A 142,307-nucleotide genomic window follows, 5' to 3' on the forward strand; every position below is an offset into this window, starting at 1 on the left:
GCACCTGTGGTCAAGTGGGTAGGGTGCCGGCCCCATATGCTGGAGGTGGCAGGTTCAAACCCAGCCCCGGCCAAGAAAAAAAAAAAAAGAAAGATGAAAAAATTAGAGAAAAATGGAAGAAGTAATAAAATCACCAACTAAATGACATGACTACTCACTAGAAGAACCCAAAAGAATTAACTAAAAATTATTTTAAAATTAAAAAAAGCCCAGATTGACTCAATACCAAAATTGTAAAGCCCAAGAGTATACTAAATTGGAGTTCCTATATTTTGAGATTTCAGACAATGCCAATATGTCAAAAGAAATCTGTGGTGCTATGACCGTACCTTAGTCAGAATTGCTATTATTAAAAAAAAAAAAAAAAAGATAACAGATGTTGGTGAGAATGAGGAGAAAAGGGAATTCGTATACCCGTTTACAAAAAGGAATGTAAACTGCTACAGCCTCTGTGGAAAACAGTACAGAATTTCTCAAAAAACTAAAATGCAAACTACCAGGTGGGATACAATAGCTCCTGCAGTGTTCCCAGCACTCTGGGAGGCTGAGGAAGGAGGATTCCTTGAACTCAGGAGTTTGAGACCAGCCTGAGCAAGAGTGAGACCAATTCTACTAAAAATAGAAAAAAAATTAGCCGGATGTTGTGGCAGGCACCTATAATCCCAGCTACTCGGGAGAGTGTGGCAGAAGGATCACTTGATCCTGCGAGTCTAGGTTGCTATAAGCTAGGCTGAGGTCATGGCACTCTACCTTGGGCAACAGAGTAAGACACTGACTCAAAACAAAACAAAAACATTTCTTTTCTTTTTTTTTTTTTTTTTTATAGAGACAGAGTCTCACTTTATGGCCCTCGGTAGAGTGCCGTGGCCTCACCCAGCTCACAGCAACCTCCAACTCCTGGGCCTAAGCGATTCTCCTGCCTCAGCCTCCCGAGTAGCTGGGACCACAGGCGCCCGCCACAACGCCCGGCTATTTTTTGGTTGCAGTTTGGCCAGGGCTGGGTTTGAACCCGCCACCCTCGGTATATGGGACCGGTGCCTTACTGACTGAGCCACAGGCGCCGCCCACAAAAACATTTCTTAAAAATGTGACGACCATTTTATCCAGCAATCTTATTACTGGGTATCTATCCGAAGGAAAAGAAATCAATATATCAAAAAGATACCTAAATGAAAACTATAGACAATATCCTGATAAACACAGACAACAAAAATACCAGCAAACTGAATCAACAGTATACCAAAAAGATAATACACCATGATCAAGTGAGTTTACACCAGGGATGTGAGGATGATTCAACACATACAGACCAACAAATTTGATTTATCACACAAACAGAATTAAAGACAAAAACCATATGAACATGTTAACAAAAGAAGAGGCATTTGATAAAATTCAGGATCTTTTCATGATAAAAACTTTCAATAAACTAGGCATAGATACCTCAAAATAATAAAGGCCATACATGACAAACTCACAGCCAACGTCAAACTTAACAGGGTAAAGTTGAAAGGATTCTCTTTAAGAACCAGAACAAGACAAGGATGCCCGCTTTTACCATTCCCACTCAACATAGTACTGGAAGTCCAAGACAGAACAATCAGGCAGGAAAAAGACTAAAAAGCATCCAAACTGAGCTGGGAATGGTGGCTCACTCCAGTAATCCCAGCACTCTCAGAGGCCGAGGCAGGTGGATTGCTCAAGCTCAGGAGTATAAGAACAGCCAGAGCAAGAACAAGAGCCTGTCTCTACTGAAAATAGAAAAACTAGCCAGGTGTTGTGGCAGGCACCTGCAGTCCCAGCTACTTGGGAGGCTGAAGCTAAAGGATCACTTGAGCCAAGAGTTTGAGGTTGCTGTGAGCTATGGCGAAATACCTTGGCACTCAACCCCAGTGTGACAAAGTAAGACTCTGTCATAAATAAATAAACAACATCCAAATTGGAAAAAAGGAAGTCAAATTACCTATGTTCACTGAGGATGATATACATCTAGAAAACCTAAATTTTCCACCAAATGATTTCTGGATTTGATAAATGCTCCTTAACTCACTCTGTGAAGTCAATATTGCCGTGATACCAAAACCAGGTAAGGACACAACAAAAAAAGAATAGTGTAAGTCAAACATATACCCATACTTACATGTTTACTGCAACGTTATTCACAATAGCAAAGACAGGGCATTGATCTACGTGTCCTTGTGATATAATATATATCAAATTGAACACTACTCAGACATAAAAGAATAAAATCATGTCTTTTGCAGCAACCTGGACAGAACTGGAGGTCATTATCTTAAGTAAAACAAGCCAGACACAGAAAGTCAAATACCGCATGTTTTCACTCCTATATGTTCCTATATGTATGCTACCCATGGCACCCGTACGGATAGAGACCCATGGCACACACGTATGAATAGAGACCACACACGACAGGCAAGGGGGACTCGAAGGGAGTGGAAGGGGGTGGATGGCGAGAATTACTTAATGGGTCCAGTGTACATTACTCAGGTAATAAACACCCTCCACCACCGACTTGGCCACTAGGCAAACTGTGCATATAACATAACTGTATTTGTACCTCATACATTTTTACAAATCTTGAAAAAAAAAAAGAAATGTTTGGTGCTGAGATAGGGTTGCCACGTGTTTTTATTTTTTGATCTGCTAAGAAAAGTCACTGAAAAGGAACTAACGAAAACAAAATTTTAAAAATAACTTCTAAAATCTTTTGAGGGGAAGAATTCAAATAGTTTTATTTATCTATTTATTTTTTTTTTGTAAGCATTTCTGAACCTCTAAAATCTGAAAACAAAAAAAACTCTAATTATCACTTCTACTCCTAAAAAGAAATGACATCAAAATAGTGAAAGACGGGAAGTTTATATAGCCTCAGAATCAAGAACAGCCCCTTCCCTGAATGAATCGAGCTTGCTGAGGAGCCTGCTACACCACTCTTATTTTTCTCAGCTCACTAGGGACTGGCACTTGGGAACCACCAACTCAGTTCAACTCTCTCCCACGAAGGGATCTCTTCTCCACATCCTCCAGAAATGCTCACTGAGTGTTTGCTTGAGCAGACTGCTGGTTGCCTCATAAACCAACCAATTCTAAAAGTAGTATAAGATGAGAAATATATATAAAAATCAATATCATTCTTATAAATGCATAATAAACAGCCTGAAAATATAATGAAAAAGAGAGTCCAGTCACAATGCAACAAAGTATCAAATACTTGGGAAATATATGGTATAAATTCACATATCAAATTCCACATATAATATGGAGTTTATACAATTTTATACAATTAAAATTATATAAAGAAAATATAAATCCTTAGAGATATAGAGACTCGGATAAATGAAGAGAGAGGCCATACTTCTGCCCTAAGATTAAATACAGAAAAGAAGATAATATTTCCCGATTTAATTTATAGATTGAATACAATTCTAGATCAAATATCACCAAAATCATTATAGAACTTGATAAAAATGGTTCTTAAATTCCTTCAGAAAAATAAATGGGCAAAACTACCAGAGAATCCTGAGATAACTGCAGTAAGAAGTTACTTGCCCTGTCAGATCTTAAAATATAGTATAAAACAGGGCTCCTTAAGGCCGTGGCCCAATCTCAGGAAGACATTGGGGAAGGATGCCACAATTTAACAAACTGAGAGGGAAGGAACCAGCTAGCAATAAACTAGAGAACACCAAGATGCCACCAAACTCTGAAGACAGATGTCTTTCAAAACCTTATCTCAACTGAAGACAGGACGCTTTTCTTTATGTTTTCACCAAACGAGCAACAGCAGAAATGTTCAAAATGACAAGACGACAAGTTCCTGACAGTGTACAACAAACCTTTCTAATTCCTCTGTGTTTCACCTCAAGCTCCACTTACCACCTTCCTCCTAGAGTACGCCCCAGCAGTCTCATCCCAGCATTCTCTCCCTGTGAGCGGGAGTGTGAGAGAGGCCATGCACCTCCCATCTAGGCCCTTTCCCTGGGCCCTGCACTGTCATCTCCCCTGGTGCGCAGGGGGCACCAGAAAGCCCAGTGGTGCCTTCTGGCTGGGCTGTTGACTTCCTAAATACACAGCAAAAGATCTGATTAGAAGTCCTCCCCTGTCTCAAACCAAAAGTCTACTTCTTGGTCCTCCCTTACTGCCTCCTCAGTGAAAGGCTGAGAGAGAAATGACGCTTACCTCATGAGAGAATTTCTAGACCCACAAAGAGAAAGGTTCTCAATTTATGATTTTTAGTCATGGAACAATGGAAGAAGGAGGGAAAGTCCAGAAGTCAGCACCAACTTACAATGCATTTTCATTTCTGATTTTGACAAGCTGGGTCCTTTAATTCTCCTAGGTTCGTGACATTTTCTCAAGTACAACATATGCTAATCATGGCCCTATTAGGAATCCTATCATCCTAGCATTGGAGGTGCAGGTGAAAAGGAGAAAAGGGATAAATAGGGTAGAAAGAAAAGATTAAGGTGGAAACCAAGAATCCACTGGTAGGAAGCAGAGGGCAGGTCATCTGGAATGCACCCTGCTAGGAAAGTGATCTGATCAGAAACAAATACAGATCAATCCCCACCTCCCTGCCTAGTTGACAGTATTCTAAGAGCTAAGAGACACACATACTCACACCTGTAAGGGATAGGACTGATCCTCTCTGGAAATAACAAGCAGAATACCTTAGGATTCTCTTCAGCCCAAGCAACGCGACTGTGAATGAGGCTGATCGCCCCCTCCCCACTCTGTTATCAGGATGGACTGATTACAGAGCCCAGATTCATTTGCCTGAAGATAATTGCCTCAATTCTCCACTTCACTTTGCACATATAGAAATAGCCCCAATCTACCGGAGCCTCAGTGACTAGACATGTAAAATTGGTCTAATCATATTTTGAAGAGCTTGAGCTGAAAGGATTTCTATAAGCAGGGTCTGAACCATGACACTGCTAAGGGTTTCTTCCCTCTGGGCTTGATGCTGGCTGGCTGGCTGGCTCACTTGCTCCTTCCCTCCCCCAAGCCTGAAGGAGTGAGTCAGATCCTCAGCAAATGAGATGAAAACAACTTTGAGGCTCTCTGTCAGTGCTGGCGGCTGGGGGGAAAGTGGGATGTCCAGTAGAGCTGGACAAAAGACAAAGCAGAGAGCAGAGAACATTCCTGACAGTTGAGTGGTCCTTTGCAATCAGCAGTGCTTTCATAAATGGCCTACCAGCTCCAGGCAGAGAGGCTGGTGTGCAAGACAGAGGTGGACATCTCAGGCCAGAATCACCTAGGCTGGACACATCTTGGGAGAGCGAAATCTTAGTCAGCCACAGGAAATAACCACACAAGCTAGGTAGACAGACAGAAGCTAGGACAAAGCAAGGCAAATGGCCAAGTCCAGGGGCGGAGCCAGGAACCACAAGAAAGGTAAGTTCCACGGCCAAAGCAAAGAGAGGGAGCCACCCTATCAAGAAGGACCTGGAAGGACGAGGCTTCCAGATACTTCCTGTTGGATCAGAAGTATAGAAATTGCTCTTCCCAATGGCAGAGATGGGGGGAAGGAGATGGGTGCTATGTTGATGGGAGAACCTCAACAGAGCACAAAGTGAAGGAAGGGCAAGGCAGCTCCTGAGGAGAGAACTCCTAGCTTTCTCTGTACATGGGAATATAGCTCTTTCTGGTCCATCTCCCTTCCAAAACGAATGGCACACATAATTATTGTAATCCTAACAGTGGCCTGGACAGAATCTAGCCATGTCAAAAAAATGAGTATTTCACTCTCTCGTTTGCTTTTAGACACAGATAAACCCAAATCACAAACAAAATCAGGAGCTCAGGGTTTTCACCATTTCTACTGGTAAGAGCCCATTGGTTATCAGTGCAGTCTGAATAACAGCAAAATAACATCCTACAGAAATGAGCCAAATGCTTTTGTGTTGTACCCAGTCCTCTTTGGGGAACAGGCGGGAGGGGCCCTTGACAAATTCTCAGTGGGGCTGAGACTTTCTGGCTGATTGCCACAGAGACAGGTGGGGGGCACTTCAAACTCTCTGAATTCATTTCTGTCGGAAAGTTTGAAAAGCTCTCCATCTCCTGAAATAATTCTTTCCAATGACTGTCCAAAAAATATGTTCAAGAGTGATTATACCCACTATCCAGGCAGAGCAAAACCAATCCATTATCTTGAATCTCATCTTGGAAAATGTGTTGATGTCTTTGGGACCCATGACAATAGCCTCCAAATCTTCTGAGAACTCCTATGACTCATCTGTCTCCCCAGAGTAGCCAGCACGCGGCTTTGCACATGGTGGCACACGCGTAGGAACAGGGGGCTGAAAGCAATTCTCTTAGGTTTTTAAAAAATGAAAAGGAAATCTTAAAGTAGGAGCAGGTCAGAATCTACCTCTTTCAGAAGAACATCAGATGAACTTGACCTCTGCTTCTAATCACAGTTACTCAACTTCCCTCCCCTGTCTACCTACCTGTGAAATTTCTTACTCTGCACCTGTTTGCTATCGTTTTTAATATCTAGGGGCATTTCACATTGATAAACATGCTGCTGGTTGGCAGGAATTACGCATCGTCAGTTACTTCCATCTCCCCACAATGCCCAGAATAGTGTCTTGGTCATAGAAGTGACTCAATTCTTGCCTGCTAAATAGCCAATTTCATTTGTTATTTCTGAGACAGCTCAAGGAGGGGAGGCAAAGAGGACCAATGTAATTAAAGATGGACTTGATTAATTTCTTTGTTTCAACAAGTGAGTTGTGGAACAGAGTCTCAGAGCTCTGCCTCAATTAGGAGAGCTCCACTACAGGCTCCATCTACACAGTTGTTTGTGTCTTAAAACTGCTACCCGAACATTCTTTCTATTAGGAAGATGGTGTCCACCAATAGGCCCCCAAGGCCATCACCCACCGCCCCCAGAGGCCTTTAATGGAATCAGAAGCTGAGTTGAAGATTTAGGTGGGCATCAAGTTCCAGCTCTACCCAGACCATGAGTACCATGGAAAATATCTCTAATATGTGGTCATCTGTCCTTTGATTTCACACTGCTTCTGACAAAGAGCCAACAACCTCCTGACAGTCCATTCCTTTTCAGAGCCCTAATTGTTGGAATATTTTTCCTTGTGCTGAGCTAAAGGCTATCTGTTGTAACTATCACCCATAGGTTCTAATTTTGCCCTCTGGAGCCACATAAAAATTCAATCTTAAAACCTCTCCCACGTGATAATCCTTTACGGGGCTGAAGACAATATTCTTTACAATTCATCCAAATAAGAACCTTACAGTATGATACTGTAATGAGCTTCAGAACTGCGCTTTCCTGTCCAACTGGTTTAGGAGCCTCCCTCCGGCAAAGCCCCCAAGGTGAAATATGTCCACACTTTATTTACCAGCAGTCAGAGAGCCCCTTGTTCCTCAGCCTTGTAACAACCCAGGCTGTTCATCACCCACTTACTCCTTTTTGAAATTCACTCTGCAGCAAGCACTTTTTAAAGGCATGCACGTAATGCATTTTAAAGAGCATCTTCTGCATAGCTCCATTTGCTCGACCTCGGCACTAAGTGCAGGACAGAACAGTATTTCAGTGTGGTTCCCTGTTCCTTCCTTCCAGAGACTGTGCTCAACGTACGTGTTAAAATGTATTTGTAACTATAGGACTGAGGCTCAAAAATGCAGTGTTTTGTTACATGTTCGATTGCTGATTAAAATGCATCTTGTAAAGAAAGCACATCGCTCATGCAGAATCTAGTCCAAAAATATGTATTATGTAATGCACATTTTTTTAATAATGCAGGCAATCTCAGTGTGTCTATATTAGTGAATTGGCTCTGGACTGCCATCTCCATTATAGGCATAAAGTACTCCATCTGAAAAATGATATACTTTCTTACATACACTAAAGAATCATAATCCACCTTGTTGCTGACAGCTGGCATTAGTTTCCATTGAAATGGGCTGGTAAATACCAGCACCCATATATTCCTGATTTTTTTCCCCAGTGTGCCCTGAAATCAGCTCAAGCAATGTCTTTACTCCATACACGGTCAGTGGAGTTATGCTAGTTAAAAAAAATAAAGCAGGTAGACCAATGACAGGCCATTTAGAAATATCCTGTTTGTCAGGACTGAGAAGTGGCGATCAGGATTTGAAATATATAGCTCCAAACACCCCTGTGGTCAGTGTCCCACAATAATATCCACACAATGCTTAAAGCCAAGCAGGCATGTGTGATAATAAAACCCTTTCAGTTTCTCTGGAAAGTGTGAGAGTAGAGCACATCTAGAATACAGACACTTGTGCTTTTACAGGGTTTTCCAAATCAATCCCACTTTATTAGACCAATCAGTATTTTAATACTACAAACTAACTCACAGAACACAAGATACAAGATAGACATAGCCAAGACACAGAAATAAAAACCTCAACACATCAAAAGCAGTTGCTAGACACATACTAAGGTCTGACCTTTCAGCTTTAAAGCAAGCATGGTGTCGAAGGTGTGAGGAGACGCTCTGCCATGGTGAGGAGCAGCTGTGGGCGCCTGACTGTCAGACGCCGGGAAGAAGCACAGGAGGGAACGCAGGGTAGATCACCCAGAGGTAGTGCCTCTTCTTTCAGTCTCCTCGTATTGACCCATGATATGTGTCCCAAGTGAGGCGAAATATGTCCACACTTTATTTACCAGCAGTCAGAGAGAGCCCCTGGTTGCTCAGCCTGGTAACAACCGAGGCTGTTCATCACCCACTTGCTCCTTTTTGAAATTCACTGTTGACACTTCCATGGATTCCAGGAAAATGGCTTTGCTCTAAGCTGTATCGGCTCTGGGCTGCCATCTCCACTATAAGAATAAAGCACTCCATCTGAAAAAGGAATTATTTTCTTATGCACACTAAAGCTCCATGATCCACCTCCTTACTTACATCTGGCATTAGTTTCCATTGAAAGGATATTTACCAGCACCTGCACATTCCTGATTTTTTCCACAATGCGCCCTGAGAAAGGGGCACTCCATATTCAACAAGGAAGGCAAGACTGAAGACACACACACCCTGAAAGAAGCAGGTTACAGATGGAATTCAAGAGCTTTCCACCGCAGGGATCCCCTCCCCTACGCGGTGAAGCTCATTTGATTTTCCATGGCCGAGAAAGAGTATTAATTCACTCCCGCTCTGTAGCCTTTGCGGAGCTCAACAGCGTGATCCAGCGGTGTCTGGCCGCCCCCTAGCCCTGCTGCTCACACTTATTCAGTCGTTTTCTCACGTGGAATTCTAGCTCCATTAAACACTGTTGGTGGGTAAGGAGGGATTCTGACTGATTTAATGTTTTCATTAACAGCAGACTAATGTGAAATATCCTTTCCTTAATACAAGATTTTCTCTTTTACTCACCTTCAGCACCTGGAACAGATCTTAGCATGTGCTGGGCACTTGATGAATATTTGCTGAAAGAATTACCTTTGTTAAAAAGCTAACTAAGAAATAGCTGTAAGGGGCATCCAGCAAGGATTCGGTGGTAACTGAATAGCCCCATGGGAGCAGGGAGTGGGTGTACAGACCGACAGCACAGCAAAGTCTGCCCATTACCAACACCCTCTCCTTAGGGCTGTCCTCCAGCATGAGTTCTCTGCTGGAAAGAGCTGAGGTGGTCCTTGATGGGTTTGCAGACTTGTGAAGTACCTCCTCCAGTGTGGGGGCCTTTCATAAGGAAGATACTTATTTAGCCCATTTGGACTGTGCTGGGCATATATATGTGTGTGTTTGTGTGTATATATATATATATTTTTTTTTTTGAAACTTCTCTAATTACAGTCTAATGGTGGTTCATGATTAATGCCAACCTGAGGTTACCATCCTCAAACTATTAAGCCCTTGGAAAATACCCCTAGCCAGATCATTAATACTCACGTACAGACCCTCATTCCCCTGGATACTTGCACCGTTGCAGACTACTTTTCAGCTGCTCTGGGGCTGTGTCCATTCCATCAGTAACCCTGGAGAAGCTGGGGAGGGGCACGACCTCGTGGGCAACCCACGCCCAGTTGCCTAAGTACTCTAACCTGTGGCGAGGTGTTTGCTTGCTTGTTGGTACCCACCAGCAACAGAAACCCCCGCCACCTTTTCGTCCAAATCCTCTCAAACAAGGTTCCCTCCTGCCACCTGCCGGCCCACTAGGGTCTGCGCCACAGGCTCGGCGCCACCGCGCAGCTTGCGGGGAGGCGGCCCCCACCTCGCTACTGCACATGCCCGGCAGAAGTCCGGGCGCGCAACTTCGCAGCACCTCACTGCCCAGCGGTCTGCGCCTCAGTCTCCTCTTCCCTCTCCCCGGCGAGAGGATCAGCGGAGGCACCTCTCCCGAGTCTCAGACTGCAGAGTCTGAGACTTAGAGAGAGGAGCCCCAGAGGAGACAGACTTTTCTCCCTTCCCCATTCCTTCTTTTTCCTTGGAGGCAAGCAGAGGCGCGGAGCTTTAGAAAGTTCTGAAGTGGTCGGGAAGGTAGGTGCTTCCCTGTTTCTCCTCACCTCGTGAGGTGCACCTTTTTCGGCTCTTGCCGCCAATGCGCATCGGAGCCGCTCTCTGCAGAGCCAGAGGGTGGGTCGGCTTCTCGGTGTGTGCCTAAGAGGATGGATCGCAGGTCCCGGGCTCACCAGTGGCGCCGAGCTCGCCATAATTACCACGACCTGTGCCCGCCTATCGGCCGCCGGACAGCCACCGCACTCCTCTGGCTCTCCTGCTCCATCGCGCTCCTCCGCGCCCTTGCCGCCTCCAACGCCCGCGCCCAGCAGCGCGCGGCTGCCCAGCAGCGCCGGAGCTTCCTCAACGCCCACCACCGCTCCGGCGCCCAGGTATACCCTGATTCCCCCGAATCCAACTCTGAGCCCGAGCTCGAGGAGACAGACTTCGAGCCGTCCCTCCCCGAGTGCCTAGAGTACGAGGACGACTTCGAGTACGAGACCGAGTCCGAGTCCGAACTCGAGTCCGAGACCGACTTCGAGACCGAGCCCGACACCGCTCCCACCACTGAGCCCGAGACCGAGCCGGAAGACGAGCGCGGGCCCGCACTGCCCAAGCAGTCCACCTTCCCGCAGTCTCTGACCCAGCGCCTGCACGCTCTCAAGTTGCGAAGCCCCGACGCCTCCCCAAGTCGCGCACCACCCAGCACTCAGGAGCCCCAGATCCCCACAGAGGGGGAGGAGCCCGAGCCAGCGCCTGAGCCCGAGGGCAAGGATCCGAGGGGCCCCGAAGAGTCCAAGGAGTCCAAGGAGAAGAAGCGGCAGCGCCGCTGCAAGCCAAAGAAGTCCCCCCGCCGCGACCCGTCCCCGGAGTCCCCTAAGAAAAAGGGGCCCATCCCCATCCGGCGTCACTAATGGAGGACGCCGTCCAGATTCTCCTTGTTTTCATGGATTCAGGTTAGTTGACTACCCTTAAACTGGGGTCTGGGGGCGGTGGAAGGAAGGGAAGAAGAAAACGCAGGTTAGGAGAAAGTGGGAAGAGAGCCGGGTCGGAAGTCAGGGTTGGGTGGAGAGGGCTCCCCAGAACGCCATCGCCCGGTGGCCAAAGGCTTGTTGGACGGCGGGGCGCTCCTTGCGTCCCGCTGGAGACAACCTGAGGTCTCTGGCTGGTGCCCCGACGCGCAAGTGAATCCTGAGCGCGTCCCAGGCTCCTACCTGCGCACCGAAACGGCACTGGTAAGTCACTTGTTTTAGCTGTTTCTTTCTCTCCTAGTCTCAAATGAGTTTGCTTTGGCAGGCACCCGAAATGTGTTTCGGAGGTGCGCGAGCCAACTTTTGCGATTCCAGAGCAGCCGCCGTGGAGACACTGTTGCAGAGAGTAATCAGAATGGGACTGGGCGAGAACTCAGGGGAAGTCGCACACGCGCACGGTGTTGAAGGGATCAGAGGCTGGAGCCCAGGTCCCGGCTCTGCCAATTTGGAGCCCGGGATCTTGGCACCAGTGCCTCGGCTGCCGCGCGTCAGTCTCACCCGCCACCGCCAATCTCTGGGCGCTAACCGGGCCAGAGACCGCTGCAGAGAGTGTGCGCACCTGTCCGCGCGCCCCAGAGCCGGACACCCCTAGCTCGCTGGCGGCTTCCCTGGAGTCCCCGGTACCTGGAGGGCAGGCAGGGGGTGTTTGTGGGTCTTAGAGGGTGCTCCTACAGGCTACCAGGGTTGGTGGAGAAGATTTGGTCACGTCGGAGCATTGCCAACCTTTTGGCGCAGCTGTTCTGGCGGCGGGACTGCTCGCGGCTTGGTTGGAGAGGTCCTGGGCTGTTTGCGCAAGGCCCTGGAGGTGGGAGAGAGAGAGGCTAAGAGGCCCTTGCGGTGGTCGTGAGCGTTAAGGGTAAAGCGGAACAAGGAATGGGCTGGAAAGGGGGGTAGCGTTTATTATGAGGACACCGTATAATGTGTCCTCAAAGAACGCAACGTACGCTGAGCTGAGGAAAGTTGTTGGTTCCGGCTTGGGGCGATCGGTGGAGAGGGTGCATGGGCCAGCGGCTTCAGTAGCCGCCGGGCGCGCGGAGGCGGCGTGCCCCGGCCATTTTCAGCTAAGTTTGGAATCTAACCTGGAGGGGAAACTGCTTTGGTGACCCATCACAAAAAACGCAGAAATCCGGTGGCCCTCAGCTCCAACCCTGGGGGGGAAAGGCTGATCAGTGAAGTGTATTTACAAACGCTCATTGACTCGGAAATTGATCTTTTCGTTCCCCGCCCCACCCCCCCTTTTGGTGCGTGCTCCTCTCGTTCTGCGCCGGCTTGAATTACTCTGATGAGAATGATTTGAGGGATAAGTAAAGTATTTTGACGGCTTGAATTGAAAGATGGTCGGATTCTTAAACTTGTAAGAAAAGAATGGTGCTAGAAGGAAAACACTTTAAATGGTCTTCCTTCCAGGACCTACTCCTTAGGAAAGGCTTTGCAGAGCCCGGAACTTGGCTGTATCAAGGGTCTTCAAATAGGGGCAGGGCAGTTTGTTAGCAAAGGGCTCCGTTTGGCTGCATTTCTGAAGTCTGGAGACTGCACAAGGGCTAGATGTGCCCTGATGTGGACTTAGAATCGTGAAATTGCCTTAGTGAAATGGAGCACCCCTAAACTGAAATTCCTGCTTAATGTAAACAATGATGACGTCTTCCTTTTTGTGAAATTAGGCATTCTGTTTTTCCTCTGGTCATGTCATAGAGGTCTCTCGAGACTAGGCAAGAGAAGCCAGGGGTTTTGTTGAAATTTTTGGTATATTTTTCAGTGTGGAAACTACCTTAGAGTGGGCAGTCTTGGGGGACTAGTTTTCCTGCATTAAAATTAGCGTACTGCCTTGCTGCCGGATGAATAAACGAGTTTTTAAAAGTCGGGGGTGCTTAGCACACACCTCACACCGCGTCTTGCTATTTTTTTAAACAGAAGGCTGACAGGAGAGGGTGGCTTCCTTAAGTATAAGCAATGCACCAGGCTTTTATACTGCGGGGGCAGAGGGGGGGTCGCCAACCTAGGAACACAGTTTGTAGCCCTTCACTCTTCCACAACTGCCTCAGAGTCAAAGTAGAGACGCACTTTTTACAGCCTGACGTGAAAACCTGTTACAGCACACCCGCCCCCATTCAGTTCCCCGCCCCCAGCCTCCCTCTTTCCGCCAGGATTCCTAGGTGGAAAAACCATGAGGGGTCTTACAAAGCAAGCAAGGAAAGCGCCCATAACCCACCCCAAGGAGAGGGGATTCTGCCATATATGCTTCCAAATCTTCTTTCTGCCTAAGCCACTGGTGTCCAGCTGCCTCCCTTTTCCAGACTTTTCTAGCAAGTTCTCCAAGCATTCCCAAATCATCAGTCTTCCAAATGGCCCTTTGTTTAACACAGCTAACCTGGGGTTAGCATTTGAATGGACTGACTTGCCCTTTTACATAGGTGGGGTATAAAGATATGCTCTCAAAAAAAGCAAACCTTTAAGAGGTTTTAACCACTTAGGTGAATTACCTGCCAGTTACAAAGTTTCAAATGCTGAGACAGGAAGATGAGAAGGAGGAGAAAAAAGCAGCTAAACAGGATGGTTTGCCCAACAGTTAAGCGTCTTTTACTACATTCATCATTTGCTTAATGGAAATTTGCTTGGAGGGTGAGGGGTGATCTGTGCTCTTGTAAATAAATTTTTTAAAATTATGTAACAATGTTCAAATATTGTGTGGTGTCAACAACCTGATGTACTTAGTTTTATGTCTAAAGTTTGCAAACAAAATGTTTAAGTCTATGTTTATCAAAATTCAGGAATTAGACATTTTAAACTTTGCAATTGTTTTAAGATGTTTCTATAATGCACAAGAAGCTTTTTCACCCTGGAATTGCTTACAGCCCCTTACTCTTTAGCTTTCATTCTTAGCAGCTGTGATAGAAGTTTAATGGAGAAAGCTGAAAGTTCAGTGTTGCTAAGAATGAAGGGTTTTTTTGTTTTGTTTTGTTTTTTTAAATAATCTGCACGGATTTTACTTAATTTGCCAGGATTATCACTGCTCTTCAAGAGAGACACACTACGGAGAGGAAACTGAGCATGGTGTGGGGAAAGTGTCTTTTAAGAAGGTGACCTATTAAAAACCAAATCACTAGGGGCCAGAAATGTCATGCCAGCCTAAGTGCTGCCGTCTTTAAAAAACTGCCCAGCAAAGGGAAGAGATTCTCAAATTACACCTTTAATCCCTATGTTCCAGAATGAGGGATGGAATTTCTTGTCCTGCTGTGGGGTTTTGACATTAATGAGTATTTCTTAAATCTTGATGCCCCAGACTGGGGCAGCAGGATGTCAAACTTGCCCAAGAAGCCCGGGTGCCTCTAGCCCTTGTCCTGCAGAGTGGCCTTAGGGCAGACTTAACACCCCACTGCCTCAGTTTCTTCTAAAATGAAGTAGCTGGGTGGGTATGAGATGAAGTAGCTGCTCCATTTGTGTGCAAAGCAATTAGGTTTAGAAGCCTGGAGTTGCTCAATTTGACTGACTCTCAGTGATTTTAACATTAATGGAATCCAGAAAACTTCAAAAGTTGATCAAATAAAAGCACCAGCTGTGAAGGAATCTGGTTTGTGTTGGTCTATTGTTAATTTTGTCAAATCTGCTTTTCAATTGGTGGCAAAATGGTTTAAAGAGGCAGGTTACAGAATGTAGAATTCCATTGTGTCCTGTTCCTAAACTGAGAAAAAATTGGCCATACTGAAAAGCAAACAGGATTTCGTGTTTTTAAAAGTGGTTTTTCCCAACCCCTTCTCTCCCTGACCTTAGCATCTGAGGACAGGCCTTTCGGGCCAGGAACCAGCAGGGCTTATGCGTCCTGTGCTGGTAGGGCAGCACTGAGACGCAGCCACTTGAGGAGACAGCACCCTGATGGGAACATTGGTTAAGTGACCACAAGTGTTGAATATATTATTTGGTAACAGTTTTAAATGTCCTGATTAAGCTAGGTTTGGAAAAATGGCCTATTGGTTGCAGCTAGTTAGGATAAAACAGTTTTTCAATCTGTTTTTTCATTATCATTCTCCAGCCCCCAGATTATGCCGGTTTTTCTTTTCCTAGTTCCCCCTTCCCGTGACATTTTAATACCATAGACATATATTATATGTATGTACTGTAGGACCTCATGACAGCTGTCTTTTTTGCACACACCCCAAAACCAATGTTGCCTCTTTTGCAAATCTATGGGATAAACAAAGCAATGCTTAAAAACAAACAACAACAAAAACCAGCTACTCAGGAGTCTGAGGCAAGAGGATTGCTCAAGTCCAAGAGTTTGAGGTTGCAGTGAGCTATGACATCACAGGACTCTACCCAGGGTGATAGAGTGAGGCTTTGCCTCAAAGATAAAAGTTCTGTCAAATCAAGTGACTTAACATCCCATTTTTATTTTATATTTAAGCCTTTCCCCCTTACACATTAAAAGGCTAATTATTACTGGTGTTTTGTTTTCTTTTTAAGAAACTTGAGGTGTTTTTTTTTTTTTTTTTTTTTCAAAAACTCCAATAGCTAGCTATGCTGGTCAGAGTACTAGTGCCTAGTTAATTCACAGGGCAGAGGAGCAGTGTGAACAGCCTAGTGACTTAGTTTTCCCAAGGCCAAGAGTCTGCAGTGCAGGACCACTGTCACCTGTAGATAGCACTCAGCCAGTAGAGGCAGGGCACCCAAGGGGAGCTGGCACCATGACCCTCTGCATGCAGACTATTCCCAGGTAGCCCTGGGGAGGCTGCCTTCCCAGTGTCAAGTGGGGTACAGCCTGTGTGTTTATTCTGTGGGCTTATTTTAGGGTGAATGTGATACAAATTAGTAGGGGGCCATGGTCATCAGAAAGGCCAGGGTGAGCTAGGCTTTACAGATAGAGAGAAGGTGGCAGCAGTAATGTGGGGACAGATTTGAAGACGAAAAAAGGTTCTGAGGGCTCATAGAGAATAAAGGAAGATGTTGGGCAGGTGAGGGAACCCCTAAGAATGAGCAGAAGAGAAGATTTAGAAATGGGTGGGGATCACAAAGCCAAGAAATTTTAGGACTTGTAGAATAGTTTGAAGGCATAAAGTAGTAAGCTTCAAATATCTGGTGGCCATAGGGGTGAGGACAAGGGGTGTCACCTCAGCATTAGGAGAAGCATTTTATTTTTTTGCAGTTTTTGGCCGGGGCTGGGTTTGAACCCACCACCTCAGGCATATGGGGCTAGAGCCCTACTCCTTTGAGCCACAGGTGCTGCCCTAGGAGAAGCATTTTTTAACAACAGAAGAACAGGGCGGCACCTGTGGCTCAAAGGAGTAGGGCGCTAGCCCTATACGCCAGAGGTGGTGGGTTCAAACCCAGCCCCAGACAAAAACTGCAAAAAAAAAAAAAAAAAAAAAACCCAAAACTGAAGAACAGCATTGGAAGCTGCTAAGGACCTTGTTATTTATCACCCTTACTACTGCTGCTGTTCCTTGAAAATCTCTTACACACCTGGCCCAGAAATTCCAATTTCATAGGTGCAGTGGAGTTTTCATACAAATGCCTCAACTACTTCACTCAAAAAAAGATTTGACACCAAGGAGACTTGCTGTCTAGTTCAAATGCTAAGTCCTAGATTTCAGTTCAGGTCAAATTTGAGGGCTGTTAAGAGCACAGGCCAAGACTGTCAGCTAGCTGAAGACCACACGTTTCTCCTCCCCCACAGGTGACATCTGGTTTCTGAGTGCCCTGGCTTATGTTGCTGTCTCAATTAGACTTCATTAGGAAAATTTGCTCTGGGTAACTGAGGTTGTGCAAGAAGATGAAATATACCATTCCCCTTAAATTTAAGAAATGTTGCACAGAAGCCCCCATGGTGGCTGGAATATCCACCATCGAGTTACAGAAATTTTAAACAGAGCTTCCACTAAAGCCAAATTTACCTTCCCAGATGCCTCTGCCCCTCCCCCTCCTCTCCTCCCCTCCTGCCCCTCTGGCAGTTGCCTTCCCATGGTGCTGTTCTTCTTTTCTGTAATGGCCACTTTTCCCATGAAATTCTCTGCTGCATCATCAGTGAGTCTGGAGAAGGAATCCACAGCTCAGTTCAGGCGACCACAGAGAAAATGTCTGGACCCACTGTACAAACACGTGTGGTCAGACAACAATGGAAGCCTGGCTGAAGCAGCATTTGTGGCCCTTCCCAGAGGGCTGCTGAGCCATCGCTAGTGAGCTGAGCAAAGGGGTATGAATTCACAGTGGGAACTTCTAAATCTGAGCAAATGAAGCATTTTAGAAAGACTGTTTATATATTATAAAATATAATAGACTGTTTATAATATATAAACAGTCTTGGTTCTGCCTCTAATCCAGTGCTGTGCCTTATCCGTTTGAAGCATTTTTCCTTTAGTTGGCATTTGCCTGAAACAGCCTGGTCATGCAGACCCTTCTGCAGACAGCAGCATGCTGCTGCCTCCACCGGCCGAGGCTGGCAGAGGAGATGCCGGAAGGGAAAAGGATGGCAGCAGCAAGTCTTAATTGAACGGTAATTAATTGAACATCTTCAAAATCTTATTGCTATTCAGTCAGCACTCAGAAAACATTTGTCACTGGGAAGATGAGAAACCTAATAGTTGCCTAAATTCTCTTTTCTGTATTCTATTCTTCTGCTTTTGCCTTTTTTTTATAACTGGTGAAAAGATCCTCCTTTCCCCTTTTAAAAGAAACTTGCTGACAACTAATGGCATAAATGGGCTACAGAGAAAGCTCTTCTGCAAACTGCCCCTTCAGAGCCACAGACCAAAAGGAAATGGACTGCCCCAAAGGACTGCTTGCCCTGGTTTCCGCTCCTTTCCCTCTTACCCACCCCCTTTTCTCTCAAAGGACTCTTCTACTTTATTAACTATAGGGAGAAAGTTGACAGCTACCTAAAATTTGGGTGCTCCTTGTGCTTTTAGCAATGAGTAACAATCCCCAAAAGTAACTACAAACACAATCACAGGTTGTGTGCCACAGAGCTGTTGATATAGCAGGAAGCCAAGGGTACCACATGTGGTCCCCAAGAAAAGGGGCCATGTCACAGCAGGTGACAGTGCTACTGTAATGCTACCACTGTTCAGAGCATCAACAGGAAAGGAATACATTACTCTCCCTTGGGGTCACTTGTTTACAAAAAGCTACTGACTTGCTACCTATGGCACCTGGGCCATTGGGTCTGTTTGGCCTGACTTTCCAGAAATGCAGAGGTTAATGAAGGTGTGAGTAGCCATCTCCCATTCCTTTCTTAATTCATCAAGTATAGAAAAATCTATTATTTCCATGTAGTTAAGAACATACAATTATCAAGAAACCATCATCTGGGGTTTAACAGCCAATCCTATCCTCTCCTACTTACCTCATCATCTTACTATAGCCCTTCCCTCTAGCACATTCTCTCTCAGGAGATGGTCAAGATCTTAGCACATAGCTTTAGTCTTTCGTTCCCTACTCAGCCTTTTTTCAGGCACTAACTTATCCTGACTTCCTTTCCCTTAGCTCCATGAACCTATATTCATGAATAGACTTTCTTTCCTGATTGCTGTTTCATTCCTATCAAATGTTCACTCTTCTCATGATAGAAATCCAACCAGAATTAGAAATCTATATTTAAGGTACTTTGCTATTATACAGTTACAATGCCAGATCCTAAAACACAATGCCCTTGGTGGGGTTAGGCCCCACACTAGTTGCCCACCAACACCCATCCCTGGCCATAGCCTTCCAGGTCAAGACCATGCTTCTGTCTTAAACCAGCAAGACTGCCAGCCCTCAAGGGGTTCACCAGACAGTCTAACCAATCAGGGTGGCCCCTAGTCAACAGATCACCCCTGCTCTTACCACACCAGGTTCTTCAAGTCCCTGTGGCCAGGTCACCAGTTGCCTCATGTTTGGCCACACTTCTGGAGTTCTCTGGAGCCCTACTGCTCATGTGTAGTGGAGTTGCAGGTCATAATCCCACTTATCAAAAGGGGTTAGAGTTGTCAGATTTTGGTAGCTAGTCACTAAAGAGAATTAAACAAGGGTGGGGGAAAAAAAAGAAACATCAGGATTAAATAATGGGATTTATTCTTCCAGGTCCTACTTTCCCTTTAAATTAAAGCAATTTCTATTCAAATGTAAGGTTCCTTTCTCAGTTTATAGCAGTGATTTTTCAACTGGTACTGATTTTGCCCCCCAGAGGATATTTGGCAAAGCCTGGAGTCGCTTTTGGTTGTTAAATCTAAGGGGATGCTACTGGCATCTAGTGGGTACAGGCTAGGGATGCTGCTCAGGATCCTACAATGGGCAGGACAGTCACCACAACAAAGATTTAGCCAGCCCCAAATGCCACCAGGGCAGAGGAAAAGAAACCACCATCTACCTTAGATGTGCTGAATGGTTCTGAAAACCCCTCCTCCATGTACCTCTGGGCCCTTTCTTGGACTGCCTTTCCTCTTCAGTACTCCAAATGTTCAAGATTCTATAACAATATATTTCCCCCCTGGAGAGTTACATCTAACCCAGTAATCTTATGTTCTAATAAGAATGATTACCAATTTGAATTTATAAGCTTTATCTTTTTTCTTCCCCCAAATAATGAGCTGCAAAAATCTCCATCCCAACTACCCAACCCCCCTTCAACTCTGCCATGTCTAAAACAAAAGTGACTCTATCACCATGCCAGTCCTTCTCCTTGACTTCTCCGCCCTGCTGCCAGTGTCCCATCATCTGGGTACCACACTCTGACCCTAACACCTTTTTTTTTTTAAGCACTGAAATTGCTGGAGGATCCTGTGGGACTCTTCCTCAGTTCCTTCTTTTAGCCTGCCTGCTTCCTTCACCACGTCTGGGTCTCTCCCCTCATCACTTCCTTTGTGCTTGACTCCTTTCCTTTGTTCTCTTCATCAGGACCATCTTCCACATTGCTTCTACCTTTTCTAAACCTAGCCTCATTTGCAGAATAAACAAACCAAAAAAAAAAAAAAACCTGTCAATATCCTCCCCATTTCCTACTAAAATCGCTTCAAACGTGCTTGCCCTGAAACTTCACGGCCATCTTCAGAGAAATTCTATCGAATTTCTCTCGCTTTCTCTTCCACTGTCCCATCACAGCCAGCCAAGGTGGCTTATTGTGTTTACCCAGCGATGCCCCATGTTTTCTACCGTGGGATCCTTTGTTCCTGGTATGCAAACTGTCTCCCATCCCCCTGCCCTCCATACACAGCCAAGGCGGCTATCCTTTCTTGAAGGCCCATCTGAAACGCCATTTTCTTTATCAAGATTTTCAAATTTCCCCTAGCGGCCTCTTCTTTCATTTTTATGCTGCTCTACCCCTTAGGACTGGGGATTGGTATTTGCCCAACTTTATCACCTTAATGCATGTGCTCCCTTGGCAAAGAACAATAATACCCTAAAGAATGTTGAACAAAGAGGTCCATGAGAATGTCGAATAGAGGCCCTGTACCCGCTCCTTGATGGTGCTTTGAGGGTGAGCGCGAGGCCTGGCAAGAGCACACCGTCCCTTTAGGGCACCCATCGCGGCCTCCGTGAGGCTCCAATCCCAAGTCTACTGACCTTCCACTTCTGCAGGGCTCAGCATCCCCGGGGCCTCAACCCCTTATCCATCCTGGGCTGCTCCTCGCAGTAAACCCTCTCCTCTGGGTCCTGGCCCTCTACTCCAGGCCCTGAAGATCTTCTCCTTGCCTCGACCCAGCGGCGACCCCCTCTGTTGGTAGATTAGCCCACCGCCATCAGCGATCCCAAGGGTTGACCCCTGGGATCCCTCGACTTCTCCACTCGGCCTTTGCAACCTATGGTATCGGGAAGAGTGACCCCATGGCGCTGGCGGTCCTCATGGCCTTCTGGGCCTAGCCGCCATAGGCCCCCCGCCCCCACCAACGGCTTCCAACCACCCCGGCAGTTTAACCTTTTTGGGCGTTCCAACGCGGCGCCCCCTATTGGACCTCCTACCCATATCCGGTTTCCGGTCTGACGCCCCCTGCTCATTCGCCAGGCAGCCTTGATTGGCATGACCCCGGCCCAATAGCTGACCCGGTGCTGGGGTCGAAGGGGAGTGAGTTGGTTGTTGCGACCCAGGTATCCCATGCTGTAGATGCTTATGGCGGTTTAGCCATTTTGCGGGGAAGTAGTTACCCAAAGTTTGAACCAAAGTTCGGGATTAGCATCTGCAATATGTAGACCCGCAAAGCTGAAGCAGTACGCCTTTGACGGGCTCCAAACGTTACCCAGGGTCCGACTTGTTAGCTTTTCTCTGCGCTGCGCGGCCACGTGGGTGGTGGATACGAGGGGGGCGATGTTGCTCTGTGCCTTGTGGTACCCTGGTTGAAAGAGAAATGTGTTACATTAGGCTTAATAGGATGGGACCGTGCGGTGGTTCGCCCGCCCGCGATTCCGCTTCATATACAGTGGTATGCGCCGAGCGGTATGCGCTGAGCGGTCCGCGCCGAGCGCCTTACTTGCCGCGTCCCACCCTATGTAACCCTCATCGAACCGTCTCCCCCTTAGAGTTCTGCAGGCCAGGCGACCACCTGTCCCCTGTCCAGCTGCTCTGCACCTAAACGTGACTTGCCATTGTCACCCGCTGCTGAGACTGACCTGATGCGCGCCTGCCGGGTTTTACTTAACCCCCTAAGTGGCAATTTTTCCCCTCAAGGAAATCCTTCTGCAGACCCTGACCCAGAGCAGTGCACATGCACACCCCCACCTCACTAGGAAGTGTGGGACATTTACCTGCTGCAGGCTTTGAGCCCACCGCAGCACGGCAAACGGAGCGCGGCCGGGTGGCGACTACTAGATCTGTGGCTGGGATCAGTGCGGCTTCAACAGGCTCTAGCAACGGAAAAGTAAAGTGGTTGCCCTAGAATACTCAAAGCGTGAGGAGAGGGGCTGTAGTAGGGCTAGAGGACTGACTGACCAACCCTGCAGCTAGCACCCAAAGCGGTGAGCCGCTCACCTCGGCTACTGTTCGCCGCACAGTATTTGTGGATTCAATACGCACAGAGTTGTCCAGTTGCCGAGACCACCCCGTACCTGCCGCAACCCTCAACTAAAATCCTCTTTAACTCTTTCCCAAAACAGTAGGACCTGCAGAACTCTTACGTCTGCGTTCCATGGGGTCCCTGTGTGCACCGCGACAACCTCCCCCCACCCTATCGGTGCTGCTGCGGCTACCCTGGGGCCAAATGCTACTGCCTGGCGGGACTTTCCTTGATTCTCCCTCCGTGTCGCACATTTGAGACCCTCCGATTCCCCTGCGTCACCATCCATATAAACAGGGAGAACTCTGCCTGCGCTGCTGTAGGCCACTGCAGAGACCCCTAGAGCCCGATGGGGATGGGGGACATTAACGTGCTTTACCGGAGTCAACCGGAGCGGCAAATAAAAGCTGCAGAAGCGGCAGAAAGTACCCCAAGGCATTCTGAAAACCAAATTGTGTGCTTGCACTCAGCAGCCCACCCCCCACCCCCTGCTTCTCTGGTGGGCTCACGACCACCTGTCGCATCCCGTTGCACGCCTGTACCCCCTTCTCAATCACGTAAAGCCTTGCGCTCGGGACTTGGGCTTGAGACGCAGGGCTGCCTAGGAGCTGGGGGCCACAGCTCAGAGTTTCAGGGGTATCTTGAGGTGACGAAACCTCCCGCAGTCCCCCCTCCCTCCGAGGGGAGGGAGGATTTCAGCTCCTGTACTCCAGCGTCCCAAGGCCCACGTCTTGCGTCACGTGTCCCGCAACGCAGGAGAGCTTTCTCTTTGGCCAGGAGAGAAGCGAGAGAGAGACTCCAAAGCAGTCAGAGAGAGCAAGTGGAAGGAGCCGAAACATCCCTGCGAGGCCTGCGCTCATCAGCCCCCTTACCCAAAGTCCGGGACTGCCGGTGCCAGGGGCCTCCGGGAGCCGGCTCCAGGAGCCTGGGCCGCCTCGGCATTGGGACCTGCGTCCTCTGGTGGCAGAGAAAAAGCGCTACTGGCGATTTTCGGACCGAATCGAGACGCTCCTCGGATCCAAGCAGGCGGAGTTGGCCTGGAGCAGAGAGAGAGAGACAGTGAGAGAGAGAAGGGGACAAGGGCAAACTGGGGTGGGGGGCTGAGGGAAAGCCTGAGAGGAGAAAACGTGGCCAGGAAGGAACCTAGACTCCACCAGCAGCAATTGCGTTGCTTCGGACAAGGTCTAGGGTTCCAGGCCCTGAACCCCCCAACCTCTCAGGGGTTGGAAAGTGAGGCTGGAGGACTTTCCAGCTAGTACTTTGGTTTTTTTAAACTAATTTTTTCACCCTAGTTTGGTTGGGTGCTCCGTCTTACGGAGCCCCAAATTTATTTTAAGAAGCCGCCACCGTGTTATGGGCATGTGCAACCGCCTCGACGGCAATAATATGTCAGGACAACGCGATATCCCCCCTGAAACTGAGGAACAGCCCGAGCAGCCACCCTTGGAGGCCCCAGGGGCAGCTGCCCCCAGTGCTGGGCCTAGCCCAGCCGAAGGGATGGAGACCAAACCGCCTCACAGCGAGCCCATCCCCATCAAGAATGACAGCGCGGCAGGTGGACCCCCAGATGTCTCCAGGTCCAACTTCGAGGGTCTCGACCAGGCCTTCCAGGAAGCAGGAGCCTGGGGAGGCTACAGCCCACCTCCAGAAGAAGCTATGCCCTTCGAGGTCAAGCAGCCCAGCTTGGGAGGCTTCTGGCCTACCCTGCCGCAGCCGGGATCCCTCAGTGAGGCCTATGCAGGCCCTGAGGCCTTCGGCCCAGCGTTCATGGAGCCCAGAGCCTTGGATGGTGCCAAACCAGGCTTGGGAGGCTACAGCCCCCCACCAGAAGAAGCTATGCCCTTTGAACATGACCAGCTTGCCCAGGGGGGCTGCAGCCAACCTCTCCTGCAGGTCCCAGACCTCGCTCCAGGTGGCCCAGGTGCTGGGGTCCCCGGAGGTCCTCCCGAGGAGCCCCAAGATCACAGACCTGCATTTGCTGGCTTCAGAGGTAGCTACAGCCCTCCCCCTGAGGAGGCTATGCCATTCCAGCTTGATGGAGAAGACTTTGGGGACGATAGCCCACCCCCAGGACTCCCCAGAGCCGTCCCGCAAATCGACGGCGGCAATTTGCTCGCGGCCGTCCCGGTCCCGGGTGCGGTTGTCCCGGTCCCCGGTGCGGTCTGCGTCGCTCCCCCCGGGAACGCGCCTCTTCTCTGGGTCCGAGGCGCCATCGGCAGCCCATCCCGCGGAGCTGTCAGACCTCCTCGCAACAGCCCCCCAATGGAGATCTCCGGACCCCCGCTCGAGATTGGCAGCGCCCCCGTCGGGGTCCACGACGCTCCCGTCAACGTGGACAGCCCCCCAATCGCGCTTGATGGCCCGCCCATCGAGGTCTCCGGAGCCCCAGATAAGAGAGAGCAAGCAGAGAGACCCCCAGTTGAGGGAGAAGCAGCCGAGATGGAAGGAAGCTCAGCCGCCGCTGCCGAAGAGGGAGGAAAAGTCCCCTCTCCCGGGGACGGATCCCCTGCCGCTGCCGAGGCAGCTCCTGCCAGCCCAGCCTTTCCTGACACTGGGGCAGCCCCAGCCGATCCCGACACCGGGACAGCCCCTGCCTCCGCCGCCGATCCTGACGCAGGGGCAGCTCCAGCCGATCCTGACGCCGGGGCAGCTCCTGCCTCCTCTGCCGATCCTGACACCGGGGCAGATCCTGGAGCCCCAGCCGACCCTGATGCCGGGGCAGACACAGGAGCCCCAGCCGACCCTGACGCCGGGGCAGATCCAGGAGCCCAAGCAGACCCAGGAGCCCCAGCCGATCCGGACGCGGGGACAGACCCAGGAGCCTCAACCGATCCTGATGCCGGGGCAGACCCAGGAGCCCCAGCAGACCATGACGCCGGGGCAGCCGCTGGAGCCCCAGCCGATCCTGAGTCCGGGGCAGCCGCTGGAGCCCCTACCGATCCTGACTCCGGGGCAGCCGCTGGAGCCCCTGCCGATCTTGACGCTGGGGCAGCCCCTGGAGCCCCAGCCGATCCTGACGCCGGGGCAGCCGCTGGAGCCCGGGCGGATCCTGACGCCGGGGCCAAACCTGGAACCCCGGCCGATCCTGACGCCGGGGCCGCCCCTGGAGCCCCGGCTGATCCTGACGCCGGAGCCGTCCCTGCCGTCCCAGCCGCTCCTGACAACCGGGCCGCCCCAGCCGCTCCTGCGGCCAGGGCAGCTCCTGCCACCGGGGCAGCTCCAGCCGCTCCTGCTGCCCGGGCAGCTCCCGCCGCCCGGGCAGCTCCTGCCTCCCGGGCAGCCCGACCTGCCCCTGCCGCCGGGGCCAGACGCAACCTCCATCTCCTCAGACCCCCCAGCCCCGAGATTCAGGCTGCCGACCCGCCTACTCCGCGGCCTACTCGGGCGACTGGCTGGCGGGGCAAACCTGAGCGCAGCCGCAGCCGCCTCGGGTACTACGACGAAGGGTCAAGCGACGACTCCAGCGAAGACGAGTACGACGATGGGGCCACCGGATGCTGGCGCTGGCTCCTGCAGCGAAATCGCCGCCGCCGAAGCCGAAGCCGAAAGCCCCAACGTAACTTGCTCGGCAACTTCCTCTCTCAAGCTTTCGGGAGCTGCTTCTGCCGATCTGAGAGCCCCCAGTCCAGAGCCGCACAGTCCGGCAAGGTCAAGAAGGTTCCCGTGGCGGAGAAGCACAGACAGATGCGCAAAGAAACCCTGGAGAAGCGCGCTCAGAGGCGCGCACAGAAGAAACGCAGCAAGCTCATCGACAAGCAACTCCAGGACGAAAAGATGGGCTACATGTGTACGCACCGCCTGCTGCTGCTAGGTAATGCGGCGGACTCTGCCTCTGGGCAGCAGGGCCGCCAGGGACCCGGGGAGAGGGTGGCAGGGCTGCCCGGTGGGGCTGAGGCTCGGCGGTGGGAGGAGGGGGTCCGGTCAAAGATCGGAAGACCCTGCTAGAAAGTTCCAGGGAGGGACCCCAACTTTGCCCTGGGAGCGGGAGGGGAGGTTGAGTGGGCTCGGGTGGCGAAGTATGTGCCCTCCAGGGAGAAAAGTGATGCCGAGCGACACTGAGGGTCGTTTCCGGCTGGACAGGCGAGCGCCAGCGACCGTAAGCTGGACAGTCAGGGTCTTCAGGTGAGCCAGGAACTGCCGGGGAGGGGCCCTGGGGCTCCCCTGGCTAGGCTGGTTGGGGCCATGGTGGGCTGGAATCATTGGGAAAGGCGCGCCCCCGCCTCGCCTGGCACGGCTGCTTGGACTCAGACGGCTTTGTCGGTGTCCCTATTCTGTGTTCGCCTGTGCATGTGACGCTCAAGTGTTTCCATCCTGGCACCCCCAAATTACCCGCCGACTGTGTACTTGTACTTGGGATCGGGCTGTCTTGTGGTTTGCGCCATTGCGCGGGCAAGAAACTTTGGGTGTCGGCGCGTTCCGGCGGTACCTGCGCGGGCGCTCTGCGGTGCAGCGCGGCGCCAGGGAGCTGGCGGAGCATCCTGGGTAATGCGCTGGGCCCCGGGCCGCGGGAGGGTGACGGGCCGCTTCCCCACCGGCCTCCATAACCTTTTTCCTGTCTGTCTTTCTCTCTTTTTTCCCTTTGCGCTAAGCGTTTCCTCACTTCTCATTCGTTCGCCAAACCCTCCCGCCTTTACAGTTGAAAAACCAGACACGCAGGTATCTGGGGCATCGGGGCTACATGGATGAGCTCAGTGCTCTGCACCCACTGAGCGTACCTGGTAGCGGGGTGGGGGTGGGGTGGGGGGCCCTTAACCTGTTCTAGGCACCTCTGGATCCCAAACCAGGCGGGGCTGGTTCCAAGGGGGTGGGCGTGGCTGTGTTTAAAAAAATATGAACTATTTGTTTTCTAGCGAACGGCCTGAGGTAAGCCAATCATTTACACTTTTACAAGCTGTACAGTAGGAGGGGCTTGGTTTAAAAAGAATGGGGGTGATGAGTTTGGAGTGGAATGTCGTGTTGTGTTTGAAATGCAATTGAAATAAAACATTTCAAAAAATGCTCTGAGTGTATTTGAAATGTGGGGACAAAGTACGGTAAAATCATGAATATGACTTGTGAAACATGTAAATTTTTGCATGTGAATTTTTTCAAGCAGCTTTAGCTGGGGGCAGAGAGGCTTAAAGGTAAGGTTTTCTGCAAATTTGCTTTGAATACCAAACAAATAATAAAAAATAAAAAACTCAAAGTTTTTTGATTAAAGTTAAAATAATGCTATTCTTACCAGAAGGGTACCTTGGCAGCCTCCTATCTTCCCCCTCCTCCTCTCCCCATATTTCGAGGTCCCCTCCTCCCTCCAGGACTCCCTTCCTCACATCATAGTAAGACCCTCTACCCTAATTCCAGGTCTTTCTCTGGCCCTCCCCAGACCCCCTCCCACCCCACTCCCCCGACCCTCACCGCCCCCACAAAACCTCTTACACCAAACCTGAAGCGGTAACTCTTTTGGCCACACTTAAAGCAGCAATTAGCAATGGTCCAGATATGTGGCTTAAATGGGAACTTCAGAAGAGAATCTCTACAATCTTTATTTTTTTTAAACTTTATTCTTTACAAACTTTCAAGGGATTTTAAGATCACAGTTTCTAAGGCTGTGCTGCATTTGTTTGTTAAATATTTTATAATGTGTGATGGTTTTTATCAATAGCATTATTGACATAGCTGTATGCTATTATGATGTGTTTCTCATGACATCCCACAGCTTTAGATGTGATGGTCATTTTATGTATGACCCCACCCCCTACACAATATTATTTGCCCCAAAACATACAAAAGGGAGGTAATTTTAAATTTCAAATGTCCCAACTACACAGAACCTTCAATGACAATGCACTGCCTTCCCTGCAGACAACTGATTTTGCTGTAACAGACCCATTTCAATATTCTAAGCACAGCTCTGGGAAGCAAATCTGTAAACTGGGGGTAGGAGGACACAGCCTGGTGCAGAAAGGAGACCCACATGACAGTGCACAGCTGACCCCTAATTGTCAAATGGTTAGTGTCCCTTACATGCTTGGGCCTCATTTGCCTCATCTGCCAAATGAAGCTTTCCTGGCAGATTTTCACTAAGATACCCTTTGGCTTCATGACTTGAGTCTTTTATTTTTTCCAGGGATTACCTGGTCCATTTAAATCAGGACTGGAAGCTTATACCACAAGTAATGCAACCAGGAATCCTGCAGCAAAGTGTTCACGTGTGGGGCCAGGACTTAAGAATAATAGAAGTTTACCCTGGATTCCCCTTGTTGTCCTCAGGGGGCAAATTAACCTTGACAAAAGAAAATTTGCTGGGGTCGTCTTGCCATTGTCCTGGCTTTGCTCCCTAGGGATTAGCAGTCCAGCGTGTTTGGATGCAACATAGTTCAGAAAACAGGCCAGTAAACTTTGGGCCTTATCTAGCAGGAGCCTGAACTACTACCATAGCCAGGGTAACCTGCTAGCTGACACTACAGCAGTGCAGGTGGTCAAACCAGGCTGTAATTCGCCACCAGGGTTCATTCTGCTGAGGGGACAAGTGAGACATTGCATCCGGGTCTTAGTTACTGATAGGGGAGGGGGAGAGGAAGAAAGATGAGGACTTACCCACATGTAGGACAAGACTTTTTACTAACTTTCTAGTTCCAACATATAAAACAACATCTCCATACCTTGCTACCATTGAAAGTGCAGATCAAATGGCTGTCCTTTTGTATGGCTCCTAATTTGTGACATGGAGATTCATCTGTTGCTTTAAAATTGTGCGCTGATGAGTGCATCCTTTCTGCTTTTATTGCCCAAACAGCTTAAGCCCATACAGGGAATTGTAGAAAAATAAAGAACATGATGAAAATTCTAGAACAAAGAGTTGAAGCTCTCAGCATTATCCAGTAATAGACTATTTCCATGGTTCTGTTGCCTTTTTAAATAATTGTGGTGTTCTTAAACTTTCTTTTTTTGAAACTTCATTTAAGCATGATTACCTCCTTGTTTAAGAATTAAAGAAGGCCAGTAGATGAGCATTTCTTAGTAAATGCTGCATTTATTAAAATTGTGCAGCAAATACTATATACGATAATGGCCATTCTGCAGCGACACTTTATTTATACCATGAATCACAATTAATTGTATGATTATTTATGCCTCTAAGTGCAACAGTGATGTATTACATCCCATCTTGCAGAAGCACTATTCTTTTTTCTTTTGTTCTTTTTTTAAATTTTAAACCCTACTCACAAGGCTTCCACTAAGCTATTGGTGCTGTGGGGAGGCCCAACTCTGAGACCACAAAAGTACTGTAGAGTTAAAGATTTTTATTATTTTCCTTTCTCTATTTCCCAATATTATTCATACTTCTCAAAGGCCAAAATTCTGCCCTACTTTAAAAATCCAACTCACCGCAGTTTTCTTCTTCACAAAATGTTTCTATATTAGTGGATTAATTTTTTTTTTTTATTTGTCCCTATTCTATACCATGGATAACTGGTTTTAAGCAAAGAAAATTGGGAGTCACTCCCTCTGTGTAGACTTGAAAAGAAACACCCCGCCACACTCAGAATCATTAGTCACCAGTTATATCAATGATAACACATTCTGAGTGTATTATACATTTGTAAAATCCTTTCATTTCGTCATATACATCCTGTGAAGCAGCTCTGGGCAATAAAAATGTGACAGGACCTCATTTCATAGGCAAATAAAGCGAAATTCAGAGATGAAATATCAGGGACTTTTGCTCAAATACTACAAGGTAAGTGAAGGATCTCAAGTTTCAAATTCAGATAAGGTAATGCTTAGGGAAAATTTGATAATAAGCTGCAAAGCATTATGAAAAGCATGATTATTATAAACGTACTGTGTGTTCTTAAAATCCCTTGCCAGTGACAGGTGTCTAGTAGCTGGCTGCTTTCTGAATTGCAGTCAAACCCTGACAGATCCCTGGTTATAAATGTCCATTGAGTGTACATGAAACGTGAGCTCCCCAATTTCTGAGATACCTGTCACTCTTTGGTGGTATTTAATTCCCACATTTGCTCTGACTCTTCTGCCAGCGTAGCAACACTGCAGGCTTAGTTTGTTGTTTGGCCTTTCTTTTCCTTGTTTTTTTTTTTTTTTTTTAATACACATGTTCTTTAAAGTCTTTTTAATAGATCCCCCCTTCGTTCTTTTTAGCAAGGTCTAAAACTTTTTGCTCTTTACTTAGCTTTCCCCCCCCACTTTAAAAAATGTTATTTAAGAGTAAAATGCAGTTGCTTTTATGCATAGTTCTACATTTATAGAATTAGACGGTTTAGACTATCTTAGTCTAGATCGAATGATTTTATTAAAATTGCCCTGCTCAATATTTTTCATAGTGATGTTTTAAAAAAAAAATTCTTTACTTTTAGTCCACAGTTAATTCTCATTTAGCAAGAGTCAGTGATCTTAGAAATCACCTTTGACTTTTATACAGTTAGGTTGGTAATTAAGCAAAAACCAAATTGCTCTTTAGAGAAGGTAACCTAGATTTTTGATTCCCAATGCAAGCCATGATCCTCTTCCTTTTGAGAGTCAATTTTCCTTCCAAATAAAACTTACTCCCACTCCCAGCAAAATTATGGCTCTTCCAATGGCTCTAAATAAAGTAACTTTTAGGAGACACAATAAATAGTTAATCAAAAAATGGTTTCAATGTGTCTGGGTATTCTCTTACCTGGGAGAAAAGTGGAATTATGGCAAACCCACCTTGCCCCTTTCAGACTTCCTCATGAAATGCAAAATTCTTGTGTCATTTGCCTACTTTAAAGTCAAATTTCTCAGGAAGGGTAGCAATTTTTCGGATGGGACAAGGCCTGTTGATGTGACAAGGTCCCCACTGTCAATTAAAAAGCCAGCCCAGTGAACTGGATGCATTCAGCCTGGCCATCTCTGTGTCTGATGATCCCCCAGTAGCAGGACTAGAGACTCTGGCCCTAACACCACCTTGATAGATTTCATTGAGTTGGACTAAATGGAGCCTTTGTTCCCAGTGCATTCCTACTCTGGCCTGCGGTCACTCTGAGCATAAGATTATGCTCTCTTTAGGAAGTAAGAGAAACCTAGGCCCTGTCTGGAGTTCTGTGGAATCTTCCTCAAGTCCTAAGTGGCCTTTTATGCAATTTAAAAAAAAGTATTGGGAAGCCACACCTACAACTTGGCCATGAGGGTGGGCCAGGGAGCCCTTGAACAAAGGGGGGTGGGTATTTCTAGAATGAGACATCATTTTTTCCCCTTAATCCCCCCACAAGAAGGCAAGATACTAAAAGTAAAGTTACATTTGAGAAATCCAGAGAAGCCTTTAAAGGATAGTATCTTCAACCCAGTGCGTGGCACGTGCAAGTATCCCCAAAGCGTTAACTGATTTTTTTCTCTTGGACTTTTTTTTTTTCTTCCTGTTGCAAGTGAAGTTTTTTGTTTAGTTTAGCTTTTTTCCATATTTCCCACGAGACTATTAACTGATCAGTTTTGTAAGCGCTGGGCACCCCATTCTTTCTGTCTGTAGGTTTCAGAGTACACTCTTTGTACACACTTTGTAAATAAAGGTCAACCCAAGGCCTAGATACGCTATGCCTTGCTAAATTTAAGACTGTGTGAAGTCACTCTCTGGCGAGTGATGTGGCAGAGAGAAAATAAGGAAAACTTTTTTTACTTCTCCTGAAAAAGCATCACCTATCACCCCCTGCCTATCCGTCCCTCTCCCCACCTTTCTCTTCTGATAAGCTCCTACCTATAAATCAATACTGTGGCTGAGCCCAAGGACCTGAGCTTAGATTGTTCATTGGTCATTATGCCTGCAAATAAAAAAAAAAAAAATGTCTTTAGTTTCCTTCCCCACAGCCAGGTGGTGGAGCAGGCCAGCCAGCAGGAATGGAAGATGAAGAGACTTCCACAAAAGAGGTAGGGAACAGCACAATATTTGACTTTTAATTATCGATGATCATCACAAGCTCTATTGAGACATCAGGTCCTTTGGTCTCTGGCAAGTAGCACTCACGAGGCACCTACCCTTCAAGTTAGAATTATTGGAGCAGTTTTAGGTATGCGACATCTGGGAGCCATAATAAGGGAAGAATGTTAGGCAACTCATCTCTGGCAGAGCAATGGAAATTCAGGGAATGCGCCTCTGTCACACTTACTTACAAGTAAAATTCCAAATTTCATTGTAGAGTAATTTGTTAAACCTCAGCAGAATTCATGAGTATTTTGACTCGTGGAGTTCTGCCCACAGAACTTGAACACTGGATGTTACTAAATGATTTTTTAATGATTCAATTTGGGGCGAGGAGAGAGGTATAAAGGTGGTATAAATTGTTACCCAATATCAAATTTATTATGAGTCAGTCAGTGTTGCCGACACTGTCACACACATTTTGTGTGTGGGACAGAGTAAGTACTTTTAACTTCCTTTAATGAGTTGATAATGGGAAGGGAAAATCTCTTGTACCTACTTTCTAAGGTATGTCACAGTCAAGCTTTCACCAGCTCAGTGTCACCGCGGTGTGAGTGTCGATTCTTAGCAGGGAATGGGGACTGGGGCAGCAAAAGATGCTCCCTTTCGAATTCTCCAGCTCTTGGCCTGTCCTCTTGAATCAGAAGACCACACTACCTCTCTCCTCTTTCCCATTTGAACAGTGTTGCCTTTCAACAAACTGATTGCTAAAGTGCAAATTACTATGAAGATGTTTTTTACAGGGAGCCTGCCTTCAGGTAAGTTTGTGGGGTTTGGGACGAACAAAGGAAGAATGCTTAGGATGATCCGTAAAACCTAGTGGCAACCATGGTGACACCGTCCAGGACCCGAGAAGGGCTGCTTGGCCAGGCTCTTCCCAAGGAAATAGGCAAAGTGTCCTGCATCTCAGCTAGTATCTATCCAAACTCCCCTGGGCCTTGGGACACACATAACTGTGCCTCCGTGTCTGTACCTGCAAAAGTAGCTGGTTTATCCAGCTGCCCAAAATGAAGGTATGAAACCTGTCAAGAATAGATGGAATTACTTGGGAAGCACCTAAGTACGTACATTCCAGGGACCACTTGAACACATCCTTTTTAATAGACGCTAGTTTTTAATCTATAGTTGTATGTGGTAACACCTAAGTGTCCAAAGGATTAAGCCCACTCCTGGGGGCTTCTCTTTTAAAAAAGACAGACCTGATTTATAATCAGCCTCCCTCTGGGTTTTTTGTTTTGTTTTGTTTTGTTGGCCAGAGTGCACATTTGAAATCTCAGAAAGTGTCCGTCTTAATTCCTTATAGCTGTTTTCTCTAGGGGGTCTACTTGGCCTACAGGGTACTTAATTATCTTATTAGTAAAATCACATGTGTCATGCAGAGGTCCATCTGCCTACCACCCCCCAAAATATGAAATTTTTAATGACAGGCTCTAGAAAAGCCCAGATATGGTGAAGGTGAGTTGTTAGTTCAGGTGACCACTAGATGGTAGGACAGTATTAGGAAAGGGGTCAGATTCATGGTAAAAGTGACAGGGGCTGAGAAGACGCAGGAAGGGTAAAGAAGCATTCTGTTTCGTGTTCTCCACCCCTGACCCCTACCCAGGACAGAGCTCAGATTCAAATGAGCCCCAACAGTTTAGTCAGACCCAGCTTTTTACTTTTAAGTTTACATTGTTAGCTGCATGCCAGGATTTTAGAAACTTTTGGAGGGCTTAGTCTAACTAAGTGGCTCCATTAACATTTTTTCCCAGGGGTGAGGGATGTCCTGTCCCCTTCAGGATGTTCAGCAAACACCCCTGAATACCAGTAACACAAACACACACACAGACAATCAAAACTGTCTCTAGTCATTGCTAACCCTTGACTGAGAACTACTGCCCTAACATTATCAATATTTAATAATGGAGAAGTTAAAGATCACACATATCCTAACTTGCATTAAAAATTATCTTTAGAGAAAAGGCCGTCCACTTGAGGTACTAATCTCCAGTCAGAAATGTTCATGCTTAATTTTGGTCCCCAGCATTCTTGGGTAGAAGTAATTTCTGGAAACTTCAGAGAAGAAATCAACCTAGATGACACTAACTAGACTAGAAAAGAGAATTATTTCAGGGCTGTGAACGATGACTCTGACTAACCGAGTCAGGCTCCTAGGTAGGCTAAACAGGTACTTAAATAGATTTTAACCCTTAAATGAAGACCTCTACCACTTAAGGATTCTTTAGGTTGCCTTTGTCTGTAGCAGGCTAGGGACTGTCGATCTGTCTCCCAAACTCTAAATTCGTTTACTCCAAATTGTAGAGAAGGTATGCCAAGACAGTAAGTACCCACAGTCAGATAGCTGCTGCTGATGCATCATCTGGGGTGGCAGAGGCCTCACCTTACGTGCATTCCACAAAACATTAAGGAGGCCTTTAATTAATAATGCGTGCACACGAATGACAAGTGTATGGTCCCTATTTGCTAGCATTTCTTAGTCTCACGCCCACAGGGAACCAGTCCGCTATGTGGAGGTACCCTATAACCCAGTGGTTCTCAACCTTTCTAATGCCACGACCCTTTAATACAGTTCCTCATGTTGTGGTGACCCCCCAACCATAAAATTATTTTCATTGCTAGCACCACAACATGAGGAAAACAACTGATCTTTCAAGGCAGAACGTCACCTTAGGATAGGGGGCACAGAAGGACTACCTCTGAATGACTACTGAGAAAGATAGTAATATCTTTTTGGAAATAAAACATAGTTTATGCCAATAGAAGTAATAACCCAAGGACATTTCTGGGTCTTGCACTTGGTCTTTGATAAAATAGACAACCCCTTCCCCTCCCAGGAGAGATTCTATAACCAATATCTCTTGGAATAATCATAACAGGACTGTATTGTGATTTTATTTTCAAAACAGTGGCTTAACTCCCCAAGTTGCATCTAACCAGCTTCCCTTCCAAGTGAAAGGACTTTATTGCTTCTTCTTCATTTTTTTTTTTCAGTTTTGGCCGGGGCCAGGCTTGAACCCACCACCCATGGCATATGGGGCCAGCGCCCTACTCCTTGAGCCACAGGCGCCACCCTGTTTCTTTATTATTATTTTGACTCTAGCACATTTATATTTTTGCTCCCATTTGGTCTTTTAGTAAAATTTTCAGACGTTATAGATTCATCAGGGATCTAATTTAAAAAACAAATAATTTTTTTTCTTTTTTTTTCCTAAGAGAGTTTGGAATTTGTGCCAATTTCACTGGAAAGGCCAAGAAAAAAAAAATAAGACAGTAACCGCTATACTCCAGACATACACATGTATTTAAACACTTGTTATTTACTTTTACTATCAGAATCTCCGCAGGGTGAGAGGCAGAAATGGATTGTTAGTGTGATATGCTTCATATATTAGACTTGTAAAATTTTAAATATCATTTGAAATCAAAACTTGTCTGAAGACTAGTGTTATATGCCCCAAGTTCAGCTAAACAACCCCTAACTAGAGACTTCCTTACTTCAGAATCCTAGAAATTACCCAAGGCAAGCTTTTTCGATGTTGATTTTGACATTTTGCCCGAGACCAAGTGCAACATCTTTCCAAGGAAATGCTTAGAAGACTCAGGGCAGAACCCAAAAACAAATGCCAGAAGTCAAGGGGAAAATTTTAAAAATTGGATTGCCAGAAAACTTCCAGCTATTTATAATTAAGCATTTCAGACATGATTTCATTTCTTTCTTTTTAGCTGCTAAGAGGGAAGCGCATTAGATAATTTTGTTTTGCAAAACAAATGGCCAGGGCTGGTTTTAAGATGGACACTTGAAGGAGTCTTTAGATGTCCCTGATGGGACACAGCCATTCCAAGCACTCCTATGAAATAAAGCACTTATCCCAGGGCAGTTGGGCTTCGTGAGCCTGTAGTGATTGCCCTTCCCTATCTTCCCATATAGGTCTGAGCGGATGGGGAGGGATGGGCAGAGGAACCTAAACTCTGGTTCTTAGATAGCGGGAAGAGCCTGGCTAAGAAGGTGGGGGTTCCTCATTCCTGTGACCTCGGTTGATTCTAGCACTTTATTCTAGGATTCCATGAATTTGCCAAGTGACGTCCAGAAAAGGCCAAAGTTTGAGTCTTAAAAATATTGACAAGGTGGGTGGCGCCTGTGGCTCAAGGAGTAGGGCGCCGGTCCCACATGCCGGAGGTGGCGGGTTCAAACCCAGCCTCGGCCAAAAAAAATATTGACAAGGCTCCATGTTGTGGTGATTCTGCTGAGGATGCCTGGGGTCCTGCCATGGTCAGGGGAGTGACTTAAATTTGATGGGCTCTCCAAGAAGCAGCCAGGGGCACCTCTGTGTTCAACTTGAAGTAAAGACTCAAGGTGGAGCAGGGCAGGAAGAGCTTGAGAAAGGGGAGCCAGAATCCTTGCTGCCCTCTCAGCCTCAGACTTGAGCTGATGCATAGCGGACACTTCTCTCTCCTTCTCTTCTTGTTTTTTGTTCTGACCTTGATTTCTCCCTGTTCTGCCAGAGGCCAGAAAGGAGGAAGTCCATCAGGGACGCCCTAGGATGGAGAAGGAGGCGTAATCCCATTTCTCTCAAAAGTTGGCACGGTTCAGAAATAGGGGAGCAGAAATCAGTCTCCTAAGAAATTCTCTCCTTTTTTGCTTTCTCTTTTATTTTTTTACCCTCTCTTTTATTCTCTTCTGTGATTTTATTTTTGAAAACAAGATTCTTATTTGAGGGAGTTTTTTGGTTTGGTTGTTTTTTTTGTTTGTTTGTTTGTTTGTTTTTAGAGAAAGAAGGGAGAATACCCCCACTAACGTTATTCAGGGCTGGCAAGTAGGAAAAATAAAATACAGCAAGACTGCTTCAAACTGGCTGGCAGATGGCGCTCGGCTTTTACAATTGAGAGCCTGGCTTTTCAAAATTCACTCCCGCCTCGCCTGTGGCAGAACTCAGCAGCCCCTCCCTAAGCCCTCCCTCCACATTGCCTGACCCCCAAGGTCTAGGGATGTTTTCAGTTGGGCAGTCGACATCTGAGGAAAAATCCTGTCACTTTTATCTAGGCAGTTTGTAGACCTTAACCCATACAGGACAATTTTCGGTCAGGGTGACCTCCAAGTTAGCCCTGGTGCCCTGGTTCTCTAGGAAACTGGTTTTGAGACCTTGGACAACTCTCTTTATCTCCTGGGTTCCTGTTTTCCTTATTTGAAAAATGAGAGGGATGTCCTTGTCACTTTAAAACTTATGTAATTCTCTTATAAAAGTTTAAATGGAAGAGGCATGTCCCCCTTCTCCCCCCCGCCAAATACACACAACTTTTCAAGTATCTATTCCAAAATGGCAGATTGTATAGGAAATCAAATTTTAGGGCTACCTATTACCCTTTGGTAAATAATTAATAATTTCTGGGTAACCCAGAACGTTTCTGAGAGAATCTTTGCAGGAGCAGAGTTTGGCGGCCAATTCTTTTCCATCCCAGTCAAGGGTTAGAAAAGAGATTCGGAGGTCCCGTTGCCACCAGGGAAACCTAAGGAGGCTTCCCTGAGTAGGAAGCATTCGAGACAATACTGGGAGATACAGAAAGATGAAGGAGTAGAATTTGGGGTGCACACTTTGGGGGTTTGTACAGTGAAGGAACTGGCTAGGGAGGAATCTTTGCTATTTTCCCACTCATAAGGACATCTTTGATCCCCCATCTTTTGGGGGATCTCTGAGATGTCAGAGCTTGTTTAAAGTTTTTCACTCCTCAATCCCTCTCTGCTTCTCACTGCTTACAGTGGACAGTTAAGTGTGTGGCATTCTTATTAGCGATGAGTCTAGGAATGGGACCCCCATTCTCAAGCTTAGGCCCAACACCGGCCTTGGGGCAGGTCACTTCTGGCTGCTTTAGGCCTGGTGTCTAGGTGAGGGAAAGCTGGATCTGATGGTGTCTGGGAACACGTTCTTTGGTTTCCGAGTAGATGCCCTCTGCCCCTCCTTATCTCTTGAGAAGGGCCACACAGGATTCTGTGCAAGGGCCTATAGAGTCCTCTAATGGGGATTATGTCTTTCTGGTCAGACTTACCCCCAAGATCCCAATCTTATACATATTTTCTCTCTCACCTTGTCAAAATTATAAAGTCAAAGGAACTGAATAAAAAAGGTTAACTTGAGGTAAACATGCCCCCCATCCCGCTATTGAAAACTTTTCTTTTCAAGTTAACTACTTTGCTATCACATTCTTCTCTTACACCCATGTTCTTCTGGGGGATTCTTTAAAGCTTTTCTTGCACTTTGCCCTCCCTGGAGCTACTCATCTACCCATGAGTGTTGGCTGAGGGTGGGGCAAGGCACATCCCTCAGGTGGATGTTGCAGTGCAGAGGAGGTCAGGGTGGGCATCTGCCTGTTCCCTGGCGCCTATCTTGGGTTAGTTGAGCTCCTCCCCCACCAGAGGTCAGCAGAGAACTCTGAATGGCTGTGTCTACTGGCAGGAAGTGGGATCTGTTAGAATTCTCTAGATAAAATGTAGAGAACCTGAAGGGAAAGAAGCCCACGGTTCCAGGGGTGTCTTTGGTCGGGGTCTCGTCCTGTCTTGGTCCTAGAGACCTTAACTTTAACACCAATATTGCCATTCTGTGTTTTTGGGGGACAGGGGGGCTTTGGTCTCTTGATTTAGTAGGTTTCTTTGCCACAAACACATAAATCCTTTCCTTATGGGAGACTATACCTTTTTAGAACTCTCCCTCATGGGACCAAACTGTCCACTTTTACTTCCCACACTTGGAGCCCGCACTTCACACTTGACCTGGCCCTTTTTCTTCTAGAAGTTGTATTTATTGTTAAAATGACATTATAATATTGTAGGAAATCCCCCACCCTGCCCTCATCCTGCTATGATGATTTTATTTCTCTTTATCTCCCTCTGTTCTTTACCCAGATGTGTAGATGTTTTAAAAGAGGGTATTAACCATGGCATGCAAACTATTTTCTATTTAGCTCCCCCCGCCCCCCCCACACAATAGGCTGATATCCTTAAAGGTTTCCCCCAGCTTTTCCACCTTTCTTTGCTTTGCTCAGTCTTTTCCCTAGAGTGGGAAAAGGGGGCACAGAATTCGAACTCCTTTGTTCTCTGAATTTTGAAATCCCAGGATTCTTGTGAACAACTCAGAAGTTAAAAGCCATTCCCCATAGCCACTTCTTTATTGTGAAAGGAGAGAGACAAAGAGAGAAAAGGAATATGCAAAAGGAGAGGAAGAGGCAAATGAATACAAAGATGAAATTAAAAAATTATTAGAAGGAAGAGAGAATGGGAAGGAAAAAAGAAAAGAAACAGCACCTTTGCCAACTTTAGCTCTAAGCACCAGATGGGATGCCTGCCCTCTAGTACCTTCTAGTCCAGAACAGATCAGGTTGCAAGTAATTATAGTCATGCCAAGCAAGGGATGGACAGCTGCCAGGGAGGGAGAGGCCAGTGCGGCCGATGGGCAGGCTTAGGGGCAAGAGCGGGAGGGGACAGGCTCCCAAGAAGTCCAGGCTAGAGCATCTTCTCCTCCCTTGCCCACCCCAACCCCCATGAGGTCCCAGGTGCGTCCCAGGAGCCACTGAGAAGAGCAGGACGAAGTCAGCAGCTCAGAGCACCACAGTCCTCTGAGCTCTGACCACTGCCCTCTTGCCCCCAGGGGACCCTTTTTGCTTCCCTGAACTTTTCTCTCCTGATTCTATTGTGATTGTCCAATTTTTGCTTTATTTCAAAATTAGTATTATACCCACTTCTAGCACAACCTGACTTTCCAAGAGTTTCCATGTGCTTTGTCCCACTTTGTAGTTTTGTTTTAAGAAATCGGGCACAGAGTGGACCTTAAAAAAAAAAAAACTGAACTTCATGAGTTCTTTGGTTCAATAATTAATTACCCGGAACTAAACAAAGCAAATACTAATTTTTAAAGCAAACAGCCCATACATTCAGTATACATCTCACATGTGGAGGAAATCCTTAGAATATCACAACCTGATATCCTCAAGAAGTCGGCTCCAGCCAGACTCAGAAGGAGGCATTGTTTCCTTTCTTTTTTTTTTTTCCCCTTCCTTCCTTTCTCTCCCCCCTCCCCCACCTTTGAAAAACAAATTTCTACTGGGGGATGTTCATTAGAGAGGGGAGACAATTCTATTCAGCAAGGACAAAAAACGGGAGTATTAAGCAGGAGGAGAGTGGGGAAAAGACTGATTGCTCTGGGGAGGGGGTGAGGGCAGTGAGAGCGTCACAGCCAGACGCAAATCGCAAGAGCAGACCCTCGTTTGTTGGGAAAATATTCCGCTATCTGCCTTTCCGTGTGTCCTGTGATTTATTCATCAGCTCAGGAGAAACAACTAAGATCAAAATCTCACCCTAATTTGTTGTGGTAGGGCCCCATTCTCTCATGGTTGGAGTTTTTTTTTTTTCCCCCCTAGGCAGAAGTGGCTTTCTGGGCTGACCCTAGTTCATGCTCAATGTTTTAGCCTCTTTCCACTAGGAAAAGTTCATATCCTTCCCAAGCGCCAAGAGTTAGAAATGTGTTGCTAATTGATTTCAGCTAAATTTGTGTTGCTTTGAGACTTAGTGAAATAACTGATTAGGGACCAATGGGGGAAAAACAATTGCTGTTCTAATAGCCAAGAAAAGGAGCTCACCACAAATATTTTTATAAAATGGCCCTTCAGTGACATTTCAGAATTGTTAGGGATTGGGGGTCATGGCTATTTATTCCTCAGGAAGAAAGAAAGAAAGGCCACTGGGAAGTGTCTCATGGAAATTTAACATATAATGACATGCCTAATTTGGGAAAATAGTTAAGTGCAAAAGTTAAGTCCAAAATGAAAACAGTTGTCACAGTTGTCACAAAGTAATTCTTCACATTTTTCACTATTGGCAGATATGAGGTATACTCATATGTGGTGATGTCTCACTTGGCAAAAAGCATGGACTCCTGCCTGGTCCTTGGTATAATATGTACATGCATCCATTTTCCCTTACTGATAAGTTATTGCCTAACTCTTTGGTTAACTTGTGGGTTGAAATAGACTTGTTTCCTTTTTGCCTCTCTAGTATCTAGTAGCATCACTAAGCTTGCACCAGCCAATCACGTGTCTGCCACGGCTCTTAGGAGAATGAATCCTTGCTGGGTCGGTGAGTTTGCCTCAGTGTAGGCATTTTCATTTATTTATTCATTCGTTCAATATATATATTATATATATATATACACACACACACATATATTGAGTGCCAAATATGTGCCCTTCCCATGGGAAGACAAAGGTGTAAGACATTGGTGCTCCCTTGATGGACTCACAATCAAAACAAACCCAGGATATTACCAAGAGCAGGCGATCTCTGCTAAGTAAAAAATAGGGAATAGATAGAGCAGCTAGGGGAAAATGGAAAGATTATCAAATGACAGACTTTGGCAACCTTCTAAGATCTCCAACCCAGTTGAGCAAACCAAATCAGGGCTTGCATAAAAGTATTATGAGTGCTGATAATTAAAATACAGAAAACACAGAAGCATCTGCTTGGGTCGAAACAAACAGCTGTGTCTAGACATCTGACAGGCACAACCATTCAGATTCCCATGCCAGTCTGAGGGTGAAAATTTCTACACGAACAGGAGTGATTGAGCCTTCTCTGGTCACAGGGTAGACCTCAGTGTTGATAACTTGTCAGTCAAGGTCAATCAAGAAGGAGGCCTTTCTTCAGGGAGATGTAACCCCGGGGGCTACTAGCCATGCTAAGGGGACAGGCTTGCTTCCAGAAGGGTGTCCAGAGGCCTAGCCCAGGAGTGTTACTGAGAATTGCCCTGTGCCAGCTCCCTTCTTTCATCTGTGCTCTGTGCAGAGTTAAACTGTACCTTCCAGAATCCTTTAGAACTGAAATTCTCTTGGGGGTGGGCCCAAATTCTTCCACCTAACCTTAGAATCTTCTGTCTGTGTTATAGATTAGAGTTTTGAGAGTTGGATGGGAAAATGTAATTCATCAGAAGTCCCCGTGTATTGTAGTATGCCTTCCCCTTAACTCCCATCCTCCATCTTAGCTCTGCCCCCCCATCTTAGTTCTGGCCCCCAATCTTAGTTCTGGCCCCCCATCTCAGCTCTGGCTCTCCATCTTAGCTCTGATCCTCCATCTTAGCTCTGGTCCCCCATCTTAGTTCAGGCCCCCATCTCAGCTCTGATCCCCAATCTCAGCTCTGATCCTCCATCTTAGATCCTGTGCACTGGCCCTTTCTTCCCATTCCCTGATGTGGATAGAGATATTCCATATTCAATCACTATAATTAATTCCCAGTCATTGTGAAAAGAAAAATGTACTTTTAATTTCCAGAATTTTATTTCCAATGTTTAAAAATACTTTTAAGAATAAGATGTCTTATCTATAGGTCTCTATAATGCTCAGCACATGATCTATAACATTTATATAAAAATGTATGTAACACAGGTATATAGATTGTTTTATATTAAAAATAAGATAAGGGCATTTTTGTGTGTGTTGGTGACCGAACTGAAGGAACTCCCAGATGAGTTTTGTTCCATGGTCAGTGCAATTCAGATTTATAGCATTATTAAGTTTTGGCTTCTCCTTGAAGCTCATCGCCCCTCAAAGAGGACTGAAACAGAAGTGCCTAAATTTTGTATTCTGAAGTTGGGGGATGAGCGGAAGGACAGCAAATCTGAGAAGGGAGATTTGGCTGGTCAGCAGGCCCCCCTCACCTCCCCGCAGGTGGCTGTGTTCTGTTCAGTTAATCCCATTAGCTGGCAAAGGCTTACAGGGCCACTCTTAAGGGACATTTGCATTTTAATAAGAGTTCTATGAGGCTAGAAAGCCCAGAGAGTCACCTTTTTAATTGAGGGGCCCTGAAGAGTAGAATTCTAACAGGAGGCTTTGAAAAGACATTTGGGCAGTGATAGTTCCTCCCCACTTCTTGTCCCTGCCTAGTAGCCCCTAATCAGTGAATTGGCTTTTCTCCCTTGTGGCCCTAGGATGTGGGGACCCCTTTCCCCTACTCTAAAGCATAGTCCTTAGTGGTATCCTGCCTGGCAGTGGGCACCCCCCACCCCATCCAGCAGCAGAGTCAGATCCAGTTCACAGCCTTTGGGATGCATGGCTCTGTCAGCCCAGGCCAACAATGACAAACCCCATGTTTTTCTCCAAGGTCTATGGTTGTGACACACAGAATAGTCAGGAAATATAAGAGGCTTGAGATTTGTAGTGTTGCTCTACTGTCTTTAAAAAGAAATATAATGGGGAGAGGGGTTGTGAAGGAGAGGAGCCAGGAAGCAGGAGGCCAGGCCAGCAACAGGCAAGTGGCAAAGCAGCCTTGTTTTTTATGTTACATAAACAGCCCCCACTGTCCTATGGTTATAGCCCTCAGAAAAGCCATAGCGTAGTGGCAACTGGGTTGATTTCACACCTTAGCTTAGAGTTACTCAGAGGTATATTGGTGACTAGTTATTTGATCAATCAACTAGTTATTCGATCAATCGAGGGAGGCCCAGATTGCCATCTTGACTTGCCGGATATTAGCATACCCTTATAGAAACCTGAAAGCTTGCCAATTATACTCCCCAGTGTCACTTAAAAGGGGCCCTTCTGAAATGCACAATCTTTGGGAAAAGGAAATTAAGCTAATTTTGAAAGCTCCTGACACTCCAGTTTCTTTAAAATGTAAGTAGTTGAAGGCTAGAATGAATATTATGAATTCTTCCCATAATGTGTATTTGAGTATATGTCATAGATTCCAATGGCAGAGCTCAAAATTCCTCAGGGGCATAGGTTTTTCTTTTTTTAATGTTACCCACCCAAAATGTTCTTTTCAGAAAGTTCTAGTTCTATGATGGCTAAGAGGATTAGAATAAAATTGTCAGATAGTGAGATTTTGGAAAAACCCCCTACCTGGGGCAGTATAAACCACCATTGAGAAGTATCCCTCCCACCCCCCAGGTGTGGCTGGGGGAACACCCAGCCAGGAGGAGGGCATTTAATTGTGCACGTGAGTTACAGCTTTATTTCAAATACACAAGCACCAGAGCCGGAGATGATATAAAATACACAGTCATGCCTTCCCTCTGAGCATGAGAGATTTGGATTTTATCTTCCTACATCCAGAAACTCCATGCTTCTTTCTAAATAGCTTCTTCCTGTCCCTTAGTGAAGTCAGTGGGGAGAATCAGCCTCCAAGGTTTGCTAAATCATGTACCTTGACGATGACTTGTCATGAAGAGACCTTGCCTGGATCAGAAGCCCAGAGCTAGCTGCGCCACCGTCCCTGCAGATAAAAATGGCCTTGCCAGCACCTTGCTGCAGACATAGGCTGGCTCAAAAACATCGATTTTCTCCCTAACCCTCCCAAGGTTAGGGTTCTGCTTGGAACTCTGTACTTTAAGCTAAAATTTCCATCACCAAAGGGCCTGATTTCAGGCAGAGAAAGGACCACTTTAGCAAATGAGAGAAGACAGGAGAGAGGGTCATTTCAACAGCAGCAAAACTCAGCCATGCCATTTTCCCTGGCAGCACTTTAATTATGATGAAAGAACAAGATGTTTTTTAGTTTTTACAGAGGAGGCTTGTGATGGGGGAAAGAGAGGGGGCCTCTGAAAAAGATGAGCTGTGGAGCAGCTGTCACTGAGGCATGATGGATGGACTTGGGGGTGGGGGGCACAAAGCCCCTCCCTCACTCTGCTCCAGGAGCCAGTTTCCTGGGTCTGGCTTCGCTGCTTTCAGCCAGGGTAGATTGTGAACAGAAGAGCCCAACAGGCAGAATTTATCAACCTGCTGGATGCCGGTTTCTCCCTTTCCCCTGTGGGGCTAGTTTGTGCTCTGCTCCACACCCTCATGTTGAAAATGATGTTTTCTTTAAAGCCAGATGCTAAGTCAGACCCAAGTTCAAATGGATAAGCTAGAGCCTGGGACAGATGTTCTGATGGCAGAAGCCAGCCATGCTAGATTGGGAAGGAGTTAGAGAATCAGATGTCGACAGGCTATATTCAGCTCATGCCAAGATAAAGGACAGGGCCCTGTGTCCCCCTGCCCACCTCCTGGCCTGGTCTGTAATCCCCATGTGGCCCTGAGGCATTGAGTCTATAGGAGACACCCATGCAGTTGCTGTCACCCCCAAAGGCAGCCTGGGGAATCAGGGCCGGCAGGGTTTAGATAGAAAAGTGAATCCTAGACTTTCATAGCCAGAAAAAGCCTCAGTGCCAGGGAATGGGAAGCAGCAAAATGTGTCCAGGTTAGCTTGTAAGGTCCCCAGGGATGAAGGGGGCTAAGAGAAAAAAAGATAGACACAAAGGTACGAAGGTACGTGGTTTTGTGCTTCCTTTCACATCCCTCCGTGTTTTTATGGCTCTTTCACTGCGTGCACATGAAGTGCAGGCTGTTTCTCCAGCCTGCGGTGCAGAATCACACAGAGCCGAAGGCAGGCTCTGAGCCTGGTCCTCTCGGCTGCTTTTGCGTCTGTGTGAGAAGTGAGACCACCGCCAGAAGACCCCTAGTCTTAAACTAAACACCAGTCGGTGTCATACCCCCACCCCACCCCACCCCAGGAGATATTCCGTGCAATCCCCAAACAATTTATGATTTTCTGGGGGTTCTTTATTCTCTTCTCTTAATTGTCATGCAGCCAGCAACACTTCTAATTTTGATGATTATTAACGGACAGCTTATAATGAAACAGCAGGGACTTAGGGCTTTGTGCTTGGTGAATGATGGACATTACGGGCAAAATCACTTTATTTCTTGCGCTTAGAGCATTAACAAGCAAAACGCAACATCTGCAGTATCTCGTAGGAGGAGGCAGTGGTCTTGACATCGCAAAGCAGTACTACAGGGCTTCAGATATCTCCTTTCCCCAGAACAACTGCAATCTTGCCATCTGAGCCAACTTGAAATATGAAATTATTCCCTATCTCCATGTACCATGATTCTGCTTGCTATGGAGATGGAGGAACAGTGATCTCGCTGATTTTAATAGACCAATTTAGAGAAAAACACTTGAAAAATACGTTAAAACCCATTTTTCTCCTTTTCCTCTTGGAAAGCAATTATTAGGAGCCAGCAGTTCCGTTTGGAAGGAGAAAGATGCAAGGACAGCATCCTGACTTATGACCCTCGAGCTGCTTAGATATTTTATTTTAGAAAGATTTTAGTTTGCAGAAGGGAAAAACAAAACAAAGGCAGACAAATCAGATATAGATGTTTGCTGAGCCTGGAGGTCTGAGGAAGCCCACTTTAGGAGATTGTACATTTTCAATGTCAGAATAAGTGACGTATTTGAGGATTTTATCCCCTCTTAAAAATAAATAGGCACTTTGGAAAAGGAAAATATTCAGGTTTTTGAGAAACATAGTGAAGCAATCAGTTAATGTGAGGTGATCGTGTCTGAAGAATTGGCCTCATTTTTCATGTCAGAATTAATATTGGTTGAGCTTAGATGGCTTCTTAATTTTAAACCATTTACATTTTATAGAGAACAAAAAAGGGGAGCTCTAAGCCACTTTGTGACAGTGACAAAGCCAAATAAAATAGGAAAAATATAACCTTAAAAAGGTCCATTCTTTCACTTGTAGCTTTTCTCTGGTAAATGTCGCATCATTCGGCACCATTTAAAAACTCGGATTTTCATTGCTAGAAACGTGTGACGCTTCCTGCTGTTACTGTAGCTTTTCATTCCTCACAGATTCCCTATTCTGGTGACCTTTTTGGCTTGAGTTTTTGTCTTTTTGACACCAAGGCATCCAGTCAGTTTGGTCAAAACTTCAATTGCGAAAAAGCAAATGGATGTTTTGTCTACAAACGACCAGTTTGCCTGAATATTTGAGCAGATCAGCTCCTCCAACCACCTGCCCCACTATCGGCCCAACACAGCCCAAATGCTGCACATAAACTAAATTTTATCTACAGAACAGAACTAGAAGCCAGCCTGTACACTGAGGGATGAGGAAGGAAACATACACATGCAAACGATGTTAGGAGTCTCGCTCGCTCTCTGCAGTAGCCATCTGAAATCTGCCGCAGAGGGGAGGTGGGAGGGAAGTAGCAGGCTGGTCCTTATAGGTGAGCCTGGAAGAACAGCGTGGGGAGACATCTTGATGGCTAGATTCTCAGCAACATCATTATCAGAGTCAAAATGTGTGACCATCTTAGGGTTTAGAAGAAACTAAAGCCACTTGTCCATATTTTGTCTTAGGTTACAACCAGCTCAATCCAGCCATCCAAAAGTAGGGACAAAAAGTTTTGCTTTTATAAGAACAGAAAAATGTCCATGATTCTCCTTCTTGGAACCAGCTGACCTTGCCCTCCCAAATTCTATTTCAAAGTCACCAAACTAAGACGAGATGATCTGTCTTCCTTTGTTTTTCTCTTTTTCTCTATTTCTCTTTCTCGTGGGCATAGCCAACTGGGACTCTTGGCTGGACTTTTTCCTGGCCTCTCTCAATGCAGCAGAAAGGCAGGCAGGTGAGGAGGAGGGGGATAAGGAGAGGCAGAGGGACGATGCTCCCTGACACATCTCCTTTCCTGCCTCAGCTTGGTGCAGCTCATTTCTCTTTGCAAACAGCTCTGCCCAAAGAGAGTATTGATGTAACCCCCAGATACTCTTCGTAATCAATCTTACTTATTTTCCCTCTGGGGTGACCAGACCTGGAAAGCCCAGCCTTTAGCCTTTACTTTTATGTTGCAGTCACAGACCTTAAGAGTATGTTTCAGCAGTTTACCACAAACTGAGAATTTCAGGGGGTGGGGACAGCAGGTCAAGAATTTATGACTTAGATTTATTAGTAGCCTCATTAAGCAGACCTCAGAATTCTAAGAATGGGTCTTTGCTAGACAAATCAATGTCATGTTTCTGGAAGGAGAAGAGTGATAGCCAGGTGATTTCACAGAATTATCAGGTGTGGGGAAGAAGGTTAAGCAAGGGTTCAATTACTATACATTATAGTGATTTTTGTCTCCCTGAGGTTTTCATGCTGCTAGTAGTTTTTTTTGGGGGGGGGCAGATTTGCTGTTTTGCTTTACACATTTTAGAAATTATTCATCTATTTCTTCTTTCAAAATCTCTTCTACTTTTGGCATCCATTTTAGAAACTAGATGTTTGCTGGAGAGTTCTATCTTGTAGTCATAGTCTCTCTCTGTCTTTTTAAAATATAATTCTCTTCTCTGCCTTCTCTATCCCTCAATAAATTTAGTGGACTTGTAGTTATGCTAACTTGTGGTAAACACATATGTTTAACATATTTAAGAATACGCAAGGTAAATAAAATATAAAGGTGTTTTATACTGAAGATTAAAATATTAAGTCTGCTTGGGGATTGTACTAGTTAGTCAACATTTTGGGTTTTTTATATTCATTCAACTAATTTATGGCATCTTGTTGAAATGATGCCTTTAAGATAATTATTGATTTAGTTAATAGAAGAGTTTTTTAAAAACTTACTTTTCAGCCTGAGAATTGCTTTAAGTCACCCTGTTCTGGGGTACCTCCCAGAGGCATGGTATTAAATAATATCAGGATATAAATTTTGGATCATCTGTCTTTTTCCTAGACTTTGGGATGCCTCTAATGGTTATAAGTAAATGGAATATTACTTTTACTTAGAGATGAGGTATCTTATCTCTGGGTCCCAGCTAAGACTTCTTTTTTTTTTTTTTTTTTTTAAATCATAACTGTATACATTGATATGATCATGGGGCCTAAGACTTCTTTTGTATGGTAGGGGTATTTGGCATCACCCAGAACCTTTACGGTCAGTGGAATGGCTCAGAAAAGTGGCACAGTCTGACCTTCTTCCTTCACTCCCGAGACCAGGACGTGCCATGGAGATAGGGTAGTTTGCTCAGCTGGCTTTGACATTGCAGGAGCAGCCTTCTCATTGACATGCTGAGCTCACACCAGAATCCCCGAGGTTGGGTATAGAGTCCTGCCTGTCTTCCTTCACTGCTACCAAGTTCTCTTGAGAATTAGTGACTGTGTGGGGGCCTGCCAGTCTCTCACATCGAGCTGGACCAAGGAGCCCAAGTGAAAGCTCGGCCTAGCGTTTCCACGCTCCAGCTGTTCAGATCTTCTGGATAGGAAAGGCTAGTTTTCCAGAGTGTTTATTTCTTAGTGTCAGGTCACTACAACCTTGCAATGAAAATAGGTATAATTAGCATGTTACAGATTAGACCCTGCATCTCTAACTTTGTTCTACTTCCTCTAATAACACCAATTTTGTTGACACATTTCCTAGAATCTCAGGCTTGCTTCGATTGCTGAAATCCTCCAAGAGCTGAATGGTAGTATAGGCCTGTTCACCTTAGAACCTGGAAAGCTTCCGTCCCAATTAGATCTTCTCTGTCCCCTACCTTCTCAATATTCTCGTTCTTATGACCAGGAAGCGATGGCTCCATTCTCCCTCAAGGCTGACATTTTCATTGAAGGCTAAGCACACATTTTCACTTCATTTTCATTGAAGGCTGTGCCTGTGGCAAAAGGCTCTTTCCTGGCTGGCTCTAGAATCCTCAACAGTTAATTGGGGAAAAATTTGAGTTAAGCATCCCAATTTCAGCCGGGCTGAGCATACAGTGAGTACACCTGTCACTTGAGCCGGTGTCCAAAATCCTGCCCCATGGATCACAGCTGTAGCATTATTTCAGTATGAGCAATTCAGTATTTAATGTTCCTTAGAAAAAAAATAATAAATCATTCCAAGCTGTTGCTGTTTACTGATTAACCCTTTAAGGATGTTAAGGTGGTGGTGAGAGGGGAGTAATCCGTAATTCACGTGGCTAATGGGAATAATACACTGTTCCCAGTTATGTCTTATAAAATACCACTTTCTTACACAGCGGAGAAAGGGGACTACAAAAACATCCTCTTGTTCTGTGGCAGCCAGAGCCTTCCAGAAGACAAGTTAGACTTTTTTTCTTTTGCTTATTTTTTTCCCATTTCATTTATATTTGCCCTGTATTATATAGTATAAGTACTGCTTCCTAGAGTTGACAGCTTCCACTTCTTTTCAGGGTAGCTTAAATTAGCCTGTCATCATTGGCAAATCTTAATTTACAATTAAGTGCTGGAAAAAAAATCATCATTAATCAGAACTTCTCATTTTATGTATATGACCCCCAAAAGCAACACACATTTTTAATCTGTCCTCCCAATAGCTGAGACCTTCTGTCACCTGGGCCTTAATGAGTGAATCACCCATCTGCGATTAATCTGCATAGGCCAAACTACCTGAAGGCCGAGTCTGTCTGCCTCCTGAAAGAAATTGGCTATATTTAGTTTTTAAAAGCAAGTCTGTTTTGTGCTCTTTGTAAAGTCAGCGACATTCTTTCCATTTTTTTGGTGTAATTAGCACAAAAGGAGCGGTAATCTGAGAAGGTAGTAGAGACTAAAGCAACTGAGAGATGGGAATGTTCCAGAACAGTGGGCAGAAGCAGGTTTCCCAGTACTGGGCAGTGTATGGAGACCCCAGGACGTGGCTGTGGGTAGAGAGGAGATCAGTAGCTCATAAAAACATCTCTTTTTCATCTGATTTCCAGAGTGGTTGCAAATGCTTGAGACTTCAGCTGAATAATTTTTCTCCTCCTCGTAACTTCTAGAGGTCAGCAAAGACCTTAGAGAGAGACAGGGTGCGCCCTGCCAAGCAGTCCATAAAATGTCGAGGGGGAGTGGAAGCGAAGTCCTGGGGCTCCCCAGCAAACACTGAATTTTGACCAAATAGAGGCTACATAGAAATCGTGCAGAGACAGGCTGGGGTGGCCGTGGGAAGGAAAGCAGTTTGTGTAGAGCCACCTGGATAGGAGGAGGCGGCCTTCCTGGTTGGGAGCCGTGCAGCCTATACCCTGATGGTTAGTTCCCCCTCAACACTAAAACCCAGGGAAATAGGTGGAGTTAAACTACAATCACACATTTTTAGTTTCAGTGTGAACGTGTGTGGGGCAAACACACAAAGATGAAAAGGTACCAACATTTCTAGATGAATTAAATGTGTGATGAATTATGTCTCATTAGTTGTTTTGTTCTGAGTTTACCAACAGCAGAGGGAAGTGGGACGACAGAGGGGGTTTCAGCTAGGAAAGCAAATGACACCATAGCCCATTCAGAATCCCAGTTGTCCCAAACTGAGGCTGTTCTCTAATCTTTTTGAAAATGATGACCTATCTATATTTTCATGGTAGGTAAATAAAGTAAAAACCGAAGGCGTGGCACTTCTCCTTAGCAGCAGCTGCTTCATTTATATATGCCCATACAGTACAATTTAACTAAAGAAATGAATTGCCTGATTAATTGTTTTCAATTCTCTAAACTTTAACGGTATGAAGACTTGAAAATGAAAAATAGCCTAAAATCTTTAAAATCGCATCAATTCTTCTTGTACCTAAGGGAATGTTATTAGGACTCCAGACCACTCAATCAGTCACAGCATCAAATCTCCACGTGCGCCAACTGTTTTTTCATTTTTCTCTGTTGTTATTTGTTTAGTAAGATGCTGGGTCAAAATGTCACTTAAAGAAGGTATCTTGTAAATAAGAACAAAAACTAACTGGCCTGTGCCTATTTTTAACTAGTCTCGCTGCCCTATTGCCCATCCTGAATGAGTTTCCATTTTCAAGGCCAAGTTAAAAGTTCGAAGCAACAGGTTTTCCCATTACCTTAGTCCTCATGAAATTTTCCCCCCAAGGGAAGTGAAGGATATTTCAGTTTAGGAAAATTAACTTTCCTGCTATTTTTTTTTACTCAATTAAGTTTTTTTTTTTTTTAACTCAAGTGGCCCATCAGCCTCTTGCTGTTGTTGACATAGTCCTAGGAAAATGGGGCTTGCTCAGTCTTCTTACCAGGTTTTAATTTTAGTTTTGTAATTCATTGTTTAGGCCACTGCCTGTGTTCTGCAGGGGTGCTCCCTTTTGGTTGTACCAGTGGGTTTATTTCTCTGTGTAGATAACACCTACCCATCAGAGTCAAGAAAGACCAGGAAGGGCAGCGCCTGTGGCTCAGGGAGTAGGGCGCTAGTCCCATATGCTGGAGGTGGCGGGTTCAAACCCAGCCCCGGCCAAAAACCAAAATAAAATAAAATAAAATAAAATAAAACTCTTTAAAAAAAAAAAAGAAAGACCAGGAATTACCTTCAGGTTGTGTGCCATGGTTCTACATAGATGGTTGAACAGCATCTCAAAGCCACTGGCTCAAGAAATTGGGTCCAAACACATTGGTCAGTGCACCCTCCCACTGTTTGAATTAGAGTATGTTCTGAATTTAAAACAATTAATTTTAAAATTAGTTGATGGAGATTGAATAGGGAAATTTCATATGGCCAGGTAGTTAATTTTTCAGCAGTTGACTTCAGGTCTTCCAAAATGAAGTTTAGTTTTGAATGCAAGTTTAGGGTTACTTTGTGATTGAAATTACTAACCAGTGAATATGACAAGAAAAAAAAATGCCCTAGATAATCACTACATTATAATTTTAAGAACTTTTAGGGTCCTAAATAATAAAATCTTCTTACAGGGATTCAGTGAGACTAGGAAATGCTTTTGGCAATTCCTAGTTTCATCATCTCCATGACAGAGTCTTCAGCATTCATTTGTAATAACAGTTTCAGTCATTCTGTTTAATTAAAGCACAGAATGTACTTTAAAGACAAAAAGCACTGTGGAAATGCTAAATGCTATTATTAAAACTTTAGAGCCAAAGTTTCTGTTTCAGTGGAAACCTATTTATTGTTTCCTAGACTATTAAAATAATATTACAATTATATTTCCTCTGGGCTCTTGGAAAATAACTTAAAATGACCCCAGCTAATGAAGGGCCAAGGAGAACACTCTTGTCACAAAACTGAATTACATCATTAACTACAACAATGTTTTTAAAATTTAAGCTGTAGCAAATTTATTGCTTCCAAAAGCAGACAAGGCATTCTTACTGAGAAAGGAAGAGGCAGAAAAGTCAAGGGAACACAGGCTCCATCCATAAACATGAAGTTTACAAAACCACAAAATTCAACCACCAACATGTGAATTCATCCATTGTTGTGAAATATGGAATACTGGAGAGCAATGTTGCTAGGATATCTCTCTGTGTGGCATGTGACACCATCTGTTTAACCAAGCTGTATCGTTAGGTGACCTAGTAGTGTTTTAGGTTAAGGATGTGTTATTATCCCAACTGGCTGGCTTTGGCATGAGGCACATCACCTGAGCCAGGGACCTGTGCCTTCCCTGGACATTTTATACTCAGGACATTCTAGCCTTTTGTCCCTCTCTAGATCCTGAAGTTTCCATAACTTCCATCTTTTCTAAGCCAAATGAGAGGCCAAACTCTAGTCTGGAGTGTGCTAAGCATTATGCTAATGAATTACTCCACTCTCAAAGCATAAACTAGGTGCTTACAACAGTAGTGACCTATTAAAATAAATTATTAATTCATCTGAAAAGGTCACACATGGTAGCCTCCAAATCTGAAAGACTTTTTTAAAAAAATTAACATTTAGGAGCTGGGGAAGTCAAATGCTAGGCCAAAAACAATAGACGGTGTCAGCTCACCAAACCAATTAAGTAAAATCTCTTCTTTCACTTTGTGATGAATAAAAACAGAAAACCCAACAGACCACAAACCAGCTTGTGTTTCAGAGCTTCTGGTGTCATTTGCTTACCTGTAAACTTTTGGTTCCACCTGCTGCCATTTATTTACAAAGTAAATGCTTTATTTGTCCATCAGTGGTTATAATAAAATATAGGTGAAACCTATACTTTAAAAAAGTTTTTTTTATTTTTATTTTTGGAATAGCCTGATAGATTAAGAGTTGAAAGGAGTAAGCCTGACCTTGTGTTACACATTTCTAGGACAATAGTCCCAACTGTGCCCTGCCTTGAATACATGTTAGTATGGAGCAGTTTCACTCCTTTTAAAGTTCAGGGGTGATACTGTCTAAAAGTGGAAGGTGGTAACCCAGCTCGGAGATTTCCAAATAAGGAGACAGTTCGTTATATTCATTTGTAACTGTGTCGTTATTGGCTTAAGTATCAAGGTTGTATTGGTCACTATTTACTTTGTGCTTCTTAAATACAATGTATTCGTGCTTTGCCACATTAGAAGCAGGAAGGAAGATGCTTTTTGAACAAGTGAAGCATAACAAAAATTTCTTGCCTGTTCTCTTAGAAATGTTTACCGATTTTTAAAAAATGACAACTGATGAATCAAATTCAACCAATAAGTTTTTAATATATAAAGATATAAAACCTGGGCCCTGTCTTTAAGTACTTCCAATCCAGTTATTAAATGATAGTGAACCATATCTTCAAACAGCCTTGCAATCATTGATGGTAAGGACTTATTGCTGAATTTCATAAGAACACATTCAAGTGTATCAGTTAAATATTTTTTATCCACTTTTGATTAGGTAGAAAGCATTGATCATCATGCTTTTTTTTTTTTTTTTTGAAAAGAAAGTGTATTTTTGTGTGGAAGAGAGATCGTGATCCAGAGTGTGGCAATGACCTGGCTTATGTTGGGCAGAGAGATCAACTATTAAGCAGAGTTGAGAAACTCAGGGGTCTTTGGGCGATGAGGGTCTGGTGTCAAGGTTTTGCTTCCTATAATTCCAAGCGTTCTTTGGTGATGCTGAATAACCGGTTCTCTGTTGTTCTTTCATAGTCATAAAATAGAGGCCTTGTAGAATGGAACTGTTGATATTCATAGGTAAACTCCCCACCCCCACCAACGTCCCAAGTTAAAAGTCAAAGAGAGTTAAAGTTGGTAAAAAGTTCTAATGACTTTTAAGATCTAGGTTTCGTGGCTTGTAAGTCTGTGTGCCATTCAAGGCAAGCGCCATGTCTTCTCCTAAGGACCTGTCGGCCCCTGCTCACTTGCGCACATGGTGGACCGTGAGAACCCGCCTCTACCGAACATGTATTGAATGAATGAATGAATTACACCCAAGCAGACACAGTTCTGACAGCAAGTATCCATTCAAGCTCCCTGGAAAAGTGGGCAGGAGTCAAGTAGTTGAGAATTTAGCGCCCCTGCCCTTCCTTTTGTGCTCTATTACATCGTAGTTTGGGGATGGGACACTTTAGAACTTTGGAAACTCTCTCAAACAAGTTGACGTTTCATAAACTACTTCTCCTTTCTTCCAGAGCCCCCGCGCTGCCCAGGCCGGGCCACCACCTCTTCCACCTGGGAGGACGTTCCGCGCACGGACTCCACAACGCCGGCCCCCTGCTCCTTGCTCTTCTGTCACCGGCGCGTTGTCTGCCGCCCGTTTCTTCTAGAAATGCTAGTTTTGCGCGCCCAGCGTACTTTTCTCATCAGAAGACCTGAAAGTCTGTACAGGCGTCGCAATTAATTAGAATTAAGTTTGCCGACACCTACCTCCACGGGCACGCGCCGCTGGGAGGGAGGGGTGGGTGTCGGTCCCGCGTGCGCTAACCGGGAAGCTGGAGGTAAGGAGACGCACTGCAGGGGTAAGCGCCGCCCTGGGCTACACCACTCACCGAAAATTGGGAGGCAGGTCTGGGAGGCGGGGTCGAGAGCCCACCGTCTTGGGCGCGCCCGTGCCCCCCAGTACCAAGCCCCCTGTGCCCCCTGCCCACACTTTCACTGTTCCCGCACCGGCCCACACCCTTAGGGTGCGCGGCGGCCCATTTGGGTGCGTCCTCGGTGGACCGATTTTTTGCGCTTCCCCTTCGGTTTATAGGGGCCGCTGCTATGGGTCGGTCCTCTGAAGAGGCTGGGGCGTCATCGGGCCGGTTAGAAGCTCTGTTCCCCGGCAGGGGCACTTAGTCTCGTCGGCACCGCGGAGCGGGCTGCGTCAGGTGGCTGGCCAGGCGGGCGCTCCCTCGCTCGCTCGCTCGCTCACTCTCTGGCTTCGGGGCTGCGGCACCGCGGCTGGAGCGAACCCTTGTCCCGGCGTGGGGTAGCGGCGGGCGGCCGGCAGGCACTGCCTTGCGTGTGAGTGCACCTCACTCACATGTAAGTCGGGGAGCGCGAGGGCCCGCCGCGGAAGTGCGAGTCGCCAGGCAGTGCGAGTCGCCCGGCGCGGGCAAGAGCCGCCGGGACAGGGCAGCGGTGCCCTGCGCCGCTGCCCTGCCCCGTGCCTTTCGGGCACCCCCCAATTCTCTCTTTTCTCTTTTCTCTTCTCCATTGGCGTGCCCAAGAGCCAAACCCAGGAGCGCCTGAGGGTAACAGCAAACTCGTGCCATCGCGCCTTTGCACTTTTCTTTTTTGAGTTGTTTGACATTTCTTGGTGCTTTTTTAGTGTCTCGCTGTTGTTGGGTGCATTTTGGTTTGTTCTTGTCCCTTTTTCGTTTGCTCATCCTTTTTGGCGCTAACTCTTAGGCAGCCAGCCCAGCACAGCAGACCCAAGTCCAGCAGCCGCTTTCCGCGGCCCCGGGGCAGCTGGGCAGGGACCGCAGCGGAGCCCCCCGACACGGGGCGCACAGGGGCTGGACAGCCCGAGGCCGGGGGCAAGCACAGCACCCAGGCCAGGCGTGAACCGGGCTCTCCGAGGTGGCCAAGTCACCATGCTGAAGATGGCCATGAAGCTCAAAGCCCGAATGGCGGAGAGCGAGAGGAAGACAGCCGCAGCGGCTGCCGAGGTGGTTGCCGAAGCTGCCGCGGCGGCTGCGGCATGGGCAGACCCGACAGAGCCGCTCGCACCGCCCCAGAGGAGCGGGGACACCCCGAAGCCCCCGAAGAACCAGGCGCAGGAAGCGGCTCCCGAGAAGTTTTTGACCGACAAAGAGCGCAAGAAGATGCAGAAGAAGTTGCTGGAGCAAAGAAAAAAAGAAGAGAAGAAGAGGGAGAAGGAGAGGAAGAAATTGGAGAAGATGCTGAAGAAGAAGAAGAAGGTGCCGGAAGCCTCGGAGGTGGCCCGAGGCCCCGAGGCCGCCGCCGCCGCCGCTGCCGCCGCCGACGACGACGAGGGCGCCGCGGCGGGCGCCGCCGGGGTCGGCGAGGGCGCCGCCGGCGTGGCCACGAGTAGGTTCTGGGCCGACTGGGAAGTGGACTCGGACGACGACGACGACTACTACGCGTTACCGCGTATTGGGGGCATCGTGTGGCGGCCCGGGCCACTCAAGGCCGGCCCGCTGAGCACCAATCTACCCCTCGTGGTGTTCCTGGTCTTCTCCGTGCGCAGCCCCTCGTGGGTGCTCAACTTCCTGCTGCAGAGGCGCACAGAGCAGGGCCGCGGCTGCGGCTTCGTGTTTGGGGCGACCTGCTGCTTCAGAATGTTCCTGGGCTGCGCCTTCTTCTCCTTCTTGAGTGGCCGTGCCAAGCGCAGGGGCCGCGGGCGCTCTGGGGCCAGCAGCTCGGGCCATGGCACCCGGCGCCGGGGGCGCGACGAGAGGCTCATCTAGTTAGGCCCCCCTACCCCTCCACCACCACCTCCACCTCCACCACCACCACCACCACCTCCACCAGACACCACCATCTCTGTGTAGTGTGGATTTTTATTAGTATTTGTGTGTGTGTGTGTGTGTGTGTGGACACATTTTCCTTTTCGGTTGCTCAGTACTTTGGTTCTTGCTCGCCTCGCTTTTTCCACACTCTCTGCTCTCTGGCTCTCTCAGTGTCTCTCTCTTCTTTTCAAAAATTTTCCTAAGTCCGGGCGCGCACTCCCTCCCCTTCCGCCCACCCCGGCCCCTCGGCGGCGCCCGCGGGAGGAGGGGAGCGGAGGCCTCGGGGGTGCCCGGCTACGCGGCCCGGGGGGTGGAGCGTTGGCGTCGTGCGAGGGGTCGTCACTGGCTCGGAGACGCCCCCTTTCCCCCCTCGGCCGGGCCCGGCCCGACTGGGGCCCGGGGGCTGGGGGGCGTCTCCCCGCCCGTCCCGTCCCGTCCCAGGCCGGGGGCAGGCGGAGGGACCCCCCTTCCCGGGTACCCGGGGGGACACCTCCCTCCGCCGGCTCCCGCCCTCCCCGCCGCCGCCGCCGCTTCGGCGGCTGCTCCTCATCCCTCCTCCTCCTCCTCCTCCTTCCACCCCCCTCGCCGCCGCCACCTCCTCCTCCCCCCGCTTCCCCCCGCCCGCCGCGGCGCTTTTTGGGTCGGGGAGGCGACGGGGGCCCGGGCCGAGGCAATAAGAGCGGCGGCGGCGGCAGCGGCGGCAGCAGCTCCCGCAGCTCCTGCTCTGGTCCGCCTCGGCCCGGCGGCGGCCATCAGCCCCCTCGGCCTCGGCTCGAGGGGCGGGGAGCTGCACTCTCCCCTCGGTCCGACCGACACCACCCTCCCCTTCGCGGCCCGCGGCCCGCAGTCCGCCCCACGCACTCCTCGCTGAGGAGCCGAGTCCGCGCCCGGCCCGCCCGCCCGGCGCTGCCCCGGCCCTCTCGGCCCGCGTGAGGCCGCCCGCGCCCGCCGCCGCCGCAGCCCGGCCGCGCCCCGCCGCCGCCATGGGCTGCCTCGGAAACAGTAAGACCGAAGACCAGCGCAACGAGGAGAAGGCGCAGCGTGAGGCCAACAAAAAGATCGAGAAACAGCTGCAGAAGGACAAGCAGGTTTACCGGGCCACGCACCGCCTGCTGCTGCTGGGTAAGGGCGGGGCGGGGGGCGCCGGCCCCGGCCCGGCCCGGCCCGGGGGGCCCCGAGGGGCGCCCCGCAGGCCGCGCGCGCCGAGCCCGCCTCCCGCCCTGGGCGCGCGCTCCTGGGCCCGCAGCCTCCTCGCGGGCGCTGTCTGTGGGGGGCGAGGCCGGAAGGGGGACCCCAGGGCTCAAATTTGGCCGTGTGGGGGCTCAAAATGGGGCAGGGGCTGTGGCGACGCGGGCGCGGGTCCCCCTCCCCGGCCCAACCATTCTTGTGTGTCTTTTTCTCTTTCTCTCGCTTTCTCCCTCGCTCTTTTCTCTCTCTTTTTCCTCGAGGCCTACACGACGCCAGGGGTTTGTGTGCGTGTTGGGAGGGGGAGGGGAGGCCCACGGGGCTCCGGAGACTGCGACAAAAAAGAGGGTTTCGGGGACAGGAAATGGGGTGGCGAACAGAGGGAGGGGGGACCCGCCTCCTTGGGGTGTGTGATTTGTTGGAAGAGGGAAACCGGGAAGAAAGAGGGGCAAGAAGAGGAGGGGGTGACGCTGGGGGGCGCCGTAGTGGCCGAGGGGCCTCGCCAAAGGGAGGCTTTGGCGAGGAAGTGGCCGAGGAGAGTGGGGGGGGGCGGGTGACATCAGCCCCTCGGAAAGGATCCGAGCGGTAAAGGTGGTGCAGTGGGGGGAGGGGGCGCGAGCGAGTCGTGGCGCCAGAGTGGGGGGGGGAGGGCGGCTGCTGCTGGGCGCGACTTGGTGCGTTTCGGACAGGACAGACTGTGCGCGGAGCAGACGTGTCCCGGGCCAGGCCGGGCAGTGGAAGAAGGAGAATCAAATAAAATAAAGACCCCCCTCTCCCCGCGCCAAAATGCATTAGAGTTAGTGCGAAAAGTGCCCAGTGAAGCCAAATGACACGTCATTTTACAGTATGACCTTTGAAAAGCAGAGAAAAGAATTAATTGTAGCAGCTGACCCCTCTAGCAGCAGCCCCCACCTCATTTTAATAAACCATTTAAAAAATACATTTTCCTCCTGGTTGGCCACATTGAGAGTGTTTTGTGAAAAACAAAAAAACAAACACATTCACAAATCAGATAAAACTGGAAAATGACATTTGTCTGTAAATGGCTTCTTGGTCTGGAAATGGCGTGTTTTTTGTTTTTTGTTTTTTTTTTTTTTGGTCCTTTTCAAGGTGGGAGGGGGAGTGAGAGCCCTCTAAGGAGAGGACTTTTCTTCCAGGTGGGAGGAGATGAAAAGACATTAATTAGTTGTTTGTCAAGTGACATTTGGTGGTTTGGTTTTTCTTCTCTTTCTTGATTGCAATTTTTCCTCTTTGACCAAAAAATAAAAGAAAAAAGAATGTTAACTAAGAGGAGATAGGCTTTCCTCCTTTTTTTTTTTAAGGCGCTGCTTTGGGAAAAAAAAGCAGCATAAATTGTTGAAATGAGCAAAAAGAGCTACACACACACAGGCATTAATTAGAATGGAAGTTTTCCACTTCCTTGGTAATTTGGCTATCTGAATAAATTTGTGAGTTACCTAAGTTAAGACCTGGTTCGTGGTCACATTTCAATAAAACAGCTTGATTTTAAGGAATAAAATGCAAAAAGCTGTTTTTTTCTTTGGTAGTGTTTGGTTTGCTCTTTTTGGATGGGTCATGTCTTTGTTCTCATGGGTCTAGACTTATAAAAGCAGAAAATAAGTGAAAATAAGTCTCTTGGTGTTTATGCATTTGCAATTTCAGTTATTAAATGGTAGGTATATTGATGTCTAAAACTTTTAAAGGCATAATTATGCTGTGTGAATATTAATATGTGTGAAACTTGATTTCAAAGTACAAATCTGGAAAAGTCTAGAATCTTTCCTATGAATTCTATCTTACTATCTGCATACTAATTTAAGTCAAGTGTGATGCTAATGGTATCTTAAATTTCTAACACCTTTTGCACAGTAATTATAAAGTCTACACTTAGGGACTGTTAACTCTGAACACACATTGCATCACAGTGGGCTAATCTTTCTAGGTGTTCTGGTCTATACGGTTACATTTTTATAATGATTTATTGATAGCCTCTGGCTTAGGAATCAGCAGCCTAAGCCAGTGACTTAACATTTTTCATTTTAGAATGGTAATTCTCACCAAATAATGCCTCCCCCCTCCAAAGAGAATCATAATAAATAATGTCCTAAGTCCTCTTTTTACTCCATCTTAATATAATGGCATAAAAATTAAGTGAATTAGCCACATTTTACAAATGTGGAAACTGAGGCACAGATCTGTTTGTGCCTGTAAAAGATAAGTGTTGCACATTTTAACACTTCTGAAATTAGAATATTGGGGATCCTGATTAATATTATGTATTCTCTTCATGGAATCTCTTAATAGCACCTTTTATATTTTAATTTAGGCTCATTAATATAGAACGTTTGCTTTGAAATCACTGTTTCTGTGGGAACTAATTTTAACTTTTGCGGATATTGATTACAACCTTGAGAAAAGGCAAGTGAGGGAGGAATGCTTGCTATCTGGTCATTAAAACAAAACAATTAATATAGTTAAAAGTAAAAAGAAAAAGTGGGGTAAAAACCAGATTTGTGTGGGCGGAAGGCAAAAAAATATTCACACAGTATTTGTTGAGAGAGTGAGTTGTGCAAAAGGGTGGGGGGAATAGCAGCAACCCTCCCTCTAGCTTGATGGGAATGTTTTTTTCCCCCACAAATATATACATATAATTTTTAATATATAAAAAGTGATTTAAAATGGAGGCATGTGTTTCTTCCTATTCTTCTATTTGGGAAGGGCTTGGAATCTCTCAAATTCAGTGGGTCCCAGGAATATTTTGTCCTGATTGTTGTTGCAAGTTCCTAATATTAATGCAAATATGGTCTCAAGCACTATATTTGACATTAAAATGTGGTTTTTTGAGGAGATGACAGCTGATGGTCTTCCATTTTCCTCTGCAACAGTGGTTGTATCCAGAGGGAATTTAACTTTAGAAAGATACAGTTTGCAAGAAAAGGGGGGGCGTGGGGAATAAGTGGATAAAATGTTAATACTGTGGTTTCAGGGGTGGATTTTTAAGTAGCCCAAGGCCTGGGAAACCTGCACAGAAAGAATCTGCATTGTGAAAATGTTCAGGAGGGGAGAGCTGCATCCCTGCGTGCTGAGGAGGAGACTGCAGTGTTGGGGCATTGTTTCTGAACCCCGAGTATTTTAACCCTGAAACATCTGCCTAAGAATGAATTATGTGGCCACATACATGTATGTGTACATGTTGCCAGTGAATGATCACATATTAAGAATTCAGTTTTACAGTTTTAAGTTCAGTTCTCTTGTTTCCCCCTCAGATGACAAAATTGCGTCATTTCTCTACCCCTTACTTTTGCCACCCCACAGTTTTTTAAACAACAACAACAACAAAACTAAAACCAAACTAAAATCAGCAAAACCTTTAACCCTTGCTTGTTAATATGATGATCAAATGCTGTAGGTAGACTCTGAGTTGGACGTTTCATTTTCTCTGCGTCGAAATGTCAATTTTGCAAGTCTTGTTATGTTGTGTTTGTTTTTTGTGTGTTGCTTCTATGGAAAAAACAAAAAGCAGCAGTCCTTTCCCTTGCCAAAGTGTATGACATGCCTCCTTCTTAACCTGAGACTTACTTTCATTTTCTAGGTGCTGGAGAATCTGGTAAAAGCACCATTGTGAAGCAAATGAGGATCCTGCATGTTAATGGGTTTAATGGAGAGTAAGTGTCAAATCTGTGAAGGGCACCAAGTGACAGCCACACATTCTATACTAACCTTTAGGGAGTGGCGTATAGGCGATAGGTATAGGTAGGTTTGACGGATGGGCAGCCAATTTTCACTTAAATTTTTCCTAATTTACATATTAGAGGGTCCTGAGACGAAGGCATTACGGCTTTCCCCCTCCCTCCTTTCGATCTTTGGTGCAAGAAATAATATTAATTAAAGCACCAGTATTTGAGTAAAACATCTCCCTATCCCAGGAGAACAGAGGACACTTAACAGCACTTGGCCCCGTGACAGCCTCTCTGAGGCTAGGTCCTCTGCCGCAGCCTCGCACATTTTGGTGCAGTGAGTCTCCAAAATGGCTGTCAGTGCTGTGGCCACCCCCTTGCCTAGCCCATGTTGACCACTGCAGAGGTTCCCCCCCATAGCAGATTTCACTGTAATGAGCCAATTAACATCATTTCAATAATATTCTCATATTAATCAAAGTTGGAAGTGGCAGCCCTTGTTTACAATTCCTTTTTTTTTTTTTTACTCCCTTTTATATCACTCCACGGGCAAATTATTGTTTTCCTTTTTTTAAAAAAATCAATATTTCTGCCTAAGGAAATGAAAAGGAAATAATTTAAATGAAGGAAAGACTGGGAGTTAGATACTTCTAGCTGCATCGAGGGGCATTTTTGCCTTTGAAATGTCCTTCGGGGCACTGGGGTACAGACAACGTGGCGATACTGCGGTGAGAATAAAGATTGAAGAAACCGAGACAGTTTGGATCAGAAGTATGAGATGTGGGTCCTCCTTGCCGTGAAGAATGCAAACAGAACATTCAGTAAATCAGGGAATTCACTTTTCTCCCCAGACCCCAGATAGGGCCTGTCTGATATTCTCATGTAACGAAACGGAAAAAAACACACAGAGAAAAAATTAAGTTTACTAGCCTGTTTTCACTGGTGTGGAAGTGGTTAACCTCGCTAGATTACAAGCACCTGGAGGCACTAGTTTGTACTTCCTAGCTGGTTAGCAGTCTCATTCCCTTTCTTAAACCTGGATCCAGCTGAAAATTTATCCCTTAGTTGTATCCCCTTCAGTTTCTGAAGGGGAAATGGAGCCAGGGCACATGGTTTAATTCAATTATAAACCCCAAATAAACAAAAATGCTTGCTGTTGCTTACTGTGCACTAACCGCTGGGGGAAACAAGGGTCAATTTTATTACCTTTCGGGGCATGGAAGGTAGCTCTTTATGGAAAATTCTAGAATTTGTTAGACCAATCGAGGGTTAGAAATAGATGACATCACCCATAGAAATGGTCATTTTAATTTCGGATGCTTTTTATAATTTAACTGTGAATCCAGAAAGAGTGGTTAATATGCAGAAAGATGGGACAGTTTACGGTGACTCTCAGTGAGTAAACCAGGGTGCCTGTAGATGCTATTAAGTCAATCACCTGCACCTGTCGCAGACTGGGGCTGAAATTAATTCCTGACATACCCTTCAATAAAGCCCTGCCAATGGAGATTGTCATCTTGACAATAAATTTAAAAAACTGAATCAGACTTCGAGATACAGCATTTGTAATTTGCAGAAAAATCTTGCATAAGTTTTCCCCTTACAATTTGTGGGAAAGAGTGCTTCTTCATGAGTCTAGTTAAGCAATAATAATTGAACCAAAATTAATTTGAATATATACCCCCCCAGGTAAATATTTTGATTAAAACTGGACATGGCTAGCATTTTTAAAAGGATGCAGCAGCCACTGTTCACGATAGCTTGATTTGGATGGAAGATAAATCATCCTTAAAATAATTTAAATTATATTACTCTACAGATTGCCCTAAAATTTTTAAATCTTTACAGAAAGGATTCTCCTTATGTGAGCCAATCTATATAGAGTGCAGATGAGGCATTTAAACCAGACTTCTCTATATTTTCTTTTTGGAAAGTGGACGTGACATTCCCAAGTGTGTCACCTTTGTAGAGGTGGCCGTAGTTATAGGTATGTTAAATTTAGCCTATGGAAAGAACATATTAGGGGTATTCCTCATGGGTGCCTAGGGACCTTATTTTTATCTCATCTAACTGTGGCTCCTTTTTTCTTTTTCCTCACTGCTGTATTGCAACGAAAGCCACTTCCTTCCTAGCTAGGAATTCCCTATGAGATGGTGACAACTGTTCCTAAAGGGTGGTCTACATTAGGGGGAGGTGTCCTCCTGATCCTGACATTTGTTAGGGATGGGGTGAGCTATACGCTGTCCGAGGCTTCCGTGCTGATCACATTTTAAGAGTAAGGTAACATTGATTTGACCTTCAGAAATTTAAAAGTTGAATATGGTTTTCCTAACTTGAAGCTCTTCTTACATATAGTGCCAAAGTAAAAAACAAAAACGTCATTCACATTGGTTGAGCTAAGCTAATCAATTATGAAATTAAAGGTTTAGCTATTCTGCTCTTCCACCTTCAAGGAGGAGTTCCTGCTATTTATGAATATTGGGTTTGGGGGGTTTTGTTTGTTGGGGGGTTTGGGTGGTAATGGGATTTTTTTCCTTTGTTTTTTTTTTTTTTTTTTTTTGCTCCCATCACAGTCCAGACAATAGTTTTAATTCATGACAGTTTGTGCTGGACATTTATAAATTAAAACATTTTCTAATTAGTTTCCCCTACTGCAAGAAGGGAGGTCCTTAATTTTGCACCAAGAAATCATGGGCAAAGTCACCTATGCCTATGTGTGCTGAGACACAACATTGTGAAGATTCTGACCTGGGAGAATTAGGAGCCTTATGTGCTGCCATAGTCTCAAAAGAATTGTGAGATAAATCACTGCTTTGGCTCCCTAATGCATGTACATTCAGTGAAAGCACAAGAAAATAATTATCTGTCCCTCCTGTACGGACCAGAGTCTCCAGAGGGCTGTGTTAGCGCTGCAGCAAAGGTGTGGAATTCTTCCCCCTACGGCCTGCAGTCTCCGTAGACATTCCAATTTAGCCAGGGAAGGCTACCTAACAATTAACAATGGGAGCGCGAATTGTTGCATTTGCTCTTGGCTGATTGTCTAGGAATGTAGAGGCTGTGTGGGGTGTGTGAAATTGCGGTGCCTTGCAGATTAGGTGAGCTTTCAATCTCTCTTTAAAAGGGGCGGCGAAGAGGACCCGCAGGCTGCAAGGAGCAACAGCGATGGGTAGGCACATTCAAAAACAGAAAAATTTTTTAACAAAACAAACATGAAGATCATACTGGGAAACTGAGGCCAGAGACGGGGAAGAAAATGAAAATCATTTCAGGGCCATCAGCCATATTGTCATACATTTGCAAATAACATGTAAACAATTTAACATTTTAGAGCAAGTGAAGTGCAGAATGGTTTTTTGGGCCATGCTTAAAGTATAATTAGATCCAGCTGGGGGAAAGTTATAGATTTTAGTTTTAGACATTTTAGGATTTTGAGCATTGGTGTTTTTCCAAATGGTTCCGGTTTTCCCCCAGCTCTCTATTTGAACCAGCTACTTATTATTAAAACTATCTACTAAATTCTGCCTACCCAGTGGTTGGTCTGATTTTAAAATTTCAGACCTCTATGGAAAAAATAAAAAAATTTTCCTCTTAAAATACGCAGTGTCGCACCATTCTTAATTTTGAAAAATGCCTTGGTACCTTGCGACAGGTCGTTAGGAATCATCTCAGCAAGCCTCTGGCCTTTTAAAAATGATCAAATTTATTTGACTCCAAGGCACTTTGCATTAGCCAGTGGGTAAGGAAATTCATGGCATCCATGTTTTTTTCCATTCATTATCAAATCTTTTTTTTTTTTTTTGCTTCCTGCATCCCCACACCCATCACACACAAACATGCGTGCATGCCAGGTCAACACGCCAGCTCTGCTTGCATATGCTGCATGCAGTGGTGAAGCAGCTGTTTCCATGAGAACATGTAGAGCCATCAACTTAGCCTAGGGCCTCGCAAATAGCTTCTGTGGCCGGGGAGGACGGGGCAGAGGGGTCGGGGACAAAGTAACTGACACATGTTTGTTCATCTGTTTCTTTTAGAATATTTTATCCCTAGATGATGGCTACATCTTCTCGCCTCTTTCCTATCACAATTTGCATGCTGGAATTCCCTGATCTTAGGAACTTCTAATAAGAATACTATTCTGTTGTCTGGGGGGGAGGAGGGAGGGGGAGACGGGGCCCCTACTACCTGATCTTTAAAGATGATTGAAAAAAACAAAAATGGAATGACATTAGATTGGCAAAAATGTAGTAGAACAGTTTTTAAAAGATGGCTAATTAACAAGCTACTGTACCAAAAGTTGGCGTTTGAGAGAGATGACAAATCCTTATTAAGCATCCTACTGTGTACTAGATGTTGTGCTAAACCCTTGAACCCTACTAATACCTTTCCTGCACGTCTTGTGACTGTGTTCTACAAGTAAATATAACAATTAACATTCGTGATAAATAAAACTTCTCTGCATGTTTCAGCAATCCCTGTATCTTGAGTCTGTCTTCTGTCTTCCTTCTTTAGTCTGTCTGTTCCCACAAAAGCACAAGGATGAATAAGCTTTAGCCCTAAATGGAACTTAGTATAACATAGCCTTCCCCTACCACTTAGCTAAAAGGGGGGAGGGGGAGAGCTCTTAAAATCTTAATCAGCTAGTCTGCCTTATACATGAAAAGGGGAGGGGGCCCACAATATCCTAAAAGGCCCATTTTTTTTATTCAATCAGAATTCTAGCAATTGGCATATATTTTGCCTTTCTTGAGTAGTTTAGAGACACCTAAGGAATTCTCTGAATTTCACAATCAACGCTAAATTCATTAAGTGATAGTAAAATGATGATAGACCTGCCAGCCCCCGGTATAATATCTCCATCTACATAGTAATCGCTTCAATGGAAGAATTTTATGTTTTAGTATTACACACCCGAATTAGATTTTAGATTTCTATTTTAGCTGTTTTATACTTGATATCCTCCCACACCTGTTCACATACGTAGATGAATACTGAACACGTTCTCAAAATATCTGTGTTTTAAGACTGGAAGTTTTCCAATTATCATACTACTACTTAGACCAAAATATCAAACTGAATGAAGAAACTTATTTCTGAAAATACTTCTCTCTAGCTATATGAGGATCTGGGTGTTTAGTACCCAAACAGATCTGATTTTGCTACTGTGGAACATTAAAACCAAAGGTTAATGGCTTTCATTGTCAATTAAAAGGAGCCTGTTTTTAATGAATGGGAATAGATTTGTCCTGGAGGGGTTTAGGTAAATTTTGAACCCAAAAGTGAACATTAGGGACAATCAAGCACATGTCCTTTTAATCTCTATCATCTAAATAATTGATCTGAAACAATCAAACCAAGGCTGGAAATTGTAATTTCAGAAATGAGCTTCAATTCTGCAGGTACACAGCAGAGTAGCCCTAATCAGTGGGTGCTTTAAGAGGTGAGGGGCCAGAGGCAGGTTTCAGTTCATACACAAATTCCACACTTGGGGTCCGCAGCTCTACCTCTCTGCATCATCTCTGCCCCAGGTTCTCTGGACCTGTAGCACTTAAATGGCCCTGAGGGGATTCCTGGTGACATCCCCTCCACCCCACCCCCAACACTACCCACCACCACCAAGCCCCTTATTCTATTAAGGCCTGTTGAAAAAGGCTCAAGCCTAGGAACAGGGTGAAATAAGATGATTCAGAAAATGAGGGCCCACCCCTCAAATATGCAATTATTTATTCAGAAAGAATAAAATGTAGGAAATATTAGCTATTACAATTCTTTAGAAAAGGAAAGACTAAGTTCTGGGGGTGGGCCTGTTAGGCATGTAGCTCATACCTCCTGCCCCTCTTCCCCCCCCACCCCCCACAATACAACTAACTGCCTTTCCAGGCTGCAGTCGCTATTAACCTTCCTCTGTGTTCCTCTATATTTTCTGTCGTGTTTGACTTCTGAGGGATTATTTACTTTCTACCTCTATTCAATGATGTGAATCAAGCAAGTGAATGCTTTGAAAATTGGGAATCTCAAAAGATTAAAAAACATAGTGAAAAAGATAACTGCCCCTTCTTCCTCCACCTCCCCGCCCCAGTTTCTGCCTCTGTGGTATGAGACGGTCCCTCTCACAGCCTCAGTTTCCCCATCAGTGTAGAGGATGGCAACACCTTCCCTCTGTGTGGGCACACTGCCCCATCCCAGTCCTGACACATCAAGGTGTGCCGGACCCCTTGTTCCTATTAACCCAACTAAAGGGCAGGGAATGGGATGGGGATGTGGCAGGATGCACACTCCAAGCAGAGGTTGCTCAAGAATCTCCCCTGTCTGTGCCTCAAATGAAGGCTACTTTGGGAAAGATGTGCAACATTTGGGTATGTGGAATGTTGTCTAAAAATTAACATTCTGTCAGGGGTTCCCAAAACCAAAGGGTTGTGGCACCCTAACACTAACCCTGAGTCCCCTAACACTAACCCTAAACACCGTAAGCCTCCAACTCTAAGCCTGGCCCCCCTAACACTAACCCTAAGCCTAGCCACCCTAACTCTAATGCAAACCACCCTAACCCCCCTGACACTAAGTCTTAAGCCCGCTAACACTGACCCTTAACACCCTAACCCCGCTAACACTGACCCTAAGCCTAACCACTCTAACACTAACCCTAATCACCCTAACACTGAACACTAACTCTAACTACCCTGACACCAACTTGCTTTACCACCCTAACACTAACCCTTTACCCTTGGGACCAGTAACTCTAAATATAGATCATTCCATGAAGACCACGTAGGCCTATTCTACATATCTAGTTAAACAAGACCTCTCACCTGTACTTAACAGAGGGGTCCCCCCCACCATCATAAGGACTTCTGGGGGTGGAATCTTCATTATTATTCGGGTTGAGGGACCAATGTCTACTAACATTCTAAAGTAGGGATGTTGTTCAGTTGCTGCTGGCTGCAGTGCCCAGAATGGCATGCACACAGCTATTTAAATAAACAAACAAACAAACAATAGGGCTGCAGAGCCCTGAAATCTGTAATTAACTATTATTAACACCACCACCTGCATTCTCTGGTTCTCAGTGTGCTAATCTGGCAACTGAGTGAATTCCAAGTCAAATCAGGACTTTTCCTCCCTGTCCGCAACAGGATGCTGACAAGGGTCAGGAGAAGCCTCTTAGGAATTGTTCGTGCATAGTGTGGGGGCTTTACGCCCACAGGCCTCACACCTGAAATAGCAAATGAACCTTCCTTTTGGTACAGTAGGCTGCCAATAGCCCCCCACTGGACGTGTCCTTAGGACACATGCAGGAGGTTATGATTTGAAACCACCTTTATTCAGGTACCTCCAGTATTTGCACAGATCTGAACCCACAACTCCTCGAAGAACAGAATACTATGCTTTTTAGTTGAAATATCTTGATTAAAGCAACACTCCTAGCCTACAAAATGCAATATGATTTTTTTTTTCTTTTCAATCCCACTGCAGTGAGAAGGCAACCAAAGTGCAGGACATCAAAAACAACCTGAAGGAGGCCATTGAAGTATGTGCTAGCTCCTTGCCCTTCCTGTCTTTTAGCCTCCCCCTGAGACAGTGCTCTCCCCTGACCACTTTGCTGAATCATTTTCAGACCATTGTAGCCGCCATGAGCAACCTGGTGCCCCCTGTGGAGCTGGCCAACCCTGAGAACCAGTTCAGAGTGGACTACATTCTGAGTGTGATGAACAAGCCTGACTTTGACTTCCCTCCCGTAAGCTGCATCCCCGGCCTGTGTGGCCTCAGCCCCACCCACCTGAGCAGTGATCATATAGGAACACCCCAGCAGTTGTCCAAACCACACTTCAGGCAGAACACACTTCAGGGATATTGATCCTTAGGGAAAAGTTAATTTCACATGTACTCTTAATGTTTAAAAAAATAATAGTAATCATTAGGGTTTTGTTCAAGGTGGATGAGGATTATCACTCCTAATATATCTTGACTTACCCATCTTCACAAATAAGCATCACCCTTTTAATACTACAGTTCTCACTTTTTATTAGATTATAAATTTTTTACGAGGGAAAATGTCCTGAGCTGTGGCAGGCTTAATTATTCCCTGATCCACACCTTAAGACAAACAACTGTATGTTAAGTATGGCACACAGCAGGTACTAACTGTCCAGTTGGTTCTGCTCCAAATGCCCTAAGGTACCTTGAGATTCTCATTTTAGGCAAAGTACCATTATAAAATTTTCTGAAATCCTTGCTTTGGGGCAAATGAGATCTTATTATTTAAAAATTTCTACAAATACCTAAATTATAACTCCGAAATACAAAATAGAGTATGTTTACAAAGGCTGGTGTCTCCTTAAAGAACTATTTTTAGGGAACTGCTCAAGCCCAAGCATATACATTTTGGCCCCTTTATGGGGAAAGAATGGTTTATAAGAGGAGAGCAGGAAACGAGATGGAAAGATGGACGAGTTTATAAAACCAGAAGGAAGAGACTTGTCTACAATTAAAACAATGAGTTAATGTTGCCTTTTGTTAGGCTTCCTGGGAATTTGTTTCTGTGTATTTGAAACGAGCTTGGCTATAAATTTATGTTATTAGGGAAGTATTAGTTGGGTAGGTAAATTCATTAAAATAGCATTTGTTTGGAAAAATAGTAAATATAATATGTATAACATAACACTGGCTTTTATGAAATATAATTTCTGTATTTCTAATAGAAAAAGAAAAAGTCTATTAAAACTACATGTGGGGCGGCACCTGTGGCTCAAGGAGTAGGGCGCCGGTCCCATATGCCGGAGGTGGCGGGTTCAAACCCAGCCCCGGCCAAAAACCACAAAAAAAAAAAAAAAAAAAACTACATGTGAATAGGAACATTATTAGTCCTACTAATATCTGAACTTTATGTTCCTACCTACAATTTCCCATCATAATTTTTTTTTTTTATAAAATTCACATTTTTCTAGAAGAAAAATTTGGTCCTAGTACATCTAACAAATGAAATTTCTTGTTTTCACAACACTGAATGATACACGTATGCATCTTTTCCTGATGCAGATCAGTGTATATTCTTCCTATAGAAATAATTCTGTGAAGAAACAAAATTAGTCAGTCTTCTCTTCCAAAAGAATACAGGGAAGAAACTACCCAAGACCACTCACTCACAATGAGAGAAGAGCAGGAATTAATTCTGTCAACTTTTGAATAAGTGTAACATGTTCAATGAAAGTTCTTAATAAGCATTAATTCATTCAATAGGCTCAAAATGCAGATTCACACCCAGTGTAGTTGACGTAGTAAACTGTTGTCTTAGAGTTAGGATGACGGTGCCCTTGATTTGCTAGGGCTCCAACCTCTCTCAACATTTGTTCTTGTGCTCCCCTCAGGAATTCTACGAGCACGCCAAGGCTCTGTGGGAGGACGAGGGAGTGCGAGCCTGCTATGAGCGCTCCAATGAGTACCAGCTGATCGACTGTGCCCAGTAGTAAGTATCCCATCAGCACGCAAAGTGGGGAAACTGGGAGATAACACGAAAACCCACCACTCTCACTTTTAAAGGTACTTGCCCGTGATTCCATTCATGGACGCCAACCAGTTACCCTGCTCATAGTTAGAGAGTTCTACTCTGAGTCATTTGTTTCGTAAAGCCCCTACTCACCACATTTTCAGTGCAGTGACATTATTTTGTGTAAACACATAAGGCCTGTAGGGGGACAGTCACCTTCACTAAAGTGGTCCTCATACTTAGCTTGATTCACTCAACTGACCCACAAGCATTTAGGGAAACAGGGCTGCTCCCACATTGGGGAGTAAAAGTATGATATCTTATTGCTATAATTTTAAAACATGACAAACACGAATGAGGAAAACAAAAAATAAGCCTCCCCCCTCCTTGGTAGCTGTTAATTGCTTTGCTATGTCTGCTGTTAGGTCAGTGACTACTGTAGCTGCCATAGTCCAGTATTAGTAGATTAGTGGATCTGAATGGAGTTGGGTTTTGTGTTGTCTTGACTTTTGAACTCTATTTCATATCCTTATTTATTCCTTCATACCGGGTCTTGTGTCAAGGATGGTAAGTGGTCAGCAGATTTTAAACCCTAACTATATACCTAAGCAACACAGTACAGTGGTGGGGTTATTTTCAAATAAATCAGATTACCCCAGAGCGATGACACAGGTTGAGGCTACATCGAAGTGCTAGACATCTTTCTCCACAGTCCCTTAATAAAGGTAGGCTCACTGATTAGTGTTTTGGTAAAGAGAGGAAGAGGGAAAAAAATTAAAAATAGATTTTATTGCACACCTCCACCTGACATCTGAGCTACTTCTGCACCTGTCGCCTAATACCTGCCTTTCTTTTCCCTGGGGGATCCTCTCTCCATCCTTATCACCCCTTATGGTCCCCCTTCCAGAGGATGTAATACTGCAGATCTGGAAAGTTGCCTTTTAGATAGTTTATGGCTTCCCCCCTCCTGCATGTGATATAGCAGGCATATGGTGGTGAGGGTTATAAAAAAATTTAAGGGTACTTTTGTTTGCTGCTGGTGCACAAACACACAAAGCAATCTCAGTGACACTCTGCAGTGGGAGTGTCTTCTGTGACTTGGGGGGAGGGGTGGGCAATAGAAGGTTGGTGATTTAACCAGTATCATAAGTAACTGAAATGCAGAACAACAAAGTACTAGCTAATCAGAACCAGAGTCCCAGGTTGGCTCACCAAGAGCTAGAATTGCCCCACGCCTGGGGGACTGACTGGTTAACAACAAACAAAAAGTAAGTTCTGTAAGATACAGTTATCCAGAGACTGCACAAGCTTGGGTTGGGGCTGTGGAATCTGCCGATTCCTCTTCCCCTTGTGCTGTTTTCTTGTAGGGAGTTCCTTTGATTATTTTCAGTTGTCACATAACAGAGATATTTCATGCTTTAATATATGAGCAGACTTGTGTATTTTTTTCAAGGAACCAAAGAACAGCCCATGTTGGCCAGTCCCCATGACCCCCAGCCCCCACTCTTCTTCAACCAAGTCCCTGATTTTCTCAAAAGTTCGAACTGAAAGCTGGAAGCACTAATTATAGTAACTCAAAACAAATGGAAATCCTGGAATTGTTTGCGTTTTGTATTTTGGATCCAAGTCAGAAGTTAAGTACAGGTACAAGATTAGGAGGGTTTAACCATCCCAGTTTTAAATGCTGGGAGTGGAAAAACAAATTTATTAATTAACAGTAGTTTATTTAGCCAGGTTATGGGAGGCAAGGATCAGGCTATTTAAAAATTGTTTTCTTTTTTTTGTTAAGCAACACTCAATGTCTCCTGAAACTAGAAAGCTAAAAACAGCACCATGTGCACAGATTATGAAAAGTTTTAAGGAGACTCAGACAAAAAGAGAACAATGTAGCTTAAAAGTTTTAAAATGTCTTCCCTGCATTTGCAGTGACCAGCTTGTTTCTGGTTGAACTGCCTTTATGTTAAAGTTGAGATACTGGTACGGTGCCCATTTCTTAAGCTGCCTATTTTTATTTGTTGAGCTGGGGTTTGGCTGGCCCCATTCCAGATTCTCTCTCACAAGATTTGGTGCTGATGATCTATTTATAGAACTGTGGTTCTGTTGCCATGGCAACATGCTGGAGGCCAGGGTGGCTGGGGAGCTATTTCTGGACTGGTGCTGTAATGTAAGATTGATTGGGCAAGTTAGTATATCCTCTAAGCCAGACTAACTCTGAACTGGTAAAAAGGAAGGGGGGAAAACTTAGGGAATTTCTTTAAATAAACTTTTCTTCCTTTGTGTTTTTCTTCTTTGATTAGTCCACTTTAAAACAATTCCAACTCTACCTTCCCCCCCAAAAAAGAACATTGGTTTTAATATTAATTTTCCATATTTAAATTCTCTCTTTGAAAAATTAATTTTCCTGTGGTTCTAGTCAAGCAATATACTTTTTTAAATGAAAAGTTTAATATCTGGAGTGTTCTCTTTCACAGACCAAATAGAATGGAAGGGAAGTCTGTGTTTGTTTCCTGCTCAGTAGTTGGGGCAAGAAGGGCCTCTTGGTGCTAACCTCTTTTGTTCTCTTTAATCCATGAGATTCTTAAAAAGTAAAAAGGAAGAGATCGATTCTGAGTGACTAAAACAATCCCTTTTCCCCTTGAGGAGAAAGTCCTTGCTTTTAAGTGTGCCACTCTATACTTTAAAAACTAAATTATGAGGAGGTATACAATTTTCATATTAATTTGCCATTTTAGTCAAGAAATTTGGAATTTTGTCAGTCACTATCAAACAGCACAGAAGCTAATAGTTCTGCTTTTGGGGTCTCTCTCTACTGGTTGAGATGCATAAAACTAACCTTTTAACATGAAAAACTTCAAGAAGCAAGCTCCACCACTGTCCTGTGCTGTAGTCTGGGTGCCCTACGGGTTCATAGGGTAGTTGCTAGATGCATTTCTAGCTCCCCAGTTCCTGAAAGTATTTATTTTAAATTCTATTTGCCCTAACCTTTTTAAGGCATAAGCTTTGAGCCATAAATGTAACCCTCCTGATCTTGACTTATGCTGTGTAACTCTGGGTGGTCATTTCCATTTAGCCTGACCTTGTAGAGATGTAAATAGTTGGCAAATACACGTGAGTGCTCTGAACATCTTCCTGTGTCTTTTTCTCCAAGCTTCCTGGACAAGATTGATGTCATCAAGCAGGCTGACTATGTGCCAAGTGACCAGGTATGCAAAACTTATCCCCGTCAGAGGACTAAGTCCCCTTTCCAAGCTACTCAAGACATTTTGTCTAGATTGGCAATTATTAATTATTACTTCGGTTGGTTTGGGTGAGATCCATTGACTTGAATTTTGTCTTAGGACCTGCTTCGCTGCCGCGTCCTGACTTCTGGAATCTTTGAGACCAAGTTCCAGGTGGACAAAGTGAACTTCCAGTAAGAGGATAGTTTACTTCTTTATAAAATGGAGATAGTGGTTTCTTGATGTTCCTTATACAGTAGAGCGAGGGGCCCTCTGGAATAACTGGGTGTCCTTTGTCCCCACCAGCATGTTTGACGTGGGTGGCCAGCGCGATGAACGCCGCAAGTGGATCCAATGCTTCAATGGTAAGGCTGTGCCGCACCTCCTGCTTTTGGGGGCCATTATGCTTTTGTGATCGTCATCACTTTAGCTTCTAGCACTCACGGTTTTCTGCTTTCTTGTGACTCAGATGTGACTGCTATCATCTTCGTGGTGGCCAGCAGCAGCTACAACATGGTCATCCGGGAGGACAACCAGACCAACCGTCTGCAGGAGGCTCTGAACCTCTTCAAGAGCATCTGGAACAACAGGTTTGTGGATAACCCCCTTCCCATGTGCCCCCATCAGCTTGCCTAAGAGTGAGTCCTTCACAGGTCCCAAGGCCCTGGGTTGGACTCATGCAAGTTCTTGTGCAGGCTTGTTAAACCCGCCTCTCCTTTCTGGTCAGATGGCTGCGCACCATCTCTGTGATCCTGTTCCTCAACAAGCAAGATCTGCTCGCAGAGAAAGTCCTTGCTGGAAAATCGAAGATTGAGGACTACTTTCCAGAGTTCGCTCGCTACACTACTCCTGAGGACGGTACGTGTGGCTTCAGTTTGTCCATTGAGGTGCTTCTTTCTCAGAACACTGGGCTGAAAACTCCACGCCCCTCCCACAACCAAACTTATAAGGGATTTATAAGGGAGCCAAGAAAAACTTATTTCTACTTAATTTTCATAGAGTAAAATCAGAGTTCTAAGAAGTCAGGGGGCTACTGTTAGCACCCTACATCTGCTCTAACCTTTAATCACCTTAAGTAATCAAATATTCCTACTTTTTATAGCTACTCCTGAGCCCGGAGAGGACCCACGCGTGACCCGGGCCAAGTACTTCATCCGAGATGAGTTTCTGGTGAGTAGAGTCCGTTCTTTAATTCCCTCTCTTTCCCCACCCCCTTTCTTATAGATATGAACATACTCCATTTGGAGATTGAACTATCCAGTGCTTCTCCTTTATTTCACCAATATCCAGTATGAATTTTAGCTGAGTGCCCCGTCACTGGGCTTTTAATGCCACTGGCTGGGCAACAGTCAACCCTGGTAGATGTCCCCCTAGTTGGGGATTGGGTGTTTTCTAGAGAGCACCTAACCGACTGTGTCTGTGTCTCGTGCCCACAGAGAATCAGCACTGCCAGTGGAGACGGGCGCCACTACTGTTACCCTCACTTCACCTGCGCTGTGGACACTGAGAACATTCGCCGTGTGTTCAACGACTGCCGCGACATCATCCAGCGCATGCATCTCCGTCAGTATGAGCTGCTCTAAGAAGGGAACCCCAAATTTAATTAAAGCCTTAAGCACAATTAATGAAAAGTGAAACGTAATTGTACAAGCAGTTAATCACCCACCATAGGGCATGATTAACAAAGCAACCTTTCCTTTCCCCCGAGTGATTCTGCAAAACCCCCTTTTTCCTTCAGCTTGCTTAGATGTTCCAAATTTAGAAAGCTTAAGGCGGCCTACAGAAAAAGAAAAAAAAGGCCACACAGTTCCCTCTCACTTTCAGTAAAAAAAAATAACAGCAGCAAACAGAAATAAAGAAATAAATGAAATAAATGAAATAAATAAATATTGTGTTGTGCAGCATTAAAAAAAATCAAAATAAAAATTAAATGTGAGCAAAGAATGATGTGACTCTTGTGAGTTATTTGCGATCAGAGCAAATTCCCATTGTTCATAGTTCCCACTTGGTCTTGCATCAAAAGTTGGGAGGCCCGTTTTAATATGAAGGCAGTAGATGATCTAATGAAGGGTGGGGGTAGGGGAATGAGGGAAGAGGGAGTGGGAAACGGGTCACGGTGTCTGGTACACCTCTTGGGGGTGGAATACAATTATATGAGAGACTTTAGCTAACAAATGCAATCAGTGTAACCCAATTCTTTGTACTGTCAATGAATCCCATACAAAAAAAAAAAGTTGGGAGGCCCCATGTTGAGGTAGAAGCCGCAAGTCACCACTATATATATACCTTCTGGTGACCTAATCTTTGGTTTTCTTAAAACAATATGCAGAAAATATGAAAAGTGTACCTCTTGCCCCATAGTAAACCATTATGCCCTAGTCAATTCCATATTTTAATCGGTTGCTGCCCTTATCCAAAGAGTCTACCAACTTACACTGTTAACCTCATCACATGATTTGCCTGTTTGCCCAGTCTCCCCCCAAAAGGTATAGTTTTTGCAATAAGACATAGACTAAGTTTTGTGGTGAAAGTGGGCTTATTAAAGAAATGGTATTAAAACCACTGGTTGGCCAATTGGGGAAAATGGAAGTATTCCACATCAGACATACCTAAATAAAAAAGATAGTAAAAAGTGTTCACAATGAAGGTCTCAGGGTTATAGGCCTCAATACAGCCTGACATAAGACTATGACTACAAAGAGAAGTGACTACAGAACTGGAAATCACACAAAAAATGAAGAGGGAGGTGCTGGGGGTGGGGAAGAATCTAACAAAGTGTTGCTCCTAATAGGCAAAGAGCTCTTAAGAACTAATAAGGACACAAGAGAAAAATTTAATTCAAGATGGAAGGGGAGAAGGGAGGGTGATTAGTGTGCTCCCACTTAATGGGCACAATGTGGGGGTGTATGGTACACCTGGGGGCAGGACACAACCACAGCAGGGACTATCCTAACATGCAAACATTGTAACCTCATTCTCTGTACCCTCAAATTAGCCTGAAATTTAAAAAAAAGGGAAAACCATTAGAAAAGTAAGAGTAAAAAACATACAACTTACAAAAAATGCAAATAGCCAATAAACATATGGGAAAATGTGGGGCATTACTTGTAACAAAATATTAAATAAACTTTAAGCATCACTGGGGTGGGGGTGGAGGTAATGATGCGCCCTCACGGGCCCTGCCCTCTAGACCCAAAGATGCGCCCTCACGGGCCCTGCCCTAAACTCAAAGATGCGCCCTCACTGGCCCTGCCCTAAACTCAAAGATGCGCCCTCACTGGCCCTGCCCTAAACTCAAAGATGCGCCCTCATGGGCCCTGCCCTAAACTCAAAGATGCGCCCTCACGGGCCCTGCCCCAGACCCAAAGATGCGCCCTCACTGGCTCTGCCCCAGACCCAAAGATGCACCCTCACGGGCCCTGCCCTAAACTCAAAGATGCGCCCTCACGGGCCCTGCCCCAGACCCAAAGATGCGCCCTCACGGGCCCTGCCCTAAACTCAAAGATGCCCCTCACGGGCCCTGCCCCAGACCCAAAGATGCGCCCTCACTGGCTCTGCCCCAGACCCAAAGATGCACCCTCAGGGGCCCTGCCCTAAACTCAAAGATGCGCCCTCACGGGCCCTGCCCCAGACCCAAAGATGCGCCCTCACGGGCCCTGCCCTAAACTCAAAGATGCCCCTCACGGGCCCTGCCCCAAACACAGTGAGGCCAGAGTTGGGAGTGTGGCTTGAATTAGGTCCACATGGGCTCCCCAGTCTTTCACTCCCAGGTTGATCCTTCCAGCTTGTGGTCACACTTGGTGTTGGCTCCCTGGAAGAGTGGGTGAAAGAGCTGTACAATGTACAATGCTGTACATTGCCCCCAGCATTATTCTCAGCCTCAGCTACTATGCCCCCTTAAATTAGCCAAATGGGGTATCAAGATCCTTCCAAAATCCAGGCCCCAAATCCATTTCCTGTCCTACCTTCCAAGTCAAGGTAATCCCTGCCAAATTAGTCATCTAGTATTGCTTACCAGAGGTGAGCAATGAGCCCAAGGGGCGCAGAAAAAGTAGCAAATACCTCCGTGTCCATAAACCTTTACAAAACTTCCTACATAAAATCAGTACACATAAGTTTGCTATGCAAATTTCAGTACAAGACAACCCTCAAAAGCCCCCCAAGTTAACATACCCACCAAGTAAAAATCAAGGCTTACTACGAAATACAGCCAGAAGTCCAGCCCCCAAATTAACCATAATCCTCCAAAAGCACCCCCCAAAAAACACAACTCAAACTACAAGACCCCATTGTAACCATCCAAACACCCCCTGAAAATTTGTGGTTGAAACCCAACTGCCAGCTCCTCTTCCAGCAAGGCCACCTGCAGGCCCCTCCTCCGTAAGGATTCTGAAACCTTCGCATAAACCACATAGGATTATGGCAGCTCTTTTCACCTATTCATCAAAATTAGATAAAGCGCAAAATTCCCAGGCCAAAGGGAGTTATGCCAAGGGAGACGATACCCCAGAACCACCCCAGCCTTGCTGTTAAAACCGACTAGAGACTTGACGGCACCTTCTAGAAGAAGGGCCAGGGACGGCCCAGCTGCCAGCACCTACGCCGTGCTGGCCGCCGCCCGACCAGACAGCTTCGCCGCTGCCACCACTTTTCCAACGAGCAACCCCCGGCCTAGCGCGAACCCAGAGACTCCGGAGTAGGCAGGGAAGATGGGCTGCAAACTCAGGAAGCCAAAGCCCATGGCTTGACCCTTACAAGATACTGCAGTCTCCAAAAACGCAGGAAGAAAGAGGAAAAGGCCTTCGGTGTTCTTTCCATGACGCCAGTTGTCAGGAGTCCATGACCTCTGACCCGGAGAGGAAATCCTGCGGGGGACCGTGGGATTCCACATCCGGCGTGTAGGTGGGGCAGTCTTCCGTGGGGGGGCCTTGGGCGGACCCCTGCTCTCCGCAGCCGGGTCAGGGCTGGTCCCCATCAGGCCCCGGGTTGCATCTGACAGTGGCTGCCCTGCCTTAGGACCCGTCTACTTCAAACATTTTACGTTTCTGTTTTCCCTCTGATCCTGGGACAAAACTTTTAACTTTTATGGAGCTATTTTAAAGTCTAAGTTCGATTTTAAATTCTAAGTCTTTTATTACAAGAAGAAGCCATTATTTAAAAATTTTTAAGCTGAATTTTAAATCTATTCAAATGAGAAACGTTATTTTTCTAAAGGTAACAATTTGTTCCATACTTGGCTGTGTAAGCCAAATGTTAAATGGCTATTCACTGACCTTGTAGAGATTGAAAATCATACTAAACCACTAGGCCCTTTCACAGTATGAGGAGGGTCTAGAATGGGGCAGAATTTTTGCCCACCTCCACTTTTATTTAAATGTGTGCAAAATTACACAAAAAGAAATGGCCACATCTGCGTAGCCATTCTACATCAATAGCTTTCTCTTACTTAAATGGTTTGGGTCGTGATTTCATTCAATAAATGCATAAAGGGCATGGAATTAATGCCAGTGGGAGTTCTGTTCTCATGGGGTTAATGTTCCAGCAGGGGAGATACACACTTACCTAATACAAAGTCAACAGAATGTCTCAGACAATAAACAGGATGGAGGCAGTGGGGAATGGGAGATATTTGGGGCAGACTCCACTTCAGATAGAATAGCCAGGGAGGGCCTCTCTGAGGATGTACATTTTCTTATGAGTATGTGAAAGATGAGAGGAAGATAGCCATGTACATACTAATAGCTAACATCATTATTTTTGATTATTATTAATTATGAAAACATAATATTAACATTTATGCAGCACTTTACCAAGTGCCAGGTATTGTCAGATACCGTTAATGTGAATTATCTCATTAAATCCTTTCAAAATCCTATTAGGATGTGGCCCATAAATGGGTCCTGTTCCACTATTATGATGTGGCCCATAAATGGGTTCTGTTACTTCAAAAGTGAAAAAGGTAAAATTCTATCTAAAACATTCTGAATAACTTATGCAAATGATGCTTTTAATAAGGATCACAACTAAAAAGTTCATTGCAGTAAGGACTTAACTTGAGTAACTGCTACCCAGGTTCCTGTTTTAAAGCTGGAGACCTATGTATCTCGAGGATAATCTTCCTGCATTTAAACATTCATGTTTATGCCCAGAACTTTACCTATCTTCTTTACTGTATCAGTTGGGAATTTGTTCAGTTGTAGATAACAGAACCTTGATCCAGAGGGACATGGACATGGCACTCAACAGGAGTTCCAGAGGCAGGTGGTTCCTGGTGTTATTTTAGCAGCACATCAGTGGCAGGGCTGATGCCTTCATAATTCTCGTGGCTTCACTCTCGTGTTTGCAAGATGCTATCACATAATAGCTGAAGGCACAAGAAAGAGGAAAGAGACAGTTCAGCCACATCTCTTTAGTCAGTCTTTCATCAGGGCCCTTCCATTCACTCCTCACCATATGAAGTATATATCTACCCAGAGAGCTAGATAAATGGCTAGACAGCTAACTAGGCAGATACACAGGGAGATAGGTATCTTTTTAATAACATTATTACACACACACACACACACACACACACGCGGGTGCGCGTGGTCTGGGGAATTATCACATCCTGTTACGTGCACCTACATGGAACATCTGGAAAAACATATCCAGTGTCTGTAGTTTTAAGGATTAGGGAAGATGCACGTTGGGGGAAACTTTTCAAATCACAATAGGTTAATTTATACAATTTTGTGTAAATAAATGTGAAAGCCTACATGAAATAGATAATCTTCCAGAAAAATACTATTTACTAGAATTGATCGCAGTGGAGAAAAATCTAAGAGGAGCAGTTACCACAGGAAAAAAATACAGAGCACAGCCGGAGAGCTCCATGACCAAAAGGCTGTAGGTCAGTGTTTTTCAGCCTTTTTTAATCTCATGGCACACTTGAACCTATAGTTAAACTTATACAGCACACTTAAATTATGCCTATGGAAAGAAAAAGTTAAGAAAAGAATATACCTACTGTGCTTTTAAATTCTTCCAAAAATAATTTAATTAGTGATCTTTAAAAATTTTCACAGCACACCAATGTGTCACAGTACTCTGTCTGAAAATTACTGCTCTAGACTTTCATTAGAGCGGGAAGCTAATGATGAAAAGAAAATGTAAGAGAGGTGTCCGGGTGCTAGTAAATTCCTGTTTCTTGATCTAAGTGCTGATTAAACAAATATATTCCATTTAAGAAAATTCATTAAGCTATTCACTTAGGAAATGTCACTTTTCAATATATGTCTTACATTTTCGATTTTTTGTTTTAATGGGGAAAAGAAAAAGGTACCAGACCCAGGTGGTTTCATAGGGGAATTCTACTAAATCTTTAAAGGTAGAATAATCTAAGCCAGGCATGGTGGCTCATGCCTGTAATCCCAGCACTTCAGGAGGCCGAGGAAGGAAGATCACTTGAGGCCAGGAGTTTGAGACCAGCCTGGGCGAGATAGTGAGACACCCCCCCTACCACTCCCCCATCTCTATAAAAAATAAAGAAAATTAGCTGGGCCTGGTGGCACACACCTGAGTCTCAGTTACTTAGGAGGCCAGGGTGGGAGGATTTCTTGAGCCCAGGAGTTTGAGGCTACAGTGAGCTTTGATCATATGCTGCACTCTCGCTTGGGCAACAAAGGGAGACCCCATCTCTAAAAAAACAGAACAAAAGAAATAGTTGTTTAATCCTAATGCTACTTAAATCATTCCAGAGAATAGTAAAAGATTGTTAAAATTATTTTTACAAAGCAAATATAACATTTATTCTAAAACATGCCAAAGATTGTACCTGAAAATAAAATTACAGACCAGTCTCACTTATTAATATCAATGTAAATATCTTAAAATTTAAGGAAATAGAATCCAATGTTATATTTAAAAAATATATATATAATGCCCAAGTAAGATTTAGTTTATGAATTCAAGGTCGGTTCAATATTAACAAATGTAGTAGTATTTGCCAAATTTTAATAAGCATTCATATTTTGGAAATCCAATAGCATACTACTTAAGGAATGTTTTCTATACATGCCATATATGTATACATAATAGACATAGTATACTACATGTTACATATGTAAAATGTCCAAAGTCAAGATTTTAATCAACGAGGAACTTCTAAAAGTTTTTCCACTAATGCCAGGAATGAGAAACGAGACAGACAAGGGTGCCTCCTATCACCATATAATTATATTTGTCATTGTATTAGATGTATAAACAAATTCAATTAAATGAAAGAAAGGGATAGAGGCTTAAGAATTGGAAAGGAAGATATAAAACTACTTTATTTGCAAATGATATAAATAAATATTTTTTTGTTTGCTTTTTGAGACAGTCTCGCTTTGTTGCCCTTGGTAGAGTGCTGTGGTTTCATAGCTCATAGCAACCTCAGACTCTTGGACTCAAGTGATCCTCTTGCCTCAGCTTTCTTTTCTTTCTTTCTTCTTTCTCTTCCCTTCCCTTCCCTTCTCTTCCTTTTCCTTCCCTTCCCTCTCTCTATTTTAGTAGCAATGAGGTCTCACTCTTGCTCAGGCTGGTCTCAAACTTGGAAGCTCAAGAGATCCACTCCAGCCTCCCAGAGTGCTAAGAATAATTAAATATTGTAACTCCACCTCCCCCCCAAAAAAAAAAATTTACAGGAAAATAACTACCAAAAGATAAGAGGATTTAGTAAAGAATAGGATCAACGTGCAGAAAATCAATAGCATGTGAAAATTAAAACAATAAAGCATTAAGAGGAAAGTACAGAAGACTGATGCTTGGGTAGGGTCCACATGTTGCATTTGGTCAACACGTCTCTTAAATCTGGTTTAATCTGTGGGTTACCCATCTCCTTGTCCTCTCTCTTACAATTTAGTTGTTGAAGAAACTGGGTTTTTGTCACATAGAGTCTTTCATACTTTAGATTTTGTCGATTGTGTCCCCATAGTATAGATCTTCTGATTTGAACAAACCAACTTGTTTAAAAAAAAAAAATGACATTTTCAGGGACATTTGAACAATGACTAGATGATATTTGACAACACTAAAGAAAAAATAGTGTTAACTTTTTAATGTCATACAAATATCATTTTTTAAGAGTTATTGTCTTTTAGATGTACACACTGAAACAAAATAATATGATGTTCCAAAATAATCCAATGAGGTGGATGTGGGGTGGGGATAGAAGCTGAAGCAAGGTGTGCTGGAAATTGTTTAACAATGGGCTGTCCATCAGGAAGAGGTGGGAGCCTTGATTTCTAGTGTTTTCTAATTTCTAAGGTGTAAATACTCCAACCATGAAGGATCTCAAACTCCCAGCAAACATGGGGCTGGGAAGAGACATGCACCATCAGCCTTTGGCAGATAGTTTAAGTTGGCCCCGGCACATCACGGATTGCGGGTAGATGTAGATAAGATTGGCTGTGAGTTTAAACAGGGTGATGAGTACATGGGGGTTCATTGCACTGTCCTAACTTTGTATATGTTTGATATTTTAATAAATTTAAAAATAAGAAACAGAGAAAAATCTTAAATTTCAAGATTAACCTTTTAAAACCTTCTAATGTTAAGAGTGATGGTCATTGCAAATAATTATGAATAGGAATTAAGCGTAATCACACTGACGGTCCATGAGAGACTAAACCAAAATGGTGAGAACAGTAAGAACTGTGGTTTTGAGAGCCTACTACCTACCTGGCCCTGGTTTAAAGTACTTCACAAGGTATAACTCAACGTGCTATTATTATCCTTGTTTTACAGGTGAGGAAACCGAGGAGTTAAAAGATCTCATAGCCAGGAAGTGGCAGACTCTGGAGTCAAACCCAGGTCAGCAGCCGCCAGAGCCTGCAATTTTAAACTCCAATCCAAGACACTTGACTCAAAAAACAGCCAAAATTGAAAGATTGGGAAGAAACTCAGTTGTGTTGCTGAATGATAATATCTTGAGGAGACCTTTTTTCACAACTACAAATGAGTTGAGTGCCTCCTCTGGGCTAGTATTAAACAAGGTGCTGGTGTCCAGGGCAGGCGTGGCTCCATCCTAACTGAGTGCTCCTGTCCTGGGAAGCAAATCACTGTTCCAAAATAGGATTTCACCTGTCCATACAGAGCTGGGTGAGGCAGGGGAGAAGGGGATGAAGTTTCTAAGTTAGTCTTTTACTGCTGTGATGTTATGGTAGTTTCTTTACATACATCTGTTCAGAGTAATTTTTCTATATGTTAAGAACAAATGTTTTTACCTATTGTCACAGCACAGATTATTTTATTCATGCAAGAAATGTTTATTTGGGGCGGCGCCTGTGGCTCAGTGAGTAGGGCGCCAGCCCCATATACCGAGGGTGGTGGGTTCAAACCCGGCCCCGGCCAAACTGCAACAACAACAAAAATAGCCGGGCATTGTGGCGGGCGCCTGTAGTCCCAGCTGCTCGGGAGGCTGAGGCAAAAGAATCACATAAGCCCAGGAGTTGGAGGTTGCTGTGAGCCGTGTGACGCCACGGCACTCTACCGAGGGCGGTAAAGTGAGACTCCATCTCAACAAAAAAAAAAAAAAGAAATGTTTATTTGGCATCCACAAACCCTGTGCTAGAGGGAGAACTGAGACAGTATGATGGTAACAAAGTAAATAATCAAGACACTTCAGAGAGTCACAAGGTCTTCCTAAAGCAACCTCATGTGTTGGTGTGTGTGTGGGGTGCAGGTAGGGAAGGCCTCTTCCAGGAGATAATGTTTGAACTGAAGGGCGGGCAGAGGGTGAAGGTCAGAGGAAGGGGGTAGTGGGCACCCCTTTGAGGAAAGCCCGGGGGCACACCACTATTTCCAGCACACATTTTGAGGCACTGATGAGACGTTTTTGTAATTAAGGCTTTTATGTCTTGCTGCCTAGAGAGCCTTGCAGCTCAGATTCCTCCTTTCCTCCTAAAGTTGATGACACATGTTTTCCTGGAAGGGGGCAGCACTTGGGACTGAAGGTAGAAGAGAGTGTGGGGGATTTGGGGAGGGGGGGGTAAAAGGCCCTGCGGCACCTGCAGAGAGAGAGGTGGAAGTTAATGCTTCCTGAAGAGAAGCAGAAAGAGCCAGCTGGGCAAACCCGAGGACCAGCCAGTAACTCTTCTCTTGAAATTGGTGAACTCCGCGATGTGGCTCTTGCAATGGTGGGTAGGTGAGTCTGGGACCCTCTGACACTCAGACTTTGCTGCAGAGATGAGGTTTGAGTTTGAGAACAGAGATCAGCGGCTAGAAAGAGAGATTTACGAAACAGAGAGGAGAACTGGCTCTTGTCTTTCTCCAAGAGGAGAGAAATATTTATTTATTTATTTTAATTTTTTCTCACTTGCTCAAAGGCAAAAAGAGGAGAGAAATATTTAAAGAAAAAAAATATTATGACCCTGATCCCCAAGGTCAGGGTGCCTCAAAGGGGAAAAAGAGCCTCCCTTTAAACTGGGTTTCAGGGAAGAAGGACTTTAAGAAATGGAGAATTGCGTGCAGGGTGGGGATTACCAAACAGCCCCTGGAGCAAAGGTGAAGAGAGCTTTTGTGTTTTCTTATCATTTATTCCCTGATTGTCTAGCAGCACTCGCTCTGGAGTTTTATGGCTCATTAGCAAACAGGGCCGTTGGAAATGGCAGTCACTGGCTGGTGAGGGGATTCTAACCCGTGCTCTTTAGGAGTGTACAATTCAGTAGCGTTTAGCGGGTATCTGAAGGAAGACTAGAAACCCCACTGCTTTTGGTAAATCTGTAGTTGTCCATGATCTCCCGGGGTTCGTCTTTCCTTCTTAATTCTAGCCTTCGATTGCAGTGTTCACATGGACAAAATTTTCCTGATCACTTCTTGAGATGGAAATGTCTTGGCCTAGTACATTCTTCGTACTAGATCACTAAGAGATTGGCTTTAAAAAGCTATCCATCAGAGAAAAAGAAGCTCCTAACAAGAAACCAAGAAATGGTAAAAGGGGAAGGAGAACCCAGAATGTGAGTTGGCAAAGTTTTAGGGAAAGACTCACGTTTATTCATCTTATCCAGGAAGAGATTACTATCACTGGAATAGCTAAAGTAATTCGCATTTGCCTCTAGGAACAAGAATTGAATATAGAAATGGCTAAATTTCACCAAAGAGGCCTTTTCTTAATTAGTAACTGAAAATCTAAAAATCAGCAGGTAATACAGGTTAAATTCAAAGTAACACCACTTGACAACAAGGCATTAAACCTTTACTCATAAAATTATTGTGTAAGCAACCCGAGAAATTACCACCTATGCAATTGTCATTGCTTCCATCCACAGCTATAAACATTTCATTATCTTTCTGTAGAGATTCAAACATTCTTATAACAGTGTCAGCAATAAATTAAAGTTGTAATAGTACCATATTATTGGCCTTAAGAATTTTACCTTTCTTAAGTAGTAATAGCCGGGGAGAAGCCATGGGTGTTTCAGACGTGAGCTGTGACTGTGGGAGCACGTGAGCTATCTTAACCAATGCTCAAGTCTCAGTGAAACCTGACTCCACAAAGACAGGACCTATGTGGGAAGTGAAAGCTCAGAGTCTTGTCTTTCTTTCTATAATATACAAAGAGTTTGTTTTACATGTGCATACCTTAAGTAAAAATTTAAATTATAAGTCCCTTTTTTTCAATTCAAAAAAATCCCATAAAATTAACTCATCAGCATATCTGATCCTGGAGTTCTTCCTCTGGCAGGGATAATTCAGCACTTCTTCTGAAATCCCAATCTTTCTTGTAAGTGTTTAAATTCTCTGATGTTTGGAGAATCAGTTTCCGTCAATGTCCTGAAAATAAGCAATTACAACACCTTTTCTTTTGCATTTCTCCACAGCATTCGCTTTGTTCGAGCTGTTCCCTCCACCTGGCAATGTTGGGACAAGACTGTCGTATTGAGCTCCGCTTCTCGTTCCCTTGATACTTTATAAGCTGATTCTGATGCTTTGAATCTCCTTCCTCAATGTTTGACCCACCGCTTTACAAAGTGAGAGATAAATAATAGCAAACAGGATTCAGACACAGCGAGAGGATTTGCCACAGAACACAAAGGGTAAGTATCTGGGAACTTGCCACCATGTCCGTGTTCAGAGGTCAGAGTTGAAGACACATTGCAGCTTGACAGGGGTTAAAAAGGCATTTAAGAACCTTGGGTCCCTTCCTAGGTTGGGTTTTGTTTTTAAGGGCTTTTGGCAAAACAGTAACAAAAGGAAATTTTCTTTTCTTTCTTTTTTTATTAAATCATAGATGTGTACATTAATGCAATCATGGGCTACCATGCACTGGTTTTATATACAATTTGAAATATTTTCATCAAACTGGTTAACATAACCTTCCTAGCAAGGAAATTTTCTTAATATCATGTACATGGGGACCCAGTAGCTAACAATATTTTTAATATTCTTGAAGTCAGGAATAGCAAGGTGGTGCCTATTCTCACCACCATTTCTTCTGTTCTGGAAGTGCAGGTTAGCACAATTCCAAAACACTGAAATTAAAAATCTGACAAAGGGGGGCGGCGCCTGTGGCTCAAGGAGTAGGGCACCGGTCCCATATGCCCGAAGTGGCGGGTTCAAACCTAGCCCCAGCCAAAAACCAAAAAAAAAAAAAAAAAAAATCTGAGAAAGGGCCAGTCCCTGTGGTTCAAGGAGTAGGGCGCCAGCCCCATATACCAGGGGTGGTGGGTTCAAGCCCGGCCCCAGCGAAACTGTAAAAAAAAAAAAAAAAAAAAAAATATATATATATATATATGAGAAAGTAGAAGGTGATATTGTCATTTATACGTGGATGACATGATTGCATCGCTTAGAAAACCCCCCAGAGTCTTCATGCTGTGTACTGTGATAAAAACTTAACATTCCTGAGTGCCAAGGTACTATTCTAAGTATTTTAATACTCACATGTACTCATACACTGTATAACTATAATAATAAAAGTTAGCATTGATGGAATACCTACCGTGCACCAAGTATTGGTTAAGTACTTTGCCACTCGTACGCTACATAACCATAACAATAAAAAATTTTATACTTACTGTTTTTTATGTGCCAGGCCCTATCAAGATACTTTAATCCTCATACCAATGTTCAGAGGTTTTCAATCCTATTTATGTAATATTATATGATACTATAGATTAATAATATATCATTACATATGCATTTCTGTAATATAGTTTATAGTGTACTTACTGATACAGTACATATTAAATTACATGCAATTTATATCATATCATAAATAGATATTATAGTATCTATTTTAATTATATAGTATAGATGATTAATATATTTTTATATTACTACATACTTATACATTTCATGTATAATTATATACATATGGGATGGGAATATTAATTGTATATAATTTATATTATATTATACTATAGTGTACCATATTTTTGTATATTATAGGTTAATATATTGTATTGCTACATATTTATACTTACATATTTTATATCACTTTATAAATTATACGTGCATAACTTGATATCATATTACACGTTAAACTATATAGGCTATACTATGCCACATTATACATTTTATTATATATTTATAGGTTAACACTGTTATATTTTATGTTACTACATATTTATATTTATGCAGTATATTTCATAGCATATTATAATTATACATGAAAACGGTGATATTATATATTGCAGTTAAATTATATACAATTCATATTATTTAATGCTATCATACGCTATCTTTTAAAGTCCCACCATTTATAAAGGCTGAAACTGAGGCTGCTATTCATGGAGACGGTTAATTGGCCAGGCTGGGACTCCAAACTCATCTTGGTCCAGAATCCCAGCTCCACTCCACGCCCTTCCTTGGCACTCTGGAAATGTCTGGGATCTTTCTTGGCAAAGGGAAGTTTTGCTCCCCTTCTTACTCTATACCTTGAAGAGAAAGAACAACAGCTGTGCCAAGGACCAAGTGTAGTACAAGTGTATGTGTCACAGGCAGTGTGTGTGTGAGAACAATTTTTTTTACATCCCAAATGACCCTGTTCTCTCAGGTACCGTTGACTATTGGGAAGAAGACGTGGCCAAAATGCAGAGGACCCATTGGCTGATGGAAATAAAGAGAAGGCAGGGTGATCAGTAAAGTGAGGAAGGACCAATACTCAGGACTAAGGAAGGCCAGGCCATCTGGACCCCTGTTGAGCTGAAACTTTGGGAGCTGAAACCAGGCACAAGGTGGGGAAGCCAGGTGGCGGAGAGGGGCAGGTGGGACCGCTTGATGGAGGGCAGGCAGCTCCCGGGGCTCTGCCCTGGCTTCTCAGCCCCAGTTCTCGGGAGAGCTGCCTCTCCTCCCTCCTCGATTCCCCATGTCTATCCCTAAGTCTCCCTGACCCCCAACACACACCCACACACATTGTGATCCAGCTACTTTGAGCAAGTCTCCATTTCTTGCAACAAATAGACTCATCCTAAAAATCACTTAGTGAGCTAGGTACAAGATGAAAACATACTTGATCTGTACCATATACACCAACGTAACTGTTTATAAAGTACGACTGGAAAAAGACACCAACCACAACACCAAGAATTCCTCAGAATAAGTGTAACAAGAAAAACACAGAATTTTCTTAGATAAAAACTTTACTAAAATACATAAAAGAAAAATTGGATGAATAAAATAAAATCACTCATTCTCAGCTAGGAGAGCTCCATATTTAAACATGTCAATTTTCTCTAAATTAACTTCGAAGTTTAATGCAACCTCAGAGTACCCTGCTTTTTTTTAATGTGGCAAAATTATTTTATAGTTCACCTAGAAGAATACATTGTATAAAAGACTAGCAAAGAGGCCAGGTGCAGTGGCTCAAGCCTGTAATCCCAGCACTCTGGGGTCAGGTGGGTTGATCACGTAAGCTCAGGAGTTCAAGACCAGCCTGAGCAAGAGTGAGACCCTGTTTTCTACTAACAACAGAAAAGCTAGCCAGGTGATGTGGTGGGAGCTGTCGTCCCAGCTACTCAGGAGGCTGAGGTAGGAGGATTGCTTGAGCCCAAGAGTTTGAGGTTGCTGTGAGCTATGATGACATCATAACTCTCTACCCAGGGCAACAGAATGAGGCTCTGTCTCAAAAAAACAAAAACGAAAACAAACAAAAAAAAACCTTTGACAATGAAGGCTGTGGGCCATGGACTTGCCCTACCAGACATAACACAGGTTATAAATACGTTCTAGTGCAGGAGTAGCCCAAGACTGGAAGCAAAATGCAAGTCTAGAAGAAGGCCCAAGTTTATGAAAATTTAATATATGATTAAAGTGGTATTTGAGTGTACCGGTCATGATTCATTTGGTTGTATAGGACAGAAGCTCAATAAAAAAAATCTTAAGCAAAAGGCAAGTTTAGTTGAAAGGTTTATAATACTCTGGAAAGAGCAAGGGTGTGTATCTATGTGTGGATTCACGCTCATTTTTTCCTTTTTCCAATCTTCGATGACACCTGTCCCAGGTCACCCTCACGGACCCAGAAAACCAGCAGTGGCCACACAGGGCGTTCACTGGAGTGCGTCCCTTTGTATCAAAGGTTGCTCGTGTGAACGTGGTGATTTGTGTGAATATGTTTAAAACTCTTAGCTGGAGTTACTGGATGTTCCCAGGGAAGAGACACAGCAGCAATCTCTCTGGCTTCCCGGATATCAGGAGAGGAGAGTTGAGCTCTGTTCTTCATTTCACAGCCAGACTGTCACTGCTCTGTGCTGCGGTACCTGTTTGATTTCTTTATTTGTCCCCTTCCCCCCACTGGCGGCGATTCTGCTCTAACGTGAACTCTGGTATGTTTTCTTATGAGATGTGTAAACTGGGGCTGGGGATTCCTTTTTTTTTTGTAGAGACAGAGTCTCACTGTACTGCCCTCGGATGGAGTGCTGTGACATCACAGCTCACAACAACCTCTAACTCTTGGGCTTAGGCGATTCTCCTGCCTCAGCCTCCCAAGCAGCTGGGACTACAGGCGCCCGCCACAACGCCCGGCTATTTTTTTGGTTGTAGTTTGGCCGGGGCTGGGTTTGAACCTGCCACCCTCGGCATATGGGGCTGGCGCCCTACTCACTGAGCCACAGGCGCCGCCCTCGGGGCTGGGGATTCTTCATGGATAGAAATGGCCTTGATCCTCCCACCTGCACTGTTCTAAGACCTGCCCAAGTGACTGTGTGTGCCCCCCCATTTCACAGCTGCCCACGCCTACGATTTTTTGTTTGTTTTTGGTTTTTTGCAGCTCTGTCTCATTCTGTTGCCCTAGGTACAGTGCTGTGGGATCATCATAGCTCACAGCAACCTCAAACTCTTCAACTCGAGCAATCTTCTTGTCTCAGCCTCCCGAGCACCTGGAACTACAGGCGCCCACCACAACGCCCAGGGAGCTTTTCTGTTTTTATTATTTATTTATTTATGTGTTTTTAAGACAGAGTCTCACTGTGTTGCCCTTGTTAAAGTGTCATGGTGTCATAGCTCACAGCAACCTCAAACTCTTGGGCACAAGTGATTCTTTTGCCTCAGCCTCCCAGGTAGCTGGGACTACAGACACCCGCCACAATGCCCGGCTATTTTTTAGAGGAGGAGTCTCACTCTCGCTCTGACCGGAACTCCTGCACTCAGGCCATCCACCTGTCTTGGTCTCCCAGAGTGCTGAGATTACAGACACGAGCCACTGAGCCTGGCTTAGATTTTCTATTTTTAGTAGAGACAGGGTCTGGCTCTTTCTCAGGCTGGTCTCCAACTCAATCAATCCAGCAGCCTTGGCCTCCCAGAGTGCAAGGATAACAGATGTGAGCCATTGCACCTGGCCCCCTGCTTACATTTCTCCAGGTAGCTATTACATCCATCAGGATAGAGCATTTGATGCCAGATTCTAAGGATTTAAAACCACAGAGGCTACTTCTCATTCATGGTATGTGTCCACCACAGGTTGGCAGGAGGCTGTGCTCTTGTAGTCACCAGGGGACCTGTGTCCCATCTCCATCCTTGACGGTTGCTAGGCCAGAGATAAATGAACAAGGTACAGTGCATGCTGATGCTTGATTTGTGTTTGGTAGTGACACACATGACTTCTGCCCACACTTTCATGTCCAAAGTCAATCACATGACCCCACCTAAACAGAAGTGGCAGAGAAGTTTGGTTCCGTCACATGATTGTGCCAGGAGAGAGCTAGAACACCTGTGAGCAGTCGTGGTGACCACCCTAAACCTTGCTGCCCCACATAACGCTGCAATGTCATGTGCTTGCACAAGTCTACTGCAGACCCAGGCGCTTTGGGATATGCAAGAAATGGTACTTGGGGTAGAAGAGCAGGGATTTAACTTCACTGAGGAAGGCTGGATTATTCTCTGAACCACTGCACCAGTCTACACCAGAAGCAGGCCCAGAGGCTCACGTGTGACTAAGTCTTGCCAGTGCCCAGCAATAACCAGTTTTAAATTTTTCGTGTCAATCAAGTTGATATAAAGTGGTAACTGCTGTTCTTAATCATAGTTCTTTGATTTCTGATGAGTTTAAACACCTCTTCATATACTCATTAGCCTTTTAGATTTCCTCTGCTGTAAATCATTTGTATTTTTTTTCTCATTTTTCTATTAGAATTCCTAATTTTTTGTAGTGGTTGTTGATTTTCAAGAGTTCCTTGTAGAGTTTTTTTTTTCTTTTACTGTATACCTTTAGTATCTTTTAGATGTTAAACAATATGAGCATATTCTTGTTCCCCTGGGAAAATAATATATTATTTTAATAGAGTGCATCTCATCTGCGTTCTTAGAGACAAACAATCTCAAGGAAGGAAGATAGACCGGCTTCAGCCAAGAGACATTCCTGAAACAATCAAGTAGGGAGGGGCTAGAAAAGGGGGGCTTCCATGCAAACCATAAGGCTGAAACAGAAGAAACCATTTTCTCAGAAAAAGTGAGGTGTTGGTGCGGAAGCTGTTCCTCTAGGCAGACAAAGCAATAAATGACACCTAGCTAAGTATTTGGTGCAAAAAATAAGGTTAATTATCCATCAGGACTCTTGGATTGCAAGTGAAAAAAATCAATTAGAAGTTTATTTATTTTTTTCTTATTTTATTTATTTATTTTTATTGTTAAATCATAGCTGTGTACATTAGTGCAATCAAGGGGTACAATGTGCTGGTTTCATATATAATCTGAAATATTCTCATCAAACTGTTCAATGTAGCCTTCATGGCATTTTCTTAGTTATTGTATGTAGACATTTGTATTCTGCGTTTAGTAGGTTTCGCCTGTACCCATTCTAAGATGCACCGTAGGTGTGGCCCCACCCATCACCCTCCCTCTCCCCTAACTTCCCTCCTCCCTTCCCCTTCCTTGGCTCTTTCCTCATAGTCTTGTGCTATAGTTGGGTTATAGCCTTCATGTGAAAGCTATAATTTAGTTTCATAGTAGGGCTGAGTACATTGGATACTTTTCTTCCATTCTTTTTTTTTTTTTCTTTTTTTTTATTGTTAAATCATAGCTGTGAACATTAGTGCAATTGCCTGTACTCATTCTAAGATGCACCATAGATGTGGCCCCATCCATTACCCTCCCTCAACCAAAACCTCCCCCCTCCCTTCCCCTTCCTTGGCCCTTTCCCTATAGTCTTGTGCTATAGTTGGGTTATAGTCTTCATGTGAAAGCTATAATTTAGCTTCATAGTAGGGCTGAGTACATTGGATACTTTTTCTTCCATTCTTGAGATAACTTTGCTAAGAAGAACATGTTCCAGCTCCATCCATGTAAACATGAAAGAAGCAAAGTCTCCATCTTTCTTTAAGGCTGCATAATATTCCATGGTGTACATGTACCACAGTTTGCTAGTCCATTCGTGGGTCGATGGGCACTTGGGCTTCTTCCATGACTTAGCAATTATGAATTGGGCTGCAATAAACATTCTGATGTACAGATGTCTTTGTTGTATTGTGATCTTTTGGTCTTCTGGTCTTCCTTTGGTCTTACCTAGTAAAGGAATTATAGGATCGAATGGCAGGTCTATTTTTAGATCTCTAAGTATTCTCCAAACATCCTTCCAAAAGTAACGTATTAGTGTGCATTCCCACCAGCAGTGTAGAAGTGTTCCCTTTTCTCCACATCCATGCCAGTATCTCTGGTTTTGGGATTTTGTTATGTGGGCTAGTCTTACTGGGGTTAGGTGATATCTCAAAGTAGTTTTGATTTGCATTTCTCTGATGATTAAGGAAGATGAGCTTTTTTTCATGTGTCTTTAGATCATGTGTCTGTCTTCTTGAGAGAAGCTTCTCTTCAAGTCCCTTGCCCACCCTGAGATGGGATCACTTGTTCTTTTCTTGCTAATACATTTGAGTTCTCTGGGGATTCTGGTTATTAAACCTTTATCGGAGGCATAACCTGCAAATATTTTCTCCCATTCTGAGGGCTGTCTGCTTGCTTTACTTACTATGTGCTTGGCTGTGCAGAAGCTTTTTAGTTTGATCAGGTCCCAGTAATGCATTTTTGATACTGCTTCGATTGCCTAGGGTGTCCTCCTCATAAAATATTCACCCAGGCCAATTCCTTCAAGAGTTTTCCCTGTACTTTCTTCAAGTATTTTTATAGTTTCATGTCTTAAGTTTAAATCTTTTATCCAATGAGAGTCTATCTTAGTTAATGGTGAAAGGTGTGGGTCCAGTTTCAGTCTTTTACAGATCGCCAGCCATTTCACCCAGCACCATTTGTTAAATACAGAATCTTTTCCCCACTGAATGTTATTAATTGGCTTGTCAAAGATCAAATAACGATACATAGCTGGATTCATCTCTTGGTTCCCTATTCTGTTCCAGACATCTACTTCACTGTTTTTGTGCCAGTACCATGCTGTTTTGATCACTATCAATTTATAGTACAGTCTCAGTTCTGGTAGCGTGATCCCTCCTGCTTTGTTTTTATTTCTGAGTAATGTTTTGGCTATTCAAGGTTTTTTCTGATTTCATATAAAATGAAGTATTATTTTTTCAAGATCTTTAAAATATGGCAATGGAGCTTTGATAGGAATTGCATTAAAATTATATATTGCTTTGGGTAGTATAGACATTTTAAGGATGTTGATTCTTCCCAGCTATGAGCATGGTATGTTTTTCCATTTGTTAACATCTTCAGCTATTTCTTTTCTTAAAGTTTCATAGTTCTCTTTATAGAGATCTTTCATGTCCTTTGTTAGATAAACTCCCAAATATTTCCTCTTCTTTGGCACTACTGTGAAAGGAATAGAGTCCTTGACTGTTTTTTCGGCTTGGCTATTGTTGGTATATAAAAAGGCTACAGATTTATGGATGTTGATTTTGTAGCCTGAGACATTGCTGTATTCCTTTATCACTTCTAAAAGTTTTGTAGTAGAATCCCTAGTGTTTTCCAGATATACAGTCATGTCATCTGCAAAGAGTGAAAGTTTGATCTCTTCTGACCCCATGTGGATACCCTTGATTGCCTTTTCTTCCCTAATTGCGATGGCTAAAACTTCCATTACAATGTTAAAGAGCAATGGAGACAATGGCAACCTTGCCTGGTTCCTGATCCAAGTGGAAATGATTTCAATTTAACTCCATTGAATACGGTATTGGCTGTGGGTTTGCTGTAGATGGCCTCTATTAGTTTAAGAAATGTCCCTTCTATACCAATTTTCTTAAGTGTTTTGATCATGAAGGGATGCTGGATATTATCAAAAGCTTTTTCTGCATCAACTGAGAGAATCATATGGTCTTTATTTTTTAGTTTGTTTATGTGCTGAATTACATTTATAGATTTACGTATATTGAACCAGTCTTGAGACCCTTGGATAAATCCCACTTGGTCCTGGTGTATAATTTTTTTGATGTGTTGTTGGATTCTGTTTGTTAGGATGTTATTGAGTATTTTTGCATCAATATTCATTAGTGATATTGGTCTATAATTTTCTTTTCTTGTTGGGTCTTTCCCTGGTTTAGGGATCAAGGTGATATTTGGTTCGTAAAATGTGTTGGGTAGTATTCCTTCTTTTTCTATATTTTGGAAGAGGTTTAGTAATATAGGTAGTAGTTCTTCTTTAAAGGTTTGGTAGAATTCTGACGTAAAGCCATCTGGTCCTGGGCTTTTCTTTTTAGGGAGATTTTGTATAGTTGATGCTGTTTCAGAACTTGATATAGGCCTGTTCAACATTTCCACTTCGTTCTGGCTAAGTCTTGGTAGGTGGTGTACTTCCAAGTATTGGTCGATTTCTTTCAGATTTTCATATTTCTGAGAGTAAAGTTTCTTGTAATATTCGTTAAGGATTTTTTGAATTTCTGAGGGGTCTGTTGTTATTTCATCTTTACCATTTCTGATTGATGAAATTCGAGATTTTACTCTTTTTCCTGGTTAGGTTGGCCAAAGGTCTTTTGTTTTCAATTTCATTTAATTCTGCTCTGATTTTGGTTATTTCTTTTCTTCTGCTGGGTTTCGGGTTGGAATGTTCTTCCTTCTCCAGTTGCTTGAGATGTCCCATTATTAACTTCCTCTCTTTCCGTTTTCTTGAGGAAGGCTTGCAGTGCTATAAATTTCCCTCTTAGGACTGCCTTTGCAGTATCCCAGAGGTTCTGATAATTCATGTCTTCATTGTTGTTTTATTCCAAAAATTTGGTGATTTCCTTCTTAATCTCGTCTATAACCCATCTATCCTTCAGTATAAGGTTATTTAGCTTCCATGTTTTTGTATGGGTATGCAGATTCCTGTTGTTATTGAGTTCAACTTTTATTCCATGATGGTCTGAGAAGATGCAAGGAATAATTTCTTTTTTTTTTTAATTTGCTGAGGTTAGATTTGTGGCCTAGGATGTGGTCAATTTTGGAATATGTTCTGTGGGCTGCTGAGAAGAATGTGTATTCAGTTTTGTTGGGATGAAATGTTCTGTAGATGTCTGTTAAGTCCAGATGTTGAATGGTTAAGTTTAAATCTAAGATTTCTTTGCTTAGCTTCTTTTTGGAGGATCTATCCAGCACTGCTAAAGGGGTGTTAAAATCTACAACTATTATGGAACTGGAGGAAATCAAGTTGCTCGTGTCTGTTAGAGTTTCTCTTATAAATTGAAGTGCGTTCTGGTTGGGTGCATAAATATTAATAATTGAAATCTCATCATATTGGGTATTACCTTTAACAAATATGAAGTGTCCATCCTTATCCTTCCTTATTTTGGTTGGGTTAAAGCCTATTGCATCCGCAAATAGGATTGCAATGCCTGCTTTTTTCTGCTTTCCATTTGCCTGGAGTATAGATGACCATCCCTTCATCCTGTGTCTATATTTGTCTTTTAATGTAAGATGAGATTCTTGTATGCAGCAGATATCTGGCTTGAGTTTTTGTATCCAGTCAGCCAACCTGTGCCTCTTTAGAGGACAATTTAAACCATTCACATTCATTGAGAATATTGATAAGCCTTTCAAGAGTCCAGTGGGCATTTTTAATCCTTTTGCGACTATGGAAGTTGGAATTAGATCAAAATTTTCTGGGTGGGTTTACTTTTGTGGTGGAGGATTATCCTTGTCTTTATGGAGGATAGGTCTGAGAATATCCTGGAGAGCTGGTTTAGTTATGGCAAATTTCTTCAACATGTGAATGTTATTATTTAATTTCTCCATCATAAATGAAACTCAGTTTAGCTGGGTACAGGATCCTGGGTTGAAAGTTATTTTGTTTTAGGAGATTAAAAGTCGATGACCATTCTCTTCTAGCTTGAAAGGTTTCAGCAGAGAGATCTGCAGTTATTCTAATATTCTTCCCCTTGTAGGTGATGGTTTTCTTTCATCTGGCTGCTTTCAGAATTTTCTCCTTCATATTAACTTTAGTGAAATTGATTATGATGTGTTTGGGGGATGTCTTATTCAGTTTGAGTTGTGCTGGAGTTCTGAAACTGTCAGCTATATGAATTTCAGAATCTCTTGGCATGTCTGGAAAGTTCTCTTTCATAATCTCATGGAGAAGAGACTCTGGGCCTTGTGAAGCCACTTCATCGCTTTCGGGGATTCCTATAAGACGAATATTGGTTTTCTTCAAATTATCCCAGAGCTCTCTGAGAGAGTGATCTGTTTTTGCCCTCCATTACTCTTCCTCTTTGAGAGTTTGGGAGCGTTCAAAAGATTTGTCTTCCATGTCAGAAATCCTTTCTTCTGCTTGCTCCATTCTGTTACTGAGGGATTCTACTGTGTTTCTCAGATCTTTGAGGGCTGCAATTTCTTGTCTCAATGTGCCAAAATCTTTGGTCATTTGGTCTTTGAATTCGTTGAATTCTTGAGACATCTTTTGGGTTACTGCTTGGAATTCTAATTTAATCTTATTTGCTATCCAGATTCTGAATTTGATTTCTGATTTCGACATCTCAGCTATTTGTGCATGGGATCTTGTGCTGTGTCTGCCCCATTGTTCCTTGGCGGAGTTATTCTACTCTGATTATTCATATTGCCAAAGTATTTCCTTTGATTTCGTCTCATGATTGTTTTTCACCATTGCCGCTGGCCATCCTCAGAGTTGGGGTGGTGTCTCTCCAAGATTAGACTCCAGCAGGATCATTCTTTTGTTGCTGGATCTTTATAGGGAGTGACCCTGTGTAGCTCCTCTGGGGCTGCCCCAGCCAGGGAGTTCTGGTTGTGGGAGCAGCTCCAGAGTGTGACACCCCTGGATCCAGCAATAGGGTGGGGGGTGGTGCACACAGTTCTGAGAGTGCCTGGTGCCCAGTGACTTTGACACAGTGGGCCCAAGGCTCCAGCAGTCTCTGGCCAGGAGAAGGGCTCCACGCAGAGGCATGGAGGGCTCCAGAGGGCACAGCGCTACCAGAGTCCCTGGCCAGACGAGTGGGCTGGTGTGCAGGCGGGGAGGGAACCGGAGGGAGGACACAGGGTTGCGTGGCTCCCGGAGTTCCTGGTCAGGGTGTGGGGAGGCCTGGCAGGCAGGATAGCAGGTCCTGGGGCAGCTCTTACCTGGGTCCCAGCTGGCGCAGCTCTTACAGAGGTCCAGGCAGGTGCCAATTGGCGCAGCTCTTCCAGAGGTCCCGGAGGGTTAGAAGTTTATTTTTGAAAAGGAATGTATAGCTTCAGGTGGCTCCAAACTCCAGTGGTTAGCCCAACTGGATCCAAGTGCTCAAATAATGTAATCAGCTTTCCATCTTTCACTCCATTACTCCACAAAACTCTTCTAGGGTGGCCACAGTGGCTACCAACAAACGCACACAACATTATGTCTTAACTTGAGTCAAGACGGTGGTTCTTATCAATTATTCTGGCAAAAAAAAAATCCGAGAGAGAAATTTTGATTGGTCCAACTTAAATCACATGTTCCCTTTTGAGCCAATCAGTGTGGCCACAGGGTTGACGTCATCTGATTGGTCAGACAAGAATGAAGGATGGGCCCAGCCACACCCAGACCATGTGAAAAAGGGATCTTGCCAGATCGAGAGAGAAGAGACGCTGGACCAGCATAACCCAGGGATACCAGGTACTGGCCACAGCCCTGACTCACTCCTTACACCAATGTGAATTCTGTAAGGATAAGGATGTAGTGGAGGAGAAAAGAAACCACAAAAGGGCTAGAATAAAATATTGGTGACTGAAAGCATTAAGAGCTTGGAAATGCCTTTTTAACCGTGACAGTAAGATCGGACACCACAGAGGAAAAGGCTGATGCTCTAAACTTCTGAAGCACAAACCAAATGAAACAACCACAGTCTCAATAAGCATTAGGAGGTGAATGACAAGCTGAGGTAAAAGAGTTCGTAACCTAGCTGTCAGACAAAGCCTTGGTATCTTATCTTTGCCAAGGAGTGAGTAGAGATTAATACATGACTTCCAGCCCAGTAGAAATCTGAGAAAAGGACATGAACAAACGTTTAATTCAGAAAACAAGGGTGTAGGAAGTGCAATAAATAAATTGAAGATATGGATAATAAAAATTTTATTTCTTTTGAGACAGTGTTATTCTGTGCCCTGGGTAGAGTGCTGTGGCCTCATGGCTCATAGCAGCCTTAAATTCATGGGCTTGAGCAATCCTCTTTTCTCAGCCTCTCAAGTACCTAGGACTACAGGTGCCCACCACATTTTTAGTATAGATGGGGTCTCTTGCTGAGGCTGGTCTTGAACTCCTGAGCTCATGCAATCCACCCACCTGGGCCTCCCAGAGAGCTGGGGTTACAGGCATGAGTCACTGCCCTGGCCTAGTAATAAAAATGTTAAAAGACTACCAATTCTTCTTTTTTTTTGCAGTTTTTGGCCCAGGCTGGGTTTGAACCTGCCACCTCCGGCATATGGGGCTGGTGCCCTACTCCTTTGAGCCACAAGCGCTGCCCCCCCTTTTTTTTTTTTGAGACAGAGTTTCAACACCCTGTGTTGTGCTGTCACAGCTCACAGCAACCTCCAACTCCTGGGCTTCAGCGATTCACTTGCCTCCGTGTCCCAATTAGCTGGGACTACAGGCGCCCGGCTATTTTTTGGTTGTAGTTGTCATTGTTGTTTGGCAGGCCCAGGCTGGATTCAAACTCTCCAGCTCTGGTGTATGTCACTGGCAACTTAGCTGCTTGAGGTATAGGTGCCAAGCCAAGACTACCAATTCTCAGTAGAAAAATTAGCCTACTTGGGCCTGGTTGTTTGAAATGTACATTTGTCCAACCTTTGGAGAAGACACGGTTGGCTCTACCTGTGTATCTCAAAAAATACGATTCATTTGTTTGTTCAGCAAATACTAATTGGGTGCTCAGTATGTGCCAGACAGTGCTCTAAGCACTTGAGGAAAACCTGTGAACAAGTTTTTGTATATTGAACTTTGTATATTTGTATATTGAACTTTAATCCAAAAAATAAAAAATAAAAATAGCAATGGAAAAATAAAACAACAACAACACTATTTCTTCTGAGAGAAAAATCAAACACACAAACAAATGTTGAAAATGGCTAATTCTTCATTCTTTTCAGACCCATCTGATGACCCTTGTGGGTGAAAACATGAGCAACATCTGTCTCTGGGAGAGTCTCTGGTCATTTTACCCAGTATGTGATTGCTTTGCTTCCCACCATTTTATCACAATGCCTAAAATTTAAGATAATCCCTTTAATACAGGCCTTATGGTATTAAATACACATATTTTGTTTACTTTTATTTCCAACTTCTCTTGTTTATTCCTTTAATAAAATAGATATTAACAAAAAGAGAACAATTATGGGATCCCTCATAATAGTAGGGGTTAAATTCCTCATGTTTCATCCTGCCATTACTGTTGTGGTCAGGGGAAACAGTGAGAGTGTATGGCAGAAGGCAGGCGTATTTCCCTTTGAGTAGTATAAAGCTTAGGATAATAAAACACTGGGCTTTTCCATAAACAGTTTTATTCTTGCTTGCAAAAAGATGACAAAACCAAGGTGAAGTCCATTAAGAAACTTTTATTTCCTAAAAGAAACTTTACTTTGTTTGTAAAATGTTAACCATGGTCATGCTTTATGAAGTGGCTTCTAATTATACTTTTACTCTGACAACAAAGCTATATTTTAAATCCATAAATTTAAAAATTTTATGGATTGTGAAATGAAGAATTTATTAAAGAAGACTGCATTCTTCTTATTTTCTCCGTATTATAATGTCAGTTGCCTATATTAAAACAGTTGCAATAAAGCCTATAAACTTGATTTCTTACTAAAAAAATGGTTTTCTTAAAAAAAAAAAAAGAAAGAGAAAACTTGTGAGCAAGCAGACACAGTCTCTGCCCCCCTGGAAGTGACATTTTGTAGGGAAAGCAGATGTTAAAAACTTACTGAGGATGAGTTACAACCATCTTCAGTGCTGTCGAAAGTACCCTAAGATTAAGTAGCCTGAGACCTGGGTGATTCCAGAGGAAGTGAGGTTTCCCCTCAGATACTTCACCTAGAAGATCTTTCACCCCATAAAGATCTGTTGAGTGAACAAAAGAATCTTAAATTTTGATGCAGGGCTAGACTAATCAAGGTTGGACCCACTTACCTCCTGCTCTCAGCAGACACAGGTGAGCTGATTTTCCTACTGGGAACTGGCGATCTCCTCCATTTGCCTTTCGTGCCTTCATGTTTGTTTGTTTATTTATTTGGAGACAGAGTCTCACTTTGTTGCCCTCGGTAGAGTGCTATGGCATCACAGCTCACAGCAATCTCAAACTCTTGGGCTTAAGTGATTCTCTTGCCTCAGCCTCTTTCGTAGGCCTTCAGGTTTATTGAATAACTGAGGAATGATTGAGCCAAGTGGAAGGTTGTTCTAAAGAGTGCAAACTCCACCATGTATCAGCAGAAGCCCTCAGGTGGGGAGAGCCCCTGAAGAGAAACTGGATACAGAAAGGGTGATGGTGGCTGGGGCACTGCTGTCATGGGCAGGTGCTCTGTGGGCCCTGCTGATGGACCAGGCACTGAGCTGCCCTCAAGAGCGGGCAGCTGGTGTCCTGCACTCTAGAGATCTCACAGTGCCCTCTCCAGGACATGGACTCGCCTGTGCCGAGGGGATATGCCCATGTAGATCCTGCATCCTTTTTAAACTACTCTTCAGAGAGTCTGGAATCTTCTGCACCAACAGCACCAACCTGCTTCCAGTGGTTGTGAAGCCCTCTAAGGGCAGATCATCTGGTTGATATCTGTGATCTGGAATTGCAAGGAAATCAGGTGACTCTATTATGGGCTTCTCTCCACAGGATGGCGCTACCCAGTGTAGGTGCAATGCCAGCTGGATTCACCCAGGACTGGAGTTCTGCAGACACATGATCAAAGGGGCAGTGGAGGCAGGACAGGAACAAGAGAGTGACTACACACTGGCCCTTGAAACTGAAGTTGGAGAAAGAGGGCAATCAATGTGGTGTGGGGAGCCAGCTGCACAAACCCCAACTAGGAATTTTTTTTTTTTTTTATAGTTTTTGGCCGGGGCTGAGTTTGAACCCGCCACCTCCAGCATATGGGGCCAGCGCCTTGTTCCTTTGAGCCACAGGTGCCCCCCACTTCTAAGAATTTATCTGAAAAAGGCATCATGCTGCTGGCCGTACTTGCAAGGGTTTTCTCACAGAATCACATAAATATTGAAACATTTGAAACAAGGCACATATTCTTTAGTAGAGTATTAGTTAAACAAAGTACAGTAATTCCATACAATGGAATGAATACTAGGCAGATGCTTGAATGCCTTTTTGGGAATTGTAGGGTATTGTCAGCTGTCTCCTCTGTCATAAGGAGAAAGCCTGTTGGCAATGGGAGAGGAGGCGGCCACCAGAGCGAGGAGGGACAGGAGATGTGCTGGAACCCTGGGAACCCTGATACTTTCATCTCTGGTTTCAGTTATGTGTAAATGAGCTCCTGCTGCTCCCTAGTTCTGTGAGCAGAGTAATTCTCTTTTGAATCATCTAGTTTGAATAAGGTTTCCCAAGTTTGCAATTCAAACAACCCTTCCATGGTCTGAATGTTTCTTTCTTGTTTTCTTTCCTACTCCTTTTATTTTTCACTTTCCTAAGGGGATGAATGTTTCTATTTCCCTCAATTCATATGTAGTAATCCTGTCCCCAAGGTGAGAATATTAAGAGGTAGGGCCTTTGGGAGGTGATGAGGTCTTGAGGATGGAGCCCTCATGAAAGGGGTTAGTGCCCTTATGAAATAGACCCTAGGAAGCTGCCTTGCACCTTCCATTGTATGAGGACATAGTGGGAAGGTGTGACTGTGAGGAAGGGGACCCTCATGAGACATGCAGGTGCCTTGACCTTGGACTTCTCAGACTCCAGAGCTATGAGAGATAAATTTCTGATGTTTATAAATCACTCAACCTCTGGTAAGTTGTCATAGCAACCTGAAAAGGCTAAGATAATCCCCAACTAAAACAGAAGTTGGTAACGGGAATGGGGTGTTAAAACTAGAATCTGTTCTGGCACAGTGGCTTGCACCTGTAATCCTAGCACCCTGGAATGCTGAGGCAGGTAAGGTTACTTGAGCTCATGAGTTTGAGAACAGCCTCAGCAAAAGTGAGTCCCCATCTCTAATAAAAATGAAAAAGCTAGCCAGACATCGTGGCAGTGTCTGTAGTCTCAGCTACTCAGAGCCTTCTTTCCAGAGGCTGAGGCAAGAAGATCACTTGAGCTCAAGAGTTTGAGGTTGCTGTGAGCTCTGACTGCATGGCACTCTACCCAGGACACAGAGTAAGACTCTGTCTGAAGGAAGGAAGGAAGGAAGGATGGATTTTACCATGTGGGTCTAGCAGAGGAGCTGTGAGGTAAGGCAGGTGGGCAATGTAATTATACACTGGATAGATAAGTTGGTGTCAAACCATGGATAGTTGCATTGTGAGAATTAGGTCATTTGATCACTGAAGTTGAACCTTTAGGTAAACTGGTAGAAAAATATCAGAATATTGAAGTATTGACAACTTCATAAGGTTTCCCACCTTTTCTCTGAAGAATTTCTCTTTCCCTGTTTGCAGCAGTCCTAATGGTCCTGCTAAGCACAGGACCATTGTCACTAAGAGGCTGCCCTATCAGCCTGCCCTAAAGCTAAGAGGCTGCCCTATCAGCCTATCTCCTGGGAAATATCACTTATTTCTAAAAGACATGGACACTTTTTAACATAACAATACCATTATGACACCCAAAATTATCAACATTTCCTTAATATCATCAAATGACCAGTCACTGGTCAATTTCAATTTTGAATTGTCTCATAAATGCTTTTTTTTTTTTTTTAGCATTATAAAGGTAAGGATTCAGAAATAAGATTCCTGGATATGACTTCCCAGGTCTCTGAGTTTGTAAGTCCCTCCAGCTCCCTTGTTTCTTCCTTGAGACAGTTGATTTCCCACCCTCTGGATTTTGCTGCTTGAATTCCTGAAGTGTAGGTGAACATGTCCCTCTGGCCTCTGTATTTCTTGAAGACTGGAGGGTGGGCCGAGAAGCTTCATCAGATTCAAGTTTGATTTTGTCACGAGATGATTTCACAGATGCTGCAATTGCATCCTTCCATCTGGAAAAGCACAATGCCTTGCACTATCTCTTTTGGTGTGAACAACCATTAACGTTCAGTGTCTATATTTATTAATTCATCGTAGGCTGAAAGAATTGGTTCAATCCCAACTTTAATGTTCCTTATCCATGTGCTAGCTGGAATGCTTCTTCATAAAGAAACTTCCTCTCAGCTACTATTTGGTTACTCACATGCACAGCTGGTGTAGGAAAGGCAAGATTGATGCTTGATCCGCCCTCTTCATTTGCTCATTTTCAAAATGATACATCGATCCCCTAGCATCTTTCAACCATGACCAATTATTACTGTCATTGTTAATTCCAGTCTATTAAGTATTGTATCAACATTATTTTTAATGTGCTTCAAATTATTGCAGGTGTATTCAGGTCTCACGTAACAGACACATGTATAACAGATCACTCCATCCAAAAACATTAGAAAACATTCATTTTGAGCACATACAGAACATTCTCCAGAAGAGATCATATTTTAGGCCACAAAACAAATCTTAAGTTTAAGAAGATTGAGGCGGCGCCTGTGGCTCAGTTGGTAGGGCGCCGGCCCCATATACCGAGGGTGACGGGTTCAAGCCCGGCCCCAGCCAAACTGCAACCAAAAAATAGCCGGGCGTTGTGGCGGGCGCCTGTAGTCCCAGCTACTTGGGAGGCTGAGGCAAGAGAATCGCTTAAGCCCAGGAGTTGGAGGTTGCTGTGAGCTGTGTGAGGCCACGGCAGTCTACCGAGGGCCATAAAGTGAGACTCTGTCTCTACAAAAAAAAAAAAAAATTAATTAAAAAAAAAAGTTTAAGAAGATTGTAATCATATCAAGTATCTTTTCCAACCACAGGGGTATAGACTACAAATTAATAACTGGAAGAGTTTCAGAAAATTCACAGTATGTAGGAATTAAACAATATGCTCCTGAACAACCAACAAAGCAAGGCAGAACTTTAAAAATACCTTGAGGCAAATGAAAATGGAAAGAAAGTATTGAAACTTAATGGGATGCAGTGAAAGTTCTAAGACAAAAGTTTATAGCAATAAATGCCTATGTCGAAAAAGAAAAAAAAAAAGATCTCAAACAATCCAACATTGCACCTCAAGGAACTAGAAAAAGAGAAAGAAGCTAAGCCCAAAGTTAGTAGAAGGAAGGAAATAATAAAGATCGGAGCATAAAGGCTAGAAAGGCAATAGCAAAGATTGATGAAACTAGGATTTTTTTTTTTTAAGACAAACAAAATTGACAAACCTTTAAGTAGGCTACCTAAGAAGAAAGAGAAAAGACTCAAAAACCAGAAAAGGAAGAGGAGGCGTTACAACTGAAACCACAGACATATAAAGGATCGCGGGAGACTGCTGTAAACAGTTATATGCCAAGACATTGGAAAACCTAGAAGAAATGGATTCATTCCTAGAAACACACGATCTAAAGGCTGAATCACGAAAGAATAGAAGATCTGAACAGACCAATAACAAACAAGAAGACTGAGCCAGTAATACAGTGTCTCCCGTCAAAGAAAAGCCCAGGACCTGATGGCTTCATAGTTGAGTTCTACCAAACATTTAAAGAAGAACTCATACCAATCCTTCTCAAACTCTTCCAAAAAATTGAAGAGGAGGAAACATTTCCAAACTCATCTTATGAGGCAGTACAAGGACACTGTAACCAAATAAGAACACTAAAAGAAAAGAGAACTATAGTGCTAATACCGACCCATGATGAGCATAGGTTCAAAAACACTCAGCAAAATATAAGCAAACCAAATTCAGCAGCACATTGAAAGATCATTCATCATGATCAGGCGGGGTTTCTCTCTGGGATGCGAGGATGATTCAGTATATACAAATCAATGACTGTGATATTCCATGTTAATAGAATGAAGGTCATAAACCATGAGATCATCTCATTAGATGCAGAACCAGCATTTGACAAAATGTAACATCTGTTCAGGATAAAATTTCTCAACAAATTAGGTACAGGAAGAATATATCTGATACAGTAAAGGCCATATATTGAAAGTCCAGGACTAAAATTAAACACAACAGTGAAAAGCTGAAAACTTTTCCTTGAAGATCAGGAACAGGACAAGGATGCCCACTCTCAAAACTTCTGTTCAACAGAGTACTGGAAGTCCTCACCAGAATAAGTAGGCAAGAAAAAGACAAAAAAATTCATCTACTTTGGAAAAGAAGAAGTTGAACTATCTACTTGCAGATGACATGATTGTGCGTATGGAAAATCCTAAGGACTTCATAGATAAGTGAACTCAGTAATGCTGCAGGGTGAAAATCAACATGCAAAAATCAGTAGCATTTCTGAATACTAACAATGAGCTGTCTAAAAAAGAAATTGAGAAAACAATCCCATTTACAATAGCTACAAAAAAAATCATTTACTTAGGAATAAATGTAATCAATAACGTGAAAACGTGGCACCTGTGGCTCAAAGGAGTAGGGCACCAGCCCCATATGCCAGAGGTGGCGGGTTCAAACCCAGCCCTGGCCAAAAACTGCAAAAAAAAAAGTGAAAAGATTTATACACTGAAACTAAAACACTGATGAAGGAAATCAAAGAACACACACAGAAACAGAAAGAAAATAATTATCTTTATTCATGGTATAATTAATACCATTTAAATATCCATACTTCCCAAAGATATCTACAGATCCAATGCAATGCTATCAAAATTCCAGGGATATTTTTCACAGAAATAGAAAAAAATTATCCTAAAATTCATGTGAAACTGCAAAAGACCCAGGAATACTATAGCAATCATGAACATAAAGAATAAAACCAGAGGGCGGCGCCTGTGGCTCAGCGGGTAGGGCGCCGGTCCCATATGCCAGAGGTGGTGGGTTCAAACCCAGCCCCGGCCAAAAAAAAAAAAAAAGAATAAAACCAGAGGCATCACACTACTACAGGCTGTGCCTGGTAGCTCATGCCTGTAATTCTAGCACTTTGGGAGGCTGAAGCAGGAGGATACTTTGAAGGTAGGAGTTCAAGACCAGCCTGGGCAACATAGCAAGACCCCCACATCTAAAAAACAAAATAGAAAAATTAGCCAGGAGTGGTAGTGCATACCTGTAGTCCTACCTACTTAGGAGGCTAAGTCAGGAGGATGGCGTGAGCTCAGGAGTTTGAGGTTGCAATGAGCTATGATTGCACTGCCCCCACTGCATTGTAGCCTGGGTAACAGAGTGAGATCCTGCCAAAACAAACAAACAAACCCAAATTACAAAGCTATAGTAACCCAAACAGCATGATTCTGAAATACAAAAAAGGCAGTTTGACCCATGAAACAAAATAAAGATCCTAGAAATAAATTTATGGTCAATTGATTTTTAGCAAAGATACCAAAAACATGATGAGGAAAGGACAGTCTCTTCAGTAAATGGCTTTGGGAAAACTAGATATTCGCATGAATAAAAATGAAATTAGTTCCTTATGTCACCAAAGATATAAAGACCAACTCAAAAAGGATTAAAAACTTGAAACTGTAAAACTAGCCAGGCAAGGTGGCTCACGTCTGTAATCCTAGCGCTGTGGGAGGCTGAAGCAGGTGGATTGCTTGAACTCAGGAGTTTGAGCTACTGTCTCTACTAAAAATAGAAAAACTAGCTAGGTTTTTCTTTCAAGTGCCCATGGTCTCAGCTTCTTGGGAGGCTGAGGCAAGGGATTGCTTGAGGCCAAGAGTTAGAGGTTGTGATGAGCTATGATGACACAGCACTTGAGCCAGGGCAACAGAATGAGATTCTGTCTCAAATGAAAAAGGAAGGAAGGGAGGGAAAGAAGGGGAAGAGAGAAGAAGGAAGGAAGGGAGGAGGGAGGGAGGGAAAAGGGGAGAGAGAAAGAGAGGAAGGAAAGAAAGACTGCAAAACTACTAGAAGAAAGGATAGAGGAAGGCTGTGACATTAGTCTACAGTGGTCCTCAACCTTCCTAATACCGCCACTCTTTAATACAGTTCCTCATATGGTTGGGGGTCACCACAACATGAGGAACTGTATAAAAGGATGGCGGCATTAGGAAGGTTGAGAACCACTGGCTTAGAGGAAGATTGATAGCATTACATGTGGGTATTGGAAAGTTATCAATGGCCTAAGCTACCACCCTAAGAAACAATAAAAAGAAGAGTAAACTGAACCTAAAGCAAATAGAAAGAAGGAAATAACAGTCAAAATTTATGAAATTGAAAACAGAAAAATAATAAACAAAATATAAGAAAAAATGTGTTCCTTGTAAAGGCTAAAGGCTAATAAAATTTATAAGCCCTTAGCCTGTTTGATCAAGAAAAAAGAGAAGGGCAGCGCCTGTGGCTCAGTGAGTGGGGCGCTGGCCCCATATACCAAGGGTGGCAGGTTCAAACCCTACCCTGGCCAAACTGCAACAAAAAAATAGCCAGGCGTTGTGGTGGGCACCTGTAGTCCCAGCTACTCGGGAGGCTGAGGCAAGAGAATCACCTAAGCCCAAGAGCTGGAGGTGGCTGTGAGCTGTGACGCCACAGCACTGTACCCAGGGTGACAAAGTGAGACTCTGTCTCAAAAAAAAAAAGAAAGAAAAAAGAGAAAAGATGGATTAAGCACATGAAATATTATAATGTAAATCTTAGACATTAAAAAGATAAGGGAATATTTTAAATAACATTATGCCTATATAGTTGACAAAAAAGAAATGAATAAATTGCTTGGAAGACACAAACTTCTTAAGCTCACCAAAGAGAAAATAAATAAGCATTCCTATACAAATCAAAGAAATTGAATTTGTCATTTGACACCTTCCAAAGGAAAAAAAAGTGCTGAATCCCACCAAACGTTTAGGGAAGAAATAATACAATAATACAGTTTCTCACAAATTCTTCCAGAAAAATTGAAGAGAAGAAAATACTTCCCAGTCATTTAATGAGTCCATTGTACAGATACCCGAACCAGGAATAAGTATTACAAGAAAAAAGAAAAATCTTTCAGGTCATTCTCTCTCATGAATACACATGCAAAAATTCTCAACAAAATATTAGCAAACTGTATTCAGCAATATACAAAAAGGATAATACATTATAGCAAAGTGGAGGAGGTTATCCTGGAACATTCATGAATCAATTAATGCAATTCAATTGACCAAGAAGGAATAATCATCTGAACACTTCAATTAAAGCCAAAAAGATAATTTAACAACATTGAACATCATCAACTCATTATAAAAACTCTCCAAAACCAGAAATAGAAGGGAACTTCCTCAACCTCACAACAGGCAATTACCAAAAACCTACAACTAATGCCGTACTTCACGATGAAAGGATGAAAGACGTTCTCACTGTCACCCTCACTATGCATTCAGCAGCAGTACTGAAGGCCCGACCCCGGGGGATGAAGCAAGCAGAAGAAACAAAAGTTGCATAGATCGGTGATAAATAAAATTCACGATTCACAGATGGCCCGACTGCCTATGCAGAAAACACAAAAGATTCGGTATATTTTTTAAAAAGTTTCTAGAACTAGCAAATGCATTCAGCAAGGTCACAGAATACAAGGTCAATGAATTGCTACTATTCCTTAGCAATGACAAAATGAAAACTTTGAAAGTACCATTTATAAGAACACTGGAAACAGTGAAATATATAGGCTAAAACAGAACAAAATACGTGCAAGACCAGTATGCTGAAAAATACCAAACACTGCTAGAAGAAACAAGTCACATCTAACTCTATGGAGAGAGAGTCTGTACTTGTGAATTGGAAGGTTCACGATTATTAAGATAAATTCCATCAAAATAGACTTATAAGTTCAGTGCAATCCTAATCAAAATCCAAAACTCCTAGAATTTTGTCAAAATAGACAATTTGGTTTAAAATGTATACGTAGAGGCAGAAGAACTAGATGTGCCAAAATAATTTTAAAATCGAACAAAGTCCCGAGTTAGGAAAGAGCTCAGCTGGGCAATTCTTTTGCCCCACTGGACCATGACAGAGGTCACTCAGTGACATTTGGCTAACAGTTGGGCTTCTCTATGGAGCTTCACTCATACCTGGTATCTTGGTGGGGACAAGTGGGTGGCTGGGCTCACATGGGCCTCTGCCCCTGTGTAATATTCGTATTAGGTCTTTCTACCCTGTGGTCTGTCCAGCATAGTAGTCAGACAATGGCCTAAGGCTGTAAGAGTGAGTGTTCCAAGAGGCAGAAGAGAAAGCCACTGGTATCTGAAAGCCTGGACCCCAAAACTGACAGCATCACTTTCACCGTCTGCTACTGGCCAAAGCAGAGAGGAGGACGCGGTGCTCACCTCCAGGTGGGGAAAGTCTCAGTATTTCTGGCCATCTTTAATCTTCCAGAAACTCCTAATGAGTTCATGGGTCTAAACAAGAATTATCAACGGCTGCAAACATCAAAAAAAAGGAAAAAAGAGAGAGAATTCAATGTTACATAATTCCTGCTGGAATCATAAAACACTACGCAGGAAATACTTCCGCTTACAAAAGTTGAATCTGAATCTGATCACGTTTCTAGGTTAACAAACAAGGGACAAAGGAGCATGTTAAAATATACCAGGGGGATATAGATCACACACACACGCTCACATGTACATGTAAATATATGCATATGTGTGTAGCATATACGTTATTTTATACAGTTGTGCATCACTTGATGGGGACACGTTCTAAGGAAGGCACTAGGCAATTCTGTCATCATGCAAACATCATAGAGTGTACTTACACAAACATTTTAATAGATGGTACGGCCCCTACTCACCAGGCTGTATGGTATATATCCTTTTGCTTCCAAGCTACACTCCTGTGCAGCCGGTGACTGTATTGAATACTGTAGGCAACTGTAACATATTGGTATTTGTGTATCTAAACATAGAAAATGTAAAGTAAAAATACAGCATACAAGATAACAATGGCAGACCCGTAAGGCACTTACCTTGAGGGGAGCTTGCAGGACTGCTCTGCTCTTGCGCTCAGAGAAGTTGCTCTGGTGAGTCAGGGAGTGAATGGGGAGTGAAAGTGGAGGCCTCGGACATCACTGGGCACCACTGTAGACTTTACAGACACTGTGCACTTAGGTGCCACTGTATTTTTAAAAAATATTTTGATTTGGGAGGCAAGACATGATTGCAAGAGGGACTTTGCCTAACAAATGCAATCAGTGTAATCTGATTTATTGTACCCTCAATGAATCCCCAACAATAAAAAAAAAATATTTTGATTGACTCCATCTCTACTAAAAATAGAAAAATCAGCTGGGCATGGTGGCAGGCTTCTATAGTGCCGGCTACTTTGGAGGCTGAGGCAGGAGGATGGCTTGAGCCCAAGAGTTTGAGGTTGTTGTGAGCTATGACGCCACGGCACTCTAACGCGGGCAACAGACTTCTAAAATAACAATGAAAGTATAGTATAGTAAATACGTAAACCAGTAATATAGTTTGTTATCATTATCAAATAGTATGTATTGTTGAGTATTTTTTTTTTTTTTTGATTTTTGGCCGGGGCTGGGTTTGAACCCGCCACCTCCAGCATATGGGACCGGCGCCCTACTCCTTGAGCCACAGGCGCCGCCCTCAAATAGTATGTATTGTATGGGCTATATTTTTATATGACTGGCAGTGCAAGTGGTTTATACCATCATCTCCACAAACACGTGAGTCATGCACTCTGCTACAACTTTATGATGTCATTAGGTGATAGGAATTTCTCAGCTCCGTTATAATCTTATGAAACCACCATCATGTGCATGGTCCGTCATCGACCAAAATGTCGTTATGTGCCACACAACTATATTCTACATGTGTGGTTATTTGACAGTTACATGTGTGAAAGTTCAGATTCTGAAAGAGCCCAGTATCAATGAGCCACCCCAGTAATCATGCTATTTACCCCCCATGAGAAATCAGGGCTTCTTGGAAAAATCGTACTAGCATGGGTGCCTGGAGAACTTCATTGTACCAGAAGGAAAGGAATTGTTCAAAGAAAATGGAAATATATTTAAGAGCCCTAGAAACCAGCTTGAAAGCCTTCTCACTTAGGATAAGATCAATCTAAAAATTGGTAATAATAATAATGACTTCTCACTGCTATAGACAAAGAAATAAGAAGGAAGATCTTCCTAAGAGTGGAAAAGACAATTAATACATGTATGATAAAATCAGGAAATCATGGACAGTGCCTGTGGCTCAAGGAGTAGGGCACTGGCCCCATATACTGGAGGTGGCTGGTTCAAATCCGGCTCCAACCAAAAACTGCAAAAAAAATAAAATAAAATAAAATCAGGAAATCCCCATTTTGCCCTCATAATAATTAATTGAGGAAAGAAGCATCGATGCATGCTCCAACCAGGGAAGGTGTTAAGGACAGAGGAGCAAAGTGCAGAGACAAACCTGCCCCTGTGTAACAGATGTAAAAAGTAAATAAAATGGGGGGAAAAGCCATTATTTAAAGACACCGAAAATGTCCAAACCAGAGGAGAGATTAATAAAAAACACAACTGGAAGCAGCAAAAATTGTGCATTTGTAGCTTTCTGACATGGGCTTATACCCTAAGCCTAATAGTTCCTAGCTGTGGAAATCTGGGGTGAAACCACAGCCTACTGCTCCAAGGTATTATCAGTCAGAGTTCAAGCAGGGAAAAGCGGTTGGAAATTTTAACAGAAAAGACCGCTGTGAAAGTTTCACAGGGAGCAAGTAAGACTTAAATTCTGAATAGCTACTCTGCCCAATTTCCCGGCTAACAAACAATCCACATGTGTGCAGGGGAAACCTCAAGTGCTGGTAAAAAAAGGAGGCAGACCCAAAGAGAAATCTTCTCTTGAAAGACATAACTATCCAAGAGGTAAGGTCTGTGAGTTTACTCTTGCTCTTTGTCCTTCTGAGTGCATTCCCAACAACACCCAGGTTGGGTCACAAAGAACCGAAGCCTCACAGGCAGGAAGTATCACAGCACAGACCCTAAAGCCTGCAAAGCAGCTGAAAATTAGGTAGAAATACACAGAAACAAGAAGCCATAGAAAGGCCGATTGTGAAATTGAGCAGGCACAAGGAAGCCCCAGAAGCCAGGCTAAAAAAGCAGCAGCAAGAAACATTCAGAACAGAACAGAGATGGCCCCATATTATAGGGGGGAAAACTTTGCAGCTTTGTAGCTTACTTCTTGAAGTTAATTGCCTATTAGAACAACAGCAAGATAATGATCCTCAGAAAAATACCACAGAATCCAGAGACCACACCATACTATCTATAATGTCCAAATTTCAACCCAAAATTATCAGACATGCCCCTCCAAAGTCCCCGGATAAAAAAACAAAACAGAAACCAAGACAGTCAATAAAAATTGAATTTGATGGAACCCAGATGTTGGATTTAGCAGAAAAAGTCTTCCAAGAAGAGATACTATAAAGATGTTCAAAGAATTAAAGGAAAATATCATATAAATGAATAAACATATTTAGAATCACAATAGAGAAATGGAAACTTCTGGGAGAAATTCTATAACTCTAAAGTACAATAACTGAAATTAAAATTTTACTAGAGGGAAAAGGCCTTGAAATTCAAAGAATTTGAAGTGAAAAAGAAAAAAAGGGAAGGTGAGAGGAAATTAAGCAGGAAGGACTTTGTAGATCACACATCTCTGGAACTTTTTCATCTTGCAAAATGAAATTCTCTGTCTATTAAACAACAATTCTCTCTTCCCTCTCTCCCTAGTCCCTGGAAACCACCATTCTGCTTTGCACAACTGTGATTTCACTTATTTTAGATACCTCAACTAGGTAAAATCATACAGTATTTGCCTTTTTGTGACAGCCTTATGTCCTGAAGGTTCTTTTTAAGGCTGAATAATAATCCAGTGCAGGCATGTATCCTATTTTATTTATCTATTCTTCTGTCAATGGACATTTGGGTTGTGTCTATCCCTTAGCTATTGTGAATGTTATGGCTATGTATGTGGCCATGTAAATATATATTTTTTTGACTTGTTGGGGATTCATTGAAGGTACAAAGAATGAGGTTACACTGATTGTATTTGTTAGGTAAAGTCCCTCTTATAATTGTGTCCCGCCCCCAAGAGGAGTGCCATACACCAGCCCCCTCTCCTCCCCATGTAAATATTTCTTAAGAGACCCTGCATTAAATTTTTTTGGATAAGCCACGCATGGTGGCTCATGTCTGTAATCCTAGTACTCTAGGAGGTGAGGTGGGTAGATCCTTTGAGCTCAGGAGTTTAAGACCAGCCTGAGCAAGAGCAGGATCCTGTCCCTTAGTAGAAAAACTAACTGGGCATCATGATGGACACCTTCTAGTTCCAGCTACTCAGGAGGCTGAGGCAAGAAGATGGCTTGACCCTAAGAGTTTGAGTTTGCTGTCAGCTAAGATGATGCCATGACACTCTACCCAGGGTGACAGACTAAAACTCTGTCACTAAATAATAAATAGTTTTGGATATATTCCTAGAAATTGATACAATAATTCTATTTTTAATTTTTTTTCTTTTTTTTTTTTTATTGTTGGGGATTCATTGAGGGTACAATAAGCCAGGTTACACTGATTGCAATTGTTAGGTAAAGTCCCTCTTGCAATCATGTCTTGCCCCCATAAAGTGTGACACACACCAAGGCCCCACCCCCCTCCCTCCTTCCCTCTTTCTGTTTCCCCCCCATAACCATAATTGTCATTAATTGTCCTCATATCAAAATTGAGTACATAGGATTCATGCTTCTCCATTCTTGTGATGCTTTACTAAGAATAATGTCTTCCACGTCCATCCAGGTTAATACGAAGGATATAAAGTCTCCATTTTTTTTAATGGCTGAATAGTATTCCATGGTATACATATACCACAGCTTGTTAATCCATTCCTGGGTTGGTGGGCATTTAGGCTGTTTCTACATTTTGGCGATTGTAAATTGAGCTGCAATAAACAGTCTAGTACAAGTGTCCTTATGATAAAAGGATTTCTTTCCTTCTGGATAGATGCCCAGTAATGGGATTGCAGGATCAAATGGGAGGTCTAGCTTGAGTGCTTTGAGGTTTCTCTATACTTCCTTCCAGAAAGGTTGTACTAGTTTGCAGTCCCACCAGCAGTGTAAAAGTGTTCCCTTCTCTCCACATCCATGCCAGCATCTGTAGTTTTGAGATTTTGTGATGTGGGCCATTCTCACTGGGGTTAGATGATATCTCAGGGTTGTTTTGATTTGCATTTCTCTAATACACAGAGATGATGAACATTTTTTCATGTGTTTGTTAGCCATTCGTCTGTCATCTTTAGAGAAAGTTCTATTCATGTCTCTTGCCCATTGATATATGGGATTGTTGGCTTTTTTCATGTGGATTAATTTGAGTTCTCTATAGATCCCAGTTATCAAGCTTTTGTCTGATTGAAAATATGCAAATATCCTTTCCCATTGTGTAGGTTGTCTCTTTGCTTTGGTTATTGTCTCCTTAGCTGTACAGAAGCTTTTCAGTTTAATGAAGTCCCATTTGTTTATTTTTGTTGTTGTTGCAATTGCCATGGCAGTCTTCTTCATGAAGTCTTTCCCCAGGCCAATATCTTCCATGATCTTATACTTAGAGAACCCCAAAGACTCAACCACAAGACTCCTAGAAGTCATCAAAAAATACAGTAATGTTTCAGGATATAAAATCAATGTCCACAAGTCAGTAGCCTTTGTGTACACCAATAACAGTCAAGATGAGAAGCTAATTAAGGACAGAACTCCCTTCACCATAGTTTCAAAGAAAATGAAATACCTAGGAGTATACCTAATGAAGGAGGTGAAGGACCTCTATAAAGAAAACTATGAAATCCTCAGAAAGGAAACAGCAGAGGATATTAACAAATGGAAGAACATACCATGCTCATGGATGGGAAGAATCAACATTGTTAAAATGTCTATACTTTCCAAAGCAATCTACCTATTCAATGCCATTCCTATCAAAATACCAACATCGTACTTTCAAGATTTGGAAAAAATGATTCTGCATTTTGTATGGAACCCGAAAAAAACCCGTATAGCTAAGGCAGTTCTCTGTAACAAAAATAAAGCTGGGGGCATCAGCATACCAGATTTTAGTCTGTACTGCAAAGCCATAGTGCTCAAGACAGCATGGTACTGGCACAAAAACAGAGACATAGACACTTGGAATCGAATTGAAAACCAAGAAATGAAACTAACATTTTACAACCACCTAATCTTTGATAAACCAAACAAGAACATACCTTGGGGGAAAGACTCCCTATTCAATAAATGGTGTTGGGAGAACTGGATGTCTACATGTAAAAGTCTATTTTTAAATTTTTAAGGAACTGCTAAACTATTTTCCATAGTGGTCACATTGTGTTATAATCCCACCATTGCTGATCTTTTTTGTCCAGTTGTTTATAAGTTATTGAGAGTAAGATATTAAATTATCCAACTGTTACTATTAAATTGTCTAATTTTTCTTTCGATTCAGTCCATTTTTGTTTCTTGTACTTTGAGTTAATCATCAGAGGTTGATCTTAGATACAGATACATTCATAATTGTTATGTTTACCTCCTGTAAGGACCCATTTATCATTATGATTTGTCTCTAAGGCCTTAAACTCTATCTTATCTGATATTAACATAAAACCTCCCACTCTCTTTGGTTACTGTTTGCATGGTATATCTTTTTTTCATTCTTTTGCTTTCCACTTGTTCTTGGCTTTGAATCTATTGCATATGTTTTATAAACATATTCTAAAGTCTTGCTTTTCCATCCAGCAAGGGTATCTGTGCCTTTTGAGGCATTTAACCTGAATTAAATTCACACTTAATAAAATTCCTGATATGGTTGGATTTACACTCCATTTGACCTTTTGTTTTTTATTTATCTTTTATCTCCATTCTCCTTTAAGGCCTTGTTCAATGTTAAATGTGTTTTCATGAAAAATTTTATACCTTGATTTTTATTCTTCACCAGTTTTGAAGTTTTTTTATTAATTATTGCTCTAGGAGATTACAATGAACATCTTAATTTAGCATAATCTGCTTCAGAATAGTTCTAACTTAATTTCAGTCAAATAAAGAAACTTCACTCCAACATACCTCATTTCCCCCATTCTTTTGTTATTATAAATGCAACAAAGCAGTGTTACAGTTATTATTATTATCCAACATTACATTTTTTAAAGGCAAAAGAAGAACTATAGTATATTTATAACTTTTATATTTATTATTTCTCATATTCTTCATTTTTCCTTGTGAATTTAACTTACTGTATAGTATTACTTTTACCTGAAGAATTTCCTTCATTATTTCTTATAAGGCAGATCTGCTAGCAACAAATTCTTTCAATCTTTTTTTAATCTGAGGACATATTTATTTTACCTTTATTTTTGATATTTGCTACATATAAAATTCTTGGTAGACAGTTGGCCTTATTCTAGCTATGTCATTCCACTACCTTTGGCCTCCATTTATCTGATGGCAAGTCAGTCATTAATCATTTTTCCTTTATTGCTTTCAAGAATAGGAACAGAGGCTTGGCACCGGTAGCTCTGTGGTTAGGGCGCCAGCCACATACACTGGCATCGGAGGGTTCGAACCTGGCCCAGGCTTGCTAAAAACAATAATGACAACTATAACAACAACAATGAAAAAAGCTGGGGATTGTGGTGGGTGCCTGTAGTCCCAGTATTTGGGAGGCTGAGGCAAGAGAATCACTTAAGCACAAGTTTGAGGTTGCTGTGAGCTATGATGCTACAGCACTCTAGCTTGTGCAACAGAGTGAGAGTCTGGCTCAAAAAAAAAGGAACAGATGCTGGTCACAGTGGCTCACGCCTATGATCTTAGTACTCTGGGAGGCTGAAGGTGGATTGCTTGAACTCAGGAGTTTGAGACCAGCCTGAGTAAGAATGAGACCCCAACTCTACTAAAAATAGAAAAAACAAACAAACAAAGCTCTAAGAACTAGCTGGGCATTGCAGCCAGTATCTGTACTCCCAGCTACTTGGGAGCTACTAAGGGGAAAAAACAAATAAACAGACAGACAAACAAAAAACAATGGGAACATGTATAGGATAATATATCACAGATTCATACTGTTCTTACTTGATATTTAGTAATTTCCATTAATAAATACTTCTATGAAACCTAGTTATATTTACTCACACTTTCTTATGAAAGACAGAACACAACTATAGCCCAGGATGAAAGGAGGGGAGGGGGTAGGTTTGACAGAGAGAGGGTAAAAGGCGGGACCACACCTATGGAGAATATGACAAGGTACAAGTCACATCTGCCAAGTGTAGAACATAGATGTCTTGGCACAATAACCAAGTAAATGAGGTGAAAGCTGTGTTGATTGGTTTGATCTAACCACGTCAGATTGTATAAAATAAAAATCAGCACATCGTACCCCACATATGCATGAATACATATATGTATTTGACTTAATAAAAAATAAAAAATAAATAAATGCTTCTTAGTTTGTGGTATGCCTTTGGTCTATTTCCAGAGGCCTGCAATGGGGCTATTTTTGCAGGTTTTGTCCGGCATCGTTGCTACTTTTGGGGGACAGAATTTGTCAACCTCACTCTGTTGTCATGGAAGATACGAGAAAATGGTTTGTTATTTACAGATGAAACCAGAAGCCACTGCGATGAAGGACATGATCTGATTGGTGTTTTAAAGAGCACTTTTGCGGGGGGTGGGGTGGGGGGGAGCAGTGGCTCACGCCCGTCATCCCAGCACTCCGGGAAGCCAACGGGAGTGGATTGCTTGAGCTCAGGAGTTCAAGACCAGCCTGAGCAAGAGCTAGACCCCATCTCTAAGAAAAATAAAAAACTAGCTGAGAGTGAGGGCAGGCACCTGTCCCAGCTACTCGGGAGTCCAAGGCAAAAGGATTGCTCAAGCCCAAGAGTTTAAGGTTGCTGTGAGCTAGGCTGATGCCACCCAGGAAGACAGAGTGAGATTTTGTCTCAAATATACATACATAAATAAGCACTTTGGATACTCACATTAAATATTGCTGCATAAGAAATTACACCAAATTATTCTGCTTGAAACAACACACATTTATTACGTTGTCATTTCTGTAGGAAATTTGGAAGGAGCTTAGTCAGGTGGTTTTGACTCAGGGTCTCTTATAAGTTGCAAACAAGCTGTCAGGTAGAACTTGACCTGCAGTGGAGGATCTACCTCCAAACTCACTCGTTTAGTTGTTGTGGGAGGCCTCAGTTCCTTACGTTGGGTTTCTCCACAGGGATGCTCTCAACTTGACATCTGGATCCCTGCAAAGCAAGTGATCTGAGTGTGTCCTGGTCCACGAAGCCCCCCACTGTCACTACTTTACTTTATTCTGTAGAAGTAAATTACTAAATTCAGCCCATACTCAAGAAGAGGGAAATTAAGCTCCACTTCTTGAAAAGAAGAGTATAAAAAAGCTTTGTAGATATATTTTGCAACCCATCCTGCTGCTGCTTGGAGCATGAACCACAGTAGAGTAAGGAAAGATGAGTCAGATCAATTTGAGGCTATTGTGGTTGCCCAGGTGAGAGCTGGCAGGAGCCTGGACTAAAGTGATGGCTGACGGAGAGAAACAAGCAGAAAGATTTGAAGTGGACTTTTCCAGTAGATTGATGGAGGCTTTGCCTTTGGATTGGATAGGAGTGGAGGGGGAAGAGAAGTTAGGGATGATTCCCAGGTGTCTGGTATTAGTAACTGTGGAGATGAGAGACCCATGTTATGAGAGGTCAAGATCACATTTGGAGATGCTGAGATGCTCACGGGAAACTTCACATGAATTCCACAGGCAGTGGGGTCGGTCAAGTACACAAGCCTGCGATCAGAGAAGACAGGAGGGCTGGAGATACAAATTTGAGAGTTCTCCTCATACAAATGGTTTCAAAAATGTGTGCTAAATGAGGTTCCCTAGGAAGAGAGTGGAAGGAGAGAAAGAGATCCCGATCCAAGTCCTGAGGAACTGCTATATCTGGAGAGCAAGCTGGAGGACAAACGGGAATGAGTCTGGGAAGAGACAGCTGATGAGGCAGTAAGAAAAGCAGCGCGGCCCGGCGGGTACAGAGGCGTGACCGTGCTGTGTTTCAAGAAGGGTGGAGCTGTCATCTGGGTCAGCCAGTGACTGTTCAGAGATCAAATAGAATTAGAGAAGTGTCTTTTTGGACATTAGAGGAGAAATAGTGGCACTGGCATGAAGGAGACAAAAGACAGATGGGGCGGGTTGAAATCTGCTTAGAAGATAAAAATTTTAAGAATTGGGACATTTATTATACACTCTCTGGGTAAGACACTTCCAGCTGTCATCTGTCCAGCCTGCTAACCCTCTCTCAAATGGGCTCAGTCCATCCTCGTGCCTGCCGTCATCTTGGTTACCGTCAAGTCTCACTTGGATGTTTCAGCAGCATCCTAACTGGTCTCCCAGCTCCTGCTTTGCTCCTCTCAGATCCTTTCACCAAAGAACAGCCAGAACAAGCTGAAAATCTGTATCTGATCACACATCACTCTTGTGTTTAAAAGCTTCCCATGGTGACCCATTACCCAGGAGGTAAAGTCCCCACCCTGGACACATTTCTAAGTCATCGGGCTCCTCCTTCCCTGTCTGGTCACTCTGGCCTCTTTCTCCTTCCTTTGTCTGCACTCCAGTCATTTTCTTTCACTTTCATCTTTTATCTTCTCCACTGTGCTTTACCTCTTTGTCCTCCAAATGCAAGTTCTTAGGTCTCAGTTCAAACATCATTTCCGTGGAGAGGCTTTCCTTGGCCTCTCTGAGGTCCCCGTGCTTTTCTTATCATCAGAGACAGCTTCTCTTTTCTTTTTCTCAGCCATTAGCAGTAGACCAACTGTGTGTCTGGTTCAGTTTTGTCTCAGCAGCGTTCAGTTTTATGTCGCCTACTAGGCGACAACAAGGAGCATTCAATAAACATTACTTGAATGCATTAAAGTGAAACCAATTTCTCATTTCCATGGAAATTCTCCACCAGAATTTTTCTTAAACAAAAAAAATCTTAAATGACTTTAGGAGTTACTTTAAGTAATGCAAGCTAATTTAGGCAATCCAGACGTGGCTTTTCTAAAACAACAGGTCAACAATATGTCAGGAGAGAAGATACACAGACTCGGATATTCTAATCATTTCAATTTATAGACTGAATGTAATGTCTGTATTACTAGCTGTTTGTTAATCTATTTATTTATTTTTGAATTTTGCTTTCAATTGGCTTTCAATTGTCTTAGTTTGAAGTTTCTTTATATTTGTTTTCTTATTTATTTATTTACTTATTTAGACACAGTCTCACTTTGTGGCCCTCAGTACAGTGCTGTGGCATCACAGCTCACAGCAACCTCCTACTCTTGGGCTTAAGTCTCTTGCTTCAGCCTCCCAAGTAGCTGGGACTACAGGCCCCCGCCACAACGGCCAGCTTTTTTTTTTTTTTTTTAATAGAGATGGGGGGTCTCACTCTGGCTCAGGTTGGTCTCGAACCTCTGAGCTCAGGGAAATCCACCCACCTCGGCCTCCCAGAGTGCTAGGATTATAGGCATGAGCCACCACGCTGGGCCTGTAAATCTATTTATTATTAAATGGATTAGCTAACCTTTTCGTTGAGGGAGAGGTGAGTTAAATAGTCCCCGATTCTGTAGGCACATTTAGTTATACATATATTAATTTGCCTGCTTTCTTTTTTTTCTTTTTTGTAGAGACAGAGTCTCACTTTATTGCCCTCGGTAGAGTGCCGTGGCGTCACACAGCTCACAGCAACCTCCAACTCCTGGGCTTAGGCGATTCTCCTGCCTCAGCCTCCCAAGTAGCTGGGACTACAGGCGCCCACCACAATGCCCGGCTATTTTTTTGTTGTTGCAGTTCGGCCGGGGCTGGGTTTGAACCCGCCACCCTCGGTATATGGGGCCGGCGCCCTGCTCACTGAGCCACAGGCGCCGCCAATTTGCCTGCTTTCAAGTCAGGCACTAATTGTTTTAAAAGTCCAGAAGGAAAGGTAGCAGGAGTTTAACAGCCATCAATTCTCTCCAACATTTTGAGAAAGCAAATGAAAATGAGCCCTGAAACATGCCAACAGCAGGATACTCATTAACTTAATACCCTTTAATCTTGCGAATAGAAGCTGGAGCTTGATCCGTTGAATCCAGAGCTGCAGACTTCCCCCTCCAACCACCTGCAAGATATGGACACATGGATGGTCCGTTGACACCTCTAATTCAGCATGTCCCTATGTGAACTCTCTATCTTCCCTGGCAGAAACCTGTCCCCTTCCTGGGTTCTCTGTCTCTGCAGTGAGCCATCGATCTGTACCCGGGCTTTTGTACCCTTGCCCCCTCCTCACAAGGCAGCTGCTGCCTCTGCATTCTACCCCAATCTCACAGCAGCTGCCCAAGCCCCTGCTTGGCTCCCTTAACTCTCACGAAAGAAGCCTCTTCTCCCCCCTCCACACAAGAAGCCTCTTAATTTCTCACCTCCCCTCTGTAACACCCCCTCAGCTATGGGAAATGGCTTTGAAAACCCAGATATGTTCTGTCACCCCGTCAAAGCAAACAAACCAAAAAATCCAAAGGTTTCATCTTCCTCATAATTACTGACATTTGCTGAGCACCTAGCGTGTGCAAGTTCTGTGCTCAGTCCTTGGTATAGGTTTTTGCATGAAATTCTCACAAATAACCCTCCCTTAATAAAGACCTGAGTCCCTACCAAGACGTGGCCCTGCCTGCTTGGTGCATCTCACCTGGATTTCTCTTTGGTTTGCCAGGGACTAGCCGTCGCGGCCTTTCTGTCCCAGGGTCACATGCCAAACCTTTGCCCTGGCAGTTCCCATCCTTGAAAATGTTCCTCCTGGGTTTTATTTATTTTATTATTATTTTTTGAGACAGAGTCTCACTGTGTCACCCTCAGTAGAGTGCCACGGCATCATAGCTCACAGCAACCTCAGACTGCTGGGCTCAAGTGATTTTCTTGCCTCAGCCTCCTAAGTAGCTGGGACTACAGGCTCCTGCCACAATGCCCGGCTATTTTTAGAGACGGGGTCTCGCTCTTCCTCAGGTTGGTCTCGAACTTGAGAGCACAGGAGATCCATCTGCTTCAGCCTCCCATAATGCTGGGTTAGAGGCGTGAGCCACCGCGCCCGCCCCTCCTGGGTTTTAGCTGCTTGACCTTCTCATCATATGACGCTCAGCCCCAAGGTCTCTCCTGTTATCAAAGAATACTAGCTCTGTCATGGTCATTTCATTTGTTTCTTCTTCAGCTCCCTCAGTAGAATGCAGGCTCCATCAGTGCAAGGACCATGTCCAATTTGTTCACTAGTGAGCTCTAGGGAGTAGCACTGTGCCAGACTCCATAAACATTTGTCGAATGAAATGAAAGGGGTGCATGAAAGCGCCCTGCATATGTGTCATCAACATTCTAGAGCTTTTTTCTCTAATGCTCTTCCCATAGGGGCATGGGCATTACCTTTCAAGGCATCCAGAGCTGACAGTGTTAACCCTGCTCAAAACTTTTTGTTATTTTTCATCAGGCTGTCACTTTCTCCCCGCCCACTTCCAAGCGAGCGACCAGGGGCGTTCCCTTGGTCCCTTTGTCCCGCCCCTTCCTTCAGGCCACGCCCCTTCCCCAGGCCCCACCTCCTCAGCCGAAGCTCTGGCCTCCGGTGGGGCGGGGCCACAGCCGCGCGTGCGCCGGTCTACTCATTCTTGACGCGCGCTTGCGCTGCGCTCGCTCGCGGGAGAGAATGGCGGGCCCCGCGCCGGCAGCCATCATGGACGAGGACTACTTCGGGACCGCGGCCGAGTGGGGCGATGAGGCAGATGGCGGCCAGGTGAGTGGGGGTACCGGGTGCCCCTCGACGAAGATCGCTCGTTTCCGCCGCTGGTGCCGCCCGCGCTCCCCTCGAGCCTCGCGGCGCTGGGTCGCGGGAATTCGGGGGGTGTGAGCGCGCGCCCGGCCCCCCGCGGTCCCGGTGTGGTTCCAGCACAACCCGCCCCGTCTGGCCCCCGGCGGGCTCCCACGACCCACCCAGGGCCGGGCAGCAGGGCGCCCTGGGCCTCTGCCTTCTGGTCTGCAGGATGACCGGCGGGGGCGAGAGACGGAAGCCCCCGTGTAGGCTCTGAGACCTATGTTGGCCACTGGCCGTGGGTCAGGTTCAGTGCTGGGCAGTGGTACTTCCTGCCCCCATGGCGAGGTGGGACACAAACTCTAAGGTGGACGATGGGGCCAGGAACCACACAGTATTAGACAAAAGTAGAGTTCAAAAACTTTAGGCGGCATCACTGTGGGAATGTAAAACTTTGCTCACTCCTACACGTGTTTTCTTCTCTTGTAAACCACACTCTTTTCAGCAGTTTGGGCTGACTTCATCTACCTTTGGGCTAAATGACAAGATTTTCTGGCCTTGACCTTCCAGGGTTTGGAGTGAGAGAGCCCAGGAGGGATCATTATGTTGACCCCTGAAGACAGGTATTGGAAAGCCAGAGCAGAGAGCCCTAGTTTGTTTTGGCTGGGGTGTCCCCGCCTTATTCCAATCTTAAAAATCACCTGAGAAGCAGGATTGAAATATAGCTTCTCAGGTTCCTCCCCTGAGGTCTGAAGGGGGGCCTGGGAACTTGCATTTTTAACAGGAATCAAAGTTAGGAATGTTTGGTAAATACCAAACCGTTATTTTGATGGAATTAAAGGATGAAGTGTGATGCAAAGGTAGGATGCCATGTGGGTAGTTGGTAGGTGGACTCAATGGCAGGAGGTCCGTAGGGAGCAGGCTCTGCTGGCCTTGGAAAGAGCTGAGCAGGATAGCCTGCCTGTTCAGGAGTTTTGGAGCAGGAGTGACATGAGTAGATTTGCATATTGGATCATTCCACACCTTTGGAGGCCTAGAGTGGAGGGGATAAAGAGTTAGATATAGCTAATTCAGAGGCCAGGCCAGGTGCTTTATGCGTTACTGCTTTCCATGCTCAAGATTTTGCGTTGGGTGTTACTCTGCTCATTTTGTAAATGAAGAAAGTGAGACAAAAAGACTCAGTGACCTGCCGTGGGTCATGAAACTAATTAATGAAGGAAGGAAGGAGGATCCAGACTCCTGTCTTTTATCTCCATTGCCACTTCATCAAACTTCTGACCACCTGTAGTATTCCAGATGGGAGGGGTCTTAATTAGCTCAAGGGTGGGTGGGTGCTTTTCATATTGAGCCTTTGAGTCATAAAGTGTTAGAATGCAAGCATATATATCTAAAGGGACCATCTAGTCAATGACTTCATTTTAAAGACTGAGCATTCGAGTTACTTCCCCCAGCTTATGTAGTTAGGCCTAGACCCCACTGATGGGTTGGGGAGTCTCATGTTTGGAGAATTTTAATCATGATTCTAATTCAGCACATTGACCTGGGTGGGCTGTCATTGATGAGGGGGTGGGCCAGATGTTCCTATCATGTTCATTCTAACTGCGACTCTGCTGGGAGATGTACAGAAAATTAGGAAAGATGGTGGAAGGGTGGTATGAGCTGGATTTTGAAAGATAGTTGGTAACTCAAATTCTTTTACCTTGATTCCATGTAACATGGATTTGGGAGAATGTGTAAGGAAGCTACTGTGATTTTAAGTCCACATGATAGAAACCAAGAGCTACAGAAATGGGAATTGATTTATCTGGCTGCAGGTGAGTGGGGAGCAGTAGGAGGTGATACTGGACAGGTGAACATGTAAAGCACCAGCTAGAGCTTAGATGTTTCTTCCTGAGTGAGACGGGAAACTCTAGGCAGCAGAGCAGTGATTCTCAGCTAGGGTGCTCAGGCACACTGGGGTGCCTGAGAGGCTCTCAGGTGTGCCACGAAAATATTTATAAAGAGAATTAATTAAATTATTTTCTAAAGATGTTCAAAGCACAGTAAGTATATTCTTTTTTTTTTTTTTAACTCCTTTTTTTGAGCACCATAATTTAAGTGTGCCTAGGAAGTTTTAACTATAGGTTCAGGTGTGCCATTAGATAAAAGGTTGAAAAACACTGCAGTAGAGGATGCTGATTTGTGGCTTAGGGAGATCACTGTGGTATCTGTGAAAGATGATGGAAAGGAAGGAATGAGACCAAGGCATTCCTGGGATAATGCTACAGCAAAGATGTAAAAAACGAGGAAGAGTAGTGGCAACTGTGGAAAGAAGGGCCACATAGAATACTCAGTGGGAGTTAGAATAATGTTTCTTCCTGATGGGATGTGGTGGGTAGGGTGAGGGAGCAGAAAGTGGGGATGACTGTGAGGTTTCTGGGTAACAGCTGAATGATGAATTTTTTTTTACTAAAACGTGGATTGTAGGAAGAAAATCTGTTTTCAGAGAGATGAGGTCAGTTTTGGACCTAGGGAACTTGGAGTACTTGGAAGATGTCTGAATGGAATGGAATAGACTGTTGAGTACATACATTGGGTGGGGAGATAGTGGTCAATCTAGGCTAACCACTAGATTTGTAAGCAGGCAGATGGCATGACTTAAGGTGTGGTAGATGAGGTGAAAGCCCAGGGTAGAGTACTCATCAGAACCAGCATCAGGGTGAAATCTAGCCTTCCTTTGCTCTTGTGCTCAAGGCTCCTATACAAATGTGGTCTGAGCGAAGACTCCGTGATCTTCACTGTGAAGTCACTGGGCTCCTTCTGCTCCCAAAGCACTGCTTTCAGAATGTTATTCCAGATCAGGAGTGGGCAGACTTTTCTGTAAAGGGTCAGATAGTAAATATTTTAGGCTGTGCATGTCTCTGTCACACTACTCAACTCTCTCTGCCTTATGGGGGAAAGGCAATAATAGACAGTACTTAAAAGAATAGGTGTGGCTGTGTTTTAATAAAACTATTTACAAAAGCTGGAGAAGACTGGATTCAGCCTTGGACCATAGTTTGCTCATCCAGCAGCTTTGACTGTCTTAGGTTAGAGTCAGTGGTGTGGAGGTTGGTCTCACCTACTAGTTTGTGAAATTCTTCCAGGGAAAAAGCCATGTCTTGTATTATATTTTCTCAGGCTCCCTAGGTGATGATGAGCATAGTGCTCAATACAGAGTAAGCATTCCAAAGGCCTCTGCTTGTTAGGTGGATGATAGCGTTAACACTGGACAGCCCTTGGGGTGGCCCAGGCCATTGCCATCATGTAGCCATCAGCAAGTGAAGAAGCCTTCTTCACCCTCAGCTCCTGCACAGAACTGAGGCCAGAATCTAGCCAGGAAGCAGATTTAAGGCAGTTAGTGATCTTTACTTTCAACTGGTAAATTGATGCCTTTCTGAATCAGTTTGTTAGTCTTTGTGGGAAAGCATTAAATGTCATATATGAAATAATAGTGAAAACAATAATAGTATATATGGAACTCTTATGAAAGGCTAGGCATTATGTTTAGGTATTATAAAAATTAGCTCATGGAATCTTCATAACAGCCACAGGGAACAGGTGCTATTATTATCTTTGTTTAGCAGAGGAGAAAATGGACGCTCAAGTGGAGTTGCAGTTCAGGCCCACTGTGCTCCTGGGTCCCATGTCCTCAACTGCTCACTACTTGTCCAGCCACTTCATGATAGTGTCACAGCCACCACATGAAATGGTGTGTGTAGAATACTTCTGTAATGGACAGCATTGTAGAGATTTAAAGTGAGATTATAGGATATTTATATTCATGAAAAAGTCATGGCTCTTGGCATTTACCAACAGCAAGAGGATGATTCAGGAGAAGGAGAGGATGATGCCGAGGTCCAGCAAGAATGCCTGCATAAGTTTTCTACCCGGGATTATATCATGGAGCCCTCCATCTTCAACACTCTGAAGAGGTATGTGAGAAAGGTCTTGGTCCTGGGAGGAGAGTAGGGCAAGTCAGAGAACGTTTAGTGATAGACCCAGAAGATGAGACATGAAGTAAGAACAGCGTGACACTGGGACGAAAGGCTTCGAGGGTTTCCTCAGCCCCTTTAAAAATCTGAAAGCCTAATTACCTTCCTCCTTCCCTCCTTGTCCACCCAGGCGCACCATTGTTCCTTCTGGTGTAATTGCTGCTTTGTCACTTTCCCTAGGTATTTTCAGGCAGGAGGGTCTCCAGAGAATGTTATCCAGCTCTTATCCGAGAACTACACTGCTGTGGCCCAGACTGTGAACCTGCTGGCCGAGTGGCTTATTCAGACAGGTGCTTTGTGGGTGGCCCCTGTCCTGGCTAGTCACTCCCCCATCCCCACTTTTTAAATGCTCCTTTGGATCATTGTAATACAGATAATTGGAAATGCCTTCTTTGTTTTCCTGGTTTTTAAGAGTCATATAAGTAAGAACTGAACTTCTTACTCAGTTTTATCTGTTTGACTCTTACCTTTGATTCAATAATTGAGGTTTTCTGATAGCCTGCAAACGTGCTTCTCATTGAGCTATTTTCCCTACCATGTTGTAGAATTATAGGATTATACAGTATATGTTCAGTATGTCATTTTCAAGATGTCCATCATAGCAAGTAGTAAATGATGCATAATTAGGATTGGTGGTGATTATGGCTTTTAGCTAATATGATAAAAGTAGAGCCTTACTGTAAATCCACTGAACTGGGTAGAGATGACATCACTGAAGTAAGTGCTGTCAGGGCGCTTAGACAGAAGTGTGTCTCTCCTGACCGGCATCTGCTCCCTTCTGCTGGGCAGGGATGTGTTTTCCACCTGCCCGTCTGTTTTGGCCGTTTGTCTTTTTTCAAGTGAGTGAGATCTTACGGATGTTGCCCTCCTGCCACGTGGATGGGGTGGACCGTCCTTGTGTGCTCCACTCTGGGCTCCTTTTGGAGTCTTAATACTGAATGTCATTAATGACTGTTTTTAAGAGTTTCAAAAAATTTTGCAAGTGATTAGAAACAATTCTGTGATACGTGGTTCACATGGAGACTTTGGCTTTTTTCTAAAGCAGTGCATTGAATTTGAGAGATTGCCATTGTTCTACTTGCTTTTGTTTTCTTTCAGGTGTTGAGCCAGTGCAGGTTCAGGAAACTGTCGAAAATCACTTGAAAAGTTTATTGATCAAACATTTTGACCCCCGCAAAGCAGATTCTATTTTTACTGAAGAGGGAGAGGTGAGAAATTATTTCTTTTTGTGTGGTGTCGGTTCCTAGGATGTTTTTCTAATTCCTTGTGTACAGTGAAGTGTTACATAAGTATTGTAAGACTTGGGTACTAAATCAGAGTGTGAGACTGAAGTTGCATAGAGTCAGAGCTGCCCTTTACACTCAGTGAAATAAGATGTGTTCACACAAGAGGAACACAGGTGCTGGGTGGAGAGGAGGGACAGTAGGTTCTCACCTGTTTGCCATCTCAAGCTGACGCTGGACCACAGCTCTTGGAGTGGTTTGCTGTGTGTTCAATTGGGTCCTCCAAGAAGCACATGCCAAGACTAGATGTGCGAGTGATTATGGAGGAGATAGCTGTATGGGAAGATGGGTAAGGGCTGGAGGAGCCAGGATGCGGGTCTGACCCTTGAGAGCAAGAAGAAAGGAAGGTTAGTGGGGAAAGTTTCTGCCATGTCAATGGGGAGTCTTCAAGTCATAGGTACCCATCCTGGGAGTCCAAGTCCCCTCGACAGGCTGCTTTAGAGGCCCTGCTATGCTGAGTCAGTGGCTGGGGGAAGCCATGGGGAGCCTGGCCTTGGCACAAACGGGATGACAGGTACAGAGCGCAGCTCCCAAGGCCATCAGTCTTACAGGAAGAGAGATGAGGGACACATTTTCAAGGCCATTACACATGGCGATGGGCCAAATCATCTGTACCTTTTAAATGACCTCTTTCTCTTTTGCCAAGGCCCAAGGGCATGCAGGTGCTATAGTATGAGCTGCTTGTGTGTGTGAAGTGACCCTGCCATACTTCTCACTGGCTCCTGAGTGTCTTCTGGGAAGTGCCTCTTGGGTTAAGTCAGACCCTCTGAATGCTCTGAGTGGACATCCAGGGGCCCTCCTTAGCTACTCAGCCAGTTGCGAGGCCATGACCAGCTCTGGGTCTGTTTCCTCGGGAGCTGCACCCTCATGGTGACTCTTCCAGCACGGATATTCTGTGATTGTTTATAAATTTAATCTTCACTTGAGCTAAAGCTAGTTTTTTTTTGTTTGTTTATTTGTTGGCAGACTCCAGCCTGGCTTGAACAAATGATCGCTCATACTACGTGGAGAGATCTTTTTTATAAACTGGCTGAAGCCCATCCAGACTGTTTGATGCTTAACTTTACTGTGAAGGTAGGAAGAGTATTAGAATTAGAGAAAAGATTAAAGTGTGTATGAACAAGGGTTACTTTTGGTTGTTTGGTGATCTGTTCGTCCTTTGAAAATTCATATTTGCTTTTTTTGGTGAAGGTCTTCATTGTTTCCCTTTATAGTAAGGCTTAGCGAGATAAGAAAAGCATAAAATTTGTATCTTTGCTTTTGGATCAACACTGACTATTTTATAATTTAAAAGGGACATTTTCGGGCGGCACCTGTGGCTCAGTCGGTAAGGTGCCGGCCCCATATACCGAGGGTGGAGGGTTCAAACCCGGCCCCGGCCGAACTGCAACCAAAAAATAGCCGGGTGTTGTGGTGGGCACCTGTAGTCCCAGCTACTTGGGAGGCTGAGGCAAGAGAATCGCTTAAGCCCAGGAGTTGGAGGTTGCTGTGAGCTATGTGATGCCATGGCACTCTACCTAGGGCCATAAAGTGAAACTCTGTCTCTACAAAAAAAAAAAAAAAAAAAAAAAAGGGACATTTTCATAGAGTTTGTTGTGTTCTGTGTGGAGCTTTTAACCATGTCTGGTTGATCTCCTCCCTTGCCCAAGTGAATAGCCCGAGGAGCAGTGGGTAACCTGGGTCACAAACCTAGGCGGGAGCAAAGTGGGCATCAGAGTAAAGGTGTGGACCATCTGAGGCTGGTGCTTGCTTGTTGGCTGGGATACTGGGAAGCCAGCTTTCTGTGGAAGGTGGTCACGTGCTGACTCACTGACTAATTTTTGTGTGGCAGCTAATTTCTGATGCAGGGTACCAAGGGGAGATAACCAGCGTGTCCACAGCATGCCAGCAGCTGGAAGTGTTTTCTAGAGTACTTCGGACCTCTCTAGCTACAATTTTAGATGGAGGAGAAGAAAACCTGGAAAAAAATCTCCCTGAGTTTGCTGTAAGTGCCCTACTGTGTGAATTTCACACCTGAAGGGGCTGTCTGGGTCTTGTACCTTCAAGCACTAATGGCGCCTTTCTTGTAGGGCAGTGGTTCTCAACCTTCCTAATGCCGCCGCCCTTTAATACAGTTCCTGTGGGTTGTGACCAACAGGGTGAGAACCGCTGCTGTAGGGCATTAGGGTAGTGTTCTTCAGCTTTTTCTATGTCCTGGCACACTTGAACCTATAGTTAAACTTCTGCAGCACACTTAAATTATGTTGATCAAGGAAAAGAGAAAAAAAAAGAATATACTCACTGTGCTTTGAACTTCTCTAAAAAAAATTTAATTAGTGATCTTTAAAAATGTTCATGGCGCTGCTTCAAAGATCCTCCATTTCAGAGGGCACCTTCTGGGGTGACATCCCTGCCTCAGAGCTGCTGACGTTTGGCCCTGGTGCACTTGTCAGTGCTGTGGCAGTGACACAGCCCCTCTCTTCTTGCAGAAGATGGTGTGTCACGGGGAGCACACGTACCTGTTTGCCCAGGCCATGATGTCCGTGCTGGCCCAGGAGGAGCAGGGGGGCTCTGCCGTGCGCAGGATTGCTCAGGAGGTGCAGCGCTTTGCACAGGAAAAGTGAGGCCCTGTTTCTGTTCATCCTCTCCCCCTGTGCTCCCCTCAAAATCCCTCCCATGATCCTTGTTCCATAGCCAAGGCTTCTAGCCCCTTGTGTTTTGACACATAAGCAAACTTCCTTTGATCTGGTAGAGCTGGACAACCAAAGTTGTCGTGAACACGTGGAGGGCCTGGTCTCTGCAGTGTTGCTTTGATGGCTGTTTTGTGAAGTCCTGGGTTATTGTCAGTCTGTGGTTTAGGACCAGTGCTTTCTTAGCTGGGGGCTCGTTTATAGCTGTGGCAGTCCTGAAGTTGCTATTCAGGAATCCGATTGTTACATTGTCTGTGTGTCTTACAGAACAAAATGAGCTCTTAATAGCTTTATTTTCTACTACTAATAGACTCTTAATAAGGTACTTAAAAAGTTTGTGATTCCTTTTATAGAGTCAGCCAGGAATATTTGAATTATTATCTAGTTTGCTCTAAATGTTATTTTCATGGGTCAGTCAGTATACCAATGAATGACAGAAACATGGAAAACAAAGGGATCCAAACAATCCAAAGCATTAAATGTAAATAAGAAAAAGAAGAAAATGCTGCCTTGTTAATGATCAGATATGTGGTTTTTCCCATCAAGAGGTCACGATGCCAGTCAGATCACACTAGCCTTAGGCACAGCCGCCTCCTACCCCCGGGCCTGTCAGGCCCTCGGGGCCATGTTATCCAAAGGGGCCCTGAACCCTGCTGACATCACTGTGCTCTTCAAGATGTTCACAAGCATGGACCCTCCCCCTGTGGAACTGGTAAGTTTCTCCTGTTAGTAAGATGGGATGCCCCCAGTGCTGACTGGATGGGTTGCTTTGGAAAGTCTGTCTGTCTGATTCTCTTAAGTCAGTGAATGCAGATTCCTGTTGAGATGTTTCCATTCCTTTTCCTGGTCCTTCCTTATCACACTGAGCCTTGAAACACGTTAGAGCCCCTGTTGCCTCTAGAGCCCTGCAGGGTGTACATGAGTGAGTCTGCCCAGTTCCGGCCACCCTGTGCCTCGTGTGTCTCCACAGATCCGGGTGCCAGCCTTCCTAGACCTGTTCATGCAGTCACTCTTTAAACCAGGGGCTAGGATTAACCAGGACCACAAGCACAAATACATCCACATCTTGGCTTACGCAGCAAGTGTGGTTGAGACCTGGAAAAAGGTAAGGTACTATCTGTTCTGAGAATGTGTGGACTTTTAGGAGACTAGTGTCCTCCTGCTTTGGTATTATTTGGGAATTTTCTTACAAGAAATCTTGAGCCTGTCTAGTGTCCAAAATGTCTTTTCTATTGTTTGTGCATAAAATAGTGACAATGCTAAACATCTCAAGAAAATGTGCTTTGCATCAAAACACTATTCTGCAAACTGTAATTGAAGTGTGACTAAAGAAATGAAACTAATTTCCATAAGCTACACACAACAGTCTCATTGGTTTTGAGTTTCTATACACTGTGTGACTGTAGAGTCTGACAATTAAATTAACTTTCAACTTGAGAAATAGGGGAAGTGATTTGCTGAGAGAAGTGGCAGATACCAGAATACCCTGGTAGGGTGGATGTGTGCTCCGTTAGGATCTGTCAACTATGTCTTTTCAGAACAAGCGAGTGAGCATCAATAAAGATGAGCTGAAGTCAACATCAAAAGCTGTTGAAACTGTTCACAATTTGTGTTGCAATGAGAACAAAGGGGCCTCCGAACTAGTGGCAGAATTGAGTACACTTTACCAGTGTATTAGGTGAGCAGACTGAAACATTTCTAAACTTAATTCTTTGGGGAGGAGGTGGTTTGAATTTTCATTGTAAAGGCTCAAATAATAAAATCTTTTGAGATACTTATTCATTTCTTTTTTGAAAAATGTATGTAGAGGGCGGCGCCTGTGGCTCAGTCGGTAAGGCGCCGGCCGCATATACCGAGGGTGGCGGGTTCAAACCCGGCCCCGGCTGAACTGCAACCAAAAAATAGCTGGGCGTTGTGGCGGGCGCCTGTAGTGCCAGGCACCTAGTGTCCAAAATGTCCAAATGTCCAAATGTCTCCCCAGTTGGGAGGCTGAGGCAAGAGAATCGCGTAAGCCCAGGAGTTGGAGGTTGCTGTGAGCTGTATGATGCCATAGCACCCTACCAAGGGCCATAAAGTGAGACTCTGTCTCTACAAAAAAAAAAAAAAAAGTATGTAGAGAATTTTAAACAATTTTAGCAGCATGAGTGATTTTCAGGTGTTTATTTGCCAGAAGTCTGTTCTGTAAATCCTCACAAATTAGACTAAGTAAAGAAATTGATTTTATGAAATGTGTCTATTTTGTAGTAAAAGTTATCCTAACAAAACACTGCTTGGATAGAAATGGTTTGTGATTATGCTAATTATATAAATAGATGTGTCCTAGAACGAGTGTGTCCTCCTAGGTATCTAAATCTTTCCCCTGTTAATTTGTACTAGGGATGAAGAAAGGGTTTGCTACATAAAGGTAAACTTTAACTCAGTCCACCAAACTCACTGTTTGACATTAATGCTCCTTTCCTTTAAGTTAGGAAAATGGTTTGCAGTGAGCTGAGAACTAACTGAATTCTGCTCCTCACACTGCGAGTCTCGTCAGAATGCGAACAAGCGGCCCTGGCAGAGTGTGGTGCAGGGTGGATTGATGGGGCTTTGAGTTCATTTAAACTTCCCAACCCTTAATGCTTTCCTAGAGTATCTTGGTATCTTCTCAAGGGAAGCCCTGTGCCTTTCTGCCGGCAGGTTTCCAGTGGTGGCAATGGGTGTGCTGAAATGGGTCGACTGGACTGTATCGGAGCCAAGGTACTTCCAGCTGCAGACGGACCACACACCAGTGCACCTGGCGCTGCTGGACGAGGTGAGGGGCGGAAAGGCTGTTTATTTTGGCACTTCCATTGCGTCTGCTCAGGGAGTTCAGAGGATACTCTTTTCAAAAATAGTAATTTCTCTCCTAAATGAGGATTTTCCTTTCTAAGGATCATGTTTCATTGACTACATAGATTTCTCAGTTTTTACCAAGTGTTAGTGGAAGGATGGGGCATGCACAAAAGCTGGCAGGCCCTGGTTAAGGGTCCAGGATTGACCCTGTCAGCAGTAAGCTGTCTGGCAGCTGTTGACAGTGACGGTGGTTCTCTGTGTCCTGACCGCACTGCTCAGCGAGCCTTTCTGTGACATGTTTGTAGATCAGCACCTGCCACCAGCTCCTGCATCCCCAGGTCCTCCAGCTGCTTGTTAAGCTCTTTGAGACTGAGCACTCCCAGCTGGACGTGATGGAGCAGGTGAGCAGCAGCCCTGTGGCTTCTCGGGGGTCTGGGGGTGGAGGCCGTCCTAACCAGCCCCTCTGCCCTCTTCCATAGCTAGAGTTGAAGAAGACCCTGCTGGACAGGATGGTTCACCTGCTGAGTCGAGGTTATGTACTTCCTGTTGTCAGTTACATCCGAAAGTGTCTGGAGAAGCTGGACACTGACATTTCACTCATTCGCTATTTTGTCACTGAGGTCAGCAATGCACTGTTGGTTTCATGTTTCACACTGTTGACGCTAGCACTGCCCTTTTTGCTTGATTTAGTTCATTTTGTACTGAACTCTGAGAACTGTGCTTTCTGATAATCTTGGTGATGTCAATAACATGCCAGTTTACCAACCACCTGCAGGAACTATATTATGTGTTTTACCTACATTGCCACCCTAAGTATCTTAGTTGGACACTGGTGGTGTCACTAGGGAAGCTGGGGGCTGGGGGTGTGTTTTCTCTCAACTGATTGCATTTCCCCAGAACATTGTGCAGCACCCCCACAGGCTGTGTGGCAGGTGACCCCGTGCTGTCCCCGCAGGTGCTGGATGTTATCGCTCCTCCCTACACCTCTGACTTTGTACAGCTTTTCCTCCCGATCTTGGAAAATGATAGCATCGCAGGCACCATTAAGACAGAAGGTGAACATGACCCTGTGACAGAATTCATAGGTAAGGCTGATATAAGTACCTTTGCTACAGCAGTAAATGTCATTTTTTACCTCCTACTTCTAACTTGATACCTGTTTTCCTTCTCTTAAAGCTCATTGCAAATCTAACTTCATCATGATGAACTAATTTGGAGCATCCTGCCGAGCTGAAGCAGAACATTCCAGATGAGTTGTGGAAAAACCTTTCCCAGAAGCTGTTGTTTTAAGAGTTAGCATCTTGGAAATGGGTTCTGCTGGGAGGAGGCGGGTAGCTGTTTTAAAAAGGACAGTTTTAGCATCATAAGGGAGAAAGCTGCTACTATGAGCAGCCTCTCTGTGTAAGCCCAGTACTGCCCCTGAATCTTGTTGGAGGAACTGGGCTCTGTGACCTCTCAGGGTGGACCCAGCTGGTGGGGACTCAGAAAGTGACACCTTCTGCCAAACCACTTTCAAAGGTGACCTGAGTTTTCTCACAAGAATCTGTTAGTTGGTTCCATTATTATTTTAATTTGCTAAGAACAATAAATTTTTAAAAGGCTTCTGATGGGTTGTAGGTGCTGATGCTGTTATTTTTGTGTGTGAATGAGGCTCATTCAGGCATAGTCCAGTGTCTAAAAGCCGGGTCTTTTATTCAGCACATGGACAGTCTCCCCTCTCCCACTGATTCCAAAGAGACATAAGAACTGGTGCTCCATCTGAACTCTTTTACCTTTTAAATGGCAAGATACCAAACCCTCCTCTGAAGGCTGAGGTCTGAGGGTTCCTGTGCTGTGGATACTTCCTCAGCAGGTGGCCGGCAGCAGTCATTGTACAGTGTTCAAGGCCTCCCGTTTCAGGCAGGACCCCCTGTCCTCAGGTGCCCCGTGCCCAGTCTCTCAGTTCCTTTCAGCCAGCCTGGTGGACATAACTTTAGGATCCCCTCTGGTCGTGGTTCATGATATCATTTCTGAAAACACTTGTCTTTCCAGGGACATCACCTTAAACGATGGGATCCCCAAATGTACACGTGTTCTCGATAGCAAGGTTGTAGCTGGCGCCCTGCCCTTCCTTGTAGGTGCTGGTCACTATCTTCATCCAGCCTTTCTCACCCTGTGGGTAGAAGTGAGATGGTCACAGGCGCGCAGTTCCTCCCTTCTCTCAGTACACAGACCCTGCCGTTTGCTTCCAACCCCTCAGCCCAGCCTTGGAGGATGGGCAGCCACACTGTACCCTTCCGATGACCGCTACTTGGAAATACCTTTTGTGAATCATTTCACTTGGTTAACATTTAACATAAGGGCCCTCTATGCCAAAAGCTAATTAATGTAACAAAAAATGTTGACACTAGACCTAATGACTTACCTACCTAGTCATATCCCATTTGTGACATTTAGTAAAGAAAACGGGCATTTCATCACTTTCACATTAACCACCACCCACCACCCCATTTTGTAATAGTTAAATGTCTATGTCTTAGATATTAATGGCTAATACTAAGACTCAAAAATTAAGACTGTGGCAGTGGATTTAACTCAACTCAAAATTACTTTCTCCTACATGGTTTTGCCACGGGAGCCCAAGGCCGTGACAGGAGAAAGTGGGGCAGTTGTGCAGGAAGGAGGCAGTGAACTTGCAGCCTCTCCAGTGCTGCTTGACCAGTGGTTTCTCCAGGAAGCTCTGGCAACGTTGAGAGTTTGGGTTGGTTACATGGGAGGTTGGGTAGGGGTGTCTAGTGGGAAGAAGGGCCAGGATTGCTGCTGAACACCCCACAGTGCACAGAGCAACAGTTTGCAACAAAGGATGTAGCACCAAAAGTCACTTGTGCCACGGCTGAGACTGAGCTGGAGCAAACAACCCTTCTGCTTTTAGCTGAAGGTCAACAGAGCCATTCAAATGAGAGAAATATCAATTCTTATGACCTGAAGAGAGCAAAAACATCTTACCCATGGTTCACCCCATGAATTCCGGACGATCCAGTATTCAGTCCCATCGCTGATACCCCACCCAGCCACAGAAACGACATGGTTTATTTCAGGGTTCTCTTGGTACTCAGCATAGATGCCTCCGGTGTAGCTGACCATCTTTTCTGTGGCCATTATGCCACAGCTGTGGGCAAACAGTTAAAAATAATTACTGCTCTAAATGGAATCTACCTTTGTTAGAAACAGTCTTATATTACTGACACAGATAATGGGTATCAGATGATTCTGGGCGAATTGGGCAAGCAAATTGTTACATCATGTCTTCCTTGTGGAAACAGCCCACCAGCACCACAACACTCACTATGGGCAGATTATGTATTAGCTCAGTTATTGGTTATTGGTTTTACTTGTGAGAAAACTGAAGTTCTTAGAAGTGAAATGATGTGGCAGCTATGTCTTAAGCCCAGTGAATGAAGTTGGCCAGAGGGGTGGAAATCCACGTGCACCTGTGCGCACACTGGCACGGCCTCCCGGGTGGGGCTCCTCACCTGATGGGTCCATTTGCATAGATTTCTGCCATCATCTTCTCCCTCCCAGAGAGGGAGCCATAGTCGCCCACTTTCCAGAGGGTGTAGTTCTGGATGGCATGGCACTGTTTGAATTCAGTGCATGTCCCACATTGGTTAAACTTGTCACACTCTAGGGGACAGCAAGAAAAGTCAGCAAGAGACTGTCTCCTCATTAGCGTAGGAACAAGCACGCCCAGATCCACTCTCCACTTCTCACTTAACGTACCATCCATTAGCTAATAACACAGACCATGTTGCTGCTAGATGCTGTTTAATTATGCTTCAGCTGCAACGGAGTTATAAAAAGCCCCCACCCAGGCCTTGGCAAAAAAGAAAAGACAGACATTAATTAGCACATAGTAGGTGCTCAAAAGTTAGCCTTTTTTCCTCATAAAGGCTGGGAGAAGGACATTTTCATAATACTTTATAGTTGAAAATTGAGCATAATCAAATTATTAGCACATAAGATGATTCTATTGCTGGCTAGCGAATAAATAGCCCAATACGTTTAGTTAAAATAAAAAGTATGCTCTTGTTTTTGGTTTGAGAGGTATCAAGAATTAGGCTTCAGAAAAACTAAAGGAAAAGAAAAAGTGCAGCTCTTAGCTCTGCAAGACTCAGTCGCTCACATGTTCTCACTTTGGGCACATCCCAGCCCACCAGCCACCCTCAGCCACCTTCTACTGCTTCTGAGGCGCCTATTTCTGTTTCAGTTACAAATGCTTACCCCCCAGGACAGTAAAGAGGATTAAATTGTTGACTGAATTTGTTCTTAGACACCAAAGGCCCAATGTCCAGCACAACAGGAAAATGACGGCTCTATGGCTCCCTTTGCCCCTACTACAAAGGAAAGACTATTGCAAACAATCAGCTTCTGAGGGGCTCTGTCAGGCTAGGTGGCCCCATGGGGTCTGGCCTTGACTGCACAAGCCAGTCTGGGATGGAGGGGCGGTGGCCCCAGGGACCACCTGACTCCTGGTTCCAGTGCAGTCTGGCCTTCTCTCATCCTTGTCATCTGTTCCCCCTCTGGGTCTCTGACCCCTGCTGGGGTTGCCACTTCAACAGGACTCACCACCAGTCCAGGAGAATTCTCTCTGGCTGAACAGTAAGGCTCAGGGAGCCCTGTCCACGAGCATGAGGTGGTGGGTAGAGCACCCTCTCCCACCTCAGAAGGCACAAGTGCTGGAGTCAACCATTCTAGAATGGCAGGAGGCATGGGGTGGCAAAGCACAGGGCTCCCTTCCTTTCCTGTTCCCCACTGTCTCACATGACCTTTTGAGTTTCCCCAGCTCTCTGCTTGGGCTGAGAGGGAGGCTGAGAGTCAGGTGGCTGAAAACTGCTAATTATGGGTTTGGGGTCTGAACTTTTCTTTCTTTTTGGTTTCCAAGGAGAATAGCCTGAAAAGAATGTGCCAACCACAGGGACCCCAGGCCAGCTGGGGTCTACTGGTTCTCTATAGCACCCCCCTCAGCTCCAGCCACATGTGCATGCGTGTGGCCAGGTCCAGGATGGCCAGGGTAGAACCAGGCTGATGCTGCCTCCCAGCTGGGCCCTCTGGCTTCTAGCTTGTAGCTCTGCCTTGCCACCAACATTCCTGGAAAACTGACTCTTCCCTCTACAAAGCCCACCTGCACCTCCCCCCTATAATAGCTCATAAAATTCCCCAAATGTCAACATATCAGAACCAAAATTCCACATCCAGGCCCCTCTGCCAGGGCCCTCCCACAAGGCTGAAGACATAGGCATGATGAGTGCCCATCAGGAACATTCCCATGCCAGGCTGTTTTGATGGTCTTCTCGGCAAGGATGGGCTCCAGCTCCCCTCCCCACATGGTCAAGGTGGCAGAGGGGGCTTCTGCAGGGAGGCTAGCCTGGGGACACCACCCCTGGCGGTCAGGGGCACCAGCTCTTCTTGGGGGATGCAATCCCTATGCACCCCCTTCCCTGAGG

General features: G+C 44.4%; 5 protein-coding genes and 1 long non-coding RNA gene across 18 annotated transcripts in view; 4 read left to right on the top strand and 2 right to left on the bottom strand.

Annotated features, from left to right (window-relative positions):
• The first annotated feature begins 9,994 nt into the window (after nucleotides 1–9,994).
• On the top strand, nucleotides 9,995–11,362 carry LOC128573432 (neuroendocrine secretory protein 55-like). The gene has a single exon (XM_053573716.1). It carries the CDS (start codon nucleotides 10,619–10,621, stop codon nucleotides 11,360–11,362), a length of 744 nt encoding a protein of 247 aa, XP_053429691.1. The 5' UTR covers nucleotides 9,995–10,618.
• LOC128573431 (guanine nucleotide-binding protein G(s) subunit alpha) lies at nucleotides 11,268–77,243 on the top strand. 12 transcript variants are annotated; one of them, XM_053573708.1, is made up of 13 exons: nucleotides 11,268–11,404; nucleotides 62,516–62,588; nucleotides 65,722–65,766; nucleotides 70,071–70,125; nucleotides 70,213–70,332; nucleotides 71,963–72,060; nucleotides 75,230–75,284; nucleotides 75,420–75,493; nucleotides 75,606–75,664; nucleotides 75,769–75,889; nucleotides 76,027–76,157; nucleotides 76,402–76,469; nucleotides 76,736–77,243. In XM_053573708.1, exons 1-13 carry the CDS (start codon nucleotides 11,362–11,364, stop codon nucleotides 76,880–76,882), a joined length of 1,089 nt encoding a protein of 362 aa, XP_053429683.1. In that variant the 5' UTR covers nucleotides 11,268–11,361; the 3' UTR covers nucleotides 76,883–77,243. The 12 variants fall into 12 exon arrangements, with proteins under 12 accessions (XP_053429683.1, XP_053429682.1, XP_053429685.1 ...); XM_053573707.1 differs by having other exon boundaries at nucleotides 65,722–65,765; nucleotides 70,067–70,125; XM_053573712.1 differs by lacking the exon at nucleotides 11,268–11,404 and adding an exon at nucleotides 56,241–56,308 and having other exon boundaries at nucleotides 65,722–65,765; nucleotides 70,067–70,125.
• On the top strand, nucleotides 23,975–26,535 carry LOC128573430 (protein ALEX-like). Its single transcript, XM_053573702.1, has 2 exons — nucleotides 23,975–26,245; nucleotides 26,466–26,535. Exon 1 carries the CDS (start codon nucleotides 23,975–23,977, stop codon nucleotides 26,243–26,245), a length of 2,271 nt encoding a protein of 756 aa, XP_053429677.1. The 3' UTR covers nucleotides 26,466–26,535.
• Nucleotides 77,244–81,286: 4,043 nt separating the features above from the next.
• On the bottom strand, nucleotides 81,287–87,739 carry LOC128573433 (uncharacterized). Its single transcript, XR_008376473.1, has 3 exons — nucleotides 87,695–87,739; nucleotides 82,854–82,975; nucleotides 81,287–81,663 (listed from the first exon to the last, which is right to left on the bottom strand). It is a non-coding gene; the product is annotated as an uncharacterized LOC128573433 (long non-coding RNA).
• A 38,151-nt stretch (nucleotides 87,740–125,890) lies between these two features.
• NELFCD (negative elongation factor complex member C/D) lies at nucleotides 125,891–138,441 on the top strand. Of its 2 annotated transcripts, none has more exons than XR_008376460.1 (15): nucleotides 125,891–126,033; nucleotides 129,886–130,001; nucleotides 130,242–130,351; nucleotides 131,160–131,269; nucleotides 132,311–132,418; nucleotides 133,176–133,328; nucleotides 133,813–133,943; nucleotides 134,560–134,725; nucleotides 134,984–135,118; nucleotides 135,552–135,691; nucleotides 136,690–136,804; nucleotides 137,130–137,225; nucleotides 137,304–137,355; nucleotides 137,780–137,909; nucleotides 138,001–138,441. XR_008376460.1 is itself a non-coding variant. In XM_053573639.1 (15 exons), exons 1-15 carry the CDS (start codon nucleotides 125,947–125,949, stop codon nucleotides 138,033–138,035), a joined length of 1,773 nt encoding a protein of 590 aa, XP_053429614.1. In that variant the 5' UTR covers nucleotides 125,891–125,946; the 3' UTR covers nucleotides 138,036–138,434. The 2 variants fall into 2 exon arrangements, 1 of the variants encoding a protein (XP_053429614.1); XM_053573639.1 differs by having other exon boundaries at nucleotides 137,304–137,444; nucleotides 138,001–138,434.
• A 49-nt stretch (nucleotides 138,442–138,490) lies between these two features.
• The window catches only part of CTSZ (cathepsin Z), a 7,512-nt gene continuing 3,695 nt past the window's right edge, over nucleotides 138,491–142,307 (bottom strand). Inside the window, exons 4-6 of the mRNA XM_053573640.1 lie at nucleotides 140,337–140,487; nucleotides 139,810–139,972; nucleotides 138,491–138,976 (exon numbers count right to left, since the gene is read on the bottom strand). Coding sequence (XP_053429615.1) covers nucleotides 138,866–138,976; nucleotides 139,810–139,972; nucleotides 140,337–140,487 — 425 coding nt within the window. The 3' untranslated portion in view covers nucleotides 138,491–138,865. The remainder of the gene's footprint in view (nucleotides 138,977–139,809; nucleotides 139,973–140,336; nucleotides 140,488–142,307) is intronic.

Source organism: Nycticebus coucang, chromosome 21 (assembly GCF_027406575.1).
Source record: "Nycticebus coucang isolate mNycCou1 chromosome 21, mNycCou1.pri, whole genome shotgun sequence".
NCBI classification, from domain to species: Eukaryota; Metazoa; Chordata; class Mammalia; order Primates; family Lorisidae; genus Nycticebus; species Nycticebus coucang.

What these genes read in the sequence shown, in the direction of transcription:
- LOC128573430 (XM_053573702.1), top strand. Translation starts at nt 23,975, where the DNA reads ATGACAGCGCGGCAGGTGGACCCCCAGATGTCTCCAGGTCCAACTTCG.
- NELFCD (XM_053573639.1), top strand. Translation starts at nt 125,947, where the DNA reads ATGGCGGGCCCCGCGCCGGCAGCCATCATGGACGAGGACTACTTCGGG. An exon ending in AAAATCTCCCTGAGTTTGCT is followed by an intron (nt 133,329 to 133,812) that starts GTAAGTGCCCTA and finishes CTCTTCTTGCAG; the next exon opens with AAGATGGTGTGTCACGGGGA. An exon ending in AGCTGGACGTGATGGAGCAG is followed by an intron (nt 137,226 to 137,303) that starts GTGAGCAGCAGC and finishes CCTCTTCCATAG; the next exon opens with CTAGAGTTGAAGAAGACCCT.
- LOC128573431 (XM_053573703.1), top strand. Translation starts at nt 58,722, where the DNA reads ATGGGCTGCCTCGGAAACAGTAAGACCGAAGACCAGCGCAACGAGGAG. An exon ending in GTGGATCCAATGCTTCAATG is followed by an intron (nt 75,665 to 75,768) that starts GTAAGGCTGTGC and finishes CTTGTGACTCAG; the next exon opens with ATGTGACTGCTATCATCTTC. An exon ending in CTACACTACTCCTGAGGACG is followed by an intron (nt 76,158 to 76,401) that starts GTACGTGTGGCT and finishes TACTTTTTATAG; the next exon opens with CTACTCCTGAGCCCGGAGAG.
- LOC128573432 (XM_053573716.1), top strand. Translation starts at nt 10,619, where the DNA reads ATGGATCGCAGGTCCCGGGCTCACCAGTGGCGCCGAGCTCGCCATAAT.